The 144,179-nt window shown below is 43.1% G+C and overlaps 1 protein-coding gene across 1 annotated transcript; it reads left to right on the forward strand.

Annotated features, from left to right (window-relative positions):
* The first annotated feature begins 21,667 nt into the window (after positions 1–21,667).
* CACUL1 (CDK2 associated cullin domain 1) lies at positions 21,668–88,734 on the forward strand. Its single transcript, XM_080822408.1, has 9 exons — positions 21,668–22,416; positions 45,655–45,781; positions 46,942–47,044; positions 67,677–67,772; positions 70,256–70,358; positions 76,242–76,331; positions 79,260–79,398; positions 86,120–86,163; positions 86,586–88,734. The coding sequence occupies exons 1-9, from the start codon at positions 22,050–22,052 to the stop codon at positions 86,624–86,626; spliced, it is 1,110 nt and encodes a 369-aa protein (XP_080678534.1). The 5' UTR covers positions 21,668–22,049; the 3' UTR covers positions 86,627–88,734.
* Positions 88,735–144,179: the final 55,445 nt, after the last annotated feature.

Consider the following 144,179-nt stretch of genomic DNA (forward strand, 5'->3'; position numbering starts at 1 on the left):
TGAAGAACACAGGTGAAGAGAGACCCACGGAGGGAAAAGTGATGTGAAGGCAGAGCTGGGTGAGCTACAAGCCCAGGAGTGCTGTCACCACCAGAAGCTGGACATAGTCAAGGGGGGATTCTCCCTGAGGGGCTCTGGAGGGAGCATGGGCCTGCTGACACCTTGATTTAAGACTTCTGGCCTCCAGAATTGTGAGAGACCAAGTTTCTGTTGTTTTAAGCCATCAATATAGGAGATATATATATATATATATATATATATGTATGTATACACATACATACATACACACACATACACACACATACACTATATATAGTATAATATATATTATATATACTATATATAGTATATATATACTATACTATACTATATACTATATACTATTTATATATACTATAACCCATTTCATATATAAATATATAAATATATATTTAATAGAATAAATATATATTTAAATATAAATATATAAATATATATTTAATAGAATATATATTTAAATATTTAAATATTTATATTTAATTTAATATATAATTCAATATATTTATATTTATGTATTTATATTTATATAAATATATAAATATATATTTATAAATATATATTTATATTCATAATATATTTAATATATATTTAATATATTAAATATAAATATATAAATATATATTTAATATAATAAATATATATTTAAATATTTATATTCATAATATATTTAATATATATTTAATATATTAAATATAAATATATAAATATATATTTAATATAATAAATATATATTTAAATATTTAAATATTTAAATATATTTATATTTATATATTTTATGTATAAATATATATATATTTATATATGAAATGGGTTATAGTAGTTGTGATGATAACTACAGGAAACTAATGCAACACAGGGCTAGGGTCCTACAGCTCGGTGCATGGACTGGGCCTGGAGTTAAGGATGTCCTCCCCGAGGGCCACACACTGATGCTAACATGAAGTCTCTCTTGGTTTCTTATGAGCAAATGGCCTGCCATCCCATAGACTTCCAATTTTATGTAATTTATGTACTTACCTGGTACTTTATATTAGCTATTCAGTTGTTAAAAACACTGGGTACAAGGTGGGCTCTTGGGTGGCACAACTGGTTAAGTGACTGCCTGCAGCTCAGGTCATGATCTTGGAGTCCCAGGATCAAGTCCTGCATGGGGCTCCCTGCTCAGTGGGGAGTCTGTTTCTCCCTCTGACCCTACCCCCTCTCATGCTCTCTCTATCTCTCTCAAATAAATAAAGTCTTTAAAAAACAATAAAAACACTGGGTATAAGGCATTGTTTTAAATTTGAATATGATGTGAAAAATCTCACATGTATATTTTTTTAAAGATTTATTTATTTATTTTAGAGAAATCGGGGGGAGAGGCAGACGGAGAGAGAGAATCCCAAGCAGACTCTCTGCTGGGTATGGATCCCGACAGGGGCTCGGTCTCACGACCCTCAGATCATGACCTGAGCTGAAACCAATAGTTGGACGCACAACGGGACTGAGCCACCCAGGCGCCCCTCAAATTTTTTTTTTTTTTAAAGATTTTATTTATTTATTTGTCAGAGAGAGAGAGAGAGCGAGAGTGAGCACAGGCAGACAGAGTGGCAGAGGGAGAAGCAGGCTCCCTGCGGAGCAAGGAGCCCGATGTGGGACTCGATCCCAGGACGCTGGGATCATGACCTGAGCCGAAGGCAGCCGCTTAACCAACTGAGCCACCCAGGCGTCCCTGCCCCTCACATTTTAAAATCAAGTTTAATTCTGTGTATATGGGGAATCCATATAAATGTGAGATTCTCCTTATGTTTGTTTTTGACACAGCAAATCAGTCGTCTCCAAATAGGGGAGCTCAACGCAATCCACTGGGCTGCAGGAAAAATGGTAGAAGTTGAGGTAAAAAAAAAAAAAAAAAAAGCAATGACATTTCCCATTTCCCAGTCTTTATCCATTGAAGCCTTAACCCCCAATGTGACTATATTTGGAGTGGCTTCGGACACCCCCGAGGAGGGTGGGGCCTGTCCCTGTGGGGCCACCCTGGCCTACCCAGCTCTGACCAGCTGGCCCTGATCACAAGAACCGCTCAGATAACCTGTGGAGTCATAGAAAAGTAGAGAGATTGGTCATGAGAGGTCACGAAGTTTTGGGGTGGTTTGTTCCATGACAAAAGCTAAGTGACCCTTGGGGTAGGTAGAGTGTAGGGTCTTTCACCCAATTTAGAAGAGCTGCAGTCCCAAATGTGGACGGTCCCCAGATGAGATGATTTCCAAAAGTCTTTGCACATTCTAGATGCTCAGACACAGTTGTCGAGGGAAGATGGATCGTAGCAAACACCCACCAAGCATTTCCTTAATATGCTTACATGGATTATTTTACTTAATCCTTTACCCCAAATATGCAGTGGGTACTATGATCACTACGCCCATTTTAAGATGGGGCAACCAAGGCTTAGGGAGGTTAAGTAACTTGCCCACGACCAGACAGTTGAGAGCAGCCAAACTGGGATGTGCTCTCTCCGATATGTCTGCTTTCGCACCTGCATGACACCACAGGTTCTAAGCTGCCTGTCCTCTGCTGGGAGAATTCTGATGAAAGCCAGGAATGGCAGTTTGAGTCCCTCTTTTGCTCGTGTTGTATTCAGGATACACATCTGGCTGCTGCAGGCGTATGGTGACGGGCAGGGTCTGAGCACTTAGCTCCGAGCATCCCGTCTCATGCTGGTGCAGCTGTGGCCCTGGTGAGACCTGCCTGATTGAGAAGAGGTCACCGACAGAGGTTGTTAGGAGTAAATGACATGCAGCCCAGGAGCTGGGAGCTCCCAGCGCCACTACCTGGGAGGAGAGCCAGAGTGCCCCTGTGGTTGGGCTCACTGAAAACTAATTGATGCCAACTGCCTTCCCTGGGACCCAGGTGGTGCCCATTATGCAGAGAGACAAAGCCAGCTCAGTGGCAGGTGTCTGCCAGGCAGGGTCTACAGCCAATAGTTTTCCCTCCTGGCAGTCTGTGTGAGGCCTTCTGTCTGTCCGTCCTGCCATCCATCCTCAGATGGGCAAAAAAGGCACAGATTGAGTTACCCTGGTTGGGGCTGTGCACGAGCTGCCCCGGGCTGATGGAGGCACTTGGGCTTTGTGAAGGGCAGATCGCTCTCTGAAGGGAGTCGGTCTGGCAGCTTCCGGGCAGGGGCTGTAATAGGAACTGGGAAGCGTGCTAGGAGCTTTCACATGAGATTGTTCCCTTAGTCCTTGCAGGGGATGATTTCCCAGTTCCCTGTGCCCCCTGCACACTGTAACTCTCCATCATGGTGAACTGTTCACTATGATTATTTTGTTTGCTTATTCATTTGCTTTTTAATCTGCTCTTCCTCATTGGATATGCAGCTTCAAGAAGGTGGAGACCTTGTATTTTTCTCCATGGCATCTGAGCATAATGTCACGTAGGTAGCAGATGCACAGTAAAAATGTGTTAGGTGAACTCTTCAAGACAGACCTTATTCTTATTTAATAAAACTAAAGTTCAGAAATGTTGGGTAACTTGCTTAAGATTACACAACTAGCGAATGGTAGAAACCAAATTCTAAGCTGGGTTCGAATGACTTTGAAGTCTGGGAGCTTTCTCTAAAATGTGAGATCGGTACCACCTCTGGTAGGAGAGAGAATTTCGTGCCCAAATACAATTTGAATAATATTGAGTCATAATGCAAAAATCATTTCCTTTCCATTTATCTTTCGATCCTGATTATCTCAAATAATTTTTTTTTTCAAAAAGGAGCAGGCCCCAAACTTAGAGCCAGACTATCAGCATGGGGTTTGGCTATCAGGAGCAGAAAGTTTGAAAAGTTTGAACAAGGGGCGCCTGGGTAGCTCAGTGGGTTAAGCCTCTGTCTTTGGCTCAGGTCATGATCTCAGGGTCCTGGGATCAAGCCCCGCATGGAGCTCTCTGCTCAGTGGGGAGCCTGCTTCCCCCTCTCTCTCTGCCTGCCTCTCTGCCTACTTGTGATCTCTCTGTCAAATAAATAAATAAAATCTTAAAAAAAAAAAAAAGGAAAGTTTGAACAAATAAAGCATGTTTCTCTTTCATGGAAATGGACCATAGGGAAGTAGCTCAGAATTGGAAAGGCTGTTCTAGGGTTGTCAGGAACCCACCTTTCTACTCTGTTGTTCTGGCACCTTTATCATGTAGAGTCTACTTTATAGCCCAGGACAGTTGCTGCAGCTCCGGCCATCATGTCCACCTTCTAGCTATCAGGAGAAAGGGAAAATCCTGCCCTTTTCATTAAGGGCCACTTCCTGGAGGTCATGTGCAACAATTTACTTTATATTCCTTGGCCACTGGAGAATTTTATTTCTACTGCTGTTCAAGGAGTCTGGCTTTCACAAGGCCCATGGGCTCATTGCATTTGGCAGAGCCTCCAAGACTGGAAGCTTTGATAAGATCAAGAAGCACTCTGTTGTTGGACAGGCTATAAAGTAGGACTTGCTCTATGGCTCTGGGCCCAAGACTGATGAGGACAGGGAGTCAATCTGTATGGGTCTGTGTGAGGAAGGGCTGTGAGGGGCAATTTCCTTTCCTCCCCACAGTATGTGTGCATTGGTGGGGGGGTGAGGAAGGGAGGGGCTGCTCCACTGTGTTGCTCCCCTCATTGTGCTACGGAGCCCAGTGAAGGGGAAAGTTTTCAAAAGAATCCCTTGTAGGGACGAGGGTGCCCGAAGGAGGGGGAGCCTGGCACTCCGTCCTGATCAGATAGTGCTCAGGCCCTGGACATGCTGATCTCCAGATGAGCCTCACTGAGCAAGGGGGAAGGGGCTGGAGAGAGGTGGCAGGGTAAGGGCGGACACCTGTCTACCAGTGTGTGCTCTGAACACCCACGTGTATGAGTTTCTCAGGAGTCCGGGGGACATGGTGGGAGGTGGCTGCCCCCAGGGGCCAAAGGACCCCACCAATAAGCGGCTGTGGGTATAAATGCCAGTAGGGGCAGCTTAGGTGTGCGGTGGAGTGAAACCAGATCCCTCACTCAGAGAACTGACAAGCAGGAGACCTCTTGGGTCCAGGAGAGCTCAAGCCTGCACCCGCAGGCACTAGCATCTACAGGCTCCCCCCAGTAAGGATTAGCCAGGCACCCGCACCTCCTGACCCAGAGAAGGCGGCAATGTGCGAGCTCAGCAGGAGACCTCTGTCCTCTTCCCTTAATTGCCAAGTCCCACCCCCCAATCCCAGACAAACTGGAGAAGGAAAGGGTTTTCTCAAAGGCACACCAAGTTCCCCTTCACTAATAGGTGTGGGGAGGAGGAGAAAATAGACTGCCTGCCCTCACTCTGGTCCCCAGACCCCAAGCCCAGTTTTTTTTTTTTTTTTTTTTTTTTAAAGATTTTATTTATTTATTTGACAGAGATCACAAGTAGTCAGAGAGGCAGGCAGAGAGAGAGGAAGGGAAGCAGGCTCCCTGCTGAGCAGAGAGCCTGATGTGGGGCTTGATCCCAGGACCCTGGGATCATGACCTGAGCCGAAGGCAGAGGCTTTAACCCACTGAGCCACCCAGGCGCCCCCCCAAGCCCAGTTTTGATGGGGAAGGGGTGACCTTGGAATCAGACAAGAAAATAGCATTCTAAACCAGACTGGGCTGTTTTAATGAGGAAAGGGATCTGAAAGATCTGATATATGCCCGAGATCTTGTTAAGGGACGGGGAAGGGGTACTCAGCAGAGGCTGCCTCATTGTTTTATTTGACTTACGTACTTAACCATCTATTTACTATGTGCTAGTCACTGCCAGATGCATTCGTCCCTGCACTCACCAGGGGGTGCGGGAGACAGAGGATGGAAGATAAACCCATGCTCCTGGGGTGGGCTATGAAATGGGCTACGGAGGACTTTGGGAGGAGATGGAGGGAGGTAGCTGCCTCTCTGAGGAGGAGAAATTGAGCAAGGGCTTGAATGAGCAAGGGAAGAACTCCTGTGACTGTTGGGGACTGAGATCAGAGTTTTCTCCCCATTTCCCACCGGAGGAGGCCTCGCCAGCCTGGTGGGGTGTCCTTGAGGGTGTCAAAGCTGGGGATTATTAGAATCTCAGATTCCCAAGCCCAACCCTGGGATTTTGATCTGTTTGAATCAGAGATGGGCCAGAACCTTCCTGAAAGCTCCTCATATGATTCTGATCATTTGAAGGTCTGATCTGAGGACCAGATGGAGTCAATGATCACATTTGCTGCGCACCATTACCTGCTGGGTTGAGGCAGGAGCTGGAATTGAGCTCTCGCTGTGAATTAGGAGTGCCTTGCCAAGTACTTTGCTAACATTATCTTTTATATCTATGTATATCTCTATCTGTATCTATCTATCTATCTATCTATCAATCATGTTTGCAATAACACTGAAGTAGGTACTATTCTTCTACCCATTTTATAGATGAGGAAACCAAAGTTCATTGATGTTGTTACTTGCTTGAGATCACAAGGTGGCATGTAGGGGTGCTAGCTTCTGACCCCAGCATGAAACTGGGGCTGTACCTTCTCCCTGCAGAGATGAGATAAACACTCACTAAAATAGGAATGAGCCACCCAAGGGAGGAATTCCAAGTGACAAATAGGAGTGGACCAAACACTGTACAACTAGCAGTGTCACGTTCAACATATCTAAGAATAGTAGTAACTCAGTACACAACTGAAATAGAAAAAGTGGTCTCCCTGAGTCTTTGTGAGGGACACTCAGGAACCTGTGTCCCTCTGCTCTCCTCCCTTGCTGAGTCTCTAATTGTTTGCATGATGTTTGGATATACTTTGTCTCCAAAGTCCATGAGAGCCCAGTAGGCTCATGATAAATGCTTCTGCTAGTGCACGTGGTTTCTGATCCCTACAAGCAACATATCCTTGTCTAGCATAGAAATGGCGAATCTGGTGTCTGGTCTGGGCCATGTCTGGGGGTGGGATCATGCAGGGAGACCTCTACTAGGAAGCTGGGAATTAAAAGATGGACTTTGAGCCGTGCATTGAAGATGATGCCTGCTGCTGTGACAGATACACCCCAAAACCTTAGTGGCTTAACACCCTAGAAGTTTATTGCTTTGTTTACACGCTGGTGTGTGCATGTTCCTGGTCAGGCATGTTCCCTCATCCAGGGACTCAGCTCCCTCCACGTTGTGGCTCCTCCCTCCCTTCTGTGCTCATCCAGGACTGTGCTGAGCCTGGGGGAAGCACCCCTGCCCAGAAGTGACGACGATCCCTTCCACTCACTTGCCATCGGTGAGAATGAGCCATTGGTCACACCATCTCACCAAAGTGCAAGGGGGCTGATGCTGTGGAAAACAGTCTGACAGTTCCTCGAAAGGTCAAACACAGGATTACCGACTGACCCAGCAATTCTGCTCCTAGGTATGTACCCCCAAAGACTTGAAAACAGATGTTCAAACAGGTGCTTGTACATGAGTGCTCATAGCAACCCTGTTCACAATAACCCAAAGGTGGAAACAGCCCACAGGTCCATCAAGAGATGAAGGGATCAGCAAACTGTATGGAGACCATCCAACAGAATATTATTCAGTCACAAAAAAGATTGAAATATTGGTAATTGCTACAACATGGGTGAACCCGGAAAAGTGACATTAGGTGCCAGAAGCCAAACACAAAAGATCACATACTGAACAAATGATTCCTTTTGTTAATAAGAAATATCCAGAATAGGTAAATCTATAGAGACAGAAAGCAAATTGGTGGTTTCAAGAGGTTGAGGGGAGGGAGGAATGGGGAGTAATTGCTTAATGGGCATGGCGTTTTCTTCTGGGATGATGAAACGTTTTGGAACTTGATCTAGGAGGTGAGTGCATAACACTTGTGAGTGTGTGGAGTGCTGCTGAATGGTACCTTTCAACACGTCAATTTTAAGTTAATTTCACTTCAGTAAAGCAAATTGCAAAGGGGCTGGGAAATGTCATCCCAGGGATAGCTCCACACTCCCAAAGGGTGTCAGGTGCCCTTGGTGACCAGCTAAGCATCTGTGTGCATCTCTTTTCATCTATCCCCCAGAACACATCACCTCCCCAAGGGGGATAATTTGAAGACCTCCGAGGTCACCCTGTCTAGCTTAAAGCTGAGGATATCCAGTCCTCTCTTGAGTTTAGATGTGGCTTCGCTTGCTTTGGTGTCATATAAACTAAAAGGACGAGTTAGCCGAATCTCCCACCTCCACAGACAATACACAGAGGTGTAGCAGAGACAGCAGGACTACGATGCAAACTTATATTCAGAAGGGGGAAGCCTGGCAGACAGAGCAGCCACTGGCCCCTGGCACGTGTGAGCTGGGCTGGGCAGGCACCGAGGCGGGTGGGACCATGGGTGGAGAACTTCCCTGATGAGACTCTGTTCTGATTTCTGGGAGGAGCTCCCTGGTCCATTGTTCTTTATGGCCCCCACTGGCAGATTTTGCCTTGATCATTATCTCCTGGGCCACATCTAAAGTGCATGCTGGAGGGTTTGCCCGACTTTGCGGTGGGCAGTTGCCCAAGCCAACTTCCTGCCTGTGCAATCTCAGGGCCCCAAGGGTTGTTTAATGCTTGAACAGTCAAAATATTGGCTAGTTTGGGCTTGTCATTTCTTTGGCAATGAAACACATAAAAATCGTAGTAGGCATCTTATGAGACACCAAGAAAAGTACCTTGTATGTGATTTTAGTTATTTGATGATCAAAAACAGGCAGAACAAATCCATGATGACATCTCATGTTTGACTGGAATCCCATGGACCAGTAAGGCTCAGAGGGGCTAAATGGGTTGCCTAGAGTCACACAGCCACCAGTGAGAGCAGAGGCAGGACTAGACCCCGGTCTCCAAATTACAGCCCGGGAAGCTCGCTCTCACCCTTGGCTCTCACAGGGAGTGAGCAGATACTGCAGTTTCCAAATGCAGCTTTTTCTTTTGGTGCTTTTAATTAGCATATATGAAATACACTGCCAATCTAATTTAATTATAATTAGGTAACCAGAAGGCTGATTATGTTGTAAATTTAGATTAAAGAGCTGTTGTTTTCAATTAGGTTTGATTGTAAAGTGCTTTGACACTTTTCCTGGCCTCCCGGAAAGTTCACTGAACAACTTCCCACTGACTCGCATTTTGCCCACAGGTCTGGGGTGGTATTAACCGGACTAAGTTTCCCAGGACACTCCCAGTGTGGTGCAGATTTGGTATCTGGTACCTACCCATTGTGGCAAGGGCCACCAGATGCTACTGGGCTGTTGTATGAGGGTACTTTCAGCCGCCTGTAAGTAAGAGTCCAACTGGAGAAGCTCAGACCTCGACGGGACTTAGAGTTTCACGTGGTAAGACATAGGGAGGTACACAGGTCCACGGTGGGTTAATGAGCTTTCAAAACTTCCTTGGGGACTCGGGCTCATTTCATCTCCCTGCTCGACCAGCATCCGCATGCTGGCTTCTGTTCTCAGGCTTGTCCTAAGAGGCTATGTGATCGTTGCTTCAACCCCAAGCTTTCCCCTGCCCCCAGAAGGGGACGTTCCTTCCTTGCGTCCCTTGAGCCCCCAGCAGCCTTCTCATGGCTCCTTGGCCAGGACCGCGGTATGGGTCCATCCCTAAGTTGACCACTGTTCCTGAGGAGTCACCCTGACTGGCTTGGGTGTAGAGACTCTCCGGGAGCCCAGGGTTGCCTGATGCCTCCCAGCAAATTAGTAGAGGTTGTGGGGACAGGGAGTGGCTGTTGGCTGGGCTACAGAGGTCCACGCCAGAAGCCTGTGTGGCCACACCCTGGGCAGACCTGGCTGAACTCCGCTCAGGTTCTTGACTCTCCGTCAAATATCTGCTGTCTGTTCCCGAGGGCTAAGCTTTGGCATTGTTTGTGGGTGGTGCTGGCAGTCTGGGGTATGGTTAAGCAAGAACAAGGATGAAAAAGAGAGGACATTTTAGATGGTGCAGGCTGACTAGAAGTTGAGAGAGAAGTGCACACAGCTGTGGCCAAGCCACCGCAGTTGTCTCTGGGGAATATGGGCAACACGGCCTTAGAAAGAGGCTGTCAGAGAGAACGGGTTTGACCCTCGGCACCTCAGGTAATGCTCCCAGCAGTCCTCTGAGGTATAATCTGACCCAGACTTTACTGTTCTGCCATCCCAGGCTGCCTCCAGAAGAGACAATCCTTTTGCTGGTGGGTCACCTGAGGCTCCCACTTCCCGCTGCTGCGTGGCCCACTTGTGGACAATGGAGTATGGGGGACATGTGCGTAGTTCCTGGGGTCAAACTCCTTGTGCTCACGTTCTAGCTCCTCTCATCCCCCCGACCTTGGGAGTTTCCTTAAACTCTCTTAGCCTCAGCTTCTTCATCTGTAGAAACTCTATAGGGTTCTTATGAGGATTACATAAGATAATCCATAGAAAATGCCTTTGTGCAGAGTCTAGCACATAGCTAATAGGCAGTAAGTATTTGCTATTTTTGCCACTCCTCTTGGTAGCCTTAATATTACTATTATTATTATTCATGGTGTTCTGGGCCGTGTGGAAAAGCGGACGAATCCTCTGCTTTCATGACCTCCATAATCCTTTTTAGCATTGGTGTTAAGGGTAGTTCTGAGCACAGAGAAAAGGCAGCCCATGCTGGCTGGAAAAAGCCCCTGGTACGGGCCTGGTACATAGTAGGTGCACAGTAACTCTTTGTTATCTTCCCTGCCTTAAAATTCTACAAACAGTGCAATGGCTGTCCATTCTCTCCTGCCAAGTCTCAGAGTGATGCTTAAACTGTCACCTTGGAGACAAAGTGCTCCAGGAGAGAGTTTTCCATTTTGACTCTCTGATGACTTCTCCGGCAGCCTCTATTTTTTTTTTTTTTTAAAAGATCATGTGGGGCACCTGGGTGACTCAGTGGGTTAAAGCCTCTGCCTTCGGCTCAGGTCATGATCCTAGGGTCCTGGGATCGAGCCCCGCATCAGGCTCTCTGCTCAGCAGGGAGCCTGCTTCCCCCTCTCTCCCTGCCTGCCTCTCTGCCTACTTGTGATCTCTCTCTCTGTCAAATAAAAAAAATAAAAACTTTAAAAAAAGATCATGTTCCTCAAAATGTTGGGGCATCTGAATGCATCCAAGTTGAACAATGGATCCCCATAGTTGTAAAAGGTTGTTCCATTCTCAGAAAGCTAAAAATATAAAATTCTCGGTTGTAAGTGTCCTTTTCGACAGTCCTTAATGGCGTTTTGTTGCCTTCTGAAATGAATTTTGTTCTTTTATTTTGCAATTAAACACAGGAGTACCTGGCTGAAATCCAGTGTTTGGCCAACAGGGGTTCGAGGCTCTGCAGCACTCCTGATGGTCTCCATCTGTGACTACGTGGGATGAACTTCACAGCTTTCTAAAAATCGTTGGTATCAGTTCATCTGGTTTTCCATTTTCCCATTTTTACTGAATAATAAGGCAAAAACATGCGGTTTTCATAACCATACACTGTTGACCAGATAATGAAACGGAGCTGCCCAAACCCACCTGTTGGCCGGCAGGATGCACCGATCTGTGCCAGAGCTGGAAATGTTTGGGTTTCACGTCGAAAAGACAACTCGGGGTGTATAATGTATGTGAAAAAAAAAATGAAGTTGAGACCCATTTATATCTGCCCCTTCTTGAATATGACAAGACAGATACTAACTCCTACCAGATGATTGGCGTGGCCTCTAAAAGGGGCTGGCTTCTGCCTACGGCTGATCCCCTGGGGCTGCTGGCCCCATGATCACCTGGAATGCCGGTGAGAATTGCCCAGACTGCCTGGCCATGAAGAACCGGGTGTTTCGTGCTCCTTGCTGCCAACCACAGACATGCCCACGGCACCTGCCAGTGCTGGCTGATGGCGGAGGGCCAGTCCTGAATTCCAACCACGGGAAGGGGCTCACTCCCAGGCCGACGCTGAACTGCCTTGGGCCCAGGCGTTCCCTTCCCCTAAGGCTCCTCTGGGGTTAGATGTACTGGGTCTTTCCAAGCTATTTCATCACTCAACGTGCCAACAGTGACTTTTAATAAACTTCTGCATTTTCATCTCGAAAGTTCCCTGTAACCTCCTCTCCTGACACATTCCTTCACCCCACTCCTCCTTCACCACCCCTTTCACTGCTGCAGGATCAGCACGTTCTCTGATGTCTTTTTTTCTTCAAGTTTTCCCTCCACGTCTCTGCTATAACCCATCGCCGCTGTTCTCTGAGCGCAGCTTCTCTGCGACCTCTCAAGGAGACACATGTTTCTCGTACCCCGTATTTCTCCAATGGGACAGTGCTCTTGGCGTCCTCCTTGCTCCTTGCCTCCCCCTTGTAAGCTCCACTGAGGCGCACACCACTGGAGTAGTCCCCCCTGCTCCCACATGGCGACCATCTCCGGGTTACTAGCACTCCTCACTTTTGTTTTGGGGTGACCTTTATCTCCACATCAACTCCTGCCATCATTCCCATGAGGCAAACTTCAACATGCATGTGGGTGGCCCTTCTAGTCTTCTGAACTCTTATAGGACCTGCCCCCCCAGCCCCCCAGCCAGGCCCAATTCCAATATTTGCAGCAGGAGTACAAATGGAAGCTCATCTGTATGTCCCAATATTTAAATGTTATACATGCAGTTGACCAACTGTTAACACATACCCTATTCCCTCTCCTTGATACAAGAGAAGGTACATGTAATATTATGGTAAAACATCTAAGATGATGGAATTAAAGCTGCTTTTGTATATGTCTGGGCACTCTTTCCAGGAGCTTGTTATTTGGGTAAGTGATAAAATGAAGTCATACATAATTCATAAATTATATTTACTCCATAAAAGTTAATTTTCTTGGCTTCATTTAAATAAATTACTAATTATGTTGTTACAATCAAGGCTTTCACATAATTTGTGTTCTCTTGAGAGTAATGACTAATTAGACAACCTTTTGGGGACCCTGTGATTCTTAGGGTGTTTTTCATTGATTTCAAAGTGGAGAAACTATGTTTGGCTGAGGTTGAAGCAGCAGGAATTGTCCATTAAATTCTTAAAGCAATGCTTGGATTGAAAGGGAACCATAAGTTTACTATACCACTTTCATAGGATCATGTTATATCACCAGTTTAATATATGACATTTGGATGGGGTTGAGTTGTATATGATCAATTGGTGTCATAGAAGATAGATATTTTAAATCTTGTTATATAAATCGGTAATCACCAATATCATGAATTTCATTGTCACTTGAAAGAAATATCCAGGTCCATACAGTATTTTAAAGTATTTTCCTTTTGAATTCTCCAATGCTGACAGTAGCACCATGTTTTTAATTTGTTAAAATTTTTCTCTAGATTACGTTTTGAGCTGTAACTGTCCAAAATAGTCTCTATAGAAATTTTGTATGACTTTCCTTCATAGTCATGCAAACTTTTTTGTTTCCTTTAAAAAGTAAAAAAATTAATGCTTTAAAAAGTGAAATATACAAACTTAACTCTGGTTTTCTTTTGTAGGCAACAGTTTGTAACAGGTAGCTGTGGGTAGTGAAAATACACTTTCTACAAATACATTTTGTACTGAAGACTATACTTCACTCACATCTGAGGATTTTCTGTTGTTTCACTTAACTCTTCAAGTGCATCTCATCTATCTTGTCGAAATTAAACCAAATTGCTTTAACACAGCGAGTAACTCTAAGACGGTGAATTAGAACATGAAAATGGACGGTTGGCACAACTGGGAAATGTTACTTTGTTATGCAAGAATCTGTTGCATTAATGCCAAGTGGAAAGGATTTCAGAAGTTAATTAATTTGTCTTCTCTTTCAGTTAAGTGATTCTGTTGCTCAGGTCCTCCCCGCATTCTGATAGATCGCTATTTTGTATGTAGGTGGTGGGCACCACTCAAAAGCCTTCAGGTATCCAGGAATGGTCACTTGTTTTGGTGATGTGGGGTGTAGAGAAGCCATACCAAATTGTTAATTCAAACAGTCTACCTTTTGGTTATGACTTATCCTGCTGGTTTCTTAATTAAGGACAGACATTCTTGTAGTAGCTCTTTGACCTCATGGAGACTTCTCATCCAAAAACAACTTTATTTTCTCTCTAGCCATCTGCCCCATCTGGTCTTTATTTTCTCATCCAGCTTCAAGTCCCAGACCGATTCATCATTTCTATCACTCACCCAACTCTCCTTCCATTGCATGCATTGGATAAAACCCCAGCTGTGGATGAGCCTGATCACCTACCCAGGTCTATATCACAGCGGCTGAGTTATCCTTCAAATCTTCAGTATTTAATGCATGGAATCCTGTCTGGCCTAACTCCAAAATCAATCTGCAGTCCACCATCTCTTTCTATACCCACTGATGTCCCCCTAGTTCAAACCACCATTGTGACTTGGCTTAAGTATTTGCATAACTCTCTACTTGGTCTCTCTGTCTACTCTTTCCCTTCCTATGAGGCCATTCCCCCCAAGGCAGTTGGACACCCTTATAAAACGTAAAGCACATCACAGCGTGTCCTTGCCCCTTTTCCATTCATGCAGAAACACCAAATCCTGGAGCATCTTGTTGGCTCAGTGGGTTAAAGCCTCTGCCTTTGGCTCAGGTCATGATCCCAGGGTCCTGGGATCGAGCCCCGCATCAGGCTCTCTGCTCTGCGGAGAGCCTGCTTCCTCCTCTCTCTCTGCCTGTCTCTCTGCCTACTTGTGATCTGCCTGTCAAATAAATAAATAAAATCTTAAAAAAAAAAAAAGAAAGACCAAATCTTCAAAAGGACTTACAAAGACTTGTATAATCTGTCTCTCTTCCTTTTACCTTCCCTCCATATGCAATATCCCCTTCCCTCTCCCTCACTCTACTTGAGTCTCATTACTTTCTTTAGGTTCCTAGATGATGGCAAACGCCTTTTCCCATGTTGACTCTCCTGCCTGTAATGTTTTCTCCCCAAATTGCTGATTGATGAACTTCTACCCTCCTTTCATCTTAGCAGAAATAAGCTTTTTCAGAAAAATTCTCCTTGATCATACAAAGTAAAAGAATTTTCTGTAACACCTTCTCAAAGCATCTAGTATTTTCCTTCAGGATGCCTTGTCATACTTTGGCTCATGTGGTTGTTTAATACTTGACACCTCAGTGGAAAGGAAACTTCTCGGGAGGCAGAAACTCTTTTTGCCTGTTTATTCTTCTAGCCCCATCATGTGCCTGGACACAGAAAGATTTGTGAATGACTGAGTGGAAGGGATAGACCTGCAACAAAGTGTGGATAGAAACATCTTTTATGTGATGGCCTCCTTCAGCCTAAAGTCTTTTTCTTCAGCTTCTAAATTCACCATGTTTACAGAGAGCATCTGCATCATTATCTGTTTGCCTGCTGGGATGGAATTTAAGATTCAGATGCTAAGATGTAAAAGGAAGGAACAAAATCCAACGTGGAAAGAAGTACCGAATAGAGAACACTCCCCTGAGTGGCTAGACGTCTTCACTGTAAGCAGGAAGCTCAGTGTGCAACTGTTAAGGCTTGAGTTATTTCTATGTCTCTAATCCTCTTGCCTTCTGATCAAGATCATTCCAATAGCTTGGCCTTTAGACTTCCAGTTGCGTTATGCATCACAAGTCATTTCTTTGTCAAATGCTGTATTGGTCCATTATAATCTCCTAGGGATTATAAAAAGCATTCTTTCTGATCCTAATATAGTTTATCTCTATCAAAGTCATGTTTTTAAGTTTCCCGTGCTAATGCCTTCGTGAAATTAATAGTACATTTAAAGTAAAACAATTAAATCATTCATATGCTGTATGTTGTCTACCACATCTTTGGTTCAGTTCTTGCTTGACAACTGAGAAGAGGCATGTATGGTCTGTGGATTTTTTTCACATCATTTTTTCTTGTCTTCTTTCCTCTTTTTTTGCTCACCTCTGAGCAATGTCATCCTTTACTAACAATGCAAGAATTAAGAGGGTAGAGTAAATAAGAAGATGTAAAAATGGCAATAATCATCTTTGCTTTCTCTTAGGGAAAATGTATCTCACTGTACAGATCATGTTTTAAGAGTTGACTAAAAAAAAAAAAAGAACTGTTGATATGAATAAGACTTCAGGTAGAGTTCAGCTAGCCATGTACGTATTTATTTAAAAGTATTGAACAGGGGCGCCTGGGTGGCTCAGTGGGTTAAAGCCTCTGCCTTCGGCTCAGGTCATGATCCCAGGGTCCTGGGATCGAGCCCCGCATCGGGCTCTCTGCTCAGCATGGAGCCTGCTTCCTCCTTTCTCTGCCTGCCTCTCTGCCTACTTGTGATCTCTGTCAAATAAATAAATAAAATCTTAAAAAAAAAAAAAAAGTATTGAACAATCACAATGAACTATTCCATGGGAAAAGTGACATGAAATTATTTAAAGCCAAACAAAGAGAAATTCTTTTTTTTTAAACATTTTTAAGTCTTTTTTTTTTAAGATTTTATTTATTTATTTGACAGACAGAGATCACGAATAGGGAGAGAGATGGGGGGGGGGAAGCAGGCTCCCTGCTGAGCAGAGAGCCCAATGCGGGGCTTGATCCCAGGACCCTGAGATCATGACCTGAGCCGAAGGCAGAGGCTTTAACCCACTGAGCCACCCAGGCACCCCCAAAGAGAAATTCTTAGTGACAAAGTCTGGCTTCCTCACCCCCTCCAAGTTTTAACTATTTTTGACAGTTAGTCATATATTTATCTAATCAGTGTATATGCAGTTTTGCATAAATATATTAATTAGGGAGGTGCTAATGAAGGGGGCAGAGTGGAGAGGCTGGGATGAGGCTTTGTAGTGGGCAGGCTCCAGGAGCCTAGGTTCCTGGGCCTGTGATGGGCACTGTTGCATACCTAGCACCTATTTAAACCTCTCCACTTGACCCCAATTTTTGTTCTTATATCCATTCTTCACTTCTCAGCCAGGGTACTTAAGGAGAAGCTGATCGCACTCTGAGCTTCTGGGATAGGCTTATTTTCCAGGAATAAATCCATACCTTTCCCAGTAAATGGCTCTGGAATATATCGAAAATGTCATCGGAATCGGTTGTGGAAGGAACCAATGAGACAGAGAGGAAATTTCTTGAGGGCTTCTGGAAAAGAACTTGCTGTCTCATAATAGTTACCAGAAGTTATGGGCCTTCATCTTCTTCTTCTTCTTTTTTTTTTTTTTTTAAGATCTTATTTATTTATTTTGAGAGCGAGAGCTAGAGATTGTGAGCAGGGGGAGGGACAGAGGGAAAGAGAGACTCAAGCAGACTCCATGAGTTGGATGTAGGGCTTCATCTCATGACCCTGAGATCAGGACATGAGCCAAAATCAAGAGCCAGTCGCTCAACTGACTGAGTGGGCCCTCTTTTTTTTTTTTTTAATTTTTAAAAAAAATTATTTATTTGTTAGAGAGAGCGAGTGAGCACAGGCAGACAGAGTGGTAGGCAGAGGCAGAGGGAGAAGCAGGCTCCCCGCCGAGCAAGGAGCCTGACGTGGGACTCGATCCCAGGACGCTGGGATCATGACCTTAGCCGAAGGCAGCCACTTAACCAACTGAGCCACCCAGGCGTCCCTGAGTGGGCCCTCTTCTTGATATCTTATCCATTATAAGAGGCCCAGAGCTGTGACAGCCATTTTACCAACAGCTTGAGGGTCAAACTTATGAAAGAGGAGATCAGGACAAAGACCAATGCAGAGAACAGAACTGGAGCCCCGGCTGAATCACACCTTACCTTTACCCTGCTTGTCAGTCTGGTGTCAATGAATAGCCTTGATTTTTATGCAGTTTTTACTTGAGATTTGTGTTTCTGGGAACCAAAAGGAACATTTTAATGCATAGAATCCCAAATTATATTTTTAATGTTGTGTTTATTTACTTATTTTTTAAAGGAATTTATTTGAGAGGGAGAAAAGGTGAGGGCGGGGGGAGAGTGCACGTGGATGCGTGTGCCTCCACAAGGAGGGGGAGAGGGAGAAGCAGGCTCTGCGCTGAGCAGGGAGCTTGATGTGGGGCATGATGCCAGCCTGGGTCATGACCTGAGCTGCCCAACCCAGGTGCCTCTGTCTGTTTACTTTTTAAAGTTTTAGAAATTTTTTTTTCTGATTATAAAAATAATACACACTCATTGTAAAGAACATAGAAAACATTGAAAGATACAAAGATTTAATCCGCCCATAAGCCCATTATCCATAGATAACTGCTATTAGTATTTTGAATCAGTCTTCTCTTTCTGTATACAAACTTATGATGCAGACTGGCGAGGTCTGAGGACCCAGAGCAGGTCCCACATGACCAGCCAAGAGGGTCCCTGTCTTTTCACAGGACAATCAAATGCAAGCCAAGAGGAAGTAAGAGCAGAGTTTATTGAAGACACAGAGAGAACAGATACAGAATGTCCAGGAAACTCAAAGTAAAGGGAACAGGAGTCTTGTCTTTGCTCAGGGGTCTGGAGTTTTTATTGAGGTGGTGGTCTGGTCTAGTGTGCTGTCAGGCGTCCAGGAACTGGTAGAACAAGGATGAGTGCTCAGGTGTCCTCCATAAGTCATTTATGCCCTGGAGCCAGGGGTCTTGGCATCAAGGTGTTTGTAGTCAATGGTCTTGGACAAGTTTATGACCCTGACCCGTCACTCCTTAGACGTTATGTATTGTGCTGAAAGACTCCAAAGAAATCATTAACTCCTGACCTTTACAAGAATATACGTTAAGGCATGTGTAAGGCAGGGGTGCAGGTCCTAGCAAGAATAGAAGCAGGGAAAGGCAAAGAAAATGGCTTTTTTCCCCCCATGGGGTCCCTTTATATATATCTATCTTACATATATATTTTATATATATCCTGATTTAATGAAACCGATAACCTAGTGGGAAATAGACACCAACCAGCCAACCAACCTAAAAGCCAAACAAATACATTAATACTTGCAACCATGGGAGCTTGCAGCAATTACTAACATGTGTTATAACTGTCCAATGTTGGGTCTCTAGTAATGTTACTGCTAGGAATGTTATTCCCTATCTTCATATCCTACAACAAATCACCTAAGATTTTAAGTTAATAACTATTAAAGTATACTTTAATTACAGCATATTATATTATAAAATATTGTACATTTTAATATGTAAATTACATTTACATATTCCTATATGTAAAGTTGTATTTTTACATGTGTAATGTAAGAAATAATGTCTCATAATGTCCATAAAAATAACCAGTTATCAATGTACTCATTTGGTTTCCCTTATGGTGGTATTTCTTATTTATGGCAAGTTGCACCCTGTTAGTGATTGTTTTGGCCCCGTCATCATTAGCTTTTTCCTTAATGGTGCGTTTAAGTACAACTAAAATGAATGTCTTATATTGGTCATTTTGTCAGTATACATGTGAAGGGTTCAGTGTTCACCAGCATGCTGAGTAAAAATCTCTGGAGCGGGGCCTTGCCAGGATGGAAGCTGAATTGCCAAGATAGTACCAATCCCTTAAGTTCTAAATGTTTTCTAATTTCCATTATGATTTTCCTGACCCGTGAGTTGATTGGAAGAGTAGAAATATGAGGGTTTACTAGCTGTTTGTTGGTTATAGATTTCTAATTTAACTCCATACTGGTCAGAGAATGTGGTTGCTATGATACCAATCTTTAGACATTGTAGAGAGACTTGCTTTATGACCTAGTATTTTCTCTTTTTGTCGACTTTTCACATGTTCTTGTGTCTATTTATTCTATGGTTGTCAAGTGTAATGTGCTCTTTGTATTCATTAACTCAAGCTTGGTCATTGTGTTGTTCAGATCTTCTAGTTCCTTAAAGACTTTTTTATCCTCTTAATCTATGTATTAGTTTCCTGTGGTGCTCTAACAAATTACAACGAATGGTGTGGTAAAGAACAGAAATGTATTCTCTCACATTTCTGGAAGCTAGAAATCTGAAATCAAGGCACTGGCAGGGTGGAATTCTCTGGAAACTCTAGAGGAGAATCCATTTTTTGCCTCCTCCAGATTTAGGTGGCTGTTGACATCTGAGTGGGAATGTGGCTTCATCACTCCAATCTCTGCTTCTGGGGTCACATTACCCCGTGTCTGTTTTGTCTTCTCACATCTTCTGCTGCCTTTCTCTTAGCAGGACACTTGTCATTGGTTTTATGGCCCACTAGGCTAATCCAGGAAGATCTCATCTCAAGAACTTTATATCTGCAAAGACCCTGTTTCTAAAATAAAGATTCACAGGTTCCACGGATTAGGACACAAATATATCTTTTTGGGGGCTACTATTCAACCCACTGCAATTTATTAGAGATATGATAATCACTTATTGTGACGGTAGATTACTTTCTTGTACCTTCATGAACCTTTGCTTCGTATATTTTGTGATCATGTTACTAGAGATATTATTTATGATTTGTATCTTGTGTATTGAATATTTTATTATGTAGAAACCGCTTTATCTCCAGACATACCCACCAACCCACCTACACAGAAAGTCTGTTGATGATTAACCAACAGTTGCTGTTTGTAAAAAATTGTAATTTGTTTTCCTTTTTCCTTCTTCTTCTTCTTCGTTTTTTTTTTTTTTGCCTGACACAGAATTCTGAGGTTACATTTTTTCCACCCTTGGCATTTGACTCAATTATCTTTCACTTAAGAAAATACTCCAAGAATTTCCCAGGGCGGGAGAATTAGTATAGTTCCAGGCTCAGGGAATTAAAAACATGCAGTACTTCAAAAAGTATGTACCATTAATATGTGGGAGCACTGTCTAGAATTAAATCATTGTTAAGTGACTGGTGAACAGTTGCCTTAAGTATAGCACAGAATATAGTGGGAAAACATGCTGAGAAGCCCAAATACATGTGGACACTGAAGTGCACCCGAGACAACGGTTTTTCAGCGGCTGAAATGATTCTTCACACTAATTACATACCTCTGGAAATAAAGATTCATTATCTGCTAGAGTAAATAATAACAGGTTTTTCTAGACAACGTTAACACCAGTAGCTGGGATGAACTATAAACAAAACGATAACGTTTGTTCTCCTATAATATACTATTGCTGTCATCTGAGAAAGCAGAGAAGTTAAAGAAATTATAGTTACATAACCTCTCTTTTTTAACCCTCTGGACTCTGAAACATAATCTCAAGTTTGTAGTCAGATTTGCGGAACATTGTGTGAAGCTTGGCATTTAAAAATCTAAAATTCCCGGCCTCTGTGTATGGAGAAGTTAAGGAACTTAAAATCCATGAGTAGCTCAAACGCATTTTTTTTTTTTTAAGCCACCTTGCTATGTTTCGGTTTTTATTCTTGGTTTTGAAGGTTTCGCTTAGTGTGGGCTGAGGCCCATCAGCAGGCCCATCAAGGGCCATCAAGGGCCACCCAGGGCAGTCCCACCCATTTATAATGCGCGAACCCAGGCCTCTTGTGGCCTCCTAGCTCCGTGTCGACCAAAGGCCCGGGCGGCGAGACCTTGTGTGGCGCGAAGACCCAGTAAATCCGGCGGGCGTAAGGAAAACACCACGCAAACGGGGTCCTGTGCCGCAGCGAACGCCAGAGGGTTTGGTGCGCATCTTCAGAAGCGGGCCAGGTTCCGGTCGCCCTGGTAACCACATACAGAACGCGCGTGCGCAAACTCCCTTGTCACGTGGGGCCGGCCCGGGGGCGGAACCGACGCCTGCTCCTCCCGACCCGGGGCCCCTCCCCTCTCAGTGCGGGTCCAGCCGAGGCGGACCAAACCTCTGCCCTTTTGCGTGGGGGTGACTTACAGCTCCTGCCCCTTTTTGCTTTGCTTTCTCCTGGCTCATTCCTCGCACCACGTGCCCTCCTGGCCGCTCCCCCAGTTGCCCTTTCCAACAGCCTGTTGGAAGTTGCTGTAAAATGTCGTGAGGGGCGCGGCCGCTTTACGGCTGCCTCTCCCAGGCTAGAGCCCGGGAGCGCCCACCGCCGTCAGCCCTGTCTGTAAGAGTCGGCCCAGCGGAGACGGAGAGACCCGGCGCCCAGCTCCCCTCTCCGCCGCGCCCCTGCCGGCCCCCGGCGATGTGAACTCGAGGAGGCTGCGGTGCCCCCTGGCCCGGGGTTGAGACGGGCGGCAGGTGCCTGTGAGGCGGGCGGGTGCTGGGGGCCTGCAGGATGGAGGAAAGCATGGAAGAGGAGGAGTGGGGCAGCTACGTGGCGATGATGGACGACCAGAACCACAACAACTGGGAGGCCGCGGTGGACGGCTTCCGGCAGCCCCCGCCGCCGCCGCCGCCCCCCTCGTCGATTCCAGCCCCTGCGCGAGAGCCGCCGGGGGGTCAGCTGCTGGCGGTGCCCGCGGCCTCGGTGGACAGGAAGGGCCCTAAGGAGGGGCTCTCGATGGGGCCGCCGCCACCGCCGGAGGCCAATGGGGTGATCATGATGTTGAAGAGCTGCGACACGGCCGCCGCTGTGGCCAAGGCGGCCCCCGCCCCCACCCCCAGCTCCACCATCAACATCAACACCTCCACCTCCAAGTTCTGTGAGTCCAGCCTCTCCCCAGCAGCCTTGGCTTTTCTCCTCCCCACCCGGACGTCGAATCCACCCTTCTCGGCCAGCCCCGCTTCCTTTGTTTCAGGCCTGGGTCTCTCCTCTCCTCCCCGCCTCCCTCCCCACCCCCCCTCGTTTGGTGTCTGCGGCCAGCGCCGGAGCGGCCCTGGCTTCTTGTGTTACCTGGCCTAGAGGAGCAGCCGGGTGCGCACACAGCCCCAAGTTCTCCTCCAAATGCGATCTTTATCACAGCTGGCTGTCTCGCAACGTTAAGAAGCTCTTTTCTTCTCCGTTCCCCCTTTAAAGTTTCGGCCTCAAACGTGAGGAGAAAATAAGGGCGACCAGATTGAAATCTGGCAATTGTGTTCTTGTGCTTTTACCTAGTCTGCGTTAAACAACTCAGGAATTAGAAAGTTGACCAATATCTGCACCTCGTTCTTTCCCTTCTAAAGTGTACACGTTCTGCGTTCTGATAGAGAAATGTATGAGTTGTTTCTTGGATAACACCAATGCGGTGGGAGCGACATCCGTTTTGAAGCAAATAACTTATAAAATAACTTTTCAAAGCTTACCTTCATAATAAGCCATTTACTGTGTCCAAGTTCAAGATTATGTTGAATATTGAACTTTATGTTAGTGATCTGCCTTGCCTTAATGCTCAGTTTCGAGCAGAAAGATTGAAGACCAAAATCTTTTGTAATTTTGTCCCCTAACCAGGAGGTATGGTTCTATAGCTAGGGAAAATAAATGCTTTTGCTTTGAGTGGGTTTTTTTAGAAGTGGTGGCAGTGGTGAAAAGTGACCATGGCAGCCAGATTTTACTCTCCTATTAATAACTGCAGGTTTTGAATAGCATCTGGTAAAGCAACTGGAGATTTCATTTCTAGTTACTAATTTTATCAGGCGGTACCAGTAATTGTCCAATTAGCTGTGCAGAGGAAATATCTGCCTTGGTTCAGATATACAATTACAGCCTTACACTTCTATTTTTTTTGGTGGGGACAAGCACATAATCTAATTTATTTGCCTTCAAGATAAAGCTTTCCTCAGGGACATTAATGTGTAGGTATGATTGGTAATCAGATCTAATTTTTTTTTGTATCAAGCATATGTGAGAATAATATATAGTTTGTGTACTGAAGTCTGTATAGTGAAACCAGGCTTTGAACACAGTGGCTGGCTGACTTATCTAAATTCTGACCGAAGCTTGTTTTAGTGCTTAACACGGTTCATTTGAAGAGTTCAGAAAATACCATCAAGTTAAGAGCAGAAACCAGTGAAATTAGGAACAAAAGATTTGCTGAACCAAAAGACTGTTCTTTGAAGATTAATAAGATAGACTTCTGATAAGATCAAGAAAAAAGAGGCAAATATAATTAAGGGGAAAATGGGAAATAACTACAAGTATGAGAATTGTAAAAAAGGATTTTATGAAAAAAAATTTTATGAACTATAAGCTAATATGAGAGCCTAGATGAAAAGTATAAATTCTTAGAAAAATACGAACAAAGTTGGTATCAGAAGAAACTGGTAACTTGAGCTTAATATTTAACAAACTGAAATAGTAAAGACCTCCCCTTTCAGAAATTGTAATGAGATCGGTGAGTTGCGTTGAGTTTTAAATAATAATTTGTTTTTACAAGTCGTTCTGGGACATAGGGAAATAAAAAGATGGCTAGCTCAATTTATAAGGTTAGTGTTAGTGAAATCTTGATTTTAAACCTAGATAAGGACAGTATGAGAAAGTTACAGATCTGTTTCAGTTATTAGCATAGGTATGAAAATCCTACTTCATGTCTGTGTTAAAGAAATTATGATCCGTGGAGTTTAAGAATGTGGATATGATTCAACATCTGTTTACTATTAATGTAATTTATCACATTAAGAGACTCAAGGAGAAAAATCTTGATTCTCTTGGTACCATAAAAATATTTGATAAGATCCAACAACTATATATGATAAAAACTCTTAGCAAGTTTGGAATATGAGATAACTGATTAAGGTCATTACCAAAAACCTACAGCAGAAAATAATAATTAATGGAGAAATTTTAGATAATTCATTTTAAGATTACTAACAATGATGCCCTCTATAACTGTTTTTTAACATGTTAAAAAAAGTCCTGGCTAACATTACAAAGGGAAAAAATAAGGAATATAAGGATATGAAGGGAAGCGGAAGAACTAATTATTTGCAGATATTGTCACTTAGCTAGAAGAACCATTAGAATCCAGAGAAACTATTACAACTAGTAAGAGTTTAGCATGGTTACTGGATTGAAGATCATACTATAAGAATTAGTAGCATTTACTACACTAGCTATAACTAACTAGGAAAGGTAATCAAAAGTAAATATTGTAAAAAATAAAATCATCAAAACTGTAAAGTCTCTAGGAATTAACACAAGCATATTTAAGATTTTAAGAAAACTTTAAAACTTTAATAAAGAAGTAGAAGAGGATCTAAGGAGAAACTTTTCATGTTCTTGGGATATATTTATTATTATGAGTGTCAGTTTTCTCCATTTTAATCTATAAATTCGATTAAACTACCATCAAAATTCCAGTTGGTCTTACAAACTCAGTAACCTAAATCTAAAATTCGTATGGCAGATGGGATAAAGTTTGTGAATAGCTAAAGCAGTATTAAATATTTGTGTTGGTGGAGCTTGGTTTATCAGAAATTACGATACTGTTTCAAGACTAGTAATAAAAACTGTAGTGTAAGTACATGAGCAGAAACATAGACTTGGGGAACAAATTAGAGAGGAGAGACTTACCCATATGTGTTCAAGAACTTAAGGGTGGCATCATAAATCACTGGAGAAAGGAGTCATGTTACGAAGAGTAGCTCACTATGTGGAGGAAAAAGACAAACCTTATGCTATAGACAGGATGGGTTATGGGTAAGTTAAAAAGACCTAAATGTGAGAGAAATTATTAATATAAGAATTCTTGAAGAAGCTCTTTCCTTAAGAGATAAGGAAGGACTCGCAAAGCTTCAACAGTTTATAAAAGTAAAAAACTAGTGACTTTGATTATATAAAAATTAAAGATTTTTCATTCAGTGACAGACAAGAATGAGAGAAGGTATTTGCAGTGCCCAGAATTGATAAGGGATTAATATGTAGACCAGACAAGGAACTACACATCAGGAGAGGTCAGCAACCTCTAGAAAAATAGTCAAAGGTTATTAATAAGTAGGTTGCAGAATAGTAAATCTTAACATGCATAGAAAGAGGTATTTGCAATTATTAAATAATCAGAGACAGGCAAATTAAGAGAGTAATAATGTCTTTTCCCACCTGCTAGGTTGGCAAAAAATAGAAAGCTGGATGGCACCAAGTGTGCGTGGGGATGCAGGATTTGCTGGTTGAACCAACAATATATGGATCTGTGAGGTGTCCAGATGCCCACAGTCTCTGTGGACCAAATAATGAAAGATAGCTGGAGTGTTGACGAAGCCCTGAGCTATAACAGTCAAAGTGTGTTTCTGGACTGTAAGGTGAAAACAGCTTCTAGTGGTATGTTTTTGGAATAGGTAAAAAAAAAAAAAAGCATTTCTTAGCTTGATGGATGCATACAAGGTGCCAAGGATTGTGTTGATTTGTCCCAGTAGAGAGTATACCTGGAACAACTACAATTGGAGTCATTACTTCATTTGGTTTACTATAATCCACAGTCATTCACCAAGATCCAAGTCCTCTGCACTGGCCCAGTAGGCTAGTGAAACAGAATGTCTTTCTAACAGTCCCCATCCTGCCATCTTTTAAGTCTTTGGAGTTGGTATTATCCTCTCCAGTTTCCACAGAGATGTACAGTTGCTTTGGATTTATTATTTTGTTAGGAAGGAGCACATCTAGGGGATTTTACTTGCCCTCCCCCCCCCCCTCCAGCCCTTCTTATGCTGTAAACCCTTACTCCGTAGTCTGGGGAGACTTTAACTGTGTTCAAGAACAGGGGGTGGGTCCGTGGATTCATTGGGTCCACTGAGAGATGGAACAAAGCCAAAACACTTCTTTCTCCATATGCCTTCACAGCTGTTGATCTGACTGGTTTACCACAGTGATGTTCTGGTCCTTAAGGGTTAGAGTGGGCTTAGAGCCAGTGTTGAGTAACCCCTAAAAAGCCCGAGTGATTCTGTTTCCCACATACACTGTCTCCTTATGAAAAGCTGCATGTTCTCTCGGAAAGGCTAGGAGGAAGGCTCCAAGTATTCTCTTGATGCAATTTTGTAGGGTCCTTCCTCAGTGGAACCCACTGTCTCCTTTTTTCCAGGGGCTCTAAGTCTTTGAACAAGCTCAGCCTGTGTATTAGGTGACATGCCATAATTCTTACATTGTGGCCGCTTAAGTCAGGCCTCAGTTTGATATACCTAGAGTTTTTTTGTTTTTGTTTTCCTTTTTTCTTCTCATCATATATATTGTCCATTTGTTTTTCCTTAGGACACCATGGTTAGCCACCACCAGAGATCCAAACCATTCTGATGACAGATCTGGTCCTCTTGCCTGTTATAACCATGCCTACTTTATATCTGAGGATTAAGTGCTTCTACTTATCCTTTGTCACTCTGGGAACCTGAGAACTATCCCATTGAAATCAGGGAGCCCCTTTTAATGGCAGTATTGACCATCTTTAACCCAGAACTACAGAGGACAGCCACCACAGCAGTTTTCAAGGAAATCAGTACATCCTTCACCAATACATTTAATTCCTTGAGAAAGGGTCTTCCTGGAGAACATTTAAGAGAGTGTGTGTGTGTGTGTGTGTGTGTTGGATGTGATAAAAGCACTCAAACATTCTGCATAAGTCTGGATTGATTGATTCTGCATACTAAGGAATATCTGTTGTTCCAACCTCTTCTTCCCTCCCTCTTCCTCTTCATTCTCCTCCTTCCTCTTTTTCCTTTTTTGTCCATTTCCTTCTTTCTCATATACCTTTTCTCCTTTCTCCTCCATTTATATTCAATGAATTGTACCCATTTGAGGCATAAAGTTTTATCTACGATTTGAGCAAGCTAAAAGCTAGCCCGTTACTGTTACTACTGGATGCTGGCAGAAGCAGGAGACTCCCGGATCAGAGAAAGAAATATGTTATTCATGGCACAGCAAATAGTTAGAAAATAAGCGTATTTGTATAGGTTTCCCTTTCCCCAGGTCTCCCTGAGGCAATACAGTATGGCCAAGATGGATGTTCCCTCATTGGGTTTGTGTTGCAGCTGAAGAATATTGAACTTGGGGAATCCACTGCTTTTATAGAAAGCAGTAAGCGAGCTTGCTCTTTGTTTAGCGGAAGACATTACCTCATCTTTCAAGGTTACCAGCTATAGGATGGCTCAAGTTCAAGAGCAATTGGTCTGGGCCTTGCAGTCTTAGCACACTCAGCAAGACATGTAGAAGTGCAAGAAGCCGAAGGAAGACTGTCTCCAACAGTAACCACTAAATCAATCAATAGAACATGTTTACCACTGAGATACTTTTTATGCTTCTTTGCTTTTAGTACTCCTGCCCCTAGCCCCTCTGCTTTCTGTTATTAGGTTTTACTGATAAATGGTACCATCTATATTATTTTATGCTTGGCTTCTTCACCTTGTTTTTGAGATTCCTACATGTTCTTGCAATATTACTACTTTTTAGGGCAGAGTTCTGTTTTGGAGGGGATACCACAAATTGTTTATCTGTTCATATGTTGGTGATCATTTGGGTTGTCTCCAGTCTTGGTTATGAATAAAGCTGTTTTGAACCATCATGTAGGTTTTGTGTAGACATAGGTTTTCATACAAATACCCGTAAGTGGAATTCCTTGGTCATATATTTGTTGTATATTTTACTTTATGAGAAACTGCCAATCTGTTTTTCAGAATAGTTGTATCATTGTACATTCCCATTAGGAATGTATAAAAGTTCCAGTGCTCCACATACTTACTGATATTTATTTATTTTTTAAGATTTTATTTATTTATTTGACAGAGAGAGATCACAAGCAGGCAGAGAGACAGGCTGAGAGAGAGGGGGAAGCAGGCTCCCTGCTGAGCAGAGAACCCCATGTGGGGCTGGATCCCAGGACCCTGAGATCATGACCTGAACCGAAGGCAGAGGCTTAACCCACAGAGCACCCAGGTGCTCCTACTTTGGCAACTTTGTTGAAAAATAACTGACCATATATGTGGGGGTCTAAATTCCATTATTCTGTTCTTTGGTGTATCATATTTAGGATTGTTCCGTCTTCTTAATGAATTGGTTGCTTAATCATTGTAGAATATCTGTATTTATCTTTGGTAATAGTCCTTACTCTGAAGGCTGCCTTTTTTTTTTTAATAAAACATTCCTGTTTTATTATTATTTGCATAATAAATCTTCCTATTTTATTTTAACGTATCTGTGTATTTAAAGTGCATTTTTTGTATACGGTATATGATTTTGTTTTGCTTTTCTAAGTCTAGTCTCACAACCCCTGCCATTTATTTATTTATTTTTAAAGATTTTATTTATTCATTTGACAGAGAGAGACACAGCAAGAGAGGGAACATAAGCAGAGGGAGTGGGAGAGGGAGAAGCAGGCTTTTTTCTTTTTTTTTAAAGATTTTATTTATTTATTTGACAGACAGAAATCACAAGTAGGCAGAGAGGCAGGCAGAGAGAGAGGAAGGGAAGCAGGCTCCCTGCTGAGCAGAGAGCCCGATGTGGGGCTCGATCCCAGGACCCTGGGATCATGACCCGAGCCGAAGGCAGAGGCTTTAACCCACTGAGCCACCCAGGCGCCCCGAGAAGCAGGCTTTTTGCTGAGCAGGGAGCCCGATGCAGGGCTCAATCCCAGGACCCCGGCATCATGACCCAAGCTGAAGGCAGATGCTTAACGAATGAGACACCCAGGCACCCCACCTTTGCTTTTTCTTTCTTTTTTTAAAGATTATATTCATTTTGAGAGAGCGTGCAAGCATGCACATGAGTCGGGGGAGGGGCAGAGGCAGAGGGAGTTTGATCCCATGACCCTGAGATCATGACCTGAACCGAAATCAAGAGTTGAATGCTTAACCAGCTGAGCCACTCAGGTGTCCCAATCTCTGCCTTTTAATTGGAGCATTTAGACCATTTACATTTAATGTAATTAACAACGTGGTAGGGTTTAAATCTACTGTCTTCTGATTTGTTTTGTCTTTGTCCCTGCTGCTCTTTTCTTTTTCTTAACTTTTCTATTTTCCATCTTCTTTTTGATTATTTTTTATGATTCATGTTTGTCTTCAGTTTGGCTTATTAGCATGCCCTTTTTTTTTTCTTTTTTAGTGCTTATTTTAGTATTTACAGTATGAAAATTGAGCATATCACAATGTACCTTCAAGTATTGACCACTTCACATATAATGTAACAATCTTATATCAGTATACTTCATTTCTCCCTCCTGTCCTTTATGCTGCATTGCCATTGTCATAATGGTACTTCTAAGTATAACAAGCATCAAATATACAGTTATTAGCTTTGCTTAAAATATCCATTTATCTTTAAAAAAAATTGAGGTGAAATTCATAAATACATAAAATTCATCATTTTAAAGTGAACCATTTGGTGGCATTTAGTACATTCAGTGTTGTGCAGCAATCCCTTTATCTGGTTCCAAAGCATTTTCATCACCATAAAATAACATCTGGTACCTGTTAAGCAGTTACTCTCTATTCCTGCCTCCCCCTGCCTCTGGCGTCTAGCAACTTGCTTTCTTTCCCTGTGGATACACCTATTCTGGATATTCATATGGATGGAATCATGTGAAATTTGTCTTAAGTAATCAAAAACTGGAAAATAATTCTTTTTTTGTTTACTCAGAGAGTTACTGTTTCTGTCACTCTTTATTCCTTTGTTTAGACCCCAGTTTCCACCTCTTACTTTTCTTCTGTCTTGAGAACGTAGATTGATATTTCTTACACTACAGTCCTTTTGGCCTTGAATTTATTCAACTTTTATTTGCCTGCAAAAAAATTTTACCTTCATTTTTTAAGGATATTTTTGCTGGATATAGAATTCTAGATGGGCAGTCTTTGTTTTGTTTTTTCAACACTTTAAAGATGCTTTTCCATTGTCTTCTGGCCTGCCTTTTTTCTTACAATTCATGTCCATATAGTCTTATCTTTGTTCCTCTCTCTAACTTGTCCTATTTTTCTGGCTGCTCTGAGGATTTTCATTTATGGATTAAGTTTTCAGCAGTTTGATTGTTATATTTCTTGGGGTAGGATTTTCTTTATGTTTATTCTTTTTATTGTCTTGAGCTTCTTGGATTTGTAAGTTTTTAGAATTTGTCAAATTTAGAGCATTATTGTTCATATATATAATTAATTATAGTTAATATGTTATTGTATAATTACATGAATACATATTCATAATTATGTAACAATACTATAAATGTATATAATTTTTTTAAAAACTTACCACTCACCTCTTAGTTACTAATGTGTTAGACCACTTATTATTGTACCCTAAATCACTAAGGTTCTGTTCATTATCTTTTTCAGTTTTTTTCCCCTCTCCCGGTGCCTCAGTTCAGCTACTTTCCATTGCTATGTCTTCCTTGATACGTAATCTTCTCTGTTAATCTTGCTTTTATTCAGCAGGAGTTCCAGCTGTTTTTAATGTAGGCTCTCATTGAGTCCAGGTTTCAGTCAGTTAACTGAGCAAACTGTTACAACCATATCTAGTTCCTTGAGGTAGTACAGTAAATAATCTTTAGTAAGTGTATTCCTTTTGATAAGTCTTATCTAAAGTTGTTTCGTTCTTATTCAGTAACCCTAGAATCTGATCCTACCTGCATTCTCTAGGTTTCTCTCAACAAGGTGTTAAAGTCTTTGAAGTCTTAAAGTCTTCTGAAGTCTATAGTTTTTTTGGAATGTCACCTGACTCCTGTTGGTTTAAATTGGTACTTGTTCCCCTAGGAAGTCCGATTTGGTTGGAAGTTTAGGGTCAGTGAGGGCTGCTTGCAGGTAAGGCATGAGGAGATCTTATGACAGAGTCTTTACTTAGGTAAAGACTAGCCTCAGGTTGTGGAGGAGAAGGGTACTTCTTAGGTAGGGAAAGCTCAGTGACTTTAGTGAGGTCAGGGTTCCCAGATGATCAGACTTCACCAAGCTGGTCCCATTTCAGGTCTCAAGGTCCTACTGTTGTACAGTCAGTATCCTTTCACTTAAAAGATTTATCTAAACTTTGAATTATTTTTGTATGATAATTGTTTAACTTGCACAATCATTCTGTTTCTGATTTTTGGGCTATGTCAATCCTGTGCCTATAAGAACTAAGAGATTCTTTTATTTTTATTTATTTTTTTAATTTTTAAAAAAAGATTTATTTATTTATTTGACAGAGCGAGATCACAAATAGGCAGAGGGGGGAAGAGAAACAGGCTTCCCACCGAGCAGAGAGCTTGACGCAGGGCTCGATCCCAGAACCTTGGGATCATGACCTGAGCCGAAGGCAGAGGCTTTAACCCACTGAGCCACCCCGGTGCCCCTAAGAGATTCTTTTAATGACAGTCCTGGATGCTCTTTAGTCTTTGTTCATTGAGCTAATCATTTTCTCAAAGTTTTCACCTGTTAACAGAATCAGACAGCCCACTCCATAGTCTTTGTTTCTCATTTCCATCGTAATTGCCAGAACAGTCTGCCATGTTGTTTCCTCAAGAAGAACTTTATTCTGGGTCAGTACAGATGATAATTTGGGTACCTCATTGCTGCTTCCTGCCGTGTACTATTTGCATTGTTATCTGATGTTGGCACTGTCATCGTTGCCTCTAAATCCAACTAGATTGGAAAACCAAAACCAGCTTCCTGGCTTTAGAGAATGTGCCCTGTCACTACTTCAGTATTTTATTGATTATAGTTCAGTGCAAGAAATCACTCTAGATACCCAAAGCAAGAAGATATTTAATACTGGAAATTAGGTCCTCTAAACATTGTTGAAAGGTTGGAGGTGTAGAATTCGCTGAGGCTCCTCCATTCAAGCTGAGGGCAGGCTTCTGCCGCTGCTGCGCCACCACCATCCTGTGTCGTCATAGCTGTGTCGCTCACCTCTGAAGTGGATCACCAGACACTGGTGCTTGTAGTTTTTTAACTTTACTTGGCAGAATCACAAGCTGTAATAATACATTTTGTCTCACTTTGACCTTCAAAATTCCACTCAAATGCGTCTCATTGGTGGAATCTCATCTGGGAAGTGTAATTAGTTCAGCTTTCCATTCCGCATTGGTTAGCTGTCTGTGATAGTAACCCCCAGATAACCCCCAAATCTCAGGAGCTTATAGAACAACATAGGTTTGCTCTCGTTCATGTCATATTCATGGCTGACAATTGCCTGTGGCTTTCACGTGTCATCTCATTCTCATGAGCAGCTCTTTTCAGGGTCCTGTCACTCTTGGCAGAGGCAAACAGAAGAGAGTGGACAGAAGCACTAAATGGCTTTTAAAGCTTTTGCTCAGGTGTAGCACATGTTACAGCTGCTCATATTGCAAATATATTAAACAGAATAGAATGGTTTCCTGTCACGATGTGTTGAGGATGGAGGCAGGTGGGACTAGGGTATGAGGATAAAGGGCAATGAGTGGATAGAGACAGGGAGGGTGTGTGTGGGGGAGGGATCTTGCATTAACTGATACTGTGCCATGATCTCCAGAAAATTATTAACCCAGTGCACCAAGTTTCTCTTCTTCAGATGAACAAAAGTTTCACGGGATTTTAAATTGAATTCCACGAAATTATTCTGTTTTTTAAAATTAATGATTAAAAAAGGTGTTAAAGTTGACTTTTGAATTAAATGAAAGTGTTAACTGATTTTGGTAAATCCTGCCCTTTACATCTGCCAGTTTCCAGATTGGCTGATCCTTTTACAAGTGTATCAGTTAATGCATTCAGGTCTTAAAATATGCACTGTTTGTAGCATCTGTGGTTGTTATTTGGTATCTTCTTGCCTTCCAGCTTAGTGGAGTTGTGCTGCAGTAAGTGACACTATGATATTGATTGATGGGCTGAATTTCAGGGTCTCATTGGGAATCTTGTTTTGCCATTTTTTGACATGTTATTGTACAAAGTGATGTTAGTGAAGCTTTAAGAGAAAGCCATTGTAGTGTTTATATAAGGCCCAGTCCCAAATCCCTAAAGGAAATGAATGCTGCTTATTTCTTCTTTAAACTGTAACTCTGAGCTGTAGACCGTGTGTAATCACGTGGTAAACTGTTAAATACCATATAAAAATTATTGTGGATAGCCTTTTGTAACACGTCTTAGCAGGACAAACTGGCTTTCTGTTTTTCTTTCTTTTTATAGTCATTTGGCTATTAACCTCTATAGATAGTGAGTTATAGATCCATAAGTTGCAGTTGCAGTTGTGCTGACCAGACATCTGAATGGTATTTTATCTCACAGATATTTACTTAGGGTCTTCTGTATGCCAGGGTAATACTTTAGACTCTGGTGATGAGACAGAGTTTAGTGTAGGCGATGATGAGAGAGAATTATGATATGATTAAGTACTGTAGTAAAGCTGTGTAAGTACATGGTAGAGGAAAAAGAGAATCTTTATGAAAATGAATGAAAGCTTTTCAGAAGAGGGCCCCTGGGTGGCGCAGTGGGTCGGGTCTCAGGCTCTTAGTTTCATTTCTGGTCACGACTGCGGGGTGGTGGGATCGGGCCCTACATCCCGCTCTGTGCAGAGTCTCCTGGGGTTTCTGTCTCCCTCTGGCCCACTCTGCTCTCTCTCTTTTTCAAATAAATAAATATTAAGAAAAAAACAAGTTTGTCAGGAGGATTGAGGAGGTGGGATTGGGTTCCAAGAAACTTCCTTTGCAGAGGGGTATTCTGTGCCTAACACCCAGAGTTGACATTGTTGGAACACGGTGTGCAGACTGAGTGGTGCAAATTATACACAGATAGAAAGCTGTGTAATGAGGGACATGCCATGTTAGGGGCAGGATTTTTTTTTGTAGGAATAGGAGCCACTGAAGGGTATTAGGGGAGCTACCTTGGCAAATATGTCTTATTTTGTTAATTTAGACTGGAAAGGATCGTGAATGGAAGCCTGGAGATGAGTTAGGGGGTTGTAATTGTTGTAGTCCAGACAACAGATGATGACCTGAATAAATAAAGCATTGGAAGAGATCATGTCTCAGATGTTGGAAATATTTGGGACTAGGGTCTACAAAATTTGGGGGTGAAGGAGGGAGGATACAGATCTGGGAGGAGTATAGGGGTGTGTGTGTGTGTGTGTGTGTGTGTGTGTTTGTGTGTGTGTTTCTTTTTTAAGGTCTACGGAATAGTAATGTAGAGAGGTCTAGTGGGCAGTTGGTGAACTCTGAGCTTTCTCATTCCCCATGACTTATTGGAAATACTGAAACAAAAATGTCTTCTCACTAGATTTTTTCCTCTTTCTGAGGGTTTGAAATTTACCAAACTCTTTGGCCTTAAAACAGCACAAAACTTTTTTTTTTTAAATACAGGTTTATAATTTATAAACTCAAACTGTATGAAAAGATACATAATGAAGATCAGTGGTTCCCTCCCCTACCCTTTCCCATTCCTGGACCTGTAACCCACAGTCAGTCACTTAGCATTCATTTAGCTGAGTTCATTTAGCTGTTTCTTCTAGTATTTGTCTGCACACTTCAGTGTGTTAATGTTGTTATTGCTTGATTTATCACTTTTATATGATCAGTAGACTTCCAGTTATTAATATGAGGTGTTTTTTTTCTTTTTTTTAAAGATTTTATTTATTTATTTGACAGAGAAAGATCACAAGTAGGCAGAGAGGCAGGCAGAGAGAGAGAGAGAGGGAAGCAAGCTCCCTGCTGAGCAGAGAGCCTGATGCGGGACCTGATCCCAGGACCCTGAGATCATGACCTGGGCCGAAGGCAGCGGCTTCATCCACTGAGCCACCCAGGCGCCCCTTAATATGAGGTTTTAGTTCTCTTATACCTCTACCTACCTTACCTCTTCAGTTCTTTTAATATGACAATTTTTTGTTTATTTAATAAACCATCTTTACATTATGACTCTGTAAATATTCACCAGAAGGCCAGAAGTGCACTCAGATTCCGTTTTCTTTCACATAGATCTTTGTTATTAGTTGCTTTGTTTATACTTACATCATTTTTGTTAAACTTATTTTTAAAACCTCAGTGGCTTCATCAGATCCACCATATATCTTGTCACTGGTGTTTAAAAAATATCCAGTTAGGGGTGCCTGGATGGCTCAGTGGGATAAGCCTCTGCCTTCAGCTCAGGTCATGATCTCTCTCTGCTCAGCAGGGAACCTGTTCTCTGCCCCCCCCCCCGCACCCCCCTCAGTCCCCACCTCTCTGCCTGCCTCTCTGCCTGCTTGTGATCTCTTTCTCTGATAAATAAATAAAATCTTTTAAAAAAAAATGCCCAGTTAATCTGCATTTTCTTTTTGTCTTGAAGTTGTTAATCTTTTGCTCTTTTTTCCTTAGGGCCACTACGCAGTTGCCTTGCAGGGGCTTCCCAAATAGTTGGAATGATTGTTACTTGATGTCTTCCTTTTTATTGTTTTCCCGTGTGTGTGTGTGTGTGTGTGTGTGTGTGTGTGCGCGCGCACGCGCGCGCGCTCTCGTGTGCGTGTGTGTATAGAACATACCTTCTAGTAGCTTCCTGAGAAAATGTTAGTATATTATAAAGTTTCAGGTTTCTCTTTCTAAAAATTTTGCCTTTACCCGTTGACAGTTTGGGTATAGAATTATTATTATTATTTTTTAAAGATTTTATTTATTTATTTGAGAGAGAGAGAGAGAGAGAGAGCGCATGAGCGGGGAGAAGGTCAGAGGGAGAAGCAGACTCCCCATGGAGCTGGGAGCCTGATGTGGGACTCTATCCCGGGACTCCAGGATCATGACCTGAGCCAAAGGCAGTCGCTCAACCAACTGAGCCACCCAGGTGCCCTGGGTATAGAATTATTAAGTAAAAACTTTTCCTTGGAATTTTTTAAGTGTTGCTTCATTGACTTTAAGCTGGCAGTATTACACTGGAGAATTCAGGTGCCATTTTAATTTTTGTTCTTTTGTATGTGGCCTTTTTTCCCCTTGAAAAAATTTCTGGGGTATTTTCTTCCATTAATGTGTCAATACTTTTCTCCCTTTACATTTTTTCCTATTCCTTTTTTCTGGAATGATTAGTAGTCAAATGTTGAGTTTCCTGTTTTTGTTTTCTATCAACCACTTTTTGCTATATCCTCTTAATGTTTGAGGAGAATTTCTTAATATTTTCTGTTTTTTTTAACAGCTGCTATATTTTTATTTTAAGAGCATTTGGATTGCTTCTTTCTCATGGCAGTGGCTTTGATTTTTGTCTTAACCTCTTTAAGGATAATAATTACAGGGTTTTTTTTCAAGTTTTTGAAGTTCTCTTAATTATCTTTCTTTTAAACAGATTTTTTTTTTTAAGATTTTATTTGATTCAGAGAGATCACATGTAGGCAGAGAGGCAGGCAGAGACAGAGAGGGAAGCAGGCTCCCTGCTCAGCAGAGAGCCCAATGCGGGGCTGAATCCCAGGACCCTGAGATCATGACCTGAGCCGAAGGCAGAAGCTTAACCCTTTGAGTCACCGAGGCGCCCCATTATCTTTCTTTTTTTCAGTTTTTGTTTGATTTCTCGTGTCTGAGACTTTCTGCAAGTCTTGGTGATCCATAGCTGTCTATTTATATATAAAACTGAAAAAGGCTAATTGTGTGGTTCTGTAAATTACAAGGGACCTTATCAAGTGTAAGTGTTGGCCTTCACTTTAGGCTAATTAGATGCAGAGCTGCTATTTTGTTGGGCAACTGTCAGATATTAGTATGTGAATGTCCTTTCTCTGGCTCTGTTCCTTTTTTTTTTTTTTTTTTAGAAGATTTTATTTATTTATTTGACAGAGAGAGAGAGATCACAAATAGGCAGAGCAGGAGGCAGAGAGAGAGGGGGAAAGCGGGGTTCCTGCTGAGCAGAGAGTCCGCTGCGGGGCTGGATCCCAGGACCCTGAGATCATGACCTGAGCCGAAGGCAGAGGCTTAACCCACCAAGGCACCCAGGTGCCCCCTCTTCCTTTTTCTAAGGGAGGATCTTCCATCTTGGGGGAATCGTGGGGGTAGTAGTAAAGTGGAACAGGAAGTAAAGTACATTTCTCCTGATCCATGGTATTCTAGAATTTATGAGAAGGAGCGGGATTAGATGTTTGAGTGTTTCTTAAGTTGACTTTTGGCTTTTACTTAATCACATCGGCCCTGAACTTCATACAGATATGCTTCTGCATGTGCCCCGACCCTCTTCATGTATCTTTGTCTCAGAGTCCCAGGCTTGTATCTTTCAGTTTCTATACAGATTCCCTTTTCTTTTTACTGTTTTGTCTACAGATTTGTAGCCAGTCTTCATCTCTCCCCTCCCTACCCCTATTCTCTGCCTCTAACCCACACTCATTGTATCCTGTCTTCAAGCCCTGAACTTCTCTGGATCCTGCAGGGCTAGATTAGCTCACTTACTGGTGTTTCCAACTCAGCACACACTGCCTTGTGCTACTATTTCAGTTAAACTTTCCTGGTTTTAAATGTCATGGAGAGATTGACTTGTAGGAAATCAACAACAGACTTTTAAAACTACAGCAGACCTACACTTGGAATGATTTACACCTATGTATTCAGTTGAGCAGATACTTTTCTATATGAATATTAGATTTTGGATTAGTTGGAGTTAGAACTATAATGATACCCCTTGACTTTTTCATGTGTACTGTCATAGCATGTTCACTTTGTCTCAAGTGTGATGTTGTAATTGTAGAATAATAGCTCTCCTAAAGGTATATAGATTTCAGTGTTGCTGTAGGCCCCAGCAGCTGGTTTTCTGAGACAGTAGTGATGGATGTTTGTACCATTACATTTTGTGAAGTTGAGCAATGTGTGGATTTTTAAGCAGTAAAACAGTAATGAAATGCATTTCCTATATAATTTTTATAGTGTTTGAGGAAAGAAACATGATATTTGAAGTAAGACAAAGCAGGTTATATAGTTTCACATAGTATGTTACAAGCCTTTTGTGGACTAAAATGTTTTCCTTTTGGGGAAAATAGGATAGGATGGGGTAGGAAGCACAAAATCCTTAAACAATGAGTTAATGAGGACTTACATGAAATAAAAATGAGATATTAGTGTTACCTAATTGTTTATGTGGATGTAACTTCATTTTTACACGGAATGTTTTTTTTAAGGTTTTATTTCTTTATTGGGGAGCGCAAATGGGGTGAGGGGTGGAGGGAGAGGCAGACTTCTTGTTGCCACTGTGTCCATCCATCAGTAAAAATCTAGGAAACTAGTGTTGTCCAGAAGATTACCACCTGGTGGAATGCTCCATTCTCTACAGCATGTGGGGCTTGATTCCAGGACCCTGGGATCGTGACCTGAGCTGAAGGCAGACTCCCAACTAACTGAGCCATCCAGGTGTCACCATGGAATGATTTCTTAATGATCAATCACAATACACATTTTATACTGTCCATAGCATTTAATTGAATTTAATTGAATTAAACCACAAATTCTAAACTTTCTAAACAAACCAGTACCTGAAGCATGCAGCTTTGAAAAGGTTTTTGCCTACTTTAGAAACAGTTGCTTCGTTAGGACTTAACATTAGCCGCCGTCCTCTATTGGCAAATGGAAATACATCTGAAGAGTAGGGTTTTTTTTTTCTCCTAATAAGGAAGAGGATATTTAAAGTATTTGGTAACTTCTTCTTAATTTTTTTTTTTTTAAATCGCTAGTTCTCTTAGGGACAACTAAGTATTACTATCTCTTGTCAGTATTAAGTTATTTTCCTTTTGAGAGAAATAACTCGATTTTTTTTTTTTTTTTTAGTTAATACCCCATTTATTTACTGGAATATACTAACTCGTTCTGATTCAGATTTCCCTGTTCCTTTTCTTCATTCCCAGAGGCTCCCCCATCCCCTAGACTTTGTTCTTGGCCTTCAGCTTCTCTCTGTCCATTATTTGAAAGCATTGTCATCCCCTTGTGCTGTAGAGAATAGAGCATTCTACCAGGTGGTAATATTTTGGATAACACAAGTTTCCTAGATTTTTACTGATGGATGGATACACAGTGGCAATAAGAAGTCATAATTTTTTTTCTGAGATCACATAGGCCAGCCAGAGTTAAAAAGAAAAAACCCAGAGCTTTTTTCCCTAGTACGTTCTTTCACCTTATCTGGTTGTAATTAATTATAGTTAATCTAAAAAGGCATTGCTTTTGAAACAGTTTGGCCTCTTAAATTTGGCTTGATCATTTAATTCATAATTGCCTTTGCTGTATTCTTAAGGAGTCAATTCTGAATGAAGGCGGTGTTCTTGGTGGGAGAAAAGGGATGTGGAAGAGTAGAATGTTAAGGAGTCTTTGATATGAAAACAGTTCCTAGTTGTTCCTTTAAAAATTTTCTTTGATGCCTTTGCACCTTTATTTGACTCTCCCAAGTTGTTCGGACAAAGCATGTGCTAGCAATTGAGAACAGAACACACCTGTGATCCTGGCTGTCCTGTGGCTCTCAGACTTTAGCAGGTGTAAGAATCCCCTGGAGGGGCTTGGTAAACAGATTCCTGTATTGTGAATCACTCCCTGCTCCTCCCCAAGTTTCTGATTCAGTAGTTTTGGGTTAGGGCCTGGCATTTGGCATTTACAGCAAGTTTCCAGGTGATGCTGATGCTGTTCTGGGTATCCTCATGCTTCGACAACCACTGATCTAAGGTAATGAGAGGTCTTTGCAGTAGACTCGAAGTATAAATTAATAATACCTGATATGATTTCTGAATATATCTTCCTCTTATAAACAAAGAAATAACAAAGAAATTCAAAGGAAATAGTAGAGCTTCAAAGCCTGGTTTACTTCAGCCTTTGTGAAAAAAAATATATACTTTAAGCTTTAATTCCAGAATGACTAATAAGTGGTATGCTGTCAGCTGTTTTTATAGTAAGGATTTATTTTGACTTTCATTAACTTAATTTATTTCACATATGTTATTGAGTACTTTACCATGTGCTAGGCACTATTTGGGGCTCTAGTAGTAAATTTCTCCTCTGGGGGCTTATGTGTTATTTGAGGGAGATCCATAATAAATGTCAAGTTTTGATAAATTACTTGAATTACTTGAATAAAAAAGTATGAGAGTTGAACATATTAACTCCTATATTAACTCCTGGTTTAAGTTATATATTTCTAATAGTTTCTTATTAATTAGTAACCTGCTAATAGTTCTTGAACCTTAGATTTCAACTATTCCATGTGTTTTAGACTTTTATTTCAGTTTATTTTAGTAAAGGTCAATTAAACAACTCTCTCAGTAAGGGTTAGACTGCGTGAACTTGTTATCTTATGTGTTCCTAGTTTTAAGTCTTGTGGCCAGCACTAGGGTTTTTACATATTTTGAACTTCACTGTCTCCAGAGGACACTGCATGCTTCAGTTCTTCGAAGTGTTCATTGCTTTACTCATCTGGGTTCCTGGCCTAGGCTTGTTGGCTTTTGAGTTTTGTAGCACCTTTAAATGTCTGAAAAGAAGTACATAATTTTCAGCTGGAAAATCTAACCTAGATAGAATTTAGTATTATTTTTTAAGCTTTTATTTATTTGAGAGAGAGAGAGAGAACGAGTGGTGGGGAAGGCAGAGGGAGAGAGAAGCAGACTCCCTCCTGAGCAGGGGAGCCCTATGTGGGGCTTGATCCTAGGACCCTGGGACGAAGGGTCCTGACCTGAGCCGAAGGCAGATGCCTAATGGACTGAGCCACCCAGGTGCCCCCCAAAGTTAGTAATTTAATGGTAATTTCTTTTTTGTTTAGTTCCCATACTTTGTATTTCTTTTTGCAGTCTGTACTTTCTTGTGGACAAAGTTAAAAGTGATTGGCTGCATTTCTCCAACAAGAAGATCTAGTTTTAAAATTGAGGACTACACACCACACACATTCACAGACATGCTTTGTATATATGTGTATATATTTTTTTCAATCAGGGGTGGATTGAGATTAGCTGGGAAATAACAAATACCTTAAAGTTTTTTGGATTGTTATTTTAAGGGTTGCCTACAGATTATGACTGCAGGTATGAAAAACCTTCCTAATCTTTGGCTGAGAGTATATACCAATGTTTGTTCATTCTTCGGACTACCTCTAGTTCCTCTGATACTTGTCTGTATTCTGTTGTTTTACTACAATGGTGAAGATTAGCTGGTTTCCTAGAAGAAAGTTATATTAGCTAATATCTTAGTCCATTCAAGCTGTTATAACATGTCAGAGGCTTGAGTGGCTTATAAACAGCAGAAACTTACTTTTCATAGCTCTGAGTCTGGGAAGTCCAAGGTGAAGGTGCTGGCAAATTCAGTCTGGCAAGGGCCTGCTTAGTGGATCATAGTAGACTGTCTTCTTGCTGTGTCTTTAAATGGCATAAGGGGCAAGGAAGCTCTCTGGGGGCACTAACTCCCTTTATGAGGATCTCACTCTCATGATCTAATCACATCGCAAAGGCCCCACCCAGTACCATCATATTGGAGGTTGAGATTTCACCATATGAATTTTGGAGGAAGGGACACAAATACTCAGTTTACTACAACAGCTATCATTTAAGGTCAACTGAATTGCCTACTTACTTATTTCTTTCTCATGCAAAATATATGTAGAAATAGATTTTTATTGTATTTGTATTTGGAAATGTAGAGTGGAAATAGATATGACTTTTTTTGGTATGGAAATAGGCTTTAAGATCTTCCGTGATCATGGCTTTTTCATTTTGGTTTTAAATTCTCTTTTTAAAGATATGTAAAAGCAGAACATTAAAACAAAACAAAAACATGCCACATGAAAGACACCTGAGAGGCATCAACAATTACCACTTCTGTAGCAGATTCCGTTCTGTACTTAAAGCTGCAGGACTTTACATTTTAGCTTCTTTTTCCTCCTTTGTATCTTTGACTTGGTAATTTGCTGAGGTGTAAAGCCTGTGCTGGAGAAGTGGGAGCGCTCCCCACCTATAACAGAGGTGGAGTTCATTGAAAGCAGCAGTTGGGGTGCCCATGGGATTATGTTCGTTCTTGGCTTCTGTACTTGAAGTTTTCTTTCTGAGGATGTCACTTACCTTCTTTAAACTTAAACTTTTGGTGTAGAGCAGGTATGTGATATGGTTTAGGTGACAGACTGATTGGAGATTCAGTAACCTAGAATCCCATAGCGCAAAAGTGATGTTCTTTTTAGTTATTTCCAGTTTTCTTTTTTGGTTTCCTTTGAGTCTTTCAAAAAGCAGAAAGGTGGTATTTTGGAGCTAGTGTGTAACACTTCTCCACATTGGCCAGTCTCCAGTTTTCACAGGGAAAGCAAGCGCCAGCTTCGGAACCTTTTATCAAGGAGGAGGACACAGCTAGAATTTAAATAACAACACTGTACTTATTTCTGTACCACCTTTTGTTTAGTGGAAAATGACACTGCTTTCCTATTTTTGATTACTTTTTCTTCCTCCTTTTTAAAGCACAAATAGTTGTAAGCACAAGGGGGAGATTCTAGGAAGCACCTGCAGGGCAGTGGAGAGAAGAGTCAAAAAAGGTAAGGAAGCCAGTAAAGAAGTCACCGCTGTGGACCGCGGGAGTGCAAACGCGTGGGGAGCTCTGTGAGTCCGTGTAGCACATGTGCCTCAGCCTTGTCTTAGTCCAGAGCAAAGGGAACTGCTGGGATATTTATACCGAATTCTCATTTGTTGTTACTTGAAGGCCCTTGGGGCCTTCACCAGAGCAACTCTGATGGCCAGAGAGAACCCTGAGGCAAATAATGGTTGGTGTTGACTGTGGCCTTTTTGGACAGAGTAAATGGGTGGGCCACAGACCGTTTCCACTGGTTTCTCAAATATTCTAAGCTGCTCTTACATCCTCCTCGTCCTAGTAAATAGCAGCCCCATCCTTTGATGCTCAGGCCACAAACTTTGGAGTCGTCCTTGACATTTCTGTCACTTCTCCCTCCAAACCATCAGCAGATCTGGTTGGCCCAACCCCTAAAATTTATTTGAAATCTGACCTCTTTCACCCCCACCACTGCCACCTGGTTCAGCCCCCATCATCTCACAGCCTCCTGACTCTGCCCACTTCTAACATAGCAGTTGGATGAGCCACAGAAAAGCTAGGTCAGACCACCACATCACTTCACCCAAAAACCCTCCAGTCCCCTTCTTACTCGAGTAAAGGAATGGCCACTAAGGTCCTCTGTGATCTGGCCACCTCTGTCCTTATGCGTGTGCGTGTCCATGTGTATATGTGTATTCAGTTCTTTTTGTTTTTAGACTTATGTGTAGTCAAAATATTTGTTCTCCATTCCTTTCAGTGCAGGAATTCATTTGTCAAGATTTTCATTCCATCTTTACAACTACATCCTGGTTGATCGTCTTGTTTTTAAATTTTCATACAGTAGGGGTGCCTGGGTGGCTCAGTGGATTAAGCCTCTGCGTTCGGCTCAGGTCATGATCTCAGGGTTCTGGGACCAAGCCTCGAATTGGGCTCTCTGCTTAGCAGGGAGCCTGCTTCCCCCTCTCTCTTTCTGCCTGCCTCTCTGCCTACTTGTGATCTCTGTCAAATAAATAAATAAAATCTTTTTTAAAAATTTCATATAGTAAATACACTTTTTATGGTGTACAGTTAATGTTGGTTTTGACAAATGCCTGGAGTGCTGTATCCACTAGAGTGGTTCTACACAGGAGTTCATTCTCCCACGCTACCCTTTGTAGACCGTCCTCCCTACCTTCCAGGCCCCCAGTCTGTTTCCCTTCTTACACTTTTGACTTTATTAGCATCATATAAGTGATTTTTTTTTTTTGAGAATCTTCTAATATGCAGCCATTTTGGTCTGATTTTTTTTTCAATTGGCTAAATACATTTATGATTGTTCCATGCTCTGTGAATCAGTAGTCATTCCCTAAGTGTCCTTGAGAATAAATTTAAGCAAGAAAAGTGAATTGATTTAAAGAAAATACTGAACAATAGTGACAGAGGTGGTACATACATAAGCGAAACATTTTGAACCTGAATTTAGAAATCAGTAATGTGATACAGAAAGGTGCTAGATAAAGGCTTTATGTTGTACTTCTGGCAGTCATTAGCCATGTACTCTTGGGGAAGTCAACTCTTTGCTCCCCAGTTTCTGGTAAAACACATAATAAAATATCTGACCTAGTAGTTGTTAGCTCCTATCTCCTGAGATAGTGGTGGTTCATAAGACACATGGTATTTGGGCACCTGGGTGACTCAGTAGATGAAGCCTCTGACTCTTGATGTCACCTTGGGTCATGATACTGGGGTTGTGGGATCAAGCCCCATTTCCAGGGCTTGTCCTTCCCCCGCCTCTCAAATAAATAAAAATAAAATCTTAAAAAAAAATACACAGGGTATTTTTGGCTTTGGGATAGCTCTTTGCTCCAGGGCAGGTGGGTAGTCGCTCTTTTTCACGTTAGCATTTCATTGTTGCGAAGCAGCTGTTGGCCTGGATTTCAGAGTTGTTAGGACCAGCTGTTACAAAAGCTTTATGAACCTTTGGTGAAGGACTAAGAGCCAGACAGTAGGAATGAGGTAAGCCTCATTGTAAGTCTCCCAAGTCGTTGACGTTTTTCTGTTGGGCTTATCAAGTGTAAGATAGGTAGAATCTGAGTCAGAGCTGTGGTCATGTCCAGGAAGTGCTGGTGGTGCCAAAGATCCCTGCAAGTTTCTAGCAACCTCTTTTGTTGAGGTAACGTTTGGACTTTAATCCTCGTAGTCCTGTTGTTAGTTAGGTTTTCTCAGGGGTGTCTCAAAAGGTTGATTGTTGGGGTTCATAATTTCATAGAATTTTATTGTGGTTCATGGATAGGCCATCTTGTCATCTCATTGTCAGTGTATATCCAAGAGTGAGTGTGTATTGGAGAATGCCCCACTGTTAATAGATAATTGGAAAAGGAAACCAATGATGCTTGCTTGTTTTTATTTTTTTATTTTTATTTTTAAGGACAGACTCATGGTCATTCCTTTTTACATCATGATTAATGGCTGCTTTAAAAATCCCTGACAGGACTGGTGTTTTCTTTGTTTTTTTTTGAAATGAGATAGTAATTGAGTTGTATTTAGGTGGTAGAGTGTCAAAGAAATTAGAGCAAATGAAAGGAATCTGAGAGCACAGAATTGCTGTGATTTGTGTTTACTTTACATGTGGTATATAGTAATATTTATTTTACTTTTTACTTTTAGTAATGAATGTTATAACTATTGAAGATTATAAGAGCACATACTGGCCAAAATTGGATGGTGCCATAGATCAGCTTTTAACCCAGAGTCCTGGTGACTATATCCCCATATCCTATGAACAGATATACAGGTAAGTCAAGATTTCATTTGCCTTGGTTTGAGAGGGTATATTAAGGTTCATGACACCTTGAAATATGGCAGTATGTGTACACATGTAATAAATGTCAGGTGAGGAGGATCTCTAGGTTAATTGTGTATTCCACACTTGGAGGTTGGAGGTTTGAATTATACTTTCTGCATCAGAATTGGCTTTCAAATCAAGGTAGAGTTAAGCCCAACTCTCTTAAACTTCTTCCCATCTCAGCCTGCTACCCCCACTATACATAATGAAGAAACTTTGGAGGTCAGCGAAAAAGATGAGAATGACAAGTATCTGGTGCAGAAATACTTTTTGTCTCACATGGAGACCCTAGTTTAATCTGTTGATGTTTATTGACATACAGTCCTAACTATTTTTGGTTATTTTGTTGGCCAGTTCCTGGTAAGTGGAAGCAGCAAATTAGTGAGGACCTGGGATGGGACACGAGATCAGCCTAGTCACAGAGGAGGAGGTGACAATTGTGTTGTTCTACACAAGTGATGCACAAAGAGGTTACATTACAAACCTTTTTGTGAGTTAGAAACTTGGTACTAATTATCACTCTCCCGTATTTTGACATTCACTGAAATGAGAGAGTGAGAGAGGAGCTGGTTTGTGAGTAGTTATCATAGTCAGATTTTCAGATTATCACCCAATACTAGATTATCTAGTACTGACAAAATGTGTAATGCAGTACTCAGAAAGATTTACTGCTGGTGGTAGTATCTCTTTCATCTGAACACTGGGGCAAGGAAAATGTCTTCTCAAAAGTGATGATTGGTGGGGGTGTCTGAGTGGCTCAGTCGGTTAAGCGTCTGACTCTTAATTTCTGTTTAGATCATGATCTCAGGGGTTTGAGATGGAGCCCTGGGTTGGGCTCCTTGCTCAGTTCAGAGTCTGCTTGAGATCCTATCCCTCTGCTCCTCCCCTGTTCGAGTATATGCACTTTCTCTGTGTGTGTGTGTCTTTCTCTCTTCTAAGATAAAAAAAAAAAAAGTTGTATTAAAAAAAAAGTTGTGATTGGTCACTTTTTTTAGGCCTGAATTAATTGTTTAACTAGTGACTGTATATCCAAAGTATGCATTCCTCTTAGGTTGAATGAAGTGCTTCATTGTTAACTTGCTTTTTCTGTTTTGGTTTTCCCCCCACAGTTGTGTGTATAAGTGTGTCTGCCAGCAGCACTCAGAACAGATGTACAGTGATCTGATTAAAAAGATAACTAATCACCTAGAGCGAGTCTCAAAGGAGCTGCAGGTAAAGAACTGATCATACTGATTTTTGCTTCCATGGGATTTTTGGACTGTTTGGAATTAGTATATATAATACATATTCGGAGGCTTATTAATTTGATAATTGTATAAATTTATAAATATTTCCTAGATGAATATTGACCAAATTATCTAACCTTTAAAATAAATTGTTGGAAAATTAGATACAAATTGTAGAACTTTTTAGATTGAATATACTTCAGACTTTAACTGATTCCAATTATTACCATGTCAACGTTTCTTTTTTTTTTTCCATTTTCATTTTTTATTTTTTTATAAACATATAATGTATTATTAGCCCCAGGGGTACAGGTCTGTGCATCTACAGGTTTACACACTTCACAGCACTCACCATAGCACATACCCTCCCCAATGTCCATAACCCCACCACCCTCCCCGACCCCTCCCCCCCCAGCAACCCTCAGTTTGTTTTGTGAGATTAAGAGTCTGTTATGGTTTGTTACGACAACGATTCTTTTATTTAAAACTTTATTTCTGCTAACTTCAGAATTTGATGGCTTTTGTAATATAAATGTATGTACATTTTAATGTTTTACTGTAACTTTTTTTGGTACTCTCTTTGAAGAGTGGTGTTTGCCTGCTAGTTTCTGATGTTTGCTAATATAAAAACAACTGACTGTCAGCATTTTGTTGATAAACCTCTGGAGAGGAACGTCATCCCAGCTGTGAAATCTGGGTGGGAGCAAGTAGTAGAAGTACTCTGTTTAAGGAAGCATTTGGCTTCAGATCCCTGCCCCTTCCGGCCTTGGTGACGTTTCCAGTGCTTGAAGGTCAGGGACTATCTTTATGCCAGGGCCAGATGGTATTTTAGTCCTGGTGTAGAAGTACCATGATGTGTAGAAAAGTCCCTCAGCAGTGGATGAGCAGGGTCCGTACCACACCTAGAAAGGGCTCCGGCAATTCTATAGCATCTGCAGTTTCCAGCAACTGCTGGGGTGGGCTTTGGCCTTGAATGATGTTCCTCACTTACCTTGTGGTCTGAGGTATCTTGGTCTTGTTTACCCCAAACAGTTGTTGCACTAAAGTAGCCTTTTTTTTTTTTTTAAATTATAGTGAGAGCTATGTTTATCATAGCCAAATATATACTTTTCCTGCTGTTAGAGTATAAACTGTTTTCTTAATCCTTTTGGCACTAAATATGAAATCTTTACTCATGTAACAAATATATTTAGTACCTAGGCATTGTATCTAAGTTGTAGATGAAACCCAGGATCCATGCATTCCAGCTTTTGATTTTTTTGCTTACTTTCTTGACTCTACCCTTGCCCTTATTTCTCTCATCCAGTTTATTACCAAACCTTGTTTACTCCCTATTTCTCTCTTGGCTCTTGTCCACCTCTGTTCATTTGCCACTACCAGTCTAGGCTACCATCCATTGTTTCAGTGTTTTACCGAAATGTTCATCTTAGCTGGCTCTGCCTCTAATCTTCACATCTCTTGCTTGTTCTTCATTTCTGTCAGAGTGGCTGTTTCTAAAGCACAAATTTGATGATCATTTTTCTGTTAGATTGAAGTTTAAACTTTTTAATAGGATTTAGGAAGCCTTTCATTATCTGGTTCCTTCTTATTTCTGTGGCCTGATGCGTTACGTCTCTGCTCCTGCATACTGACCTTTTTCACTTCCTTGAACAGTTTATGTACTCTTTCACTTCTTGGTTTTTGCCATGTTAACTTGACTGCCTGGAACACTTTGTTTTTCTCTGCCCTCTTATTTTTTTGGTCAGTGTGAACATACCATTTTGGCTGCAGGTTGGACATCATTTGTTTTGGAAAATATTCTCTGATACCTTGTTCTCCCAAGCCTGGATTTGGGGGCCCCTCATCTGTGCTTCTGTAATACGTAGTATATTATTGTAGTTCATCTGTGTATTTCTTATTTAGCTGTGTCTGTCCCTCCCTCTGTCCCCTATATTCTGAGAGGGCAGAGGAACATGTGTGCCTTCTTTGTTATTGTGTTGTTAGTACCTGCTGAGTGAAATGTGTATAAAATATTTACCAATAAATAATTTACTGCTTGTTTGAATAAAATTTTTCTAGTAGAAATCTGAATGTGATCATGCTTCTTAATATCAAGTTTTGGGGTTCAGGGAGTACCAAGGCTTTCATTAGATAAGCAAAGAACTCAGTATCCTCAAAAAGGATTGTTTTCTTAACACTAATTTGCTATTATTGAAATAATACTAAATAATCTTCTAAGACAGAATGCAGGACAAAATACATGACTTGCCTTATTTATATCTACGAAATGTGAGTCGGATATTGTATTATACTGGGCTCTAACTTCACATATAGATCATAAATTTGACCAATAGAATTGTGATTTGCTGAATTCATTTGTCATCTTGGAGTTTTTGCTTGAGTGGATTTTTCTTTTTCCTTTTTTTTTTAAAAGATTTTATTTATTTATTTGACACACAGAGAGAGATCACAAGTAGGCAGAGAGGCAGGCAGAGAGAGGGGGGGAAGCAGGCTCCCCGCTGAGCAGAGAGCCTGACACAGGACTCGATCCCAGGACCCTGAGATCACAACCCGTGCTGAAGGCAGAGGCTTAATCCACTAAACCATCCAGGCACCCTTTTTTTTTTTTTTTAAGATTTTATTTATTTGAGAGAGAGAGAGAGCGCATAAGCAGGGGAAGGAGCAGAGGGAGAGGGAGAAGCAGATTACCTGCTGAGCAGGGAGCCTGATGTGGGCCTCCATCCCAGGACCCTGAGATCATGGCCTGCCAAAGGCAGATGCTTAACCAACTGAGCCACACTTGGCTACATTTTTGCCATGTGTTTGTTTGACCAATTGTCAGTAATGAAGGTAAACCTGTTACTTATCCAGCTGGGCTCTCTGGGGTGCCAGTACTTTGAAATCAGAGACTGAGTTTCTGAGGTTTTGGAGAATGGTCCCTGTCAGTATGTCTAGAGTTCCCTTCATTCTTTATCATGAATGTCTGATTGATCATTATACCTTACTTTATTGATGCACCTTCATTTATTTACTGTTGTTGGACTGAGGAGCTTTTGTATTGCTTCCAGTCTTTGGCTGTTACTAACAGTGCTGCAGCGTTCACTACATGTAAACATACTGTAGTTCACGGAAGTTGTACCAAAGTTGTACTCTAACCATTTACATGTATATCAGTGAAATGTCTGTTTTCCCCCACGCTTGCTAATAAAGCATATTACAAGATAAATAATTTTTGCATTATATAATAAGAATTTTGATTAAAAATAAAACATAAGAGTGCTATCGCTTTTGTGTTAGCATTTTGGAAACCATCCTGATAAATGTAATATATGATGTAAAGCCAGGGAATTTAGTTGCTTTTTAGAATCAATACATGTTCTACTTGGAGTTCAGCAGTATGGCCTGAAGGAAAAATCTTACTGCAGAATGATATCTTTTGTAAGATTATAAAGTCTAACCATTATTAAATGGCACGGTGAAGTGAATGAAAACATGGGGACCTTGGTTTCGGTCTTAATTCTGCCATGCAGCTGCTGTGTACCTTTTGATTAAACATGATAATATCAAATTGTAAATTTTCTCAACGTCGAAATGAAACGGCTTTACTGAAGTACCTGGTTGCTCTAAGTAACGTTCTAAGATAACCCGTGTCCTATCTCCTGCTTAGCCAGTGATGCTTTGTTGTTTTCCCAGGTGTAAACTCGTTAGTGTCCACCTGTGTGGAATGTTCTGGAGTCTTCATGCTCCCCTCAGAACAAAATAGGCCACTGTCATTTCTTCTACTGTGGACTCCTAGCATCTTGTCAGTAACAACCCTATCAGCAGTGATTGTGCTGTATTATTTCTGAGTCATGTCTGGCTGCCCCACAGGTCCTCCTTTGAGGGCAGGGACTCTGTCATGTGTCTTTTATATCCTTCATGTCTGGCACAATCACAACTCAGCAAATGATTGTTGAGTGATTGCTCAGCAACCAGAATTGACCTCTACCATGGAAAGAGTAGCATAATTAATTTCATATGATCACTAATCTTTATGTTCTCCAGATGTTTAGGCATTATATTAATTTATTTAGTGTTCGGTTAATTTGGTTTATTAATTTATTCAGTGTCACAGATATGTAGCATAATGTTCTTTATTGAGACCTTAAGGGCACTTTTCCTGCGAAACAGAGCAGGATCCACGAGCCAGAAAAGTTGTATTTGGTTGGAATGGTTTTGTTTACCACTCTGATTTTAGAAATGAAATATTGTTATTATGAGCTAAATGGATGAGTTGCATTTGGCAGATAATCAGAAATGTAGTGCCAGCGTTGATAAATCAATAAGCTGGACCTTCAGGGTGTGGGCCTTTATCTTTCAAGGGTATCTTAAAATAGTTGATGGTTCGTATAGTTTATGTGTCAGAGTAATTTATTCATCTCCATCAAAAGTCATATTCTAATGGGGAGACTGAACAGTATATGAAGTAACGTTCCATGTTCTCCAGTTATTGACTTAAAAACTAGAGAATACTATTTTCAGAGATTTCAGAAGATTTTAATTTGTTAAACCTAAATGTCCTTAAGTAAGAGTATAATCTCATGTGCTGCCTCTTAAAAATTTGTTTCTTTCTTAAAAGAAACAATGACTCTTCCAGTACGTCGGTAACTTTATTTATTTATTTGTTTTTAAAGATTTTATTTATAAGAGAGTGAGAGAGAGAGAGAGAGAGAGCATGAGCAGGGGAAGGGGCAGAGGGAGAAGCAAGCTCCCTGCTTGGAGCCCGATCCTGATGTGGGGCCCGTCCTGGAACCTGGGATCATGATCTGAGCTGAAGGCAGATGCTCAACTGACTGAGCCACCCAGGCACCCCTCACTTCAGTAATTTTAAAAAGCATTTTTTGTTAAGTTTATTAAGTTACTAAAATCACTTAACTGGCTAACCCCACTTAGTATTCTGCTTGCTATTATATTACATTGCATGTAAGTTTCTACTTTTCTCTCTACTACTAGGTTGTTTGAACTGTGACAGTGTATTTTGCCTTAGTTTTTTAAAAACCATTCTCCCCTGTCCCTGCTCTTTGCACTTAACTCCTCTCTTCTTTAAATGTGATAAAGTCTCTCTTAATATATTTTCCTTTTTCCATGTCTCCAAAACCTCAGATGTGAATTGCCAGTCATGATTTTTTTTTTATTTTTTTAAATATACCAATGACTGCAAATAGATGACAAGTGTCCTAGTTTAGTGAATAATATTCTGTAAGTTTTGGAAAATTCTGTTAAAATTTTTAGCAATCACCATACTTTTGGTTGAGGGCTCAGACCGGAGTCTCTAAATGTCTGTTGAACGTTTCAACTTGGATTTATTCTTGTGGATGCCTCTTCTTGTGGATACCTCTTCTTGTGAATTTAATTTTCACACTCAGACTTGAGATTCATGTTCATCTTTGACTCCTTTTTTCTCCCTTACCTCTTGTTCCCAGGTGATTGATTGTCAAGGGTGACAGAACACTGTACTTTCACTAGCCCCTTTCCTTCTCCATGTCATTGGCGTGTGTCTCCAGTATTCTCCTAATTGATTTGTTTTTCCTCTATTATTTGTTTTTGGGTGAATAAATTTCTAAAAACACTAATTTGGTGGGCATTTTTTTGTTCAAAAACCTTAAAGACTCCCTGTTGCCTTTCTCAGTCACCATTGATTTTTCTGATTAGTATAAAAAACTGAGCTGGTTGATCTGTTGAAGGGGTTCCTAGGGGGCAACCTGATGTAGCCAGGGCCTTCCATCCAGGTGTGCAGGGGACTCTTAGGTATAGCAGCAGATATGTGATTGATAAGACTCGATAATTTGGACCAACCCTCCTACTGATAACAATTTAAAACATAAACAAGGTTGCTGATAAAACAGTAAAGAATTATAGAACCAAGATCTGAGAGAGGAAGGAAACCCAGAGAGCGGAGTGTAGCGTTTCAGCCATTTTTCCTCTAGTGGCACTTGTTTATTCTGGAAGAGGAGGCTAATAGGCTGAGAAATTTAATAGTATTTTGATGGACTTTTGGGGGTAGAATGATAAAAATTGGGAATTTAAGGTCCATCATGCTTGAAGGATCACATCCCACAAGAAGTAAGAATAATAAGTTACAGACTATTGTAGCTGGAGCCTGATTCCTGATCCATTAAGATGGTCTGGATTTACTGGTGCCTCTAGTTGCTTACCGGAAGCAAAAGTAAATTATCTCTGGAGAAAAATGACATTATCCTAGGCATCAAATTAGTTGCCTCATATTTCATAAACAGTATCTGGCACTCAGTCAGAATAACTAGTCATATTAGGAGGAGAGCATAAAAGTAAGAGAAATGGCAAAATACATTTTTAGACAAGAATTGAGAGAATCCATCACCAGTGGTCTCTAACCTTAAAGAAATAATGAAGAGTGTTTTTCAGATAGAAAGAAAATGTTCTAGATGCAAACTTGGAGAATCAGGTAGGGATGAAGAACAGTAGAGAAAATAAATATGCAAGTGTAGAATAATAATGATAATATCTTATATGGCATAAAATATAGTTAATCAAAACACATGATAGTTGCATGTAAGGTGGATGGGAGTAAATGGAGGGGCACCTGAATGGCTCAGTTGGTTAAGTGTCTGCCTTCAATTCAGGCCATGATCCCAGGATTCTGGGATCGAGCCCTGCATCAGGCTTCCTGCTCCTGCTTCTCCCTCTCTCTCTGCCCCTCCCCCTGCTTGTTCTATCAAATAAATAAATAAAATCTTTAAAAAAAATGTTCTAAGGCCCTAGCATCGTGTAGGAAAAGGTAGAAGTACTAATTTAGTTTATTAGACTGATACAATAAGGATGCAGTTTGTAATTTTATGATAACCACTAAAAAGAATGGTAAAAGAAAGTGTAATAAACAGGATAATAGAGGGAGAAAATGGAATAATTTTGAAAATAAACAAGGAAGTCAAGAAAGGATAAAAAAAAGGTACAGAGAACAGATGGGACATATAGAAAACAAACCATAAGATAATAAATTTAAACTTCCATGTATCGAATGTTATGTGAAATGTTGAAGAGTACTTTAAAAGAAGTAAGCCCATTATTAAACTAAATGAAATTCTGCAACCTTACTAAATGCTGCTAATAGCAGGCAGAATATTTAGCATAATTTTACAGGCAGAAGGATTGCAAATAAATGATGGAAAAAGATATACAACATGAGCCAGAAAGAAAGATGATACAACTACATTGGTTTTGTTAAAAGCGGTAGACTCAGAACGAGGTATTATTGGATATAAAGAAAACTTCTTGTAATAAAAAGTTTGAGTTCCAGAAAGGTAACATTAACATTTTTAAATGTGTATATATCCAATAACATAACCACAAAAATTAACAGACCCAAAAGGATAAACAGACAAATCCACAATCATAATGAGAAGTTAACACATGAATGATATTAGTAGCATTTATTTCAAGAAATAGAAAAAAGAATACAAAGGAAACTCAAAAGAATATAAAAGGAAAAAGAATTAGGTCACAATCTTTGCTAGTAGACCTTGGGAACAATAGTATTCAGGGAGCAGTCGTTCAAAGCAGAATAAGAAAAGTGCCCTGTCTGACTAAAGGTGAAATAATCTAAGCCAGGTGGAGGAATAAGGAGGAAGCAGCATTAAAGTGAATTGCCATGGGGGGGTCTGGGTGGCACAGTCAGTTAAGCGTCTTCCTTGGGCTCAGGTCATGATCCTGTGGTCCTGGGATCAGGGTCTGCATCACGCTCCCTGCTCAGCCAGGAGTCTGCTTCTCCCTCTCCCTTTGCCCCCTGCTCATACTGTTTCTCTTGCTCTTCCTTTCTCAAAGAAATAAAATCTTTAAAAAATGAATGCCATGAAGAATGGTGGGTGTTTGGGGAGGGAGCTATTTAGGCTGAGAGAACTTCATAAGCAAAGGCTGTTTTTGGAGAGGTTTGGGTAGCAAGGAGTGGTCCTGTGAGGATAGAGTGTGGTATTTGAGGGAGATTGGGAGGAGATAAGGCTGGAAAAGGAAGATTGGAGCCAGTTTGTAGAAGCCCTTAAATGCCGGGAGTTGTACCGAACAAAGACTGGTGTGGAATACAAGCGAGTACGTGATGGGTTGAAGTAGGAAAGAATGAGAGGCAGGGAAGTAGTGGTTACGATAGACCAGGTGAATTACAGGTCCACGATTTTTTATCTGCGGTTCCAAAATAAAAAAAAACCTTTGCAAATGGATTTTTCCTCTTAAGTTGGTGTCAAAACTCATGTGGTAGTAAAACTTGGTCTAAACTCGTGAGGAATTTGGGGGGAACATTTATATATTTCTTTTCCTGAAATATCAGTGTGTTATGTGTTTTTTCCTAGAAATATCAGTGTGTTGATATTTCCAATCTCTACTGGGTATTTTACATAATACATTGTATAGATATCACTATACCTTCTAAATTTGTGAAGTTCTGAATTATGGCACACATTTGGCCCAAGGAATCTTGGAAAAGAAATTGTGGAGTTGTTGGTAATGGGAAGGAAGAAGTATCTAGAAGAAACAGTATAGCTAGAACCATGACCAATTGGAAGAGAGGCAGGGTAAGAGGATTGAGAGATCTATTTGGTTTCCGTAGAAGTGTTGGCAGTTGCTAGAGGGGACTTGGGGAATAGGGAAGGAGGATGATAGTGCTTTGAGAACATTCAGGTCGGCAAACTTTGAATGTCCATCTGTGAGCACGTGTGCTAGACTTAGCGTAGACTGCAGAGATAATTAAGATGTGGGTTTATTCTTTAGTACTGCTTAGGCGAAGGATGTAATGATCATTTTAATAGACTGGAATGTGATGAATAATAGAATAGAGATAGGAAATGAATCACAAGTCTTGCTAATTTTCCCCCTTGTAAAGTCTCAAATTTATCCCATGCTGTGTGCCTAGCTTAGGGCCTCACGGGTACTCTGTGGAAAAATAGGAAGATTTCTAGTTTGCATCTTTACTGTGCAAGTCTGTTTTGTTGCCTCAGTCCGTTTGTTTTTTTCAGACTTAACGTCATCTATTTTCTTTTTTAAGATTTATTTATTTATTTGAGGGGGTAGGGGCAGAGGGAGAGGGAGAGAGAATCTCAAGCAGAGTTGCTGAGTGTGGGAACCCAGTGTGGGGCTCAATCCCATGACCCTAATGAGAGCATGACCTGAGCTGAGCCACCCAGGTACCCCTCATATCATCTGTTTTCTTAATCTTTCGACTCTCTATTTACCTAAAGAGCAAAGACCATACTCCTTATCAAGGACCTCAGGGCTCTTCACACTGTGAACTCAGCAATATACTGTAACGTTTTTGCTATTAAAATTTAAATGGGGGGTGCCTGGGTGGCTCAGTGGGTCAAAGCCTCTGCCTTCGGCTCAGGTCATGATCCCGGGGTCCTGGGATGGAGCCCCGCATGGGGCTCCCTGCTTAGCGGGGAGCCTGCTCCCCCACCCCTGCCTGCCTCTCTGCCTACTTGTGATCTGTCTGTCAAATAAATAAATAAATAATCTTAAAAAATAAAATAAAATAAAATTTAAATGGGCTGTGTGTTTTCATCTTTGTGTATTTTCTCATTTACTTTCTTTTGCCACTGTAGTTGACCCTTGAACAATATGGGAGTTTGGGGCACCAATCCCCCATGCAGTTGAAAATCTGAGGATAACTTTTCAGTCCCCCAAAACTTAACCACTAATAGCCTACTGTGGACCGGAAGCCTTACTGACAACATAGTCGATTAACACAGATTTTGTTTATTTGTTATATACTGTATTTTTATAATAATAAGCTAGAGAAAAGAATATATTAAGAAAAAAAGAAGAGAAAATATATTTACAGTACCATACTGTATGAAAAAATCCATGAGTAAGTGGACCCATGTAGTTCAAATCCATGTTGTTTGAGGGTCACCTCCCCTCTTTCTGCAGAGCGGGCATTCTCCTTGTCAGGGTTTGCTGAGCTTTTAATTTCAGTGTTCCTGACAGTCTTCAGAATCGCTTTCTCTTCTCTGCTCCCGGAGCAGTGTGTGTGTGTTGCTACTATTGGCCTTAGTTTAGCACTTTGGCACAGGTTTAGTTACCATGCAGGATGCCATCTTTGGAGCATTGTGAGCTTCTTGACGTCCAGAATCCTGAGGTACTAGTGTTGGTTTCTTTTGGCTTATTGTAATCTTGAACTAGCTGAGTACTTGTTAGACAAAGTTTGCCTTTCTATTACTTTTTGATGCATGGTAAGAGTATACGTCTCTATCCTGTTGAAATTAGACTCAGACACGTGACTTGCTTTGGCCTGTGAATTGTGAATTCAAGTGAGGTGTGCGTGGTGAAGTGTGTACCCAAAGATCTGAAGCCCTCAAGATCAGCTGTTCAGTTTTCCGTGTTTCCCTTTGCCTGCTGAGGGAATGGTGGCAGATGATAGAGGCTCTCTTATCCTGGGTCCCTGAGCAAGTTTGACATGGGGTAGACTCTCAAGATGGGCCCATAACCTGAGAAAGAAAGCTTTGCTATGTATTTTTTTTCTCAATTTTTAACCCTTTAAAAAAAATCTGATTTGAGATATAAGCACATTTGAGATACAAGCATGTACTCTAACGTTCATCTTTTTATTTATTTATTTATTTTTTAAAAGATTTTATTTATTTATTTGTCAGAGAGAGAGAGAGTGAGCACAGGCAGACAGAGTGGCAGAGGGAGAAGCAGGCTCCCCGCGGAGCAAGGAGCCCGATGTGGGACTCGATCCCAGGACGCTGAGATCATGACCTGAGCCGAAGGCAGCCGTTCAACCAACTGAGCCACCCAGGCGTCCCATAACGTTCATCTTTTTAAAGTGTACAAACTCACTGGTTTTTAGTGTAGTCACAAAGTTATGCAACCATCACTGCTAATTTCAGGACATGTTAGTTGCCCCAGAAAGAAAGCCAGTCGTCACTGGCAGTAATTCCCCATCTTCCCCTTCTCCCAGCCACTGGCAGCTGCCATTCTACTTTCTGTCTCTGTGGATTTGGCTATTCTGGACATTTCGTAGAAATGAAATTAGACAATATGTGACCTTTGGTGTCTGGCTTAATTAACTTACAGTGTTTTCAAGTCCATGTTTATATCATGATTAATACTTCATTTCTTTTTATGGCTGAATAACATTCCATTGTACTATATTTTATTTATCCAAACTTTGTTAAAAATTTTAAGTCACTGAGATTTTAGGGGTTGTTTTTTGACTGATAACAAAAAGTATTTGAATTGACAGTATTTAGAATATCCTGTTTGCCCCACCATTTGGACAATTGAGTTTAGTGGATAGAACATTCTTTACTCTTAAAACTGTCTTTAAAGTGACACTTCTGTATTTTGATTATTTTTATGTAGGTCTGAATCCAGAATCCATTAGAGCAGTCATGAGGCTCTTGCCCCCACAAAATGTTGATAAATTTATGTATTAATGCACTTTATCCTGTTGAGAGTGTATTTTCACTTTCACTATATAAAAACTCTTTTGATGTTTTGATCCTCTAGCTTTCTAGCCAGTAACCCATTAACAAGTGTGTTCCTTCCAGCAGTTTTTCAGTGATTTGTAACTTACACTGAACATTCTGTACATGCACAGAGTGTTTAAACAGACTTGGTTCCCAGGCCAGGCCAGGAACATTAAAGTGTTAGAAAAACCACCAATAATACTAACCTGAATTCAGGTCCCCAAGAGAGACCACAAACACAGAGGTGGAGAAGAAAAATGTTGCAGTGTTTATTCTTCCAGTAGGGCTGAATTGGGGATGGTTCACATGACTGTTTGTCAACTAATTACATTTTAACCACTTATTTTAATAAGATTACAGTAGTGTTGATATCTTTTGAGTTAAATACATCTTGGTTGAGGTAAGTTATAATTCGACTCTCAAATCTACTAGTTATAATGGAAATTAATAGAAACTAAACCATAATTAGTCAACATTACTTATCTTTGTTTTGCTCTTCACAGACACCAGAATACATATAAAGTTTTACTACCAAACTGCCAGCAAACTGAACCAGATTCTCTTGGTTTTTAAAATCAGAGCAAGGTTTGCTTTGCTGTTAATGTTCTGTCCGGTGGGTGGCAGCATAACGCAGCTGGTTGTCTTGCATGTGGTCATTGGATATTTATGTATGTTTTAAAGGCTATAATTTCTATATCTGTTGAACTGCACAGTGTGTTTTTAGAAAAACTTTCATTCCCCCAAATATGCTATTCACTCCTTGCGGAATGAGGATGATTTTAGGTAATAAGAAAATTGCCTGTTATCCCTAAATGGATTTCAAGTAAAATAAATGTCATTGCCAACTGGTAGGTATCTTCATATGTGTATTCTACTGACTTTTTTTCTAAATAAGTTATTTGGAGATCTATTTTTTAATTCAAACTAAAAGCAGTTGTTATAGCAAAATGGTACTTATCTCACAGAATTTGCCAGTGAGACCCTCAGCCAGTGTAACCCTCAGCAGACCATAATTTTAATAAGTTCACTATCATATTTTTAAGAAGGGGACTGCGTTTTCTTTTTATATGTCCTCATAGGGCTTAACATAGTGCCAGACCTAAAGAGAGATTCAGTAAAACACTTACTAGCTGATAAAAAGCTTATGCTTGAGGTTACTAGAACCATCTACTTGTTTGAATTAAAACAGGATCTTGAAAATGGAATTTGTGATCAGCAAGAGAGTCAAGTTACTTAAATAATGAGCAGTTATTTGCAGTTGTCATCACAGTATACAGAGTGCACTGTGAATTATATTCTTTTTAAAATAAACTTTTATTTTGAGACAGAGTTTTGTACTTGGAAAAGATAAGGAAAAAAGTTTCCTTTGAAAAATAAACACATAGGGTAAGTGGTAATTTTTGCTAAGTGTTAAAAGGGGTGAGGTGTGTAGGAGAGTGAGAAGTCATCGTAGTCCGCCTGACTTCTTTAGACATTTTCCTCTATTATGTAATCCTTGAACCTTTTGTAACTGCTGTGTCACCTAGCTTAGTCATTGTTATATGGATAAGCTAAAGGAATCCAGGATCTCAGAGGCTGGACTTTTAATTCCGTTTACTCTCAAAGACTCAGTGCAAACTTCTATAAAGAAACTGGAGAGAAGGTGTGGACTGTCCTTGTGCTGAGACTCCCAGGGATTCTGTACTATTAGTTTACACTTGGCCTTGAATGATTAATCACAGCTTCTGTTGTTTTCTTACGGGCTTTTATGGCTGCCATCACCGATGGAGAAACTGTGTGTCCGTTCTTTCCTTAAAAGAACTGGTCATTTTTAAATTTTTTTTTTAAAGGTTTTATTTATTTATTTTTTAAGTAATCTCTACCCCCGAACATGGGGCTTGGACACATGACTCCAAGACCAAGAATCACATGCTCTACCAACTGAGCCAGACAGGAGTCCCAGAGCTGCGCACTCTTTAGAATTTGTTTCACCTGGTTGGACCGGGCAGCTGTAAAACACAGAGAACCCTGAGGTCTCTGATGAGCTTGGAAAATAATGTAGTTTAGCTAGATTTTGTTATCAGGGTGGGACTGATGTTCTTTAGCAGCTTTCTGCGTTTCAAGTAGATGTGGAACTTCACTGTTACATTCTAATTACTTTCTAAGCACTAAATTTGACAGCAGTCAAGAAGCAGTTAAATTTAAAAGAAAAATTCATGTAGAGTTGTACCACTAATGTTAAAATGCTAAGGTATCATATTTTTACTGATTTCAGTATAGTTTGCAGCTTAATTGTTGCATTTGTCCTGCAGTAAATCACGTCTTGTGTTGCATGGGTGATTACTACTCAGCCCTTTCTTAAATCCTCTAGATTTCCTTCCCATAAAACTTCTTTTCCTGGTATACCCTTGAATTCTCTAAGTGTTTAATGACTGCTGGACTGGCTGTTTAAAGAGTCTCCTGAAGTTCTCACTAAAAAATACACACTTCCAGAAGGTTTCTTGAGTTAGGACTTAGGAGTGTGGCAGAGGACTCTGTCCATCATTAACAAGCCCTTCAGATGATTTGGAGAAGAGCATTCTTCGAGATTCACTGGCCTGTGGAAATGCAGCCTTGTTCCTGAACCTGCTGTTACTTAAGCAAGGAGTGGTGCCGTCTTAGGTTTAAATATAAGATTGTTTTGTTGCTGAGGCCACACAACACTTTTGCACCACTGAAGTCCTAATCTGGATTAGAAGGATCCATTCGGACCCGGATAATATACATAGTTAAGCATAGTTTAAGTGTCTCATGAAGAAGGGCAGATGAAGTAGACAATGGTGTGTCCAGATGGTTCATTATGTTGTAGAAATATATTTGACCTGGCAGATGATGATATATAGCTGGGTGATAATGGCAAATTAGAAAATAATATAATTACATATTTGTTAAAGTAAGCATACACACATAAACACAAGAACAGAAGAAAATGTTGATGGTAGTTATCTACCAATGTCAGTAGTGGTTATTTTTCTATAATAGCATTTTTAATCTTTTAAAATTTCAGTAAACATGTATTACTTCTATAAAGATACAGGTTTGTGGCCTTGTTATGTTTTTTTAGTCTTTGTTGCCATCCTTTCTTCCTCCCTATTTCATTTTAACATGCAAAAGTCATTTCTTTATTTGAAGACAAAGTGTTTTTGTGAACATAAAAGCACGTAGTCCTTAAATTTTTTCCGTGTTTCATTTTGGTGGGATGAGGCAGAGGTGGAAGAGGAAGGATATAAGTATGGAATTGTGGAACTTGTTTGTATTTTACATCTGTGGTGTCCATTTTGGTAGCCCCTAACCACAATGAAAATGAAATAAAAAGTTGGTTCCTTGGTTTTCATTAAATAGGTTTTAAGTGCTAAGTAGACCTCCCATGGCTAGTGGCTACCGTATTGGACAGTGCAGATATGGAACTTCTCTGTCATCACAGAAAGTTGTGTTGGGCAGTACTGACCTAGATCATAGTATTTTCAAGTCTATTGGCTGGAAAATTATTTAAATAAATCATGTTGTTATAAAATTAAATATGCATCTAATAAGAATAACTGACCAAACTTCCTTATCTGGCTTTCAAAAGTAAGGATAACAAACTTGTTTTTCTTTCCTTTTATGGAGGCGTAGCATGATATAGCAAATCTTAGCCTTATGTCCTTGCTCTAAGGAATATACTTAGTAACTAAATATACATATAATACTAGTGATATTAAGCAGGTTAGGTCTTCAGAATTAGGGTCCAAATTATTTTGTTTCTATACAACTATCCATAAGGTTATCATCTAGTTCTTTATTTCACTTAAAATTTTTTTTTTAAAAAAAGCACAGTCTATAAAACAATGGCTATAGGAAGTTATTGATTGGCAACATTGTGGTAGAGAAGATTAGCAACAGGCTGTCAATGTGGAGATTGGTTAAATAGTAAATTCAAACATTTTACTTAGAGGAACAGATTTCTCAAAGTATGGTTTGAGGACCTCAAGGGTCCCTGAAATCCTCTCAGAGGGTCTGCAAAATTGAAGCTTTTTCTAGTACTCCTAAGATGTTATTTGCCCTTTTCTGTGGGTTGATATTTGTTCTGATGGTTCACAAGCAATGGTGGGCAAACTGTTGATGCCTTTGCACAAATCTTCACTTCCACACATTTGCATTAGAAAACAAAAGCATTTCACTTAAGAATATCCTAGATGAAGCAGCAAATTTTTTTTAAATTTCACAATTTTATTGTGACTTTTAATATACTTAAAATATTCTGTGTGGAGAAATGGGAAGCTGCATATCAAAGTACAGTGATTGTTTTAAGAAAAAGCACTTGTGTGGTTGCTGAATTTTGAGCTAAACTAGATGGGGTGTTGTTTTCCGATAGAACAGTGTTTTTATTTGAAAGAATGTCTGACTGACAAACTGGTTATTTAACTTGACTTTGGTATTCGACATTTTCTCAAAAATGAAGTGTGTCACTTCAAGGAAAGCAACTGGCAGTCTTTGTTCCCAATGATAAAATTCGAGCTTTGAAGTGAAAATTAGAATTTGGAAAGCCTGTATCTACTACCATGACCTTGATGGCTTCCCAGTACTTAAAAAGACTCTTCTGATGAAATAGGTGGTGATAGTAACAAATGTAAATTTTTTTCTTTTTGATGTATAGTGAAATGCATCAACATGTGGAAGACATGTGCAACTCAGTATTTTACAAATGACCAATTTCTGATGTTATAAAATGTCTGTATTAAAAGATCCATTCAAAGTAGAAGATAGACCAATGGGTTTTAATGTAATAGAGTACAGAGAGTTCATTGATAGTTTCAGATTTTCTGTTTCAACTAACCTTTGAGAAACTTGTCAAGTTTCAAAGAAAAACATGCACGATTATCTAAAAAGGGTACTAAAGTACGCCTTCCTTTTCTGCCTACATATCTGTGTGAGACTAGGTTTTCTTCATTTACTTCAACCAGAACAACATACCACATCTATATGAGAATCGAGCAGGCTTCTATTAAGGCAGATGCTAAAGAGACTTGCATAAATGTGAAAACAGTGCCATTTTTCTTACCTTTTTTGAGAAAATAGTTATTTACATATAACTAGTTTATAATATAAAACATGTAACTTTTATCATTAAATGTTAAAATGCAGACTTCATTAATACCATTTTAGAATAAATTAGTACGTATTTTTATATTTATATATTATATGACCCATATAGTAAACAAAAGCTTTTTGGAATCTTCAATTATTTTTAAGAGTATAAAGAGGTCCTAAGACCAAAATGTTTGAGAACCACTAGAATAAAAGTCTCCAAGATACGTTTGAAGGAAAAGTACAGATTGGTGTGGTTTTACATTAGCATCTGTGTGGAAAAGGATATATATAGGATACTTATTTTCATGTATGATGTTTAATTCTTCTGGAAGGTTATAAACGAATTAAGTGTTGGTTCAGTGAGGAAGGAATAAAGGTAAACTCTTTATTTCCTTTTGAATGCATTTAAATTTTAAACCAGATGAATGCATTACTCATTAAAAAAGCAGAAGAAATTGAAGCATTCCTACAAGATACGTTATAAGTTTTTGGGAATCTGGCTCAGTTATGAAAAGTTAGAGCAAGGTTGGAGCAATGTTATTTTTCTGGCAGCTTGGGTTTCCTTCCTTCCTTCCTTCCTACCTTCCTTCTTTCCTTCCTTCCTTCCTTCCTTCCTTTTTTTTCTTTTGAGAAGAAAATGAGACTTGCTATTTTAGGGTAAAAAAATATCATTTAATGTCCAAACCAAATACATTCATGTTGAAATAATGTAAATCAAATAGGTAGCAATTTCCCCCATGGGGCTTAAGGTATACTGAACTTAAGTTTTAAGGAGGGACGATTTGTTATTTTTTAAATGGCAGTTATTTCTAGTTCCTCGTAAAGAGATTGGATTTATTTTAGAAGGCTTATAATTTATAGTCCTGTCATTTGAAAGGTTTTGAGTAAGTGCTGCGTGAAATGTGGAACTAAAAAGCTAAATAAATGTTCTGACATTTGATTTAGTACAAAAAGTGCTTTTTAATACTCGTAACCTTTGAGGCTTTGGGAATTCTTGAAAAGAATAACTAAGGAATTCAATTTTATTTATTCTCTGCTGTTAAGTGTGCCTTTTGATCAGTGTTCATACTTTAAACTTTTGAATAAAGTGTCCTTTTATGAAAAGAAAATTATTTTAATGCAAAAACTCCTCAGATTTTCTTTTTCTCATATAATGCTTCTAAAATTTATTTCTTTGAATGCTGAAATATCATTTCCAGAATTCTTTGCAGCAGTTTAGAAAAAGATATTACATATGATTCTGTCCATTAGTTATAGTTAAAAGTTTGCCCATAATGTAGAACCATTTTCCCCAATTTCTCTAGTTAACAAAGAACGCCTTTAACAATATTAATAGGTTTTTCTGAAGTACTAGACAAATAGGTAATTCATAAGGGAGTTTACTTACCCTCACTAGTTGCATGTGCACTTATAACATCTGACATTTTTCAAAGCATACACATATCATTTTCTTTGATTTTTGGCACATCTTGGAAGTAGCACAATTAGTATTTTTCCTTTTTTGTATTTATGGAAATTGAAATTCAGAAGGCTAAATGCATTGCCTAATGTCCATACGACCTTGTTAGATAGTAAGGAAGCAGTTTCAATGGAAAGACTAGGTTAGATTTAGATTTAAGCAAATTTAGATTTAAGCAAGACCGTCCTTGCAGAAAAATGCATTTATCTCTGCATGCTTTCTTGCAGGTTTGCGGTCAGCTGTGGAGGTTATAAAGACAAGACACAGGTCTTACCCTCCAGGGGCTTGAAGTTTAGTGGCAGAGGCGACCTGGTGGGAAAAGTGAAGAAGTGGAATGGTGCTCTATCTGAGGGCCCCGTGTCTCCGGCAGTTTGGAGGAAGTGACACAAATCTGGAAGAGTGAATAAAGTTGACCAGAGTGACTGATTAGGGGGTGTGGTAAAGGCATTCAGGAAGAAAAGATTCGAGAAAGTCTAAAACAGCACACCAGGCTGTTAGTGTGGTGGGAGTGCTCTGCTGGGCTGCGTGTGAGAAGCACAGGATGTGAAAGCAGAGAGCGCTAAAGTTTTCTAAAGTTTTCAGCCTGCTAAAAGAGGGATGTGGTGTAAATCGCTGGGAGGACTCAGGCTGACTCAGGTTTGAGTCTTAGTTCTTGGGCTTATTAGCTGTGGGACTGTAGATATGTGACTCTTTCTGAGCCCTAGGGGCCTCATATGTAAAATGGAGATAACGTTCAGTTTGCAGGTAATTAGGAAGACTAAGAAAAATAAATGTAAAAAAAAGGACCTTGTATGTGCCAGATCTCTAAATGTGCAATCATGGAAGATGAATTAGAAGTAAGGAACATTCACTACAATATTCTAACATCTCAGTAGAACTGAAAAAAATAAATGAAATCTTATATTAAAAATAGTATTGGAATATTTGGACATTTTTAAAACAGCTTAGCTGAAGTGGTTTTATAATTTCATTGTTTAGTATTTTGGAATCTTTCAGTGTGACATTTCCTTGTTTTTCTTGTTCGAAAGTAAGACTTTCTGTACCAGGGTATGGTTGTCAAGTAATGAGAATACCATGGGTTGGAGTCACTTTTGTTTGCATGATGATTTGTGCCATGCCCATCTCCAACTCTCTGTCCCTGGAATGAATTCTTAGCTGGAAGACCTGGATCTATCCTCTTTTTTTTTTCAGATAAGTGACTTGCCCATTTGTGTGTTTCTTCAGTATTAAAATGATACCTAATTAATTTCGCTTTAGAGAATAAAATGAAACAGTAGATGGAAGTACTTTCCTAAAACATAGTGCCTTAGTCTGCTGGGGCTGCCGTAACAAAATGCCACAAGCTCTGGGTGGTTTAAACAACAGAAATTTACTTCTCCTGTTCTTGAGGCTGGGAGGTCTAAGATTAAGGTAGCAGCTGATTTGGTTTCTGTTGAGAATTCCCTTCCTGACTTGTCCATAGCTATGGGCCTGCTGTATGCTCACATGGTCTTTCCTCTGAGTGTGCTGGGGGTGGGTACGTGGTGTGATAGAATAGAGGGAAAGACAGAGGAAGAGATGGGGAGGGAGAGGGAGCGGTTTGGTGTCTTTCTTTATGACCCTAATCCTAAAGGATCAGGGCTTGACTCTTAAAACCTCATTTAGCCTAATTGCTTCCTTACTCCAAATACAGTCACACTGCTTTGGGCTTCATCATGTGAATTTGGGAAGGGGGACACATAATTTAGCCCATAACATGCAGTAAAACAGGAAGTGTTTCTTTTGATGGCCTTATGACTTGGTGTTTTGATAACAATGAGTTAAAAGCCAGGCATGTATTATGTTTATTTGATTGCTCTCCAGAGGTGCGGATATATATGGACCATTTAAGTCTCTTCGTAGCTAATTGGTTAGCTATAGAAGTGGTTTACAGTCAAGTTGGTATAGAAGTCAGAATATTACTTTGCCTAAGGTAACTGTAAAAATTCAATAGCTATTTTAATAGTATGTTATGCCTGTACCATTTCCCTGAGTATTTTCTCTCTTTCTTCATATTCTAGGCTCAAATATGGTTTGGTTCCTATAGGAAATGTCCACATAGCTCAGTGATACTTTTTAAACTGGTTTATCTTAATAAACACAACTTGTGAATGCAGCTTTTTACTCACTAACTGAGTAAAGCCTTTTAGCTAACATGGTATAAAGTTACACAGGTTTTAAAGACTGCTAAACCAAACCTCAGTTTTGCATAGCGGATTTTGGAACAAAGATAGACGTCTTAACCTGCAGCCTTCTCCCTTTATTGTAAATTTCAATATGAATTTTGACTTGGGTTGTGCTTGGGTGGCTCAGTCGGTTAAGTGTCTGCCTTCAGCTTAGGTCATGATCTCCGGGTCCTGGGATCAGGCATTGGGCTTCCTACTCACGGGGAATCTGCTTCTGTCTCTCTCTCCCTCTCTGCTCCTCCCCAGCGCCTGTTCTCTCTGTCATAAAATCTTGGAAAGAATGAATTTTGACTTGGACTTCTGAGTCTGCATTTTTGTTTTTTATTTATCTGAGTCTGCGTTTTAGATTGTTGTAGGTTAAAGGTCTTCCACTTGGTTTCCCAGAATAATCACATTTAATGTTCTTTCTCACAGGCCAGCCCTCCAGATCTCTATATTGAAAGATTTAATATAGCTCTTGGACAGTATATGGGAGCATTGCAGAGCATTGTGCCTCTTTTCATATATATGGTAAGTTAGAGCTGTTTTCCCTTTCCAGATATCTCTGTTGGTCCAAGTGCAGATAGATGAAGTTACGCATGTTCTGTTTATCTTTTGCTATGTATTATGTTAAAAATGGAAATTAATCTATTTTAGTAATGTTTGATTGTATTGACATAGAATTGTTTACCCTTTTACTGCATAAAAATTCCATAAATAACACTGCTGAATAGACAATTAGGCATTCAGGAAGAAGTACTGAGTAATCAGTGCTCAGCATTTATTTTATTTCTGCCGTATGGAAGACACTGTGCTTGGAAAGTAAAGATATGTGAGAAAGTTTTCTTGTCCTCAGAAAGTAAGAGTTACGACAGCTATCTAAAAACGTGACATGATAAATGTCAAGTAAGTCATTCCATAAAACAAGTAGAATAATAAAATTTTCTTCCATTATGGTGATGTGCTCTCTTTCATTTGGAGAATTATGCCACGAGTATAATTTTTAGTCTCTATGGACTTTATTGATTAGTCCCTTCTCCTTCCTAAATATATAAAATCATAGAATCTTTTTTTTTAAATTTTTTTTTAAAAGATTTTATTTATTTATTTGACAGGCAGAGATCACAAGTAGGCAGAGAGGCAGGCAGAGAGAAAGAGGAGGAAGCAGGCTCCCTGCGGAGCAGAGAGCCTAATGCGAGGCTCGACCCCAGGACCCTGGGAGCATGACCCAAGCCGAAGGCAGAGGCTTTATCCACTGAGCCACCCAGGCGCCCCTAAAATCATAGAATCTTAATGTTAGTGTTCCTATTGAAGGCAGGGGCCCTTAGCAGTCATTATCCCAATTCCTTTTTGTTTATTAGAGAATGGGACATTTGGGTTGATCTACGTTCTGTAGCATAAAGATTGCTGTATGTGGAATACTAATCTTCAAAAGAATTTCTTCTCCATAAAATACAGTTCACTGAAAGAACAAAACAGAACACAGAGAAATCTGTATTATCAGCAGAAGACTATTAATTTATGGAAAGATATTTATAGTAGAGAAATAAGCAGTGAAAGGTAATGACCTGTATGTATGCTTAGAGAGAAATCTTCTCCAAATACGTTAGTTGAAAAAGCAAAATGCAAAACAGTGTGTAATATTCTTCATAAAACGTGTTTTTTTCTTTATTAGGGAAAAAAAGCATACACACACACACAAACACACACATACATCCATGTATTTGCAAGGAGCATTTTAGAAAGAACATACAAGTTTTCCCAGTTGAATGGGGCCTTCGAGAATGCAACAGAGGGTCTGCTGTGGGAGACTGGTTTTTATTGCATGGTTTTATTTTGTTACCATGTGCATGTTATTTTTATAATTTTCATGATCTTCTGTTTACGAGAATCAGTGAGCAACCTGTTAACATTCCTGTTTTTATTTTCCATACCTATATATTGAGTTAACATTTAACATGAACAAATTCAGTCTTGTTTGGCTAGTCATTCTTTTTTTTTTTTTTTTTTAAGATTTTATGTATTTATTTCAGAGGGAGAGAGAGAGAGTGCGAGCACAAGCAGGGGGAGCGGCAGGCAGAAGGAGAGGGAGAAGCAGGCTTCCAGCTGAGCAGGGAACCCGATGTAGGACTTGATCCCAGGACCCTGAGATCATGACCTGAGCAGAAGGCAGAGGCTTAACCAACTGAGCCACCCAGGTGCCCCTTGGCTAGTCATTCTAATCATGATGCTTTTGGCTGCAAAAAACAGAACTCCTGATTCAAAGTGGTTTAAGTAAATAAGGAAAAGTTTTAATCTCTTGTAATAAAACTAAGCAAATAAGGTAGTCTCTGGGGTTGGTTGAACCCCATGGTTCTATAGTGTTACCAGGGACTCAGGTTCTTGTCTCCTTCATGTACACAGCATCTGTTTCAGCTTGTTCTCGTGGTCATAAATGAGTTACAGGATATTTTGCACCAAACTAAGCTTCTCTCAATCTGTTTGCTCTATGTTGGGTCACATGTCTGCCTTTGAACCAAAGACCGTTCCTAAGAATGCCATAAACTGAGTAACTTAGAGGAATCAGTGAAGCAGATTGTATGTTGGGGAATCAACCAGTGCATGTCCACTGCCTGCTCTCAGCCCAGATCATTGATAAATGGGGTACCTTTTATTAGTGTTTCCTGTTGTTGCCTTTTGGTGGTGATACAGTATTTTTAAAGGGCCTATGTGCTTGTCACACAGTGTGGTCTGTTTGTCTATACATCTCTGTATAGTTAATATTGAATGCCTTCCTGTGTTCTTTTGGAGGTGTATGGTTCATAACATTTTATCTTTATCTTTATGTGCTTTAACTCCATGCCAGAAGGACAACTAATAGTAGCAGGGCTTTTGTTTTTTAATGTTGGGTTTTTTTGTTTAAATTGATACCTTTATTAATTATTTCCTAAAATATTTTTTGGTGCTTCAGCTCATTAGACCAATCATTTCCCCCTAATTAAGGCACTAAAAAAACAATTTATTTTCTTCTTCAGAATAAGTTTTACATCGAAACCAAGCTTAACAGAGACCTAAAAGATGACCTTATAAAGCTGTTTACGGAACATGTTGCAGAAAAGCACATTTACAGCCTAATGCGTAAGTAATTCAGCTTATAAGGGTGAGATAACACGAGCGATGATCTTTTTGATTTTTGATCAGAGAGCGTTGGCATGTGCAGCCATTGTTAACATCTGAATCTTATAGCAAGAGGTGTTGCAAGTCCAGTTCTATAGAGACCCTGAGGAACTGAAAATGGAGAGCTGAGAGCAGCTTAGCTAGGTCATGGGACAGTGCCTTTATATCTGGCCTGATACTTACCTTTTTTACCCCCCTGACAATGGGGGAAATATTTTTAAGGGGTTCACCCTAACTTTGTTACTCCTAATTCTAGAAGGAGCACAATATTGTATCTTTGAAATGGTAGCACAGAATTCTTTCTGATTTTTACTCTTTGGTGTAAAATCCCTTGTCTAGTCTAGTCATTTATTAACTATATTGTAGGCAAGCTTTTCAGCTTCTGATCCTGAGTTTTTTCTTCTATAAAGTGAGATTTATAAAAGGTTTAACTTGGTAATGTAGGTTGGTAAGGAAGCAGATCAAAGCACCAAGTTCAGTTAGTTTTTCTCTCCCCCCATTCTTGGGCCCCCTGCCCCCTCACGGTAGGTGGCATCTTATCCTACCTTCCCTAAAAAAGTATACCTCTCTAAGTGGAGTTTAGGAAGTTCCTACAACCTAAGGTCTCAGCATCTTTTAAAAGTTCATGTTTTATGTGGTATATCATTGAAGTCATTTTTTAGATTTTGGCACATACTTGGATTTATAGTATGTATTTTTACCTTTTCTAATACTCATAATTAGTTTCTGCCACAGTGAACTTTTACCAGTATTTACAGAAGAATTGTTCTAACCTTGACCATCAACTTTTTTATTTTAAATTAAGAGAACAAATTGTTAAACTTTGGGCCAGTTTATTCCAGAAAGGCCAAGTTTTCAAATAATATGGTTGATTAAGGTAATATTTGTTTCATTATTATATTCCCAACAGATTCTATCAGAATAGAGACCAAAATCTTGGGAGCATGACTTTTTTTAAAGTTGGACAGATGTTTGTAAACATCTTTAAATATAATCTTCTATGATATTCCAGGTCTTATAACCACTTAAGTATTATCTCTGATGTTGACATTGTCTTTACTTTCATTGCAAAATGGAACACAGCATTTTGAAGTCTTTCCTGTTAAAATTCTTTAGAGAAATGCTACAGCTTTTTTACTCTGTGAATGTTTTTATATTTATCATTAATTTAGAAATCAATTTTATTGATTGATATATGCAAAGAAAATACTCAAAGAGAATATAGTCTTCCAGATCTGATGAGAGACATCTCTCTTCTTAATCTGTGTGAGCTTTCCATAGATTCATGATATTTTACAAGATCACACCCTGTGAAGAGTCTGCATAAAGGCCTCTTGATGTGAAGACATAAAGTCGGGAAAAAAATGAATTTTTTTTTCTCTTAAACCTTCAATTAATTTGCACTGTATTTTTCCAAAAAAGTATTCTTCCTCTTGTTCATTATAGAGTTTGGTTTTCATTCAAAAGTACACTTAAAGGTAGATATTCCTTTCTTTTCCAAGTAAGGTGTAAAATTCCTTAAGCTTTTTTATTTTTAAATTTCATTTATTTATTTGACAGAGAGAGAGAAAGCACAAGCAGGGGGAGCAGCAGGCAGAGGGAGAGGGAAAAGCAGACTCCCCGCTGAGCAGGCAGCCCGATGTGGGACTTGATCCCAGGATCCTGGGATCATGATCTGAGCCAAAGGCAGACACTTAACTGACTGAGCCACCCAGGCGCCCCAGCTTTTTTTTCTTTTTTCTTTTCTTTTTTTTTTTTTTAAGTAGGCTCCACTCCCAGTGTGGAGCCCAGTGCAGGGCTTGAACTTACGACCCCAAGATCAAGACCTGAGCTGAGATCAAGAGTTGGACATTTAACCAACTGAGCCACCCAAGCTCCCCAAATCTTGTAAATTGTATAAAACTGAACTTATCACATACTTATTGAGCAATTACCAAGCATTGTGCTTAGAGTAAGGGATTCAGACAGTGACCATTGGCCTCATTGGTTTGGGCTCTGTAACAATAAGGGACACTCTAAGTATTTATTAATGCTCTGTGGATGGTCATCAAAAGATTTTTAAAAAATACACTTAGGGCGCTTGGGTGGCTCAGTGGGTTAAAGCCTCTGCCTTTGGCTCAGGTCGTGATCCCAGGGTCCTGGGATTTAGCCCCGAATTGGGCTCTCTGCTCAGCGGGGAGCCTGCTTCCTCCTCTCTCTCTCTCTACCTGCCTCTCTGCCTACTTGTGGTCTCTGTCTGTCAAATAAATGGATAAAATCTTAAAAAACAAAAAACAAAACTTTAAAAAAATACACTCACTGCTTACTATGTAGTGGGACATGTTCTAGATACTTTACAATACTAACATTTATTTCTCAATTATAGTAGTCATTACTTCATGTTATAGATGGAGAAATTGAGGCATAGAAAGGTTAATATTAATAAAATTGGAAAAACGGAGTTATGAAGAAATGATTTCTCATCTCTAGTTGTACATTTTCCTGTACTTGCCCCTTATTCCAACAAAACAAATAACTACACTCAAAGTCTGTATTCTAAATTCTGATTAGTTTCTGTGGCTTTAGATAAATTTGAAAATGCTAGTGTTTTATTTATTATTACAGTTATTATGCTACCCCAAAACATAGTCTTTTTATAAAGTCTTTTATTTTGCTCACAAACCTGCAGTTAGGGCAGGACTTGGTGGGGTTCTTCATCTCTGTTGCACTCAGCATGGGCCGATGTGATTCTCCCAGGGGTTGGGGACTTTGAAGATGGCTCACTCATGTGACTGGCAAGTTCTGGTGGCTGTAGTTTCCTCTCTTGTGTTTCCTCTAAGAGTGAGTGTCTCAAGATGCAGGAAATGGAAACTGCCAGTTTCTTAAGTCCTGGACCTGGAAATTGGCACAATGTCACTTTTGCTGTGTTGTGCTGGCCAGGCAGTTACGGAGCCTGGATTCCAGGTGAGTGGGTGTGAGCATACCTCTCCATGGGAAGAATTTAGGGGCCATGTTTTGCAGCAGAGCCAAATGAATACCCTCTCTGCTAATGAATAATTGGTACTCAAATGCTCTGTTTCAACAATTGTTTCATGAACGAAGACAGTGACTTCCTGCTGTAAATAAAGGTCGTTTCCTACCATCTCTCCATAACATATGTGCTTGTAAAATAAAGTAGCTTCTACCTTTGGCTAGTAGCAAAATTGTTTTCCTTTGAATTTAATTTTTACTTTCATTAAACTTTGAAAACAGAAATACTTTTACCTTAGCCAGGGTATCTGTAGTATCTCTATATTGCTGATTCTGAGCAAATGTGACAAAACGGGCCAGTTAATGGTAGAAGTTTCTTGAGAAAATGTAGTATGTTGAGTTGCAGTAAAGATTTGTAGTTCACTTTGACAGAGGGCTTTAAAAATTTACGTGATTATCAGTTGTTCTTAGGTTCTGCCTTTTAGTTCAGGCTCTTGTAGTTTGAATTTCTTTTTTTAAGATTTTATTTATTTATTTGAGAGAGAGAGAGAGAGCATGAGAGGAGAGAGGTCAGCAGGAGAAGCAGACTCCCTGCCAAGCAGAGAACCTGATGTGGGGCTCCATCCCCCGGACTACAGGATCATGACCTGAGCCGAAGGCAATCGCTTAACCAACTGAGCCACCCAGGCGCCCTAGTTTGAACTTCTTAAAAGTCAAGAATATTTTTCATTTTAGTTTTGACTTTAAGAATTACTGTTCAAATTAAAAAAGGAGAGAAGCCCTTAGGTAAAGGTGTAGCTCTGAGGAATAATTGAAGGAGTAGAGGAGCTTGGTTCTGGCTCCAGTTCCACTGTTAAGAAGCTGTGTGACTTTCAGGACGGTAGATTTCAGTGCCATAAACTATAATGAAAGAGGTCAGTCCTAGGAGTTCAGGAAGGTCCTAGTCTAGTTTCAAAACTGTTAACTTAAAATCAACAATGAGTGGAATTGTTGTGGGATTCTTGTTTTTTTGTTTTTTAGTTCCATAATTTTGGGGAGAAAACAAAGAGAAAAACTTCATTAGTACCCATTAGATATAAGATCTGTATTTCAGTGGTGGCATGGTGAACTTAGAAAGAATACAGAATTCAGAGTGAAACACAGGTTCTTAGACCTCTCTGCCACTTGGTAGCTCTGTGACTTTGGGTAAATTATGCAGTGTTCTTTATTTTGTTTTGTTCTTAGCCTCAGTTTCCTTATTTTTTTTAAAGTAGTTGAAAATTAAGCTTGTAAGAAAGTAAATCCTAAATAAAGTTTTAAAAGAATTAAACTTGTAAAATACCTAGCACTTGTTAAATACTCAAGAAATATTTTCTTCCCAGTCTCAAGCTGCTGCCCCTCCCCCTAGATGCCCTTCTTTTTCCTTAAAAGAGGAGACCAACTAGCAAATCTCTTAAGCACCGTTCTCCTAAAAAGAATTTAGGTGGAGAGGATTTTAGTGAATTGTTAACACCTTCTCAACTCTGTAATCGTTACTGAATATAATTCTTTTCATTAATTCATCCCAAATAAATTTTTATGTATTTTATATATAATTTAATCTGTGAATATATCATTTCTTCATTTACAAATATATATATTTGACTACATAATTAATGTGTGATTGAATGTGAAGAGTTAGTGGGAATAAGACTTACGAAGGCCAAAACGATTGTTAAAAAGTAGGGAAATGAATGAATAGAAAAAGAGCCTGCATGTGGGGCACATGTTGAAATTAGAGATAACCTTGAGTTGAAGAGACTCCCAGAACCTAAAATTTAGAATTGCAATTTTTGAACATTATATCCTGAAACATGATTTTCTGCGGTGTTTAACATTTGTCATCCTTAAAACTTACCTGCGGCGTTCAGAGTTATCACTGTCTATTGCTGAGAGAGAGAATCTGAAGGATCCACTGGAATGGTGCACCTCTGTCCTTCATCATATAAATTCAAACGTAACTTGCATTGTATGTTTAAAAACTATAAAATCATTGCTGGTCAAGGGAGGAGGTGCTTTCATTTTTGAAAAGGCATAGCCTATACAGCTTTACAAGCCTGGCTTAGAATAAAATTATGCCAAGCCTTGTGGGTTTTGGGTGTACTAAATTACAGGCTGTCTTTGAGAGAGAAATTAAAAAATTAGCTGTTTGGAATCATTGGTATCTGTTGTATCCACTAAAATAATGGAATACATTTGTATCTGTTAATGGTATTATCTAGAGGAATTTTCTTACTTATTTAAAAATGTTCTAATAAAATCTTCGTTGGAGAAGGTAATCTAAAAGAAAGCTGACTTGGCATGGTCAGTTGGGGTCATGTGGTTGTGAGAGTTAGGAAAGCGAGGATGAGCCAGGCGATCTCTTGCCTGTATGTTCAGTAAGGAAAAAGTACATGCTGCTCTAGTGTTTGGGAATGTGAGTTTCTGACTCCGATCACAGATACTAAAATTACCAATAATGTGTCTTTCAGAAAAGTCCCAAGAGCCTCTAATATGGTGATTTGGGGAAAGAGGAATGGTTGGGGGAGTTAGAGAACATTTTATTTTCCAAACGTAAATCTTCTGACTCATGAACTTAATGGGAAGCACTTTCATGCACTCGCTAAGTACCATGAATACTACTGTTTTTGTAAAGCTTATTTTCAGAACCTCCATGAATTGAATCATCTCCATTAGTATTGTAACAGACCTGCACATATTTACTCATTAGGTTGAGCTCTTATTGCGTTGGATTAAAAAAAATCTTTAGCTTATAGACTTGGTTTGTCCTCTGGGACTGTTTTTCTTGCACTTGTTTTACTTGAGTTTTGGGAGAAATAATAGTGGAGAAACTTGACATGTTCTATCATTTTTATAACCCATTTTCTCTTCTTTCAGCTTTACTTTTAGAAGCCCAGTCAACACCATTTCAGGTCACACCTTCAACTATGGCGAATATTGTGAAAGGCCTGTACACTCTCAGGCCAGGTAAACAGCCACCATTTCTTTTGGGGTTAGACTTGTTTGTGTGTTTATGACAGCTCCAGCCTTATCCAAAGGGCAGAGTTTGTCTATGTGTTTTTTGAGGCCTAATGGTATTTGGATTTGTTATTAGCAAATAAAAACAAAAACTGAGTAGATACTGCACTCATCATTGTGAAATGTAAACTCAGGACTCCCTTGGAATTCCTTCTGTCCTGATGAAAACCAGCTAGTTTAGGAAATACAAGAACTAATTGGTAGCAGACATTTTGGACAAAATTGATTCTCATGTCCAGTATTAATCTCTGTCTTTTTTGTTGTGGAGTTTCTCCTTTACTTGTACCCCGCCCCCCCACTATAGATATGCATCGACATACACATCCACAACTCTCATCTTCCTAGGCCCATTGTAACTTGCAGGGAATCTAGAAGTGTTGGTAAAATTACAGTCATTTCATAAGTATATCGTGAAGAAAGAAATACTGAGAAAAGCAGAACCAAATGTCAAAGAGCACTATATTCAAAGGCATGGTTTATAAATTATCTCAATGTATCTATCTTAAAAAAGCCACTGAATTTAAAGGAATTCCAAGATGTTTTGTATATATCTTCCTGTTTGTAAGCCAGAGTGTCAAAATTATCATACAGTTGTATAGCAAATTTTTTTTAAAGATTTTATTTATTTGACCCAGAGAGAGAGAGATCACAAGTAGGCAGAGAGGCAGGCAGAGAGGGGGGAGGGAAGCAGGCTCCCTGCTGAGCAGAGAACCTGATGCGGGGCTTGATCCCAGGACCCTGAGATCATGACCTGAACTGAAGGCAGAGGCTTTAACCCACTGAGCCACCCAGGTGCCCCGTATAGCAAATTTTTAAAAAATTCGTAGTAGAGAGATTGCAGAAGTTCTCAGGGTAGAACATTGTGCTACCACCTAGAAACATAAGGGATGCTTTCTTGACAGTACTATTTTTGTGGAATTCTTTTGTCATTTAAGAATTAAATGAAATAAAACATTATCTAAAGAGCTTAACGTAGTACCTAAACTTAGCTAATAACATTAGCTGTTTTTATTACTATCCAGTTGGGTCCAGTAGTTATTTTAATTGATGGCTTAATTATTTGCTTAAAAATATGTCAGAATTTAGCTTGCTGAAATAGAAACCACTTAAAAACTGTGGTATTATAGGTAGACTGTGATGTCAGAAATACCTTCTTTCCCAGGCTACTTTAAGCAGTTAGAGTCTTCTAGAATATCCAGATGTCATGTTACCTTAAATTTTCATCAGGTCTTAAACTCTGTTCCTCATAACTTCATAAACAAGTTATTCTCAGTAATTACTTCTATAGAGTAGCAAAAACATTTTATTACATATGTCCTATGAACTGATATTTGTAGTTTGACAGTTTTATGTTTATTTTACTAAATGTGATAAAAATGGCTCATTAATTTTTCTTTTAGTGCTAGGTTATGAATGATTTTCTTTTATTTTGGAAGACATCCAAGTGCAGTATAACAAATTTCTAAATTCTGTCTCCCAAGTAGGCAGCTTTATCAGCTCTGGCTTTTATCATAAATAACAATATTGCAGAATAAAACCAGTCGCTACGTGTAGAAAAATTCATAGGTATATTTTTATCTGGGTTTGAGCTCTTGTAATAGGATTCATACTACTTGTGAGGAGAATTCTGTATTTGAGAGCTGTCCTTTTGAAAAGGAGAATTTTATCAGAGACTAACCTTTTGCTGCTCTAGGCATTTTCTGAGATACTGTTAAACATATTTTGATATTTACATGCCTTGTCAGTACCCATTGTGTTCCTGGTTTGTTAAAGTAGTTTTATTTACCTGACAGATGAAGGTTAAAATATTTTAAAAGTTGAATTTCAAGTGTAAAAGTTACGTTCATTGCACTGGTTCTCAAGTGCTGATGATCTTTGTATGATGAATGCATGTGAACTTAAACTAAATTCCTGAGCCCTAATCTTTGTAGGTTCTTACGACTATTAAAATTTTTGGTGTGTTTCCATCTGATCTTTAGAAGCTTAGTTTAGGCACAGTGCCAGCTGTCCCATCCTTGCACGTCTTCATTTAATACACACTCTTTTCTTTGATTTCTTCATCTTTATTTTAATGATTGCCTGGAGTTCATAAAATGGCAGATCAGTCTGGCTCCTGCCACCTCTCATTGATGGATCAGTGGTTCTCCTGGGGGCCGTACTGAGACTCTGAAGGTATATTTGAGTTGGGACACTGTTGAGAACATTTTGCCATGAGTTTATACAAGGGAAGAGTGGATTGTTTTTTGTGGTACTTGTTTTTTTGTTGTTGTTGTTTTGTTTTGGTCATGTCTAACTTAACTGTTCTCCTGTTGGATGTTTTTTACTTACCATTGACCCAGCACTGCACAGCATCAAACATGTCCCCTCCCCCCTGCCCAGATTTAGAATTATTTACTCAGATTACAATTTTTAAAGTGAGCTTACTGGATTAAACCCAGATTGACATTTTATGGGTTTTGATCTATACAGTGAAGATGTTTTCCAAAGGGAAAATTTGAAAGGGCAGGATTTAAAAGGATCTAAAAGGGTAACAGTGCTAAATTAGGACTAGCAACAAGGAAGGCGGAGTGCTGGTTTTAGCATGCCCTTAATACAGGTGGATGTTATTTATATTTAGTGTTCGCAGAATAAAGGGAAGAGAGTGTTCATTTATCAGCAAAATGGAAAAATATCTGCTTTCTTTGTACTGTTAAAGTCTTTTTAGAAGGGAGATTTAACCTGTTTGTATATTCCTTGTCAGAATGGGATTACACTGCTTTTTTCCCCACTTTGTTTGGTGTAATAACATATATTCTTTCTGTGAACAAAGAAAGCTTTCCCTTTTTCATTTAATTTGTCTTTATGATTTCCTTAATGGATCTTTTCCTTCCCTCACAGAGTGGGTTCAGATGGCTCCAACTCTGTTTTCTAAATTTATTCCAAACATTCTCCCTCCGGCGGTGGAATCTGAACTTTCTGAATATGCTGCTGAAGATCAGAAACTTCAAAGAGAACTTATACAGAATGGTTTTACGAGGCAAGTTCTTTTTTTTTTCTTTTTTGACAAAGTATGTCCATTTCCTTTGGCCACTTTGGTTTGGCAGGGGAGGGAGGCCAGAGTTCTTAGAATGGGAAACAACCACCAAGTAGTCAGGGTGATGCTGCTGGGGGGAGAGGTTAGCTGCCGGTCTGTGGAAATGGTGGAAGCTGGGATTTGAGTTTATGGAAACTGCCCTTCACTAAACATGGATTTGGAAGAAAGGAGCTCTCCCTGGGGCAGCAGTGAGGCTGGGAGGCCTAGAAGCACTCTTCCAGTTGTGACCTTCTCCACTGTTCTCAGCATTGGTGAGATGTTGTGATGACTTACAATGTACTTCTATGACTGAACTAGTAAATGACTAGTTTGTGACTAAACCAGTAAAGCAGCTTTTCGATTCTGGTTTTCTTATTTTTGCTTTTGCCCTAAAATCTATTTGTTTCTTCTTAAAAAATAGGATATCTCTTTATATGTGTCCAGAAAATTTGCCTTGCTGGGTTTTGATATATACACGAGGCTGAGTTTTCTGAAATTTGCAATTCAGGATCCTAGCTATAACCCAGAAAGTCTTGAAAAGTGTATATTTTCAACCAAAATAGAGTATTCTGTGGGAAAACACCCAAGTTGCATCACCAGATCATTGAAGGGTACAGTAAGGCCTTACATTTTCATGATCCTTACTTTTTACTCAGCACTTTTATATATCTTCTCTTATTTGAGTTCCTGACATTAAAGGAAGAAAGTTATGGAAAGTTAGACACCTCAGTTCCTCCCTGAGGTATAGTTGTGATCATAAATAGTAGGTTGAATTTTGACTCGCTTAATCTGACTAGGGCTGGGGATGGACATTCCTCTTTTATAGTTTATGAGGCCAAGCTAAATCTCAGATTACCAGTCTTGACCAAGATCGTTTTTACTGTCTCTGGTCTCAGCACAGGTTAGGAAAGAAAGCAGAAAATCTGTTCTTTGCAGCCTTACGCATTGCTGTTTATTCCCCTTTCGTCCTGGTGCCATCTGTATTCCTGTGGATGCGGGGGCACTTAGTAATCCACGGGTCATTGGCTCACTCACTGGCAGCTCACACAGGAAAGGCTCCTGGAAGCTGTGTAGGTAGGTCTCGTAGACCTGTCTTGGGTCAAGTTAAGGGAAGGCAAGGCCATAGAAAATGCTGGAATGTAGGCAGGTAATTTTTCTCCCCCAAGTCCAGTGGTCAGGTGTTTTCTGACATTAATTACCATATCTCTAATAGTGGTATTATTTTCATATAGAGAATGAGCCCGTTTAATGCCATAGTAATTTTGCTTACTCATTTTTGAAGAGCTATTGTATTCATGTGGTTCGAAAGTCAGAATGATCCAGGAAGTACACATTGAGAAGTTTTGCTCCTACTTGTCTCCCCATCTATTCCTACCCCTTTAGGTGACTATTTTATTAGTTCCTTATGATTCCTTTCAGTGCTGCCTTTAATATACAGATACAAGCAAACACAACATGTATTCTTACTTTTACTCCTTTCTTATCCCTTCTGTTGTGTAGATAGAACTTGTGTAACCAGTCCCTTGTGGATGGCAACTGGACTTATTTCCAGTCTTGCTGTGACAGAGAATGCTGTGATGAGTACCCTTGTACGTGGATAATTATGTACCTGTTGCCGGTTTATTTGGAGAGTAAATTCCCATAAGTGGGATTGCTGGGTCAAGAGTAAATGCAGTTGTAACTTTGATTAATATCACCAAATTGCCCTTCATAGGGGGTTTGTACCATTTTGCATATCCACCAGCACAGTTTGAAAAGTTCCTCTTCTTCATGGCCTTGCCATGGCTTTGGATTTTCACTGGTCTGGCAGGTGAAAAATAATTACTCAGATTGTTTTAATTTGCATTTCTCTTATTAAGAATGAAGCTGAGAGGGGCGCCTGGGTGGCTCAGTGGGTTAAAGTCTCTGCCTTCAGCTCAGGTCATGATCCCAGGGTCCTGGGATCGAGCCCCGCATCGGGCTCTCTGCTCAGCAGGGAGCCTGCTTCCTCCTCTCTCTCTGCCTGCCTCTCTGCCTACTTGTGATCTCTGTCTGTCAAATAAATAAATAAAATCTTTTAAAAAAAAATTAAGCTGAGAATATTACCAGGTTTGTATTTCTTTTCCTGTATATTGCCTGTTTATGCCCTTTGCTCACTTTTCTATTTGTTAGCCTTTTTTCCTTGAATTCTAGGAGCTGTTTCTATATTGAAGAGATTGACTCTCTGCCTGAGATAAGTCTGTTAGTTTTTGCAATTTGTCTGTGACTTTGCTTATGGTGTTTTTTTGTTTTATTTTAAGTCATGCAGAAGTTTTTTATTTTTGTGTAACTTTATCAGGTTATATCTTTATGGGTTATGGGTTTTGAATTACAGTTAAAAGTTTTTTCTTAAGTAAATACAAAATAATCTGAGTCTACCTTTTATTGTTTTCTCTAGGCTTACCATAATATTGACATCTATGCTTTTATTAATGTTTTTATTTAAATGGTTGCTTTTAATTTTAGGGGTGAGTTTATTGATGCCTTTAAAAAATAAACAGCTTTCTGAAAAATTTCATTTCTATGAAGCAATGGATGAAGGTAGCTCTTGTGGATTTCTCTGAACACCTTGAACTCACCTTCACAACAGTGTGTAGAACTGTGTAAACATATCCAGAGATGTTTTCCTAACCCTTATTTTGGAACTGAAAGAAGACACCGGGGTGCCGGGCTGCGTTTAAAATCCGTATTCCGAGAGGTGCTGTGATTAACCTGTTTTGTTGCACAAACCAGATTGGGCAATTTCTAGAATTAACAACATACTATATGTTAATATGAGAACAAATTATCCTGTTGGGTACTTTGCACATTGTAGGTCCTGCCTAACCTGACATTCTCGGACTTCTGCAGTCCACTGCTGAGCTGGCCCAGACCCGTCGGAAAGGATGGGCACACGTTCTATACTTCGCAGTTGAGAGCAAGGCTGTCTGTGCTTCCAGCTCTTGTGTATGGGCCTTCCACATTCTGCCCTGCCAGACTCAATGCTGCCTTTGACCATTATTTGACTAGGATTGTTTTGGAAAAAATGGTGTCCATAGGTGCAGAAAACCTTGAGAATGTAATACGGGTTATTTAACAAGAATTCTGTTACTGGCTGTTCTGCTTGAGCAGTCATTTTGTGGTTTATTCCTAATCAGTCACGTGATTCCTGTTCAGCTTTGTGAACTATTTTTTCATTTAGGACTATGTTCTGTTTACGCGGTTTGGTCCTGAAAGGCAGCATCCAGCTTTGATGTAGATGGCACAGAATGTCTTCGAAGTGTTTTGAAATGATGTGAATGTTGTCAAATATATCCTCGACTACAGTTAATGGGTGTTTCTCAGTTGAGCTGGAGTTTATGTGCAGCATCTTTAGACACATGGAAATATACTTATTTGTAAGCTAGAATTAACATATAAGCTAAAAATGCATTTTATTTTTATCAGTTATCTGTGTAATAGAATTGATTATTGGAGGGTGGGAGAGGGCAGGTTGGTGTCTATTACATTATGGAGGAAAGCTTGTTTGGGAACTTCTAACATGCATGCCCTCAGATGGAACCTTCTCTTTCAGACCGGCCTGTTGGGCCTCTTCAAAGCTTGTAGTAAATAGCTTTTAAAGGCAAGTATGTTGCAGAGTAATTGTTACTTGGATTTCTGGAACAAAATGGTACCTTGTAGGAGTATTGATGATCTTTTCAGCTGAGCGGGTCACTCTGGAATTGGCACTTTTTCATCTAGTAATAAGGGTCTGGTTTTGAGGGCAGCCATAGCTTTCTAGACTTGAGGCATTAGGTGATGTCTTTGGCAGCCTCTTGAGTAGATCACATCTACATTCTCTCTCTGTGACTTCCGTTGTTTTCACAGCTATATTTTTCTCCTATTATTTTTGCATGTTCAGTTTTTATTTAACCTTTCAGGGGTGGGAATGAAGGTTATCTATAGAAGTTGAGGTTCTGGATAGAAAATCCTATGTCTTCCCTTTTGATCAGCATTAACTTATTTAGAATATTTGGTGAATGTTACTGTGATGGTACTCATGTAAGATAATATATAAGTGTAGATAATAATACAGGTTACCAACTGGCTTTGTAGGCACAGTGTTAACAGGAGGTGTTTAAAAAATGGCATTAGGACACAGGTGTTGCGAGCTCTGTAGGCTGTCTAAGGCTAATACATGGTAAATGTGGTGCATGGTTTTCTCTAAATGCCCAGCCTAGAGACGAACCCTCAGAAGCCATTTGGTGTGTTCTCTTCCTGCCCAGTCATTGAGACTCCTCACCTCGCCCAGCAAGAGGTTTCTGTCCTGGGAAACTGCTAATCTAGAAGATCACTCTGAAGCATGAAATAATCACTTTGGCTGTCATCTTCATAGTCTGTCTCTAGAGGCCATTTATCAATTATTCACTGATTTGTTAATTCAGCAAATACTTATTTTTTGCTAGATACTATTCTTAGGTACTGGGTAAACAAATTCCTGTTTTTATGGAGCTTATGCTCTAATGTTGGGAGATAAATAACAAACATGTAAGCGAATTATTTCAAATAATAAAAAGTGCTGTGAAGAAATTGAGACAGAGCATGGGATAAAGAGTGAGGGAGTGACCAGGGCATGTGTGAAGGGCTGGTCCAGCTAACTGGGACATGAAATGCCTTCGCAGACATTCCAGTGAGGCCGTAGGTGATAAAGAGACAGCCACATGGCTAACTGGTGGCACGAGTGCTACTGGCAGGGAAGACATAAAGTACCAAAGTGCTGGCATGTCCCAGGGAAGAAGGAAAACCAGCATGGCTGACATACGGTGGACGGTGGGGAGGTAGGCAAGAGCCGTGTCTCACAGGACTGGGAAAATGAATTTGAATTGATTCTTAACTGTGATGGAAAGCCACTGATGGGTTTTAATCAGAGGCATGAAATAATCTAATTTATGCTTTTACATAAGATTGCTCTGGCTCTGGTCTGGGCTAATAATAAGACTCTTGCAGATTGCGTAGGGGAGAGATGATAGTGGCGTGGGTTGGGAGTGTAGCCATGGAGTTGATGGGAAGTGTTTGATTTTGGATTATGTTTTCTAAAGAGTGCTCCAGAGGGAGAGGAAGAAAGCAGGAATGAGCTAGGATTTTGGTCTGAGTAGTTGAGTGGCTAGTAGTGCCATTTATTGAGGAAGACTAAAGAAGGAGTAGGGATGGAGTGGAGTCACTGGCCATGGTATACTGGCAGTATTTAACAATCATCCAAGTGAGAGTGGTGAGGAGACAGTTGGACCTACAAGTCTGAAGTGTAGGGAAGAAATGAGAGCTGGAGACAGAAATCTGGGAGTCATTGGCATATGGATAGTATTTCAAGTCACAGGACTGGTATGATTGCTGTCCTAGACGACGTAGAATATATACATGGAGAAGAAACAGTGGCCAAGGACAGTGCTGGGTAGAGCCAAAAGTGTTTTGGGAAAGAGTAAATGAACTGTGTAGATGGTACTGAGGGACCGAGCAAGAGAAAGCTAGCAAATCCATTGTTCTTACTCTTACTTGAGCAGTTTAGTTATTTGTCTGGATTATTGTCTGAGAAACTGGAAAGACAAAACTAGGATTTATAGGCAGCACAGGACCTAGTCAGGACTTCTATTTCCTTATTTGTAAAGTGGAACTAGAACTTCTATAGGTGGAGGAGATGAACTGCTTAATACATGTGAAGGTTCGTGTTCTTCCACCTGCGGGAAGGGTATTCGTATACATTAAGATTCTGAGATTTGGGGTGGGGGGGCACCTGGGTGGCTCAGTCATCGAAGTGGCTGCCTTCAGCTCAGGTCATGATCTCAGGGTCCTGGGATCGAGTCCCACATTGGGCTCCCTGCTCAGTGGCGAGTCTGCTGCTCCTTCTCCCTCTGTGCTCTCTCAACTCTCACTCTTCTCAAATAAATAAATAAAAATCTTAAAAATAAAAATTCTTAGGTTTTTCACGAAAGCCTTAAGCAGTGTTTGGTCTTACAGTAAGGCTTTCTGTGGGGGAGGGTTGCCTGGGTGGCTTAGAAGATGGAGCATCCAACTCTTGATCTCAGGGTCGTGAGTTCAAGCCCCATGTTGGGCTCCCTGCTGGATGTGGAGCCTACTTAAAAAGGGGGGTGTGTTTTGAGGGAACATTTTGGATTCATATTTGAAGTTTGTCCTAGTATAAGCCAGGTCACTAACTATGTTGGTAGCAGAATCCAGGTTTATCTTCAAAGACATTTTTAGTCCGAACCTATTCCTAGAACCCAGTGTAAGCCATTTTTATGGCTAACCCTTCCTCCATTTAATAGCTTTCTGTATTTAAAAGGCAGCCCCTGGGGTGCCTGGCTGGCTCAGTCATTAAGCCTCTGCCTTTGGGTCAGGTCATGATCCCAGGGTCCCTGCTCAGCAGGAAGCCTGCTTCTCCCTATCCCCCTGCTTGTGTTCCCTTTCTCGCTGTCTCTCTCTGTCTCTCTCTGTCAGATAAACAAATAAAATATTTTAAAAAATAAAAAATAAAATAAAAGGCAGTACCTTTTAGCTAAGAATATTCAGGTTTAATGTCTGTTTTAAGCTGTGTTGTTAGAATTGAAATACCTGCTTTCCTTCTGTTACCTGTTCTGTCCCTTCATTTCTCCTCTTTCGGTGTATGAAGATGTCTGCGTGTTCTGTTGATTCCTTCTTCTTTTCTTATCTCCAGAGGTGACCAGTCCCGGAAGAGAGCTGGGGATGAGTTGGCTTATAGTAAGTAACAATGTTCCTTACCGTTTCTGACGGTTTCGTTATGCCAGGCAGCTCCTGGTGGGGGCGGTGCGGGGAATATAATGAAATGGTGTCCTCCACGAGGCACTCCGTGTGGTCAAGGCCAGACTGTTCAGCAAGCTGCGGCGGCTCTGGAGTCTCGTTGGTGGCCGTGGTTTCCAGCAGCTGTCAGGGGCCTACCAGATTCTGGAGTCTTTACTAGAATGGGATGACGGCTTCGCCTCAGTTCCTGATCACACAGCCCCTTTCACTTCAGTCAGCTTGGTGTTTTTGTTTTTGTTTTTTTTTTTAAATCTCCTTTTGGGGATTGCAGGAGGGGTGAGAAATCGTATTAAATAGATTCTTACCATTATCAGATGCTATCTGCTATTCATACTTTTTTCCGCTGCAATGTTTTTTTCTAGACAGCTCGTCAGCGTGTGCAAGTTCCAGAGGGTACAGATAGTGAATGTATTGAATGTACTTTCCTTCCCGAAAAGAGGACACACTGGAGCTGCAGAGACTGTATTCGGAGCACAGCGGGGGGCCTGCAGACACTCAGGAGCTCTGTCACAAAGTTGTTCTTGGAAGAGGATGTTGGACTTCTTACTTTGGTTTGTAATTTTAAAAAAACAAAAAAAACTAACAAAAACAAAAAACAGTTGCTGCTAGACTTGGGGATGATTTTGAAATGGGACAATCTTTTAATGAGTTTATCTACAGATTCTGTGAGGAACAAGCATCTTGAAAAGTGACCATTGCTAAGGGAAATCCAGCAGCCAACATCAGCAGCTTCCTCCAAAAATATAAGAGCAGAGAATCTTTTTTTTTTTTTTTTTTTTTAAAGCACTTGTTTTGTTCGTTTGTGGACTTGGCACTTCAGCACATTGGCTTTGCACATCAGAATCTCTTTTGCTTTAAAATCAAGCAGATCATTACAGTACAGTGTTTTTTGCCCATTACCAAAAAAACAACCCCTTTTAAAAGAGTTGGTCTTTGTTTAGCATTAGAAAGTCTTGTTAAAGGAAACCCCTAACTTGGCTTCTGCCATAACTTTCCCCCTCACCAGTTCACAACTTTTTTTCTACTCTGTGCCTTGAGCTTTGTGCACTTTGCAACTCTGTGACCATGGTGTTCAACTCACAAATGCTTCGTGAAAGGTTTATGGTATCACAGACCCCCCCACTAAGGAGTCAGGTGTGACTTTGTAGCAGGATGCTTAATAAGTGGGAAAGTAGAAGCATGTTGCTCACTGGTCGGCTCTCCCCCTTCCTCACTGTGGCATATTCATGTTAATGTTGGGGACCAACTCTGTAGAACATATCCATTCCCTCTGTCACTTCACATGACTTCACCAGCTGCTGGAGTATTGGCATGAGGCTAGTGTAGGAGTGTGCTGGACTTCAGCACTAAAGCTCCCTTTTTAGTATCGTGGAGAAATTTCCAGTGGTAACAGCTAGTTACTGTGATGCTCTAGGAAGCAGATACGGTTATTCAATCCAAATATAATAAATGGTGTGGGCTTCTGGATCCATTTCATTTTAAATGGGTGAGATAGGTACTTTGAAAAACAAAGTTTGCCGTCTGCATCTTTTTTAGCATTATATTCAAGTATACTAGAGAAGTAGCATTGCTGTTTCAAGCTTCCTTCCAGCTGTGACATAGCTATATATTTTTTTTCCTACACCCACAGTGCTGTTTAGTTTCTTACAAAAGACTCGAAAGCTTATTCTAGTTGTTTCTGGAAGGCAAAGAAAAGTAGATGTGGCAGGTGAAAATATTTTTCTTCTCGATTTTGCTTGACTCTAAATTGAGCATATTCTTGACTCTGTTTGGCTGTGTCATGCTACTGTTTACCTCTTCAGAGAACTTGGGGCAAAACAAGATGTATCAGGGATAGTGTCACAATTCTGATTGTCAGGTTTCTCGTAGAGTTGCCTTTGTCAATTCAGTCTGTTTTTTCTCAGGAGCAGGCTGGATGGGAGAGTTTGAAGTGTGATGATAGGAGCAAGGAAGTCATCTGATAGAAGTCCTCTATTGGTAAAATTACTGATCTGAGAAGTAAATGTAAAGATTGTCAGATTTTTTAAGTACTTATCAATGAGAGTTGGTGGATTTTGCAGAGGACTTTGAATTGGACTTGTTTAACTCTGTGAGCATCTTAGATTATATTGGTAAACACTGAATTACTGTAAGAATATACACAGGCTCTCACTGTGCCCTGTGCAGGTTGATTTGGTACCCCAGTAACATTGTGGTGTCAAGGAAGAACTCCATTCTATCATGAAGTCCAAATTTTACTTTTTGCCATGGCATGCTTACTGTGGGCTCATAAATATAACACCTGCGACTGACGTCTCTCCTGAGTGGTTTTAATAATACTTCTGAAAGGAATAAAATTGGGGTGTTTCTTTAAATGTGGATGAATTCTTCATTGTCCTAATAATGTGCCCAAATGCTTTTTCTGGGAGAGTATTCTTTGGTCAACAATGGAACTTTCTCTGTAAAAGCATTGTATTATGATGTGAATTGGCATTAAAATCTTTGGATGCTTTTGCATTATTAAGTTAATGGAGAAATATTTTATATTGTCTTTTTATTATTATTATGTATGTGTTAACAAAAAGTGGGCAAAGTTTGCAAAATTTAGTTTCTTTGAATATTTGCACAGCGACTGCAGCTCACAGTGGGCCAGGGCTTGGTACTACATACAAATCCATGAATGGAAGACACTGTAGAAAGAAAATACTCATCTTCCTAGTGCATGTGACCTGGTTGCTACTCATCTTGGCCCCTTGAGGCACATTGCGGGATGAAAACCCTATTTCTTTAAGTAGAAATTGACCTTGCTTATTTAATTGGGTTTCTTAGCAAAATTCTGAGTTTGCAACATGAGAGGAAATGAGATTTGCCCTCCATTTTGTATTGACTAAGCATGGTCAGCCAGAAAGTATTTTCCTCTCATGTTTACTTGTATTCTTCCTGCCAGTACAGTATCTAGTTTTTCCACCCCAGTTAAGTCCTGGCTTTTGTGGGGCCCAAATCACTGAGGACGGAAAATTGTACGTTGATTGTCTCATTAGGCTACACGTAGTTGATTCGGCGAGCCTGACTGGTGTGTGTGTGCAGCCTGAAACCAGACTCAACGAAAGAAAGCCAGCTCGGTCACCTTGGAATAATGACCTGTCAAAGTAAATGACGATGGTTTTGAGAGACGGTACTTACTTTCAGAGTTGGCCTTATGCTTCAGTAACAGTGTCCTCTCCTGGTCTCTGTGGTCACAGCTGTACCCTCACCTGATAGGAGCTACTGCTTTGTTTTCTGTGGGGCGGAAAGCCAAACCTCAGAGTGTGACTCTTAATCTAGTAGTTCTTAGGTAGATTTAGAAGAAACACAAACCTGGATGCATGAGTTGTGCGTTATTAAATTTTGTGGGAAAGTTACTTTTTTTTTTCCTGTCCCTTTTACAAGATTGAGGCAGTTCCTCTCCCTTTCTTTGGGGTATAGGAGGGAAACAGCGGTTAGTGAGCCGGCGGGAGGGTGGGCGCCCGTGGCGTTCCTGCTGTGTGCGTCTCTGGTGCCCCAGCCTCATAGAGCTGCCACGCCCTGGGCTACAGACGCCGTGCTTTCTGTGCTTTCTGTCGGGTTGCAAATTTGCACACAAGAAGAATTCCTCAGGAAGAGTTTGCACATGCATCGCCTTGCAATATTCTGTAATGACCGAACAAGGGACTTGAATGTTTTTCAGCACAAGAGGAGAACTTCAGAGTGGTGGTCTGTGCACACGTACTGGCAAAGGTCATGGTGATCTAGCAAACACGATTGGTTTCTGCAGCATAAAGTGAGCAGGAGCACTTGTATCATAGTATTTAAATAAGCCTGTTTAATCTCCAGAGTAACCCTTCCAGACAGATTTTGTCTTCTTTTCTTATTGAGACTGGCTATATTTTCTCTGTGTTTTTTCTGTTTTATGGCAGTTAATTATTTCCATGATTATTATAGAAGCATTGCCCTTGAGCTGAAATTTAGTTGTTTAATAAGCAGCTATTATTGAAAATAACTGAACATTGTTTTATGAATATACACTAATCTGAGATATTAAAATATTTTAAAACTAAGAAGCAAAACAAAAAACCTACATTAGGTATCCAGTCACTTTGGATGTTTTGAGCTGATTTGTTTTATGGCGTCTCATTGTGCTTCAGAATATTATGTTTACTTTACTCCAGGTCTAGGCCTCTTAAGGGGACTTTAAAATGTAAGATCAGAATGTGAATCCCTTGACTGACACCTAGAATAGGTTTATAGGACCTTTTCGGTTGTGGTTGCAGTTTTCAGTAAGATTGCGTAAGATGAAGTTCATGTTTCTCAGAAGTTAAAATAGGAGTTCTTGGAGAGATGGCTTTCTTGTTACTTTCATTACCTTATGGAAATTTGCCCCAGTTTCTGGCCACCAGAATTGAGGAAAGGACCCCTGTTTTTTTCAAGGGTAATGATTCCTGTTTTGTCCCCTTAGTTTTGATGGACTAAGTCACTGACACTTTCCCTCCTCCCCTGGCCAAGACCCTATTTTGAACTTCCTTCCAGAGCCGAGTGGCACAAGTACATATACTATTTCTGCTGATGTTGATGGTGTGGCTGTGGGAGAATTAGAGAAATTCCTCATCAGAGGTATGTTCTAACAGGACCTCAGTACACATTGTACTCCCTCTGGTCGAAAATTATCTTCATTTCTGGTTGGACTGTGTTGCTTAGAAAAATGTTAATGGTTTAAAATTCTAAGAAACTTATAGTGTGGCTCTGGGGTAAATTTTGTGGTTTGGAAAAAAATAAATATTTTGTATTGATTCTAACATGTCATTTCAGTGTGGCGACGATGTACTAAATGCAGTAAGACTGTGGATGTTCTCTCAGAAGGGTATGTTTTGTTAAACAGATGGCAATTTAATTGCTCTCATTAGCTCTGTTTGTCAATATTATGACCATGCAATGCAGGAGAAACTGCTCAGATGTGAAGTTGTGGGAGCTATGGCTGGAAACAGGAATGCTTATGAGTAAATGGGAGGTCGAATGCAGACAAGAGGCTCTTGCCACCCACCAGCACAGCCAGAGCAAGGATGAAGCAATGAAGTCTAGTCCCCGGTGGTGCTTATTTGTTGGAAAGCATGGTGGAGCTTAGAACAGAGTGTTCTGTACACCAGCTCTTATCAATCCAAGAAAAAATGGTGGATGAAACTCTTCTTGATTGGGGATTAAAGCCACTGACTTTGGCTCTGACCTTTAACTCTTGATGGATTTGGATTCACTCCTTCTGTATTAGGGTGTATACCATCACTCGAAAACATTGTGGTTAATGAAAATAAATCTTGTACAGATGTCCTTGGCTTGTTATGTTGATACTTGGTTCACTGTAACTTCGTTATAATACGGAACATATGATTTCGCTTACAGTATATTCGTAATGCCTCTTAAATAATAACCACACTCAGCACATTGTCTGTTCTGTCAGCTGGTTAATCAGCTGGCAGGGTGAGTGTCCATCTTGACCTTTGTACCAGTGATTGGAAAAAAAGGGCGTGTGTAGTTAATTATATACATTTAGTTACCTAGGCTGCATAGGTATGCAATATCTATACATATGTACATATATATGTCGTTTTTCTTCTTTAAACACTGGAACATTATGGACCTTTATCAAAAGTTTCTCACTTGTGGTTTTTTGCATTGATGATACCATGCTTTTAAAAAATAACCCTTTTTTCTTGCTATGAAATTAATATTATCTCCTAGGTTTTTTGAGATCTCACTTTACAATTTTAGTTCCTCTTTGCTTTCTCTTTTCAAGTGTCCTTCCTACAGTGTTCTCCGAATGCCAGTTTTCATCCTCTTTTTTTAAAACCTAAGCTGCGTTGTACTGGTACCTTCTTTTTGATTACTGCACACAGCAGGATTCCCTGACTGTCTTTTCTTTTTCTCTGCATTGAAGTCACCTGACAGTTTCCTCCTTCAGCTTTTTCTTTGTTTCAGCCACATAGGGAGTTATTTAAATCCTCTCTCTTCTCTTAGCAGATTTTCTTTTTTAACTGAACATAGAACTTTTCTACTAGAGTCAGTTCTTTGAGTATGTTGATGTGTGTTTAATTTATTTCCTCTATTGGCTTATGTCTTCATAATCTAAAATTCTAAAACATTTTGGATTTCAAAGAACATGGTTTCGTAGAAGGAATATCATACAGATAATCTGAGAGCAAAAGTCTGTCTTAGCTTTACTGAGTTGTGTGTTCTTGGGTAAGGTTATTTTTCTCAACCTTGGTCTCCCCATATTAAGCCCTTTTTCCTCCCTAGATTACTCATGATAGAGCATCTTCCTTGGGCAATGGGTTTCATTGGCTAGAGGAATAGAACAATTCTAAACTTCTTAATTATGCATCTTAAGTGACTAATAATATACCTCAAAACATATATTTAAAAAATGGCCACAACTACAAAGAGAAATAAGGTAATCTACCAACATAATGGGCATTTTAAACATACCTCCCTGATTAATTAATAGATCGTGAAGAAGACAAAATCATGATCATGAAGGGCATGAAGTTTTAAATAGCACAACTAATAAATTAGACCTGATGGAGATACAGAAAATTTCCCTGCACCTTCCAATGAGAAAAAAAGTGTTTCTTGCAAACCAAATCTAACATTGCATTTAAAGTACAAGGAATGATGACCAAATTGGATTTATCCCAGGAAGCAAATTGGTAATATTAGAAAATCAGTCAGTGTGACTCATCTGTTAATGGACTAAAGTATGATCAGATTATGAAAATCCAAAGAGTCTACAAGGAAAATTAAAAGACTTAAGAGCTTATCAAGGTTGCTGGAACAAAATCAATATGCAGATGTCAGTTACGTCTCTCTGCATCCAGCTACAAGCTCTCATGTCTCCACAATTTAAATATAATTAAAAATTTACAGTAGGAACAAAACAATATAGAATATGTAAGAATAAATCTTAAGAGCTGTGTAAGCCTTTTAATGACAGATGGTGATTTAAAAAAAAAAAAAACCAATACTTTTATTGACCTAAATGAATGGAAGGACTATGATGGAGAAGATCATCTCGGTCTCAACTCTTTGTCCAAATTGGCTAACAGATTACTGCAGTTCCAACTAAAAGTCCCAATGGTTTTCACTGTGATACTTGACAAGCTGATCCCAAAATGTAAATGGAAGAGCAAAGGGTCAAGGATATTCAAAACATTATTAAAAAAGAATGAGAAGTGAGGGGAACTAGCATGACCAGATTTTAAAGCTTACTCTAAAATGAAACAGAAACCATTACTCAGACATCTAAAAAAGCAACAACAAAAACTTTAAAATGTAGTGATTAAAACAATGTGGAATTGGTATAGAGATTACGAGTAGATGAATAGACAAGGACAGATTGCTCAGAAACTGATCCAGTTAATACGAGAACTTAATTTTTAAAAGGGCAGTCATGGCAGACCTCGGGGAGAAGGATGGATTATTTAATAAACGGGGCCTCCGTAATTTTTCACAAAGGAAAAACATGAATTGGACCTTGCCTTGCATCAGGCACAAAAAACAATCCCGGGTGGATTAAAGGTCCACACAGTAAAATTAAAACTACAGAACTTTTAGAAGATGATATAGAAAAATAATTTTATGACTCTGGGGAAGGGAAGGATTTCATAAACAAAGGAGGATGTGCAAACCACTGAAAAATGAATAATTTGGCTACACTGACAGTACTTCTGTTTACTGAACATTTCACAGAGTGAAAAAATGAGCTCAAAGTAGAATATGATACAGATGTTCACAGTATATCTAACTTGTTAAAGAGCTACTGCATATAAACCAGTAACAAAAAGAGAAATGGGCAAAGATGCAGACATTCATAGAAGAAGGAACAGAAGTGACCACGCCTGAAAACATGTCTAACTTGATTAATGAATCCATAAATACCATTTTCTGGCCATCAAATTGTCCGCCACCAAAAAAAAAAAAAGAAAATACCAACAATTGGAGAGATGACAACAGGGTCTTTTTCATCTGCTGCTGTTGGTGTGTAAGACAGTGTTACCACTTTGGAAAACAGTATTAACTAGTTAAGCTGACCACAGATATATCATACAGGCAAGGACTTACACTCAGAGAAACTCCTGTGTGGGTGTATACACCCAGGAAACCCAGAGGAATAGTGCAGTGGTGGTGTTTGTAATAAGAAGAAGAGAGCCAAATGCCCATCCACAGTCTAATGAGTAAGTGAGTGTGTGTGGAATTCTGGAGAGCAGTGAGTGTAGTGTAGAGCTCTGCATATCGTGGGTGAATCTCAGAAATGACGCTCACTTAAGTCAGAATGATTCATGAGTAGTAAAGCTAAAGAAAAGGAAGATTAACAAAATCTTTGTTAATTTTGACAAAATTAACAATCAAGGTCATGGTTTCCTTAGGGATGGGCTGGAAGGAAAGCAAAGAGGAGCAGGGGCTTATAAGCGCTTGATAATTGGAACTTTTTGACTTGTAAATATGTCAGTTCTTGAGTTAACATGTATATTCGGTGCAAAATCAAATGCCAAAGAGTATTTATTTTTAATACAAATTAAAAATTCATATGGAATTATAACACATGAAAATAGGAGGATCTTCATTGAAAGAGGAGGGAAAAAAGGGAACTTGCTGTACCAAAAAAAAATTTTTTTTCTTTAAAGTGCAATTAAATTTTTACACTCATACAAAAATAGACCACTCAATGGAAAATAGTATTAAAAATAAACTCACATGCTTCTAAGAATTTAGAATGCATTAAAGGTGGCTTTTTGAAATAATTCCGACCATGATGGATTAGTCAGTAAAAGGTGCTGGTTTCAGTAGAGAAAATTAAATTTATTCCCATCAGACCATTCACCAAGAGAAATTCCAGTTGGACTAAAAATTTAAGAATAAGTTATAAAACCGAGAAGACAATATAGTTAATATCTGGGGGGATTGGAGAAGTTTATTCTAAGGATGTAAGCAGTGGCAGGAAATAGCACTGTCCAAACCCGAGTGTGTGTAGAGCACCACCCCAGCATGTGCATATAGACATGTATATTTTTAAGTTAATGTTACTATACCAATACACATAAGGCAAAAAAAAAAAAAAAGGTGAAAACGTTTAAAGTATCTTTTGTGTGTATTGTAAAAAAAAAAAACCTTTGCTCTTTCTAAAACTTTTTTTCTTTTAGTGAGAGCTGTACAATTAAAAGTGCTTCATTATTTTTGAAACTTCTAGTTTTAACATTTTGTGATAAAAATCACTTAATTTCTGATTCTAAGGTAAGTTTATTCTAATGCTGGGTTTTAACGGCTATTGTAGCTTAAAAAGCCACTTCATTATGATCTGTGGATCCAAATGACTGTGCTTAACCGAGAAACAATGCTCATTTTCCACTCCATCTACTAGTCTTCAAAAGTGTTGTTGAAATCTTTATAATAAATTTCCATCTTTCTCACCATCAGTACCTTGTTCTTGCTCAGTTGCAGTTGTGGCATTTTTACTGGTTAAAAAAAAAATGGGTTCAAAACTCACTGAAAGTCATTTTTGGATTTCATTTCCCAAGTTTTAAGTATGTACTTACAAAAGTTTTTAATAGGTAACAGTTCATTTTCATAAAGCTGGAAACATAGGTCTCACCATTTTCAAAATGCTTTTAACATGAAATTGTTTTGGAAAAGGTAGCTTACTTTCTTACTCACTGTTAAAATATCATCTTTATCTTGAAGGGTCAGATAAAGTCTTTTTTTTTTTTTTTAATACCTTTTACATTGTATATTACCGACACGCACTTGTCACCACAAGAAAGGTTGGCAAATTGGCAAATTGCAAACATTTTCTTTTTCTCAATAAATATATGTCACTTTAAGTTTGACAGTACTTTTTAGAAAACCAGCAGCCTCTTGGGATTTAAATTTCCCCTTTTCAACAGGTTCCCACGGGAGAAGCCCTACAGAAAGTGGTTGAATCATTTTTTTCCACTTTTCCCAAGGATTTTACGTAGCCAGCTCCCAGATGCGCACAGAGAAGTTCCACGTAATGGGTGACTTCACAACATAAGGGCTGAATTCTCTCCTGACACCCTCTTAAGAAGGGGTGGGAGGAGAGAGAAGCAGAGCCGGGGAAAATTGTGGGGTGTGCTGTGGGGAGAAAAACGCCGTGGACATCCCCTGGAAGAGATTTTCCTCAGGAAGCAGCCTCCAGAGCTGCCCGTGGAAGACAGGGACGCCCTGTGTGCGCAGAGTCCTCTAGGGCCAGCTCCAGGCTGGCCCGTGGCTCTCCCCAGCTGATACCGGGCGAGGTCTTAGCTGGATTGGGTGCTTCAGTCCCACTGCTGAGGTTTCCTGCATTTTCCAGGGACATCTGGAAGCCGGTGAACCGCATGAAAGGCTCTGGGGAAGGAGTAGAGCCCCGTCCAGTGCAGGGAGCCAGAGCAGTGCCCCCATCTCTGCGCGGTTGGTGCGGGGGCCGGGGCGGTCCTTTGCTGGCTACCCCCTTTCTGGCCTCTGACTACCTCGCCCTCGGGCGAGTTCTCCAGGCATGGACCCAGGGCGCCTGCCGGCCCCCAGGAGGAGGGGGTGCAGGGGCGCAGGTAGTTTCCTGCCACCTCAGAGGATGCCTCTCGACCCTTTCCCTCACGGGGAGCGATGTCGGGGCAGAAGCGCTCGCCTTGGCTCTGCAGAGGGCCATCTGCAGTCCGTGCCCTCGAGGACAAGGTTTGGTGGCTCTGGTGGCTCGGCCAGCAGGCACGGGGGGCGGGCCACTGCCACACCCCCTCCCCGCACGTGTCTGCCCCTCTGGCTCTGTGTCGGGCGTTGCCGAGGACATCCTGTGGATGGAAGTCGAGTGTGGGTTTGTCCTGCAGGAGCCTGTGAGGGTGGTCAAAGCCCCCAGCAGTGGGAGGAGGATTCTACACCCTGTAGGGCTGGAGGCTGGGGCTTCCTCCTGCCTCCGCCTCCCCGGCTGCCGGCCCGAGGCACAGTGCAGAGGCCAGCGCCCCCTGGGGCACCTGTCATGGCTTCACTGTTCTCCACGGCGGAAGTCCCGGTTTTCCCATCTGTCTGTCTGGGCAAGGTTGCTCTCCACGTGGCCGCTGCCTCATTTCCTGGCCTAGACCAGGAGCGCGGAGCCCTCGCTGGGGCCAGCGCCTCCGGCAGCCGGCGGTTGGGGGGACGCGTCGCGGAGCTCGCGGGAAGTGGGAAACTTCAGGCAGTGCTTCAGCCCCGTGGGCTCTTGGGGGGGCTGCGGAGGCCACGTGCCCGAGAACGCCTCTCGGACTATCGCTTGATGCTTCCTGCTCCTGCACGTGCGTCTTCCTCTGTCACCTGGCACCTGCACTTAGGGTCCCGTACCCCCCCGATAGGGCGCACTGAGGATACTTCACCTCCGTGGCGTTTTCACCAAAATCCGTAAGCTCAGTCTACACGAGACAACGTCCGACAGATCCCAAGTGAGGGACTCTGCAGGACGCCTGGCCGCTCCCTCATCAAAGGTGTCGTGGTCATGAGAAATGAGGAAAGACCAAAAACCCGTCAAATTAAGGTGACTGTGGAGACAGGGTGGGATCCTGGGATCGAAAAAGGACATTTGTGGAAAAGCTGGAGAAATTGGAATAAAATCTGCGGCTTAGCCAATGGCGTGGTACCAGTGATGATTTCCTAATTTCCAGAAATGACCCACACATCCGCTTTTAACCCTCAGGGAAGCTGGGGGAAGGATTTACAGAAATGCTCTGTACTATCTGCGCAATGCTTGCATAAATCAAAAACTGTTTCCCAAAAAGTTATATTTATATCCCATGGGTCTCTCAGGGTTGTTAAGGGGTGTGATGTAACAGTCGCCAGTTTGTGCTGCAGAAGCCCACAGGGAGCTGCACGCGGTGTTGGGCCCGATGGCTGATCGCTGAGCTCCACCAATAAAAAAAAAAACCTGTGTTTTGAGATAACTTAAATGTTTATCTTCAAATCAAAGGGTCTGATCTTAACAACACCTGTGTCTTGCTCCTACTGTCCTCTTGCTGGTGTTGACAGTACATTTTTGGCTTCTAGTCTGGGATTGGAGAATTGGGTTGGTATTGGTATTAGCAGCCTAGCTTAGCTAAAACAACCCGGCAGCTCATCAACCGTCCGAGGAAGCTTTGGAAGACGGGCAGTTGAAGTCCTTGGCCCTTGGGTCTCCTGTAGCTGGGAGGTCTTCCCCCGGGCACTCGGGGCGTCCCTCTCTTCTGGGTTCCTTATACCCTCTGCTCTCGGGCTTTCCAAGGATTACCTGGGTTTAGTCACATACTCCCTGGTTCCTACAGAGCTGGAGTTTGCACGTTGACTGAAAATCATGCTAAGTCAAGCTGATCCAAAGTGTGAGACCAGGAAGTACTGGGCAAACACGGCAGGAAGGTTAAAGGCCCCAGCCCCATGTGCAGATAGAGGAGAGGAGAGCAAGCCGAGGAAAGCAGGCTTTCCGCTGGGAGGGCTATCTTAGCAGGGGTACAGGGGAACCTTGGAAAGAAAAACTGGGAAAATTCGAGAGGTGGGTGCTCCAGTGAAGATTGGATGTAAAGGCATTTTTTTAAAAAGATTTATTTATTCTAGAGAGAGAGTACGTGTGCACAGAGGGAGAGGGCAAGTAAGAACCTCAAGCAGACGCCCCCGCTGAGCATGGAGCCCAACGTAGGCCTCGATCTCATGACCCTGAGATTATGGCCTGAGTCGAAATCAAGAGTCAGCTGCTTAACCAACTGAGCCACCCAGGTGTCCCAGCCATGAGGGCATTTTTAAGGGCTGAGACTGCCAGTCACATCAGGCCATCCCAGGCCAGGGCCCATGGGGAGCCACTGTGGCCTGGACACATGGGGTGAGGGTGGTGCGGGGCTTGGGACTCAGGCTAGGGGAGCAGGTGGCAGAGCTGGGACACTGGCCGGGACCTCTCAGAGGCAGCGTGGGGCAGTTGAGACAATGGGCACAGAGCTGCGTTGGGGTCAGCTAGCTCCCAGTCTATGAGTAGTGTGTCCCTGTGTAGGTCACTCCAGCTCTCCAAGCCTCAGTTTCTCCTGCTGTAAAGCCAGAGGGCTCAAGCTTTCGCTTGTTCTGTGGGTCGGATGCTTCTCATCCTTCAGTTCAAAGGATAACAACTACCACCGCGGGGACTCTTCCGCTGTCCCGTCACCCAGTGTCGGCTGTGGGCCAGGCACTGCGTGAAGCATGCTGTCCATTGTCTCAGGGATGCTCACAGCAGCTCTGGTTTCCAGTGGCAAAGTTGGGGCTCACAGATGTGATGTGACCTGTCCAAGGTCGCCCACTGGGGACACAGCAGCCAGTCCCCAGTGATCACACTCCGTTGGGTTGATGTAAGGGCTGCAAGATGTAACGCAGGCTGGCAAGCCCAGTAAGTGCTCACTGGCTTCCCTGCGGTGGCCGTGCTGCTCCTGGGCACAGCTGTCTGGATGGCAGAGGTGTACCAGGAGCATGAACAGCCTCCCGCCTAGTGCTGAGTCCTCAGCCTGCGGGCTGTCTTGTACCAGCAGCGTTCTCTGCTGGGCAGTGCCTTCTAAGCTCTGGGTGGCCACTTGGCCTCCAGGCGGAGCCCCATCTGAGTGGCCCAGCCTTAGGGAAGACCAGACTTTCGGGGCACATGAGGAAGAGGTGCCCCCTAGGTGGGCAAGAGCTCGCTCAGCAGAGCCAGAGACTCCCAAGGCCAAAATGACGTCCCTGCCGACGGCCAGAAATCGCAATTGAGTGGCTGATGGTTGTTTGCTGTTTGGAGGGACAGAGATCAAAGCCAAGGGCACACAGACTCAGGGGAGACTGCACCCTGTTGCAGGAAGAGCTCAGCTTAGAATCTGGAGCAGACCGGGAATTTTGGCTCCACCTTTAATTCACCAGGCAAGTCACTGAACCACTCTGACCTGCAGTCTCCTCATCGACAAAACCAAAAATTGGCCCGTGGTGGTGAACACCACTGTTAGGGTCCTCTGACCTTCCATTTCCCTTCGTATAGGTCCCTTCGGGGGATTGTTCCTCCTCTTTACCACAGTCTTGGGGTCACTGCTGGGAAGCCCTGGGGGGGCAGACTGCCTGAGCCACCCAGGCTTTCTCCCCCGGAGCCGGGATGGTGTGCGGAGCAATCCGCCGTCTGAAATGGGAGGAGCCAGCCCCCGGCAAGAGCAGAGAGAGGGACTGGGTGTGGGTCCTGCCACGGAGATCCTTGGTGCAGCCAGGTGCCGGGGCGGGGGGGGGGGGGGGGGGGGAGGGTCTCCAAAGCGTGGCGCTCAGCACTCCTTCCACCTGGTGACCACCATCCCTTTGCCCACCGTGGCCTTATCTCCGTCTTCAGGGGTGGCAGCCGGTGACTGGTACTCGCAGCCCAAGCCCTCTGGCTGGACCCCCAGAAGATCTCTTGTGCGGCATCCCTTCCCCAGAGTGAGGACTCTGCTACCCACTTTGGAGCCTTTCTTTTTTCTTTTCTTTTTAAAATTTTTATTTATTTGAGAGACAGTGAGAGAGAGCATGAGAGGGGACAGGGGCAGAGGGAGAAGCAGGCTCCCTGCTGAGCAGGGAGTCTGATGTGGGACTCAATACTGGGACTCCGGGATCGTGACCTGAGCCGAAGGCAGCTGCTTAACCAGCTGAGCCACCCAGGCGCCCTGGAGCTTTTCTGAAACAAGGTGGTGGACAGATCAGTGAGCACACTGAACATTTCTTCCTGCTCTGCATTTTCTGTCTGGGCAGTAAAGGGAGACATCGCAGGGATCCAGGATTGAGTAACCTGGCGTGGGGTCCCTAGGAGCCCCCGTTCTTGATCTGGCCCTGTCCTTGACCCGCCCGGTCGGCACAGCCAGGCCTCTGGTCCACGTGAGCAGGTGCCCCTGCGCGGCTTCGAGAGTCTCTCTCGAAGCCCTGGTTACCAAGCCTTAACAAACTGCAAAACACTTCCCCCCGCCGCTCTCCTACAGCTGACTGTAAATTGCTTTTGCCCTGGTGCCCGACACAGTGAAAATCGCATTTCCAGTCCCCAGGCAGCAGTAGGTGTTCTGCGGCTACAGCGGGAACTGGCAGGGAGGCCCGGGACCTGCGGGCTTGGAGAGTGCGGGGCCCCGGGAGAGCGGGAGCCTGAAGGGAGGGGCGGGCCATGGGCACCTTGTGGGGACATCGTGGGCTCTAACAGGTGGGGATGGGTGTCTGGATGTCCTGGTGTCCTGATGTCTGGAAGGAGCCCCTCGAGTAGGACAGTGAAACTCAGTCCTCAGTTTCTGTCTCTAAATGAGGTCATGTAGGAGAACAGCCCCACTGAGCAAGTCCTTGTTCCAAGCTCTGTGTCACCTACCCTCACCCAGCGCTGGGAGGAACCCCATTTTCCACATGAGGTCCAGTGCTGGTCCCAGGCAGAGCTGTCTGAGTTGAGAGGGGCTTCTGTGACACCGTGGTCCTGGGGAGCCAGCGGGCCATCACCCGAGGTCTCCCGGCACCAGCCCCAGGACCACGCCTCTCCAACACCGCTCCATCCACGCACCCGTGCCTGGCACGGCAGCCCCAGGGGGGTACCTACTTGCAGGGGGAAAGTTGGAGGGCTGTACGGGGCCTTGTCATGGGTCCCCTGCCACCTGGCGAGACAGAAGTGGGAGAGCTGGTGCTGTGTTAGCTGCTGTGAGGTTTTCTTCTTGACGTTGCGTACCGGGTGCTGGGTGGCTGCTTGGTTCTTAGGAAGAAGGCAGATCTCAGTGCTGCCCCTTAGGGCAGTGTAGTTGTGGCCTGCCTTTCCCCCACCCATACAGGGGCCTTGCACTGGAGGCGGGGCTAGCGGTCATCCCAGGAAAACCACGAGGCACCGATCCATTTCTTTCCTTTAAAAGTCGTTATCCCATGCCGGAGAAGGACAGCAGTTACGATGATACTGTCTGGCCAAAGTCTTTTTGAACTTTCTCTTCTTCGGGCTAAAATTAGGTGCCTGTTTTCCTTTAACTCAATAAACAGCCACTGAGCAGCCCCCACGGATTAGATTAGGCGGTCTCCATGGTAGTCAGTGTGTCTACACATCTTATTAGATCCATACCTAGGCTGCGGGCTCGGAATGGAAGTCCTCGGCAAAAAAACAGTAGCTTTCAATTGTTGCATGTGTCCGTTGCCAGGTGTGAGCTCGGCACCTTGTATACATGATGGCATTTAAGTCCCAGAGGAGTCCCAGGAGGGGGCTACTAGCATTCTCAGTCCCATTTTACAGAGGGTAAGTGGGCTCCAGAGAAATTTCAGTAGCCCATCTGAAGTCCCTCAGCTGCCAGGGCATAGAGGTGTGTCCCCAGAGGCTGTGCCCCTGGTCCTGGGCCACCCTGAGGACCCCGGAGTGGGAATGGGGCTCTGAGCCACCTTGGCTTTACAGGACACTACACAGGAACCAATCACTTGCCCCCAAAAGTCTGCTCGGGCTGGCTCACTCTGCAGCTGAAATGCTTTTAACTCTTCATGGCCACCCTGGAGTCTAATTGGAGCCTAATTGGCCCTGATGGGCAGTTAAAGATGTGATTAATGGAACAGAGGGTGAGTTAGCACTTAACTGCACTGTGGGCTGGCAGCGTGGAGGCTGATGGGGCTGGGAGCTGGGAAGGAGCTGCGGAAGGGCTCCGGACCTTCGGTCTTCGAGCTCCTGTTCTGCCCTCCTCCCCTTTGTCTGCACAGAAACAGAACCAGAACCGGCAGGGAACCAGAAAGGACCTGAGAGGCGGACACAACCGAGCAGCCTGAGCCATCTCGGGCTCCCCTCACAGCTACCCAGGAAGGAGGAACTAACTCGCCTTATTCCCCGTTTCTAGATGAGGAGCAGAGGCTCAGAGAGGCAGGTACCCAGGGTCGCACAGCCAGTAGGTGGCAGAGCCGAGATGGCTGGACGGGATCAGCCGCACCTGAACTTTTCCCTGCACTGTCATCCCCGCTGGCCGGAGGCTACCACGAGGCAGTGGACCCCACACCAGTAGCAGAGCTTCTTCCTGAAGGTCCCACTGAGCTAAGCCTCCCTGCCGGGCTGGCATCTACTCCGCAGGCTAAAAGGGCTGCCGGATCCCCGTCCGCTTATGTGCGGCTGAGACCCATCCTGCTGCCAAAGCTCAGAGCCTTATCTCGACCTGCCCCCCAACCAATTGAGGTCTGGCACCACGTGTCTGCCCCCCACCTCCGCGAACGTGGCATGCATCAGAGCTGGGTCGCACGCCTTCTCCCGACATGACTTTGCAAGGGGTCCTTGGCCAACTGGCAGCCCCTCTGTCTTCTCGCTGGCAAGAAGAGGGGGTTCCTGAGCTATGGTGTGCACAGCTGGTACCTAGGAGGCTTGTAACTCCCCTCACCTCCACGACCCCGCTACGATTCTGATTCTGTAGGTCTGGAGCAGGGCCCAGACACCTGCATTTCAGCCGCGTGCTCCAGGTGTCTCGAAGGCACGTGGGTCTCACCACGTGTGGGAAGGGGATGCAGGCTTGATCCTGTCTAAAGTTTGAATTTCCATGTGGTCTAATTGAAGGTTAATTCTTAGTCACCCTTCAACTTTTCTCATCCAGGGCTAAAATTAGAATCCCCAGTGTGGTTGACCTTTTCATTCACCTGTCACCATGCGCTGCACACCCACTCTGGTGCCAGGACTGGGATGGGGAGCTGACAGGGACACAGGGCGGTCCCCGAACCCCTGCTATAGGGTTCTCATAACAGAGCCCTTGGCAACAGCTAGGAGAAGTGGAACACTCCATCGGGGGCCCAGGAGGTAGGGTACCTGTGTCCTGTTTCCTGCACTTGACAGCGCTTTTCTCCCGGAGTGTTCTCCGCCTCCCCAGACAGGGGCTTGGCCCCGGCTCCCTCCTCCCCTGCCCTGTGAACCCCGCTGCAGCTCAGCGTGCACAGACCGCGTTCGGGGGGCTGCTCCGAAACCCCCGCCCCCGGGGAAGCCTGTTGTCTGCTGGCTCACTTAGTGGTGTGACAGCCCAGGTAGCTGGGGATAGGATGGGATGGGGGTGGGAGGTGCTTTGGAACGGAGTCCCCCAGAGCCCTCTGCAGTCAAGGGCTTTATTAATATAGATTAATGAGCGTAAACAGGATTCTTGATTTCCTCAAATAAATGGATTTTGAGTGGTTACTCTGGCAACGAGGCCTACTTCCATTCATTATCCAGGGGAGGGAGAGGGAGCGTGGAGGGATCTCTCCTCTTATCCTTGCGTTTCACAGTCTCTGAGTTTGGGGTGGCGAGAGCAGGGGTGGCGTGAGGAGGGATATCATTCAAGGGGCTCCGCTGGCCTCTTGGTATGAGGCCAGGCCCTGTGGGGAAATAAGGCAGGTCTCGTGTGAACTCTTAGGCCCCCAGTTCTGGGCCAGTGGGCCTGTCACCAGGGGCCATGAGTGCAGGCAGCTGTGGTTCGGACATCGGAGGACCCACAAAGCTTGTCTGTGGAGCACCAATCCAGGACGCGTGTGCCCAGAGGTTTCTCGGCTGCCCGTGGCACTGGGGGGAGGGCTCTAGCAGGGAGTCAGGGTACTTTGTGGAGGGTCTCCCTGAGCTACCCTCTACCCTTCCTGCTCGGGCGGAGCTGGGTAGCACTGGGCCACCCTACCAGCTACTCAGAATTCTCATGGCAGACACAGTGCTGACCCGGCATGAGCAGTGACACCAGACTGAGGCCAACGGCCCATCAGACGGAGAGCAGTCTTTGGGCTCAGCTGGGTTTCTCACCCTCACCGTAGCAGCCCCCCTTTCTTGGGCACTGCCTGATCTGTTTCTGCCTCCCAGGAGCAGAGGGAGGCTCAGCGAGGGTGGGTGCCGGTACGAGGTGGCACAGCCCGCCCGCACAGTGCGGACCCATGCGGTCGGCTCCAGAGCCCACGCCCGGCAAGTGAGCTGTCCCTTCAACTCTTTGTTGAGTGTCTGTTTTGTGCAGGTGCTGTCCTCGAAACCAGGGCGAGCCTAAAGCTGCTGAGCACGTGTCTGGGACCCCAGCGTCAGCCCCATCCCATCCCTCTGACCCCGGTCCCCAGGGAGGCGGTCCGTGTCCCTTGGTCAGTATCACGCACCCGCCATGCAGAGGCAAATGCCCCCACTTCAGCTTCTGGAACGTGGCAGAGGTACGGTCTTCACAAGCCTCCTGTCGGGCTCAGATGGGGAGATGGCAAGAGAAGAGCTAACGGCCCTCGCCCTCCTCCAAACTCGCCTTCTGAGCCAGGCCTCGGAGAGGAAAACCAGCAGAGGCAGTTCCGCCCCCCGCAAAGGAGCATGGCTGGGCTTCTCGCCTGTCCTGGTGGGGAGTCTGTCTTTCCAGGCAGTACTTGGGCGCTTTCTCATTGTCTTTGACTGGCTCTTGCTCAGCCCTCCCCGGGACAGCCTTACCACTTGTGGCCACTTGTGGCCACTTGCACAGGCGCAAGGACCCACGGCAGCAACTCGTCTGCAAGGCCGGAGCCGACTGTCCTGTGGACTCACACCTCTTCTTCCCTCCCACCCTCCGCCGCCTTCCCTCCTCCCTCCTTCCTTTTTCCGCCCTCCTCCCCTGCTTCCCTCCCTCCTTCTCTCCTTCCTCTCTCCCTCTCCCATTCCTCTTTCTTTAACTTGATCATCTCTTCGGGAGTTCAGCCCGAATGCCTTGCACCCGTCCACCCCTCATTACACAGATCACCACGTCGAGCACAGTTCAAATTTGGCTTCACGATTCTTAGCTGCCATTCCAGAGAGGTGATGACAGACCCAAGAACCGGATGCGTGAGAGCAGTCACGTCCACTACGGTAGCTACGTGGCACGTGTGGCTATTTCATGACAATGAAATGAAGCGTTCCCTTGCTCCGATGCACCAGCCCGCTTCCAAGCCGTCAATAGTGCTGTACGGCCTGGTGGCTTCCATCTTGCAGGAAGGCCCCTGGGACGGTGCTGGTCTGGAGGCTGCCTGGGTGGGGAAATGATGGAGGGCTTGGGGCGCGAGGGAAGCCAGGTGTGCCATCTTTTGGTGGCTGTGAGGCCAGTGGCTCCGGCTTGGCTGCTAGGGCTGGGCGTATGCCTGGAGCCACGAGGTTGGTGGTGGGGCGGGGGGATTGAGGCCAGGCAGGCCCACAGGAGACGCCCTCCTCCCAGGATTGTCAGGAGGATCCCAAGTCCCAGCACCTGCCACCCAGGTCTCGGTGCCTCTCCTCGTGCCCATCGGCGCTGGGCACCCGCAAGGGCTGTCTTCACCCTGTCTTCTCCCTCTCTCTCTCTTTCTAAAAAAGTTGTGCCCCAGATCCCCTCCCATTTCCTTTGTCCACCGATAACCAACCACATTAATCAGCTTCGTGTATTCTTTTGTATTGAAAACAGGTGAATAAGCAAATACATTTGTATATTCTAATTCATTCCCCTCCCTACACGCTCCTTCCTCTTGCCCAGACACCTCTCCCCTGCAGTCGGAGGCCACGCCCTCTCTCCTTTTCTCTCGGGCGGCGGTGGCGTGGCATCCCTCCACACTGATGTGCTTGGCTGGTCCCTTACCCATGAACGTTTGGGGGCCTCCTCCCTTTGCCTGATACAACCAGGCGGCAGTGGAAGTCCTGCACGTCTGCCGTCTGGACCATGACCAAGTTCATCTTTAGGGTTAATGTCCAGAGGTGGAATTGCTGAATAAAACAGGGCGTTGGCTTGCTTGCGGCAGCCCACCCTGCTCAGAAGTGGTAACCGTCAGCCTAGCCCCCTGCTGGCCTATCGCAGCCTGCCTGTCCGCCCACAGCCCCACTGCAGGGCCCGCTGCTAGCTTTCTGGCTTATTCTCAGTCGGACAGGCAGACGGTATATCTCAGTTTAGTGTGATTTGTGGTTCTCTGATACTGACTGGTCTGAGCATCTCCTTACGTGGTCAGGGGCCTTTTCTGTTTATATTTCCTTCATCGAATCAGCGCCGCTTTCTTCCTGATAATGGACCGAAGCCCTCTTTTTCTCCTCCTTATTTGGAAAAAAAAAATAAAAAATGCAGGATAGTGCAGAGAACAGTTTGAGCGAAGCTCTAGAGCCGTGCTGTCCCACAGAACTTTATGGGAAGATGGGAATGTTCCCGAGCTGTGCCCTCCCGAAAGGCAGCCCCAGCCAGGGGTGCCTATTGAGCTCTCGAAATGTGATTAGTGCGACTGAAGAATTGAATTTTAGGTTTTGTTTACTTTTAGTGCGTTTCAATTTAAAGGTCAGTAGCCACAGGTGGCTAGTGGCTCCTGTTCTGGATGTCGCAGGTCTGGAAGCGTTGATTTAGGTAGCCGGCGGGCCCCTGCTCCAAGACACCGAACCATTCTCAGTGCTTTAGGACCCCCTGGACACAGGTTGTTTGCAGCCACGAAGGCCGCGCAGGCTGCAGTCACGTAGATGCAGTGACTTTGAATAGAAGGTTAGGAGGGCGATGGAGTTGGTAGCCAGGGTTCGAATCTAGGCCCCGCTCCTTCCTAGCTGCGTAGCCTTGAACATGTTACTTGACCTCTCTGAGCAGGCTTCCTAATCTGTGAAATGGGTTTGGGGGTGGGGCGGTGTATCACTAGCATCTGCTTTTAAGTGTTTGAAGATTAAAAGAGGTAATTTAGTAAAGTGCACTTGAACCCCAGCAGGGGCCAGGCCCACAGGAGGTACAGACACAGTTTTCCAGGTTCGTCCTGACCCCAGCTCAGTTAATGAGCCAAGAGGAGTCCCAGTGGTCCTGGCACCTGGTGGACATTTTCTTATTTATTCTTCCCTAAAACCCCTAAGGCATAGCTGCTGTCCTTGGCCCCAGTTGGCAGGTAGGCACAAAGGGAAATGGAAACAGAGAGGTTAAATAACTTGCCTCGGGTCACACAGCTAGGATGCGGCAGTCTGGGCTTCAGACTCAGGTCTCGCTCCCTCCGGAGTCGGCTCCACCAACCACTGTGCAAAACAGTCTGTGGTTGGCAGGCGGCTTCAGCGTGTATTCTCAAAGGCAGCGACTCTCAAGGTGGTCCAGGGACCTGCAGAATCGGCATCATCTCACAAGGTGTTAGAATGGTCAATTCCTGGGCCTCAGCCTAGAACAACAGAAACTCTGGGGAGGGGCCAGACCCCTGTGTTCTAAGAAGCCTCCCAGGTTGATTCTCGGGCCCTAGAGCTCGAGAAGTGTGGCTCAGGGTGGGGCCTTCACAATGTTGGCTTTGAGTTCCACTGGGGTTCATGGCTTCAGCTGTCTCTGCTGGCCCCATACAACCCCTCCCCAGCCCAGCGTCTCCCTCTTCCCCTGGCAGCTCCGATCCGTGTTCCTACAGTGCCCTCCTCTCCAGGGCTGCTTGTGGACGTAGAGGTCAGTGAGGGCTGGCCCAGCCCCTGTCCCCTCCGCTGCTGGTCCAGCTCCGGGCTGGGTACCACGAACCTACTGTCTGCAATGGGGCTTGCTTCTCGGGCTGTTCTCTGCCCAGTAAGTAGCCCCATGGAAAGCAGGGTGGACAGCGATGTTACTACTCTGTCGTTTGCAAAGGGCTGCGTCTCTGGCTGATGACTCAGTGTGACTGACTGTCAGCCTCAAATGACAGAGATCAGGGGCCCTGATGAGAACGCCTGCCACCCCCGGAGCTCCCAGACCCTCAGGGGAACAGCAGGGAGGAGGACACAGAGGGATGCGGGCCCCAGACAGCCTGGGGAGGCTCCGGTGCTGTCTCTGCAGAGCGCAGAAACCGGGAGCCCGGGCCTCGCCCCAGGCTGGGAACTCAGACGTCCAGCACCAGCAACTGGGCGCTGAGTGTATTGGAAATGGCCTCAGATGATTCTTGTCCCATCCCTGTTTACTGAGATAGAACAACTGACATATAGCCCCGTGTAAGTTTAAGGTGTGCGGTGTGACTGATGCATGCATAGATCACAAAGCAGTGACCACCATAAGGTGAGTTCACGCAGGCGCCGCCCCAGTTACTGTTTTTGTTGGGGCGGTGAGAACATTGAAGATCTACTCTCACAGCAACTCACAAGTGCACAATCCAGAATGGTTAGCCGCTGTCACCAGGCTGCAGGCTAGATCCCCAGACCCTACGTGTCTTCTGGCTGGAAGCTTGGAGTCCTCGACACCATCTCCTTCGTGCCCCTACCTCCCAGCTGCTGGCAGCCCCCAGTCTACACTCTCAGTTCCTACGAGCTCGGCTTTTCTGGATTCCACATCTAAGTATCGTACAGTATTTGGATTCTCTGACTATTTTACTTAGCATAATGCCCTCAAGGTCCACCCGTCCTGGCAAACGGCAGGATTCCCTCCTTTTTTATGGATATCTGTATCTACCCCATTTTCTTATCTGTGGACCCACTGACGGATCCTTAGGTCGTTCTCGTGTCCGTGGCTACCGTGGACAGCACTGCGATGGACGTGGGGGTGCCGTGTGCTTGCGGGAGAGTGACTTCACGCTCCTGCCGTGCAGCCGCGGCTGGAAACCACTGAAGAAAAGCAGCACGTGTCAGCCTTGAAGAGAGGCTGGGATAGCCTGGAGATGCTGTTTCAGAGATGGGTCCTGGCTCAGGACCGTGAAGTTGCACCCCAGTATCTGATTTAAGAAAAGTCACCCATCACTTAGCAATGACCCCATGTGTCTGCATCAGCAGCGTTCCTGTTTGATTCGGTGACGGTGCTATTTGGTAGCTTATTAAAGGGCAGTTCATTTCTGCTTAGGCGATTTCATCAGCAGAAAGCCAATTACCAGCACTTCCTTAGAGAATTTTAACATTTATGCTAATTTTCCATGTAAGGTATTTTCGATTCATTTGCATGACTCCATATTTGGCAAGATGATTCTCGGGGAATGGGCTGCCTCTGGTGTTCATGTTAAGCCACCGCTTATGGCTCAGGTTCAAAGTCTTTTGGCCAGCCCTGGGGAGAGAAACCACACAGGTAGGTCTTTGGGTGAGCCCCTGACGGTCCCAGAGCAACCCCACCCCCAAAGTTACCAGGCTCTGCCTTCACTTCTTTTACTTTTGGAGAATCTACTGCTAAATGTGTTTGAAAACTCGATCTTCTTATTCAAATGCTATAGTTGACAGCCAGAGAAATATGAGACTCAGAGAAGTTAAGCAACTTGCCTAAGGTAGCACAGCCAAGCCATTAGACCAGAGAGATGCTGCAGGCCCTACATTGCCGACTCATCAGCAGAGTCCAGCCCATGGCTAAGCAGCCCCCCATGGCTGGTGCACCCCCAAGCAATCCCTGATGCACTCTCCTGGTGGCGGGATCCCTGGGTCACAGACAGACTGCCCAGAAGAAACGCAGACTGGGGGCGTGAGCTGGGAGGTTGGGACCCAGCACCCTCGCTCTCCCACTCCCCTAACAGCATGACCATCTTCCCCTGGCCTGTCTCCTCCATAGCAGTGCCAAAGAAGGGTCAAAGGTCGTTTCTTAAGACCCACTGAGGCATTCGGAGGCCAGAGAACACAGACGCCTGCACCCGCCTGTCCTTTGCTGCCTTGTTCCTTAAATATCCTCCAGCTGCTCTGAACACCCAAACGCTTGTTGGGGAGCAGAACACACTGTTAGGAGTTCGTGGGCTCCGGGCCTCTGCCTCGGACTGGTCAGTAACTTTCAGGTCCATTGCGCAGATGAAGCAACTGAGCCCCAGAGATCAGTCTGGATTGGAGGGAGGCAGGTCTGAACCTTGTTTGGGGTGGAGGGTTGGGGCTGGACTAGTGTTTCCAGCTGTCCCTCACATCTGGCCATCCCTTCCCCTCCCCTGGTCTCCGGTGGATGGCAGAGTGAGGAACAGGCTGGACTGAGAGGGTGTCAAAAGCTAAAAAGGGAATGGAAAGGACCGGGAACCTTCTGTTGGGGTTTTGGGGATGGAGCTGCTGCTGGGGCATGGGGCGGGACCAGTACCCCCATGGTTGAGCTCTGACCCACAGGGTTGGAAGTTTCCTGGAGATTGGGATCCCCACCCTCCTGCGGGGGAGGGGTCAGGTCCAGGCATGACGTCATTGCGGCTGCAGGAGGCTGGAACTTCTCTGGCGTCTGCTCCCTCTGGGCGCCAGGCCTCCAGCCGGTGTGTAAAGAGCCACACCAGGCAAGTCTGCCGTGTGCCCTGTGTCCTCTGAGAGCTGATGAGGACTGTGGCTCCTCCCTCCCGTGACCACTGACCGGAGGAAAGCATCCGATGTGGGTGCCATCAGAGTGACATCTAATGGAGGGGCTGCTCGTTCCCACCCCAGTGAGAGGCCCGTACCCCTAACTTGGGACCTTCTGCACCTTGACCACCTGTCCGGCTCTTACTGCATCATGCTTGAGAGCAGGTGCAGGGTTCAAAGCCAGCCACAGCCTCTGCCGTCGCCTCCACTCCCTAACTGGGCAGTTCCCTCAAGTTGTCAGCATCTCCGCTCCTGGTCTGTGCAGGGGGACACTGTTAGGACCTGTCACACACAGACAGATGGAGCGTTATCTGAGATCGTCTGTGTGAGAGGTTCAGGATGCTGCCTGGCACGTAGTAGCTGCTCAGTGAGTGGTTCTTGGTCATGGTGCCATCTGGGGAGTGGGGAGGGAGGGGTGGGGTTGGGGCTGCTGTCTCAGCTAGGAGGAGGACAGGGACAAGGACAGAGGGAATCAGCTGGAGGGCGGCAGCCCCCCACCCCCCGCAAGTTTTTCTAGGCTGGTCACGTCCTCCACTCTTGGGTTCCCCACTCTGGAGGCTTTAGGGCCCAAGCCAAGGGCAGGCACCCAGGCTTTAAAAGCACGTGGGCTGGGGGCTCAGTCGTCCTGCCAATTTTTATCCACAGCCCTGGTGAGGGGAGCTGGGCCTCTCATGCCTTCTCATCGAAGTGGGATTTTTCTATTTCTGAGAGGCCTGTGCTGGGCAAAGGCAGCTCTGGTGGGTGTGGGGAGGAGGAGGGGTGGCGCTTCAAGCAGCCGGCCTGGGGGATGGTGGGGGCACACTTTCCCAGCCATAATTTGAAAAATCGAGCTGAAAAACAGTCAGACCTCCCGTGTGACTCAGCGCCATTATCCCTAATCACTCTGAGAATTCACCAACCTCTGCCCCGCAAGTTCCTGCTGCAGGGTCTCCAGAATGCTCCAGCTTTGGGGTGGGGGAGACCAGTAGGGGGGCGGCTTACGGCAGCAAAACTTGCTCCTGAGCCCCCAGAGAAGGATGCTCCTACCCCAGGAAGGAGGCCCTGGAGAGGGGTTCTGGTTGGGGGGGTGGGGCTCTGGGGGTGGGGCAGTGTGGCAGGTGCCTTCCCTTCTTGCCCCAGAGCCCACATCCCTGCGGGGGGTGTGGGCTCTGCAGCGGGGGCTCTGCTGGGGCCTGGCTCCTCCTGGTCTCATGTCGGCAGGCAGGCTCGGGCGACAGCTCTCAGGAGTCCCTGCCCCGAGACAGGAGGCATTGCTTTGACACACGAGAAGCCTCCATTTCAGAAACATTTAGTATACGCTGAACACCAGGCATTAGAAATGAGGAGGCGGCCCTTCCAGGGAAGGACTCTACAAGATGTCTACTACACCCTGTCATGTAAAAAAAGCAGTTTACAAGATGGTGTGTAGAGTATTGTCTTAGGCTGCGCCGGCTGCCATGACACAATGCCGTGGGCCGGGCGGCGTCCGCATTTGCTTTCCCACAGTTCCGGGGGCCCGGAGTCCAAGATCAAGGTGCCAGCCAGGGTGGTCCCTTTGCAGCCTCTCTTCCTGGCTTGCGAAGGGCACAGGACGCCAGTCCTATCAGAGCAGCAGCCCATAGCCTTAACCTTAATTACTTCTTTAGAGACTGGGTCTCCAAACCCAGCCACACTGACCGTACCATGACTTCTGGGGGGCGGGTACAGATGTCCAGACTGTAACAAGGGGGAAACTCCAGAGCCGGACCTAACAGGCTCCAAACAGCTGCTCTGCTTGCATGTTGGGTCGCTTGGGTGGGGAGTGACGTGAAATCTTTGAGGTCCTCAGTTTCCCCTCCTGAACTCCTGGGGAGGTGGTACCTCTGCCTCCCACCTTCCAGAAGGACCATGAGACTGGGAGAGAGCCTTGTAAATAGTCGGGGACCCTGAAATGAGAGGTCGTCCTGTGAGAAAGGAGAGCTGGGAACCGTGGGGGACCCCCACCGTCAGGCTCACCTATGGTCGGGAGGGGTGTCGACGGAGGTCGTCCCTCCCCTCCACCCCACTACTCTTCAGGTGCAGCACAAACACAGGCGTCTGAAGGCTGGGCCGGTCTCCTCGGTGGGGGTGGGGTAGGCTGGGCTGGGGAGGGAGGTTGCCATGGGCGACAGGGCACTGGGAGTTTGTAGTCCCCCCTCCCCCACTCCCGCCCCTGCTCCAGCCAGGGAAATCAGCTGTTTTCTGGACTTAACTGAATTATCAGGACGAGATGGAAATTTGACTTGTCTGCTGGTAGGTTGCTGATTAGAGCCTTTAAAACACTAGCAAACCAAACCCAAACAGCCCAGATTGGCCGCCGCCCGGCAGCTCCTGACCTCAGCTGTCCGAGTTGCTGCTGAGATGGTTGGGGGAAGGGGGTAATCAGGCTCAGAAAGGACAAAGGAGCTGAAGACAGAGGGTGCTGGGGGTGCTCCCCGTATCTAGAGGGCAGAGGCCTGAGGTGTGCTGTTGAAAGTCCTCCCATGCGTGGGACAGCCCCCACAACCAAGAACTAACTGGCCCTGAGTGTCAGTAGTGCTGGGACTGAGGAACCCTGACGTATATGGGGTTGGGTGAATCTTTCTTGTTCGGGGCTGTTCTCTGCGTGGTAGGTGGCACACACAGGCGTGCATGCCCACACACACACACAGGCACACACGTGAGCACCCTTAACTCAGAGCCAGGCACCTGGGGGTTATCCCTCAATGACATCTGAGGCCACCTCTGCGTCTGGGAGACAATCAGGCCAGCAGCAAGCTCCCTGCTCCTTGTTTGGAAAGTAGCTCTACGAGCTAAGAAGTTTCTACACGTTTAGTGCCCTCCCTGTTTGTTCCCAGCCTCTCTAGGAGAAAAATACACCCCAAATATTGGTCATTATCATGGTGACAAGGTTCCTGGGAGATTGTATCTAAAATGTTTCATCCCAAGTGTTATCAGCTGGGTTCCTCAAGAGAGAAATGAGCTCCTTCCTGTTTGGAACCCAATTCCCTCCCTGTCGCCGCCCCCCCACTGGGATGACACCGCCTTCTCACGCAGAGAGGGGCTGCCGCGGCCACAGGTGCACAGGCTGGGCTGTCTCGGGCTTCGAGTCCTTAACAGCTTCCGAGGCTACTTCTCCATGAACCAGCAATCTCAGGAGTGTGTCTGGCATTTATTATTTGATTAGTCTCTCCAAGGGCATCTTAATTTGTCCTTCCCAGGCACGTACTCTAGCCAGACGGTTTGAGAAATTCTGTCTCTGAGTCTGCTATGATAAGACAATTATTCTGGCAGCGTCCCACACCATGGCAATAAGTCCTGAGCTTGGTCAAGGCCTTAATTTCCATCTGGGGTGAGAATGCACGGAAATTCTGAGAAGCCATAGCTTTCAGACGACCAGTGTCGGGAGGGAAAACTCAGGCAGGGCCTCGCTTCTGGGGCGAGGTCTGTTCCGTTGGCGGGTGTGTGAACTGTGGAGACCTGGGAATAGTGCGTGGAAAGCCCCTGGACCTTGGAACACAAAGTATAGAGCTGGAATCCCAGTTCTGCCCTAAGTGGGTGCCTTTGGGAAAATGATTTAACTCCTTGGGGACTCCGTTTTCTCATCTGTAAAGTTGGGTGTGTGTCCCAGGGACACTGGTTATTTATCTGCTGTTCAATATTTCCTTTCCGTCCTTTGGTAACAGCTCCTTGACTTTCTTGTGGGCAGCTCCCATCTCCACCATGTGCCGTATCGGAGGGACGTAGATCCAGGTGTCCTGCCCTCCCCCGGCTGGAGCGATCATGGGACAGCATTCTTGTCACTCTCGTGAGCTAACCAATCTCCTTCCAGCAGATTCCTTTTTGCTGAACTTCTCTGGTTAGCTTCTCTTGCTCATAACTAAAGAGCCCTAAGTTACCACAGGTTTGTTGGGAGAAGGGAGAGGGGGTCTCCCGGAATAATTACGTGCCTTCCTCAGAGCTTGGTATACGTGGGCACTCAGCCAGCACGGCTGTCTCTCAGAGCAGCAGGATTTATTGACGTGGAGTTTATAAGCTGAGATAAGTCCCAGTGTGAGGACTCGCCTCTTCCCTGCCTTGGTGGGTCTGGTCTCCTCAAATCCTTTTCTCACCCCCTTCTGACTCCTCAAGGTGAGGGGAAAAAAAACTCAGGGAGGGGGCCACGGAGACTGAGGTGTCTGTCCCTCCCTCTAGCTCTGGAGGGGGCAGAGGGCTGGCGGGGGGTGGTGCCTGTCTATTTCCCCCCAGGATGCCGAGCCTGCCCCCTGCCCCCGTGCCCTTGCACCACCCTGGGGAGAGTCTCAAGGCCAGAAGCAGAAGCTGTGATGATTTAAATTTGCATCTCCATGTGCAGAGATGAGCTGCGTGAAGCCCCAACCATTTGCTTAAACCTCGGAGGAGGCAGGCTTTGTGGGGCCCTTCTGCACAGCAGTCATTGGAGCCAAGTGCGACAGCGAGCAACACAAGTTCATTGAGTTGCATTAAATGTGCAAAATCACTTCCGAATCACTCACCTCCATTTCTCAAAAACACAAATCCATTTTGTGAGAAATTAAATTCCACAGAAAAGTAAGCACAAAAATATAACCAACACCCATACTGTCACCACTTAATAGTTGTTAACATATTATCCTATTTTCTTACCTGCTTAAAAAAAAAAGTTTAGGGGCGCCTGGGTGGTTCAGTGGGTTAAAGCCTCTGCCTTCGGCTCAGGTCATGATCTCGGAGTCCCGGGATCGAGCCCCGCATCGGGCTCTCTGCTGTGGCGGGGAGCCTGCTTCCTCCTCTCTCTCTGCCTACTTGTGATCTCTCTCTCTCTCTCTGTCAAATAAATAAATAAAATGTTTAAAAAAAAAGTTTATTTATTTTTAGAGGGAGAGAGAGGGAAGGAGGGAGGTAGGGAGGGAACAGGGGTGGAGAGGAGCATAGAGATAGTGGGAAAAGCAGACTCTGCACTCAGCGCGGAGCCTGATGTGGGGCTTGATCTCGTGACACTGAGATCATGACCTGAGCCGAAATCAAGAGTCAGACGCATAGCCGACTGAGCCACCCAGGTGCCCCTTTATGTTTTGTTTTGTTTTTTAAAGTAAATATTAGCAATGGAAGTAAAGTTTTTTTTATCTTCCTCATTGCATTTCTGTCCTCCATGCCCTTGAAGTGACCCCCAGCGGGGCTGCTGTAGACCCTTCCGCACATAGATAACACACAAAATTCATTTTAACTTCTGTATTCACTGTCTGAATAGACCCCTTTCTGCTGCCCTCTTCCTGGACATTCAGGTGGAATTTCCCCCAATTCTGTGAGCGTGTGCGTGCACCTGTCTTGTGCGTCAGCCCCTGTCAGAAACGTTCGGGGGCGCATTTCCAGCTTTACCAGATCCTGCCAGATGCCACCCCTGGGCTCTTCCCTCCGTGCTCTCCCTGGCTGCTCCCGCCCGTGGGGCCGCCTCTGGTCAAGCCCAGGGGCTGCTGACCAGCCTCATCTTCTCTAACGATCACTACCTTCCTGGTTGCTCCCGGCTAGTTCTTCCTGCTTCCCTTCTGGGCTTCTCCTCTCCCCCACCCCCACCCCCACCCCCACCCCCACCCCCACAGGCTCTGCTGTTCTTTTATGCCCGGACGCGCAGTTCACAGAGAGAAGCAGATCTGGCTGAGTCTTGTCGCATCTGGCCAGCACGACGTTCTTGAAACATTCGGAATGTGAACCCTCGGCCCCCAGGGACCCCCAATATCTTACTCCAGCCACACTGATGTAACCCTTCTGGTGTCCTCCGTGGAGACCTAGGTTGGCTCATTCAGCTTCTGTTTCAGTTTCCTTCTGGGATAACTTCTTCCATGGCAGAGGCTGGAGAGCTAAGATCAGTGTTTTCCTAACCCCCTGCAGGTGCGGCTGCAGAAATGAATCAGATTCACTCAACCAGGTGCGTTTCTTGGGATCTGAATTCAGAACTGAGTCAAGTGGGAGAGTCACACCTGTTTTGCTGCAGTGTTTCCATCACGCGCAGTGGAGCTCGGGAGCGGGCAAGTCTAGGGGCAGCTTCCTGTCCCCCAACCACTGGTGGTGTAGACCCGGAGCCAGCAGTCGCTTCCTGCGTCCGCAGCTTCTTCCTAGGCAGAGGTAATAATTCCTTTTCCCTGGTGAACCAGTTCTGTGAAGTTTTCTTGCAATCTCTTCTTAGCCTAGAGGTTATTTATTCTTCCGTCCCTTCCAATGACTCGGTAAGCACTTGATTCCTGGAATTAAAGCCACTTCTGCTTAAACTAGCTAGAGTGGTTATTATTGTATGTAACTGAACCCCGACTGATAGGAGTCCCGAAGGAGCAAGGTTTTTGACCCCTGATTTATTCCTTGACTTTTTCTGAGAGCACATTCTGACTTTACTTTTATTCATTTATTTATTGAACCATCCAAAAATACGAATTAAATATCTCCTAGGTGCCTATGACTATGCTGAACATGGTGGATACAAGACCGAGACATGGTACCAACCAACACCCCTCTTCCAGTCTTGGGGAATGCTGTTCTCCTGTTTTCTAAACTAGGAACCACAAGTATGTCTTTAATGCCTTTTTTTAAAAAAGATTTTATTTGTTTATTTGACAGAGAGAGAGAGCGCACAAGTAGGCAGAGCAGCAGGCAGAGGGAGAAGGAAAAGCAGGCTCTCCACTGAGCAGGGAGCCCGATGTGGGGCTCGATTCCAGGACCCTGGGATCATGACCTGAGCCAGCAGCTGCTTAACAACTGAGCCACCCAGGCCCCCCTGATGCTGCTGCCTTTTTTTTTTTTTTTTTTTTTTTTTTTACAACACTCACCGCCACCCTCTCCATGGCCCCTCTGTAAGTTCCAGCTTCACAATGAGCTTCAATAAGTCATTGGTTAGATGCTATAGGACCTTGTGACCCTATCCCAGTGTATCCCTGTGCAGATGAAATGACAGATAAGCCACGAGGAAGGGGGCTGCTACATGCACGAGATGTTTCTGAGGTTTCCAAAGGGCAACATTAGCATCTGTCTCCCAACTCCGGTGAACTGGGTCTAAGAAAGCTGATAAATTGCAAGACAAAAGGCATTATCAGCCCAGCTGACAGAAAGAGCTGCTTCTCCAGCAGCCAATTTGGAATCACATCTGGGAAGGTTTAAACTAACCAAACATTTCTTTTTGTATAAATGGATGTTCTAAGTGTTGAGATATGTCATGTGCCAAGAAAGGAAATGAAAATAACCCCACAGAATATCTCTGACTTAAAATGAGTCAAGGCTGCTGAAGGGACATACACACTTTCTTAACTTTTTCTTTTTTAGGATGAGAGGGAGCTTGTGAATTATTTAATCTAGACTTCAAGATAAATATTGCAAAGGATAAAGAGGGGACCTTTCATAATAATGAAAAAGACCAATTCATCAGAAAATGTAACAAGCCTAAAAGTATATGCTACCAATAACAGAGATTCAAAACCCAAAGAGGCAAAAGTGACAGAACTAAAGGGAGAAGTAAATCTATCATAGCAGGAGATTTTATTACCCCCCAACTCCATAACTGATGGAACAAGTAGACAAAGCATATGGAAGATATGAACAAAACTATCACCCTATTTAAACTGGTTGACATTCATAGAACCTCTGCCCAACAATAGGAAAACACACATTCTTTTTCCCTGCGAATGGAAGATTCTCCAAGATAGATCATATGCTGGACCACAAAACAAGTCTCAATAAATTTCAAAAAGTTAAAACCCTAAAAATCATGTTCTCTAACCAAAATGGAATTACACTTGAAACAAAAAATAAAATATCTAGAAAACCTCTAAATATTTTGGAAATTGGGCAACACACTTTTATTTATTTTTTTTTTAAGATTTTATTTATTTATTTGACAGATGGAGATCACAAGTAGGCAGAGAAGCAGACAGAGAGAGAGGAGGAAGCAGGCTCCCTGATGAGCAGAGAGCCCGATGTGGGGCTCGATCCCAGGACCCTGGGATCATGACCCGAGCCGAAGGCAGAGGCTTTAACCCACTGAGCCACCCAGGTGCCCCGGGCAACACACTTTTAAACAATCCATTGGTCAAAGAAGAAATCAAAGGAGAATAAGTAGCATAAATTGAATGAATAATCAGGTTCCTTTTCACTCTCAGAAGCAGAGTGACCAAATGATCTGGTCTGCCCAGGGCTATCCCAGTTTTATTACTGAAAGTTTCATGTCCCAAGAAATTCCCCAGTTCTGGATAAACCAAATCATTGGTCATGCAGTGAAAGGTTTGCACTCACTATTAAGTTAGGTGGCCGCCTTAGGCATAGGGTCTCTCTCTTTTTCTTTTCCCCAGTTTTATTGAGTCTGGTTGACTAATAATTGTATGTATTTAATGTATATGAATTGATGCTTTGATAAATGTATCCATTGTGAAATAATGACCTCAATCAGGTTAATTAATATACCCATCACCTCACATAGATACCTTTTCTTTATTTATAGTGAGAACAGTTGAGATTAATTTCATTTTCTCTATCTATTTGTCTGTTGATGGACAGAGTTAGGTTGTTTCCATATCTTGGCTATTGTAAATAATGCTACAATGAACATGGGAGTGCAGATATCTCTTGGAGATCCATTTCCTTTGTATGTATACTGAGAAGTGGGATACTGGATCACAAAGGAGTTCTATTTTTAATTTTTGGAGGAAATTTATATTGTTTTTCACAATGGCTACACAAATTAAATTCTGACTAACAGGGCACAAAGTTCCCTTTTCTCCACATGCTTGATAACATTTGTTATCTTGTCTTTTGGCTAATAGCCATTCTAACACGTCTGAGGTGATATCTCATTGTGGTTTTGATTTGCATTCCCCTGATGATGAGTGATACAGAGCATCTTTTCATATACCTATTGGCCGTTTGCATGTCCTCTTTTGAAAAATGTCTATTTAGGTTATTTGCCCATTTTTTAATTGGGTTGTGTTTTTTTGTTTTATTGTTTTTTTTTTTTGCTATGGAATTATATGAGTGTTTTGGCTATTAACCCATTATCAGATATATGCTTTGCAAATATCTTCTCCCAATCCATAGATTGCCTTTTTGCTTTTTTAATTGTTTGCTATGTAGTAGCTTTATAGGTTGCCACAATCTTGTTTATCTATCTTTGCTTTCGTTGCCAGTTCTTTTGGTGTTGTATCCAAAAAAAGTGTGCCCACACCAATATCAAGAAGCTATCCCCTTTGTTTTCTTCTAGTAGTTTTATAATTTCAAATCTTATGTTTAGGTCTTTAGGGGTACCTGGGTGGCTCAGTTTTAAGCATCTGCCCTTGGCTCAGGTCAGTGGGGAGTCTGCATGTCCCTCTACCCATTTCCCTGCTCATGTTATCTCTTTCAAATATATATAAAAAAATCTTTTTTAAAAAGTCTTAAATCGATTTTTTAAAAATTATTTTTGTTAACATATAATGTATTATTTGCTCCAGGGGTACAGGTCTGTGAATCATCAGGCTTACACATTTCACAGGACTCACCATAGCACATACCCTCCCCAATGTCCATAACCCAACTACCCTCTCTCTAACCCCCACCCCCCCAGCAACCCTCAGTTTGTATTGTGAGATCAAGAGTCTCTTATGGTATGTCTCCCTCCCAATCCCATCTTGTTTCATTCTTTTCCTTCCCTACCCCATAAACCCCCTACCCTGCATCTAAAGACCTCATATCAGATTGTATGTTGATTGTCTTCCTCTGATTGAGTTATTTCACTCAGCCTAATACCCTCTAGTTCTGTCCACATTGTTACAAATGGCAAGATTTTGCTTTTTCGATGGCTGCATAGTATTCCATTGTATATATATCCCACATCTTCTTTATCCATTCATCTGTTGATGGACATCAAGGTTCTTTCCACAGTTTGGCTATTGTGGACATTGCTGCTATAAACATTCATGTGCACATGCCCCTTCGGATCACTACATTTGTATCTTTAGGGTAAATACCCAGTAGTGTGATTGCTGGGTCGTAGGGTAGATTTTTTCAACTTTTTGAGGAACCTCCGTGCTGTTTTCCAGAGTGGCTGCATGAGCTTGCATTCCCACCAACAGTGTAGAAGGGTTCCCCTTTCTCCACATCCTCTCCAGCATCTGTCATTTCCTGACCTGTTTTTTTAGCCTTTCTGACTGGCTTGAGGTGGTATCTCATTGTGGTTTTGATTTGTATTTCCCCGATGCCAAGTGATGTTGAGCACCTTTTCATGCGTCTGTTGGCTGTCTGGATGTCTTCTTTGCAGAAATGACTATTCATGTCTTCTGCCCCTTTCTTGATTGGATTATTTGTTCTTTGGGTGTTGAGTTTGCTAAGCTCTTTATAGATTTTGGATACTAGCCCTTTATCTGATATGTCATTTGTAAATATCTTCTCCCATTCTGTCAGTTGTCTTTTGGTTTTGTTTAGTGTTTCCTGTGCTGTGAAAAAACTTTTGATTTTGATGAAGTCCCAATAGTTCATTTTTGTCCTAGATTCCCTTGCCTTTAGCGATGTTTCTAGGAAGAAGTTGCTGCAACTGAGGTCAAAGAGGTTGCTGCCTGTGTTCTTCTCAAGGATTTTTTTTTTTAAGATTTTATTTATTTATCTGAAAGAGATCACAAGTAGGCAGAGAGGCAGGCAGAGAGAGAGAGAGGGTGAAGCAGGCTCCCTGCTGAGCATAGAGCTGGATGCAGGACTTGATCCCAAGACCCTGGGATCATGACCTGAGCCAAAGGCAGAAGCTTTAACCCACTGAGCCACCCAGGCTCCCCCTCCTCAAGGATTTTGATGGATTCCTGTCTCACATTGAGGTCTTACATCCATTCTGAGTCTATTTTTGTGTGTGGTATAAGGAAATGGTCCACTTTCATTCTTCTGCATGTGGCTGTCCAATTTTCCCAACACCATTTTTTGAAGAGACTGTCTTTTTTCCATGGACATGTTTCCCGCTTTGTCAAAGATTAGTTGACTGTAGAGTTGAGGGGCTATTTCTGGGCTCTCTATTCTGTTCCATTGATCTATGTGTCTGTTTTTGTGCCAGTACCATACTGTCTTGATGATGACAGCTTTGTAATAGTGCTTGAAGTCTGAAATTGGGATGCCACCAACTTTGGTTTTCTTTTTCAACATTCCTCTGGTTGTTTGGAGTCTTTTCTGGTTCCATATAAGTTTTAGGATTATTTGTTCCATTTCTTTGAAAAAAATGATGGTATTTTGATAGGGATTGAATTAAATGTATAGATTGCTTTAGGTAGCATAGACATTTTCACAATATTTGTTCTTCCAATTCATGAGCATGGAACATTTTCTCATTTTTTTGTGTGTGTCTTCCTCAATTTCTTTCATGAGTACTTTAGAGTTTTCTGAGTATAGACTCTTTGCCTCTTTGGTTAGGTTTATTCCTAGGTATCTTATGGTTTTGGGTGCAATTGTAAATGGGATCAACTCCTTAATTTCTTTCTTCTGTCTTGCTGTTGGTGTATAGAAATGCAACTGATTTGTGTCCATTGATTTTATATCCTGATACTTTACTGAATTCCTGCATGAGTTCTAGCAGTTTTGGAGTGGAGTCATTTGGGTTTTCCACATAAATTATTATATCATCTGCAAAGAGTGAGAGTTTGACTTCTTCATTGCTGATTCAGATGCCTTCAATTTGTTTTTGTTGTCTGATTGCTGAGGATAGGACTTCTAGTACTATATTGAATAGCAGTGGTGGTAGTGGACATCCCTCCTAACCCAACCTTAGCAGAAAAGTTCTCAGTTTTTCCCCATTGAGAATGATATTCGCTGTTGGTTTTTCATAGATGACTTTGATGGTATTGAGGTATATACCCTCTATCCCTACACTTCAAAGAATTTTGATCAAGAAAGGATGATGTACTTTATCAAATACTTTTTTCAGCATCTATTGAGAGTATCATATGGTTCTTGTTCTTTCTTTTATTAATGTATTGTATCATATTGATTGATTTGTGGATGTTGAACCAACCTTGCAGCCCAGGAATAAATCCTACTTGGTCATAGTGAATAATCCTTTAAGGTACTGTTGGATCCTACTGGCTAGAATTTGCTGAGAATTTTTGCATCCATATTCATCAAGGATATTGGTCTGAAATTATCCTTTTTTTGTTGGGGTTGGTCTTTGTCTGGTTTTGGGATCAAGGTAATGCTGGCCTCATAAAATGAGTTGAAAGTTTTCCTTCCATTTCTATTTTTTTGGAAGAGTTTCAGGAGAATAGATATTAATTCTTCTTTAAATATTTGGTAGAATTCCCCTGGGAAGCTGTCTAGCCCTGGGCTCTTGTTTGTTGGGAGATTTTTGATGACTGCTTCAATCTCCTTACTGGTTATGGGTCTGTTCAGGTTTTCTATTTCTTCCTGGTTCAGTTTTGGTAGTTCAAGTGTCTCTAGGAATGCATCCATTTCTTCCAGATTGTCAAATTTGCTGGTGTATATTTGCTCATCATATGTTCTTATAATTGTATTTCTTTGGTGTGGTTTGATTTCTCCTTTCATTCATGATTTCATTTATTTGGGTCCTTTCTCTTTTCTTTCTGATAAGTCTGGCCAGGGGCTTATCAATCTTATTAATTTGTTCAAAGAACCAGCTCCTAGTTTTGTTGATCTGTTCTACTCTTCTTTTGGTTTCTATTTCATTGATTTCTGCTCTGATCTTTATTATTTATCTTCTCCTGCTGGGTTTAGGCTTTCTTTTTTGTTCTTTCTCCCTTTCCTTTAGGTGTAGGATTAGGTTGGGTACTTGAGACCTTTGTTGTTTCTTGAGAAAGGCTTGTATCACTATATACTTTCCTCTCAGGACTGCCTTTGCTGTATCCCAAAGATTTTGAACAGTTTTGTTTTCATTATCCTTTGTTTCCACAAATTTTTTCAATTCTTCTTTAATTTCCTGGTTGACCCATTCATTCTTTAGTGGGATGCTCGTTAGCCTCCAAGTATTTGAGTTCTTTCCAACTTTCCCCTTTGTGATTGAGCACTGTGGTCTGAAAATATGCAGGGAATGATCCCAATCTTTTGATACTGGTTGAGAACTGATTTGTGACCCAGGATGTGATCTATTCTGGAGAATGTTCCATGTGCACTAGAAAAGAATGTGTATTATGTTGCTTTGGATGGAATGTTCTGAATATATCTGTGATGTCCATCTGGTCCAATGTGTCATTTAAGGCCTTTATTTCCTTGTTGATCTTTTGCTTAGATGATCTGTCCATTTCAGTGGAAGGGTTGCTAAAGTCCCCTACTATTATTGTATTATTGTTGATGTGTTTCTTTTCTTTTCTTTTCTTTTCTTTTCTTTCTTTCATTTTTTTTTTGTTTTGTTTTGTTATTAATTGGTTTTTATAGTTGGCTGCTCCCATGTTAAGGACATAGATATTTAAAACTGTTAGATTTCTTGTTGGGCAAACCCTTTAAATAAGATATACCCTTTAAGTATGATATCCTTCCTCATCTCTTATTATAGTCTTTGGCTTAAAATCTAATTTATCTGATATAAGGATTGCCACCCCAGCTTTCTTTTGATGTCCATTAGCATGGTAAATTGTTTTCTACCCCTCACTTTATATCTGGAGGAGACTTTGTGTCTAAAATAAGTTTCTTGTAGACAGCATATCTATGGGTCTTGTTTTTTTTTTTTTTTTCCATTCTGATATCCTGTGTCTTTTGATTGGGGTAAATGGGCTAAAGGCCTATTTGCATTCACACTAACTATTTAAAGATATAAAGTTAGTGCCATTGTATTGCCTGTAAGGTGACCGTTACTGTATATTGTCTCTGTTCCTTTCTGGTCTACTACTTTCAGGCTCTCTCTTTGCTTAGAGGACCCCTTTCAATATTTCCTGTACAGCTGGTTTGGTGTTTGCAAATTATTTTAATTTTTGTTTGTTTTGGAAGCTTTTTTTTTTTTTTAAGACTTTATTTATTTATTTAACAGGCAGAGATCACAGGCAGAGAGGCAGGCAGAGAGAAAGAGGAAGGGAAGCAGGCTCCCCGCTGAGCAGAGAGCCTGATGTGGGGCTCGATCCCAGGACCCTGGGACCATGACCCGAGCCGAAGGCAGAGGCTTTAACCCACTGAGCCACCCAGGCACCCCAGTCTTGGAAGCTTTTTATCTCTCCTTCTATTTTCAATGACAGCCTAGCTGGATATAGTATTCTTAGCTGCATATTTTTCTCATTTAGTGCTCTGAATATATCACGCCAGTTCTTTCTGGCCTGCCAGGTCTCTGTGGCTAAGTCTGCTGCCAATCTGATATTTCTACCATTGTATGTTACAGACTTCTTGTCCTGAGCTGCTTTCAGGATTTTCTCTTTATCACTGAGACTTTTAAGTTTTACTATTAGATGATGGGATGTGGACCTATTTTTACTGATTTTAAAGGGGGTTCTCTGTGCCTCCTGGAATTTGATGCTTGTTCCCTTTGCCATATTAGGGAAATTCTCTACTGTAATTTGCTCCAATATACCTGCTTTCCCTCTCTCTCTTTCTTCTTCTTCTGGGATCCCAATTATTCTAATATTGCTTCATCTTATGATATCACTTATCTCCCGAATTCTCCCCTCATGGTCCAGTAGTTGTTTGCCTCTCCTTTACTCAGGTTCTTTATTCTCCATTGTTTGGTCTTCTATATCACTAATTCTCTCTTCTGCCTCATTTATCTTAGCAGTCAGAGCCTCCATTTTTTATTGCAGCTCATTAACAGCTTTTTAAATTTCAACTTGGTTAGATTTTAGTTCTTTTATTTCTCCAGAAAGGAATTTATTTCTCCATAAAGGGATTCTCTAATATTTTCCATGCCTTTTTCGAGTCCAGCCAGCACCTTGATAATCATCATTCTGAACTCTAGTACTGACATATTACCAATGTCCGTATTGGTTAGGTCCCTAGCCATCGGTACTGCCTCTTCTTTTTTTGTGGTGAGTTTTTCTGCCTTGTCATTTTATCCAGATAAGAATATATGAAGGAGAGAATACAATTCTAAAAGGGTGGCAAAGACCCCAGAAAAATATACGCTGACCAAATCAGAAGAGACCCAAAACTGGGGGGAGAAGAAAGGGGAAAAAATAAAAATAAAAGAATAAAATATATATATTAGATCGGTGAATAGAACAGAGCCACCCATTTGATTTTGGGTGTATTCTGGTCTCTTAGAAGAAACTACCTCCCAAAGTTTGAAAGAAAGAAAAACTTATATACAGACAAAAATAAGGGTAAACATGATGAAGGGATGGAATATGACTGTAAAGATGAAAATTAAAAAATATTCTAAAAAAGGAATTGATAAGATAAGAAGTTGGTTGAAAAAGAAAAAAAAAAAAAAGAGGAAAGAATGTGATCAGGTTGGAGACTAGAACAAAGGCCTGTGCTAGATTTAGGGTATATTTTGATCTATTAGAGGAAATTGCATCCCAAAATTTTAAAGAAAAAAAACCCCACATATGTATAAAAAATAATGTTAAATACGACAAAGGGATGAAATACGACTATGACAATGAAAATTAAAAAAGATTTTTAGAAAGGTATTGATATGATAAAATAGTTTAAAAATATTAAAATAGGAAAGAGGAAAAATTTAAAAAATAGAATAAGAAAAAAATAAAATTAAAAAAATTTAACTTTGAAAGACTAATGGATCATGGGCAAAACCCATGAATTCTATGTGTTGCTTTCCACTAGCTCTGTAGTTCCACCGTTCTCCTTGATCGGTGAACTTGTTCTTGGCTAGATGTTCTTGCTAATCTTCTGGGGGAGGGACCTGTTGCCATGATTCTCAAATGCCTTTGCCAGAGGCAGAATTGTACCACCCTTGTCAGAGGCCAGGTTAATTAATTGGCTCGGGTTCAGTTCGCTCTTGGAGCTTTTGTTCTCTGAACGCTTTCCATAGAGCTTTGGAGGATGAGAATGAAGATGGCGACCTCCCAATCTCCAGCCGTATAGGAGGCGAGAGCTTGGGGTCCCACTCCTCTGTGTGCCCTCAGAGGAAAGCAGTCAATCTCTCCTGTCTCTGTAGTCTCTGGCTGCACTTGGAGCTCATCTGGCCCATGACCGAGCATTTATATCTCTGGCGCATGGCCCCATTAGGAATCTCCAAACCAAGCAGATTCCTGCCGCACCTCTCCTCCCGGAGGAGGAAGGATGGGGTCTCTCTGGATCTGCCACTTGTGGATTCCCTGCTTGAAGAGCAGGGACCTGACTGTGCTTTGGATCACAGTTTAAGGTAACCCCAAGCTGAGAGCTCACTCCTCGGCTCTGTCTCTGTAGTTGGCTTCCCCACTCCGATACCTGGCAGCTCTGCCACACTCAGACCCTCCGGTCTCTCTGTGACCCCATGGGTCCTGAGACCACACTGTCCCTATAAAGGCTCCACTCCCCGCTTAGCCTCTGGAGCAACATCCCTCAGTGGAGCAGACTTCTAAATGTTCTGATTTTGTGCTCTGCTGTTCCCCATTTGCCAAGAGCTGGCCCCTCTCCCCGTGGTCTACCTCCCCAACACTTTGCATTCACTTCTCCGCATGTCCTACCTTCCAGAAAGTGGTTGACTTTCTGTTCCTAGAATTGCTACTCTTCTCTTCTATCTCCTGTTGAGTTTGTAGGTGTTCAGAATGGTTTGATAACTATCTAGCTGAACTCCTGGGACCTGATAATATTTTAGTCTGCTACTCCTCCTCCATCTTGCTTCATCCCCTTAGATTGATTTTGAATTGATTTTTGTATATGGTGTGAGATAAGGATCCGTTTTCATGCTTTCGCATATGGATCACCAGTTCTCCTAACTCTGTTTATTGAAGAGACTGCCCTTTCCCCATTGTGTGCTTTTGGCACCTTTGTTGAAGATCAGTTGATTGTTGAAGCTTGGATTTACTTCTGGGCTCTCTATTCTAGTCTGTGGGTCTCTATGTTTATTTCTTGTGAGCAGTGTACTGTTTTGAAAGGGCTTCTCCATTTTTTATAGAGGTGGCTTCAGTGGGATCATGAAAAGGCCTGGTTTCCAGTTCAAGCTCTGCCATTTGTTAGCTGGTGATTTGGGGGGAAGTTATTTCACCTTTCTAGGCTTCAGTTTGGTCATCTTCCAAATGGGAGCTGAGATCCCCTGCCTTCCCCTGTCTGAGAAGTAAATGAAACTATGTGGCTCTAGTGGCTGGCATGTGGGTGCTTAGTCAACAGTGTCTGTGATTATTACTGTATCAGCTTGTTACAAACAGATGTTTTGCTTATTCCAACTTAGGGAGGGTCATTAATCCAAATGCCCCATTCAACATTATCATTCTTGTCATAAAATAGCTAATATTCTTGGAGCATTTGCCGTGAGCCTCTCACTAACTGCCTCTTAGGCATCTTATGGGGAAAGTAGTCACAGAGAAGGGTTGTAATTTTCCATAATCAGACAAGTCACAAGTAGATATGGCATCAACTTTTAGACCTCGTTAGCTCAGGGTGTCTTTCCACAATGTTCTGGAGGGTCTCCTAGCTTGTGGGGGCACCAGAAAGCTGAGGGCTGAGGGATTGGGGAAGGTCCCAGAAGCTCTTATATGAGCCCCATCCTTTTCTGAACATGCAAAATGAGTATAGGAATGGACTGGCTGAAGAATCATCCCTACTACTCCCTGCGAAAGCCTGGGGAGATCCAGAGGGGAGAGGGGCTGCACTGGTCACAGAGTTGCTGTCCCCAACTCTTTTCTGCTCCCTGACTCAGCGCAGCTGATCTGCAAGCCAGCGCTGAGATCCCTGCTCCTCTCTGAGCCAGAGCCCTATTCTCCAGTGCTGCCCTTCTCGTGGTGGGGAGGGCAGACGGTGCAGACCCCACCGACCTCCAACTGGCTCTCTTGGGACCTTCCTCTTCCTTCCCACCTGCAACTTTTCACAGAGTTTTCATATTGGCCGTGTCAAGGCAGTTATGTCTTCAGAGAGTCCTTACAGGGGCGATAGACAAGAGCCTGCGTGAGGCTGCTCTGACCTGGCAGAGGATGTGGCTCTCTGGGTGCAGGGTCTCAGCCTTTCTGTTCGCATTTCTCACTGAAAGAGCAGCCGTGCTAGATTCAGAGCATGTTTCTCTGGCAAAAATGAGCTGACCACCTTGATGCTTTCTTTGCTGGATAGCAAAAAACTTCTTTGGTTCCTGTTTTCTTCCCCCGGAATTGGCTGATCCCATGGCTCAGATGCTCCAATGGCTCGCAGGCATCAGAATCGCCCATGACAGCAGACTGGGCAGATGGTCCCTGCACATGGCTTTACCTCCCATCTGTACAGGAAAGCACCCATCAAAGTTGCTCAGACAACCATATGGCATCTTCACCTGGTTGGACGACAGCACCTCAAACACAGCATGCCCCAAAGTGAAACAATCATCTTCCCCCAAGGGTGCTTCTCTTCTCATCCCTCAAGCCAGAGCCCCTGGAATCTGCCGCCTGTCCTTCCCTCCCCTTGGTGAGAATCTGTTTTCTCAATGTGATTGATACGACTATTGATCAGAAACTAGCTATGTGAGAGGATAATAGAAAGGCATTAACATGAGCCAGTAGAAATAGGAGCTCAACTCCTGGTTATTTATTTATTTATCTCCTGGATAAATCCAGGAGAAACTGGAGATGAGAGAAGGACTTGGAGGAGGACAGGGGAAAGAACTGAAGGCAGGGGACTAGAGGAAGGCAGGACTGGGCATCAGCACCCAGGTGCATTTAAATCTGATGCATTTGACTTCCAGGAAATGTTTGCGTGGGAACTCTATAGACAGAATCCAGGAGTTAAGAGCAACCTGTTGAGCTGACAGGTGTTGAGGTAACTGCTGAGTGTAAGGGCCTATTTAGCCAGAGCGATTCCGTCTTGGTTAAACAGTGATTTTGTTGTTTATGCAGTAAAACTTAAACTGATCCTGCCCCGCCTCCCCCCCCCCCCCACCCCGCCCAGGAACTCACTCAGAAGCAAGTCCAGGAAACCAGTAAAATATGGTCGACCAGTCCCTGATAACAGAGCCCAAATACAAGGGCGGGTCAGGTCAGGTGGAGATAACAGCCCGAATGCAAGGATGAGTCAGGCCAGGTGGAGACATCCAATCACTATCTCCTTAAAGAATGTGGGCCCCGCCTTTTGGGCGCCTTTGGGGCACCAATTCTGACCAAGGTGATAGGCTAGTTCAAATAGCTACTATAGGGTGAATTGTAATTCAATTGGCCACCCGTGTGTCACCTAGCATGACTATGCAACTTCCTCTGTGTGTTACAATCTCATTGGCCACCTGTGTGGGCCCAGGCTCAAGCACATGGCCTTTGCTCTATAAAAGTTAGTCTGTGAGGCTGGGAGGGGTCGCTCTCTCTGTAAGAGACGGCCCCGACCCGTCGGTCGGTTTGATTCTCGGTGCTGGTGCGAAATAAAGCTTTGCTTGACCTTCGCTTTGTATCAGTCTCGCTCCTTTGATCACAGACCCTAACACTGAGGACAAGGAGCCAAGCCGAAAGTAACACTCAAGGCTTCGTTTCTGTCCTGGTAGGGTCACACCAGTGGCAAGGGAGAGAGAGGCATTGACTCCCCAGCAGCGCGCCGGGCAGGGCGGATGGCGGCAACAAGCAGTGCCGTGGCCTGAAGGATGGAGAGGGATCTTCTTCCCACTTAGGGACCCTGAATAAAAGCCTCCTCGACTTTTCATGGGCCATGGGAGCTGGGGTAAGGGAGAGGGAGAAGGGTAGAGCAGAGACGTACTGAGTCCAAGCGGAGAAAAGATGTCAGTTGCGGTGTAAGCTTCCGTGAGGTGGCCTCTGAACGAAGGTACTTTATGAGGGTAGGCCCAAGTGTTAATTCATGCAGACGTTTAGATATTTGCACCAAAACTTTCTATAGTGGTAACTTGCTGAGTTTTGTTTTATTTTGTTGTGTGGCTCCCCAAACTCCCGGGGATGGGGAAAAACAGGGTAATTATTTGTAAGGATATTGAGAAGTATCAAAATGTAAGGTCACCATGGAATTGAAACTCTCTTAATCTGTATCTTAGCCTTTTGTGGGTTGATTCTTGGGGAGCCCAGTAGTGCATTTGGTGGAAGCTATATAAGGCATGGCAGTTGTTCCATAAACTTCCTGGCTGGAAATTTTAGAATTATTTTACTAGGCACGAGTATAATTTGGGGTAGACTGACCTGATTAAGCTCCCCAATCTCAATGGCTTAATACAGTAAAATTGTATTGCTTGCTCATGTCACCGTCCACTATAGTTCAGTTGTGGTCATTGGGAAGGGGGAGAAGGGCTTTGTCTGTTCTATAGGATCCGTAGGGACCCATGTTTCTTCCAAGATACGGTCTTTCCTCTTCTAAGGCCCTCTTTGTATTCAGCTGGCAGAAAGGAAAAGAAAGATCACAAAGGAAAGAGGTTTTTTTTTTAGGAGCCAGATTTGCAAGTGGTGTTCAGCAAGCCTACCTGCATTCCACTGGCCAGCACCTGGTCACACGGCCAACCCGACTGCACAGGAGGCTGGGAAATGTAGGCCAGCTTGTGTCCAGGAGAAAAAGGAAATTGAATTTGATGAGCATGAGCAATCTCTGCCATAGCATATTTCTTTTTTTTTTTTTTTAAAGATTTTATTTTTTTATTTATTTGGCAGACAGAGATCACAAGTAGGCAGAGAGGCAGGCAGAGAGAGAGGAAGGGGAGCAGGCTCTCTGCCGAGTGGAGAGCCCGATGCAGGGCTTGATCCCAGGACCCTGGGATCACAACCTGAGCCGAAGGCAGAGGCTTTAACCCACTGAGCCACCCAGGCGCCCCCCCCATAGCACATTTCTTAGATGACTTTGGGCATTAATTTGATTATTCTTTTGATAGTCTTGGTTCATTTAAGCAACTGTGGGATAGCACTAAGGTTGGTATCCACATTCCTCTGAGAAACTCGGTAGGGCTCTGCACTAAAGGTGCTTATGACAGAGAAATAGAAAATAACAAAAGTGAAAACAAAAATTAAAGAGAAAAGAAAATTGCAGTATTGTGATATAATAAGATAAATACATATTTTGGTCTTCCTCCAAGTTTCCTGGAATAGAATCTTTAAAATGCTTGCGACTTCCAAAGTGATAAGAGCTATAGAGCCACCTTTTGTTACAATATTTTGGTTTAATGATACTTAGTTTTTGTTCCCAGTTCCTGAAATAGCTCCAAAGTGATGAAGGTAAAATGGGTATCTTCTGTTATTCACAGGGTCCTTCTTTCAACCCCTGACTTTATGTTAATGAGTGACTAGGGAGGGGGCAGGTTGCCATGGGAACCAGCCCTGCCAGTGGGGGGGGGGGGGGAGGTGGAGCCACCTTAGAGAGCTGAAATTTTTAGCCCTACCTCCTGGGAGGGGAGAGGGGCTGGGGATCTACTCAATCACCGATGGCCAAAGATTTAATCGATCCTGCCTGTGTAACGAAGCCTCTGCACATAGGCTGGTTTGGTGAACAGAGGGAGGGGCGGAAGGGTGGTGGGTGTGGGGAGGGCATGGTAGCTGGGCACTCCTTTCTCCATATCTTGCCCTATTCGCCTCTCCTCTCTGGCTGCTCCTGAGTTATAATATCCTGGTATAACCGGTATATACCGGTTTCTTTAATTATAGACCCATAATCTAGTTAAGTAAATTGTTTCCCTGAATTCTGTGAGCCGCCCTGGCAAACCCCAGGCAGGTGTGGTGGTTTGTCATGGCTGGATATAAACCTTCAATTTATAACCGGTCAGAGGCACAGGCAATAGCCGGGTGTCAAAATGTCAGGGGCAGCTCGTGGGGCTGAGCCCTTACCCTGGGGATCTGAAGCTGTCTCCAGGTAGATGGTGTCAGAACCCAGTTAAATTGCAGGACACCCTGCTGGGGTTGCACAATTGCTTGGTGAGAGGGTGAAAAAAGCCTGCACTTCCCGTCGCAGGAATGTGAACATGATAGACGCCCAGTATGAGAGTAAGGGAGAAAGAGACTTTTTTTTTTTTTATTTTTTGGTCAAAAACATTCAAATATAGAGCTCCTGTGGAGGAAAATTAGAGGAGGATTTTGAACAAAACCGTAGGAGCTGATATTTTTTTTTTAAATTTTTTATTTACTTATTTGACAGACAGATCATAAGTAGGCAGAGAGGCAGGCAGAGAGAGAGGAGGAAGCAGGCTCCCCGCTGAGCAGAGAGCCCGATGTGGGGCTCGATCCCAGGATGCTGGGATCATGACCGGAGCCGAAGGCAGAGGCTTAACCCACTGAGCCACCCAGGCGCCCCCGTAGGAGCTGATATTTTTTATTCACTCCCTTTCAGTTGTATCTTTCGTTGGAGTGCATGGAAATGTTCTTTTTTAAAATTACACGGGAGGCTCTGTACCTTAGCGCTCCTGGGTGGTTGTCTGGGGAGAGGTTAAGGTTTCTCTCTTCAGATCGTTGGTCTGCAAGTGATGCCCTAGGACAGGGGATGTCTTCACCTATGCACTTTGAAGTCAGGTCCAGAGAGCCAAGCCAAGAGTCAAAATGAGCCGAGGAAATGGAAATTTGTAGACCTTGAGGGAAAGAAACGCAGTTATTTAAACACGGGTTCTGTTGAGGTAGGAGATTCATGGGCGGCCCTTATGGGAAAGGTAGATTATGCGGAACAGGGTGGTGAAATGTAGAAAGACACGCGTAAAGGGTGGGTTGTCGAGTACTGTGCCTGGTCCTCGTTGTGAGCTCACTTGGTGACGGTGCTGCTGGATGGCATCAGGGTGCAAGGGTCCCCACAAAGACTTCTGGGACTGCTATGGGAGAGCTGGGCCAGAAGTGGATGGGGGGCTGGTCCCGCCCAGCTCCAAGCACAGCCGGAAGGAAAGTAAGTCTGTGTCCCACCTCCTTGCCAGGGAAACGGAAGCCCATCTTGCTTCTTGACAGGACGCTGAAGCAGTGCCCCCGGAGAGAGATCGCTGAGCCCTTCCGGAGGAGAGGGTGCAATGGGCCTGTTTGTCCCAGGCTCTGTTGTCCCCTGCCCCCTGCATTCTCATCTGGGAGTTACGGGAGGTGCCCCTGTGGAAGGACAGGGAGGAGCTCTGTTTGGAGGACCCCGCAAGCCGGAGTGCTCCTGCCCCGGGTTGTATCTGTTCCCGCCCTGAGGAACAGGTGTTTTTAAAAGGACATCACTGTTGACATCTCAGAGGGCCCTGAAATGCAGTGGCAAAAGATGAAGTTGCCTTTTCTCATCATGAAAGATGCTTACCTTGACCATGGGCAGCACAGCACTTAAAACAACAACAACAACAACAACAACAACAACAACAACAAAACGCCACTCCAACAAATGGCCGGGGTTATGAGGTACACAGGACGAAAGGGCAAAGAAGCAAGTCAAAGCCCTCCATCTGCGGTGGTAAAGAAAACAGCTCCTTGATGTAGCAGTCCGGCTGGGTAAGAGGGTGCCCCTCTGCCTGAGAACAGGGTTAGGAATTGATTATATAGCATCATAAGGAAATCGTGTCAATGGGGACAGCGTTATTATTTTATGGGTAGTACATTTTAGTGTAGAACAAGAGGAGGGGGAAATGAAGCAGAAAGGGCAGGTGGGAGAAATAATGATATCTGGGGCGCCTGGGTGGCTCAGTGGGTTAAAGCCTCTGCCTTCGGCTCAGGTCATGATCTCAGGGTCCTGGGATCGAGCCCCGTGTTGGGCTCTCTGCTCAGCAGGGAGCTTGGTTCCTCCTCCTCTCTCTCTCTCTGCCTACTTGTGATCTCTGTCGGATCAATAAATAAAATCTTAAAAAAAAATAATGATATCTGAGCTCCTTTTTTTAGAGAGATAAAAAGTTGGGGAGAATTTATGGGTCAGAGGGAATCTCTGGTTAGGAACAAGGAACCAAGTTCTGCCCGTAGATATAGAGCTAAATTGGCAAGCCCAGGAGCAGTGTACGGGTCCCGCAGACCTTGAGGGAAAATGCTCCCGGCTGGTATTTGAGGACCCCAGGTCGGGCGGGTGTGTGTGTGCAAGGCGCTCCGGGTAGCATGTGCAACAGTCACAAGGGTGCTGCTTGTGCCCACCTCCCTTCCCTTTGATGTCCCTCTCCCCACCCCCAGCCCTACACAGAAGTCTGGCTCACCCTGTGCATGAAGGGCTGAAGGGTGGTTCAGGGAGTTAGCAAAACTCTTTCCGTCACTCCCTGCCTCAGTGGGCTCCCCTCACTGCTCGCCTGGAACTCTGTGGCAGCCTCCCAATGTGTGCTCTACCTCCTGCCTTTCCCCATTCAGTCCCCTTCATCCTCCCCGCCCCCGCAATGAGTCCCAGTTTCTAGAGGGGAAAGCTCCAGCTTCTTCGCCTGGCTTTGAGGTCTCTTCCAGATGTGGCCCTGGCTCCCCAGCTGGCCTTTTCCATGCACCTAACTCTCTTCATCCAGAGTGCCCAGCTACCTGCACCATTGGCATCTTGGGGCTGGGCCACTCTGACCTGGCGGGTCTTTGGATTTTTTTTTTTCCCCCTCTTTCCATCTCTCTCATCTGCTAAGAATCATTCTGGGCATGTCCTGACCCATCCATTGAGACTGGATCTAGCTACCTCCTCCTCCTGAGCTTCAGGAAGGGTGGGATCCAGGTGCGTGGTCACTGTCAAGGTGCTCTTTTGCTCCCTGTCATTTACCACTCTCTGCTAGTTGGCTCTATTCTTTCCCTGCAGGTGGGGGCTTATCTCACTTGGTAGATGAAGTGAGGATCTGTCTTAGGGAGGGCTTGTTCCCACTTTCAACTTGAGAAGTCTTAGGGAAGAATTCTGACGGCCTCGCTTATGTCAGGGTCAGGTGACCGAACACCTCTGATTCAATCACCCATGGTCAAGGGGAAGGGTCATTATCATTCATAATGGTATCTAAATATGGATCACTTTCTTATTAGCCAATGTACCAACTTCTTTCTAATGACCTGGATACCAACTGACACAACGAGTTCGTACTGGACTTGCGGCCAGCTAAAACGCGCACCTTTCTACCTCTTCCATATAACCTGCCACCAGGCGAATTCACGGAAGATCCATTTGCTGAAGACCACGGTCAGTTCACCACACTGACTGAAAATAGAATAAAATAAAATAAAAAATCAGATAAAACTAGGTAGTTTAAACTTACCGATTTTCCCTTTGTCTTCATAGAAGTTTTTTAAAGAAGTTCCGTTTGTCTTTGCCCTCGCTTCCTGTTGCTGACGTCAGAGGCTTAGACAAGAGACTGATGGTGAGGATCACAGAGGTGGGAGTCCCAGAGGAAACAACGGGCAGAGGAGGCGACATGAATATATTTATAAGAACATGTTTGTAAGACGATAGCCTTAAGATGATACAGTCATTGAATATAGTTAACTCATTTAAAAATATATTCAAGAAAATATATGCGCAAAGAATATTTTTGCATGTAAACGATTCTGCTTGCCGTATTCTTATGAGTAAAAATACATTAATGAAGAATATATTTGTAGGACACTTCCTACTGAAGACAATCTCATGCATACATTTGTTGGAACCCTCAGTGTCTCCCGCTGGGCCCCTGGGTCTTGTTAACTCTTCTTTTGTTTTTTTTTTTTAACCTAAATAGTTCCCGTTCCTTCCTCTTTCCTCCTGCATGTGGCTTGTAGGTTTCCTATCAGTTTTCCCATCTACCCAGTCGTCATATGCACACTAGTTTGCCCCTGTCTTTCTTCCAGACTGGCTCCCGGGGAGGCTGAGCCTTAAGCCAAGAAGTAAAATATGGGGACAGGCATTTCCTTACACTCAGACCCTATGTTCCTATATCCATCATCATTGTCATAATTATTATTATTAATGTTATCTAAATGTGTGTTCATTTTCTTGATGACTGCCTACCGCAGTGAGCTCGGGCTGGGCGTACAGCCTGGTAACCTCCTCACACCTTGTCCACATGGCTTGCCTCTGTCCGGGGGAGAAGATTCTCTACTCTAGACCTGCGACCCTGGAAAAATAACAGGGATTCCATCTTTGTTTTCCAGACCCTTATCTTTGAGTGGGAAGAAAAGATTTGAAATCTGACATCATTTGAAAGTGAGAATTTATACTACTGATGTTTTAAAATTGTTTCGGAAGCATCGGGTACTCATACACAGTTTGGAAATAGTTCTCAAATTTGTAGACGGCGCTGGCTCTCGGTTTTATATAAATCCTGGCAACATCACGTCTTGGTGGCTTGAATCTGTTACTGCGTGATCCTACCGCCCTTGAGCATTTTCCTCTTTATTAAATCACATCGTGCTTTCGTTGGAGTTCTCTGTGGCAAACTCCGGGACTTAATTAGATTTTTATCTAGTCATAGAGAAAAAAAAAAAAAAAAGAAAAAAAGCACGTCATGTTTCCAGACAGTGTTTTCACCTGAGCTTGAAGGCATTTCCCTTCCTGGTCTAGAATCTGAGCGTGCCTTCAACCTGCTTATTTCATCCTGACTTTCCTTGCTCAAGGCGCACATCAAAATTAGCCTTTCAATGCTGATTTAATCTCTGTCATAATTACATGGCTCTTTACCCTTGAGACTTAAATTCTTGATTTGGGCTAAAAAACGACAAAGCTGCTGGAAACAAAAATACATCTAGTTAATATTTTTGTAAGAATCCCATGATAGTAGGAGGCATTATGCCCGGATTCGGTTAGATGGAGGTGGTTGCTCATTTGGGCGGGCGGCTGACGCAGGCCCTGCCATGCTCCAGCTGGCGGGTCTGGTCTGCAACAGATGGCCCAGGCCCTTAAGGGAGAATGGGAAACATCCTACAAACTGAGCTTCAAGCCTCTGCTCCTCTAGCATTCAGGTTCCTGGCTGTAATATGTGGGTCGTGCCAGCTACTGTTCACTGAGGGCTAAGTCTATGCCGGGGGCTAGTCATTTGATCTTATGAGATAGGGATGCAAATTACTGAGTCCATTCTAGAGACAGGAAAACTGAGGCCACCTAGAGATTAAGTAATGGCTCATAGCCATATTCCTGATGTGCGGCAGAGCCTGGAGATGAAACCAGCAATCGGGCTCGTCATCCCCACTCTTAACCCCAAGCTGTAGAGCGTGAGAGCGGCGGTCCTCTCTATCTTATGAAGGAATTAAATGGGTGACTCTGTGTGTGCCACATGAACTCCTTTGCAAGGTCAGAAGCTCCTTGGCATTCTTAGCAGCACCCGCCGCCCTGATGTCCTGCCCTCGCGTGGAGCAGTGGGGTGAGGAGGCCGGTGGACCCAGGGTCCAGGGTCCTCAGGAAATCATTCAATCTCTCTGAGTCTCAGCTTCCAAGTCTTGAAAACGAGCACAACAATCTTACCTACTCCTCAAGGCTACTGTGTCACAGAAATAAAATGACGCATGTTGGGAGCCTCCAGAACCACCGCAAGGGGCTGGTAGGACTGTTAACTTTGAGCGCTAACCACGCGGCCTGCCCGGAGCCAGTTATGCTCGTCTCCTCTAGGCTCACGGGAGCCCTAGGAGGTGAGGGTGGTTACGAGATTGACTTTACAGAAGAGGAAACAGGCTCAGGGAGACTAGGTGACTCACCCTGCACTGCGGCCAGAAAGGGTTAGGACTGAGCCGGTGTCCCCACCACATGCTCCCACCACAGCCCCCCCCACCACAGGAAGTGGTTAGGAAAGCGCTCTACTCCCTCCTCCGTGAAGCCTTCCAAATGACCCCCTCTGGGCACCCTTTCACTCACCCCAATGCCTCCTCCCTCGTGTATGTGTGTGTGTGTGTGTGTGTGTGTGTGTGTTCCCACCACCACTAGCTTATTCCCAAGCATAGGGCATCTCTTTGGCAATCCTTTTCATGTCTCCCATGAAACTTTAACCTTCAGAGCAGTTGGTTTTTTTGGGCGGGTGGGCTGCAGTGAGAGTATTTTCCCATTTCCCCTGTTCCTGTTTCTGGGTTCTGGCCCAGAACTCTGCCCAGACTGGGATGGTTGGAGTTTCCAACCTTGAACCACTGAGCTTAGGGATGGCTGCTCTGGACACAGACGTGGCTGGAATAATGAAGCAGGGCAGGCAAAAGCTAACGCCGCAGGGGATATGAGCTACGCACTTGGAATTAAATCAGAGGCTGTGCTGTAAGAATGCTGTGGTCTTGGGACTCCTGGGATGGCGGGGAGGGAGCTGGGCTGGGGCCGGTGCGGACACCTGTCAGTACCCGTCCTCTGACTGCTCATCACCAGGACTGTCCCGTTTGTTCTCCTTACATCTTAGAGAAACCAAAGCCCAACTCCTCTCCTCCAAGTTGATCTCTTCTTCGTGTGTCTGCTTTGGCTCTGAGGCCCATTTCGGGGAAAAGAAGGAAGGTGAACAGACATTGTACAAATCAATCCTTTCCCTTGTAAAATCAGTGCTTTGCCTTCAAGGGATGTTAGGGAAAAGGCAAAGGGTGAGTTTGCAGACACAGTGCTGTCTCTCTCTCCCTCCAGGGAAAGCTTCTTTTCCTCGATGCGTCCCAACGGACTGGAGCCAACAGCGTGTCTGATGGGTGCGCTCCTGCTCACGGCGGCTTCAGCTAAATCTGGAAGTCGTCAAGTTGGCTTCATCTGGGTTTAATTCGACCAGAACTTACAGAATACTGTGGGGAACTGGAGAAAGATAAATCACCGTCCCTGGCTGGTCTCACAGGGACCCTCGAGCAAACAAACCAAACTGCAAGAAGGAGGAAGCCGTACAGGCAGAGAGAGTGGGTGCCCGAGACACGGGGCAGGCTGCAGGCGTCGGAGGGGCTGGGAACTGGGACAGAGGTCAGTGTGGACTCAAATGGAGAGAAAGCATCCAATTTTCTCTTGGTTTTATCAAATAAGCTGGATTTTTCAAGATAACATGATTGAAGATGTTCTTACCCATAGGGGCTGGGCACAGCCTCATCGCCAAAGGCGTTGAACTGAGAAGGAACCAAGCCGACCTCGGCATCCAACCCTTTTCTCGACTTTTCCTACAGCATGGGAACAACCAGCCTAGATTTCTATTCTGAATGAATAGAAGAGAGGTGTCCTAAAGATGCGGGAAACCAGAGGAAAGCTGTGACTCTTCCGGTGGTCGCTGGCATCAAGAAAGCACCCGGCACCCCAAGGAGAAAGCACAGGGTAGGGTTTCCCGAGACCTGGAGGCAGAACTTGGTCGCACCACTGAAGAGCTGGGCAACCTTGACCTATTGTGCATCCTGGTCTCAGCCTCCTCACCTGGAAAAAACTCCTTTTGCCCTTGAGCTGTCTCTCCCTGGGCTCCTTGGGGACAGACCTGGGGCAGTGGCCGAGCACCGTTAGTTCGAGCCAGTGACCCAGCAGCAACACATTTTCAGCAGTTGAAACCCCCTCTTCCCTAAACTGGAAGGATCGAGGCTGGTTTGGACATGTGGAATTTCAACCTGAAATGACCGGGACCCCGGGGACAGCCTCTGCTCTTACCTTGTGCCCAGCTGCGGGCCAGACTGTTTGGATCCAGTCCTTACTTCCTCTGCTGTCAAATGCTAAATGCACTGGTAAAAGGTTTAGGGTTTCCCAAGGTTTCTGAGACGTTGCTTCTTAAAACAGGAAAGCTGCGTCCAACTTCCCTCAAGATATTTGTGGGTTTTTTCCCCCCATGACTCTGTTGCCATCTCCCATACCTCCATCCTATTCTCTAGGCAGGGCAACTTTAATCTCTTTCTTCCCCCACTTAGCAAACAAAGGATTCTTTTTGGGACCCCCTCTCCTTAGAATGCAGGCGGATTATAAATAAAAAATCCTTTCCCCATCATGCAGAGATTAGGGAAGTGGGGAAAATCAGAGAGAAGGTAGAGCCAGACGTGAGAAACAACACAGACAAGTGTGCCTCTTGCACGCAAATATGGACCTCGAAGCCATGGGCACAAGACAGCCCCAGAGGGGGGCCCTGGGCGTCTCAGAGCAAGGAAGTACAATCAGGACCACGGACCACGAAGCACAGCCTGCCCACCCGCTTGGGAGCAGTGCCGTGTGACAGATGGTTAGCTGTCCCAGGAACCGCTCCTTTGACAAGGAACAGAACTTCAGCTGGGTATGTGTGACATCCCAGCCTCCCTTGCAGCAAGGAATGGCCATGTGGGCTGTGGGCAGAAGAGGTATGTTACTCGTGGGTCTTGCCAGGGAAAGGGCTGTGTGTTTCCCGGGATTTCTGACGCCTTCCTTCTGGCCGGGGAGCCAGGAGAACTGGGCCCAGAGATGGGGACCGCATGTTAGATGGCAGAGCCTCTGGAAGGGAAAAAATCTTCTGTTGTTGAAGTCGCTGTGTATTCGAGGCCTCTTAGAAAATCAGCACAGCCTGCGTTCCCACGAGGCAGCGACTGCTGTACCAAGGCAGAGATGCTGTCCGTCCAATTCATCTCTTCTACACCGATTTGAAGAGTCCCCTTAGACGCAGGCTACATCGTCTCCTCGGGAAGACAAAGCAGCAGGTGCAAGCCATGAAGTAGAAAACACACTGTGAAAGGGATAGACCTTAAAAGCTAGTGTGGCATGAAAAAAATGAGTCCCCAGATCAAGATTTATGGCACAATAACATTTATGTAAATTAAGCCTCTTTTCAAGCCCCTAGCACTTATTTCAAGGATTTACATGTATATTCAAGGATATATATATCAAATCATTAGGATAAATGCCTATAAAGGGAGACGGGAAAAATAAAACATTAACAGGGAAGGGGCTTTGCTCAGACAGATGATGATAATTGCTGGGATCTGAAGAGTATGGCTAAGTCCCCACCTGACCACACACACACACACACACACACGTGCACTTTTTTCTTTTTTTTAATAAAGATTCTTGCCTAAGAAATATCTCAGGTTGCTCTCTAGCTATGTTTAATTTTGCGGGTTTAATGTACAGGGGAAAAAAACCCCTTCCTCCTTTAATTACATTTTTGAAATTTGTGATACGAAAGTAGAGTAGTTGGGGAACAGTAGACAATTACAACTTTTTAAATCTTGCAAGCACATGCGTCATTGGTAAACAGGGGAGCCTTCACCTGTCCAGAAAATGCCTGCAGAGTGAGAGTGAGGACCTGGGTTCGCTGGATCTGCTGAATCAGAGGAATCAAACCAAATGCGACTTCCTTCAACTCTGCAGCCTGCCAACACTGACCCAGGCTGATTTTCCTCACCATGCTTGGGGCTCGAGGGCTGACGTGTCGAGAGGCGTGCGCAGGGACTCAACGCTTTCCTGCAGGGGTTCTTCCTCAGTGAAGTGTGAATCCAAGGGTCCAAGGTCATTTCCTAGATGTGTAGGGAGGCCAGACTTGTGGGTAGCAAAGCCATAGTGAGGTTGTGAGGGGGGTCCAAGTACATCGGACGGAAGGTGGACCACCTTCTGTTAAGGTAGAACTGGAGACAAATGCCAGGCAGGTGTCTGGACAGATGATGTCATCAAGGCATGTAGATGGTTGAGTATCTCAGGGCCACAGTCTTGAGCTCCTGGACTATGAGAGCTTATGGAGACCTTCCGATTATCTAGGTCTCCTCCCCAACCTGCTTTACAGAAGGGGGCGTGGAGATCCTGAGTTGGATCGGGCTTGCCCTGGGTGTCTCAGACAGTTAATGTAAGTGTGGGAGTTTGTACCCAGGTGTCCTGATTCATAGGCTGGAGGCATGAGTGTCCCCCTTGCGCCTCTTCAAGCAGTTAGCTCCTTGTCCCAGCTCACTCCGCCAAGAGCCTGGATGGCAACGGGCCCAGCCTGTCCTACGGACTCCCCCTGAACCGGGGCTTCAGTAGCTTGGATTTTGCCTTGGGCATTTCGTTAGCTGTTAGTTCAGAGGATGCAGGGTTGTTCCTCACATGCATGAGGAATGTTGCATTTCATTTCCATAATTATCTGACCATTATGAGAACTCATGTCATATACAACGAGCTCTTAAAATTCATTAGGTGAAAGAGAGTTCCCTGCAGCGCTGGTGGTCAACGTGAATTGGGTCATATCTTATGACTTACAAATTCCCTTTTGCTGAATGGCCCCAGGAGAATTCTCCCCAAGGAGGAATACGGGAACATGTTTATTTGATTTGATTTTTGTTTCTCTGAATTCAGATCTTGAGTTTTTACAAAATAAATAACGAATGCAGGGCTGTATAAGAATATTTGGGGCAGCCAGAAAACATCATCACTGATCATATGCGCTTTACCTTCAGTCCAAATATTGATATATGGAATATTCTTTTCCAGCTTTATGGAGATATCATTGACATAAACAGCGTGTAAATTCAAGGTGGACAATGGGTTGATTTAATACTCTTACGTATTGCAAAATGATCACCACTGTAGCATTAGCTAACCCCTTCATCATATCACATAATTACTATTCCTTTTTTGGGATGAATATTTTAGATCTACTCTCTTGCTAACTTTAAAATATATTCTACTTTAATATGATATACTTTAATGTTACTTTGGTTATATTAACAATAATGACCATACTGTACATTAGCTCTCCAGAATTTGTCTTATAACTGGAAGTTTGTACTCTTTGACCAACACCTGGAACATCTTTATCGTAGTAGGTTTTGTAGGAAACAAAAATTTGCACACAACCTACATGTCCGTCAGTACTTCTTTTCTATGGGTTCAGACATATGTATGTAAATGTGCAGGGGAGGGGCCCGTGTCTCCTTTGAGGGAGGGACTGGGATTGAGGTCAAGGGGCTGTAGGCTTATCTGTTTCATTTTTATTAAACAGGAGAATGTACTCATGTGTTACTTATGTCATTAAAAACAACTTGAAAAAGGTAAACTATAGAGAAAGTACCAAACTGGTATAATACACTTATCTTCCAGTATCTACCATGTAAGGAGAGAGGGAGGGCTGAAATCCACTGCTGAGCTCCCTGGCACCCACTTTGTGGCCCCTTGGCTGTAATCCCAATCACGCTGGGGATGTTGGGAGGCAGGATTATATAGATTCGCCACTTAAAGGCAGACTGTAGGACTCGCACTTTTGTGTACATCAGATAATAAGCAGTGCTTGTGG

This window comes from Martes martes, assembly GCF_963455335.1.
Source record: "Martes martes genome assembly, chromosome: 14".
NCBI lineage: Eukaryota > Metazoa > Chordata > Mammalia > Carnivora > Mustelidae > Martes > Martes martes.

Coding starts and splice junctions, on each gene's coding strand:
- CACUL1 (XM_080822408.1), top strand. CDS start 22,050: ATGGAGGAAAGCATGGAAGAGGAGGAGTGGGGCAGCTACGTGGCGATG. Junction 45,782..46,941: donor TCCTATGAACAGATATACAG/GTAAGTCAAGAT, acceptor TTCCCCCCACAG/TTGTGTGTATAAGTGTGTCT. Junction 47,045..67,676: donor GAGTCTCAAAGGAGCTGCAG/GTAAAGAACTGA, acceptor TCTTTCTCACAG/GCCAGCCCTCCAGATCTCTA.